This window comes from Culex pipiens, chromosome 1 (assembly GCF_016801865.2).
Source record: "Culex pipiens pallens isolate TS chromosome 1, TS_CPP_V2, whole genome shotgun sequence".
Lineage (NCBI taxonomy): Eukaryota > Metazoa > Arthropoda > Insecta > Diptera > Culicidae > Culex > Culex pipiens.
In genome coordinates this window covers 29710568-29854746 of record NC_068937.1, presented here as the reverse complement: position 1 = coordinate 29854746, position 144179 = coordinate 29710568, and the positions used below count along the sequence as shown (strand labels likewise).

At 37.3% G+C, this 144179-nt stretch overlaps 4 protein-coding genes across 8 annotated transcripts; 2 read left to right on the top strand and 2 right to left on the bottom strand.

Moving 5' to 3' along the window:
• Nucleotides 1-66120: 66120 nt before the first annotated feature.
• Nucleotides 66121-91139, top strand: LOC120426027 (phenoloxidase-activating factor 2-like). Its single transcript, XM_039590706.2, has 4 exons — nt 66121-66387; nt 72469-72593; nt 89738-90319; nt 90413-91139. Exons 1-4 carry the CDS (start codon nt 66217-66219, stop codon nt 91038-91040), a joined length of 1506 nt encoding a protein of 501 aa, XP_039446640.1. The 5' UTR covers nt 66121-66216; the 3' UTR covers nt 91041-91139.
• On the bottom strand, nt 72658-80182 carry LOC120426028 (mitochondrial import inner membrane translocase subunit TIM44-like). The gene is made up of 4 exons (XM_039590707.2): nt 80013-80182; nt 79799-79891; nt 79093-79704; nt 72658-73534 (listed from the first exon to the last, which is right to left on the bottom strand). The coding sequence occupies exons 1-4, from the start codon at nt 80013-80015 to the stop codon at nt 72947-72949; spliced, it is 1296 nt and encodes a 431-aa protein (XP_039446641.1). The 5' UTR covers nt 80016-80182; the 3' UTR covers nt 72658-72946.
• A 1277-nt stretch (nt 91140-92416) lies between the features above and the next one.
• On the top strand, nt 92417-139069 carry LOC120426024 (leucine-rich repeat serine/threonine-protein kinase 1). Of its 5 annotated transcripts, none has more exons than XM_039590701.2 (12): nt 92417-92909; nt 102688-102882; nt 103098-103263; nt 115689-115848; nt 115915-116196; nt 116397-116864; nt 121345-124284; nt 124347-124470; nt 127370-128521; nt 128584-129140; nt 132828-134130; nt 138684-139069. In XM_039590701.2, exons 1-12 carry the CDS (start codon nt 92853-92855, stop codon nt 139026-139028), a joined length of 7749 nt encoding a protein of 2582 aa, XP_039446635.1. In that variant the 5' UTR covers nt 92417-92852; the 3' UTR covers nt 139029-139069. The 5 variants fall into 5 exon arrangements, with proteins under 5 accessions (XP_039446635.1, XP_039446633.1, XP_039446632.1 ...); XM_039590699.2 differs by having other exon boundaries at nt 116373-116864; XM_039590698.2 differs by lacking the exon at nt 92417-92909 and having other exon boundaries at nt 102598-102882; nt 116373-116864.
• A 231-nt stretch (nt 139070-139300) lies between these two features.
• LOC120426025 (26S proteasome non-ATPase regulatory subunit 10-like) lies at nt 139301-140171 on the bottom strand. The gene is made up of 2 exons (XM_039590704.2): nt 139986-140171; nt 139301-139931 (listed from the first exon to the last, which is right to left on the bottom strand). Exons 1-2 carry the CDS (start codon nt 140085-140087, stop codon nt 139353-139355), a joined length of 681 nt encoding a protein of 226 aa, XP_039446638.1. The 5' UTR covers nt 140088-140171; the 3' UTR covers nt 139301-139352.
• Between the last annotated feature and the right edge of the window lie 4008 nt (nt 140172-144179).

Sequence of the window (144179 nt, the reverse complement as noted above, 5' to 3'; positions counted from 1 at the left end):
AACATTCCATAGGTCGCCTCCCTAAGGTGTCGTGATAAGGTCCAGTTTGTGACGATACACTACCTTCCCTTTACTAAGCAATCGAATCCAGAAGGGAAAAGATCACCTGTTGTGTTGGTCCGAGCCGGGATTTGAACCCCGATCTACCGCTTACGAGGCGGAAGCGTTACCACTGGGCTACTTGACTCGGTCAAAAATCAAAGTCACTAATTTGTACAATTCCTTTGGGGAAAAAATATGTCTGTAAAATCCAGAGATTCTAAACTGATATTTTCTTCCCACATTGACGTATATTTTTTTCGTTCGTGGTCGTATTTTGATTTAAGCCAATAATTTTCAAAGAAAATTGATCTTCATTCCAAAAAAGACGGTATTTAGTTTGAACCTTATCGCAACGTTTCTAAAATCGTATAAGGCCGTTGCAAATATGTTTCAAAATTTAGGTGGCGTCTCCTCCCCCCCATTCAAAATCGGCCCGAAAAATGGGGAGGGCAGAAAACATTGAAATTTTTATGAAAATAGATGCTTAATTGACTGAAAACAAATTGAAATGCATTTTCCTGCGTTGCTAGTCATATTTCGCATGTTTTAGCTCGATTAAAAATATCTAATTTTTTTTGTGAAATTAAAAGCAAAAAGTTTTTTAAACTTAAAAAAAAACCTCAACACTTAAAAGCAAAGCAATCCACTTGAACGACCCCCGGGTCTTTTGTGGGCTCTGTTGCAAGTTTCTGCTCATTTCTAGGCGTCCGAAGGTTATGTGTGGTGAGTCACTCAAAACCTCTTTTACGCTAATGTACCGACGTTTTACTTCCCCATCCGATAGAAGGCGTGGTCAGGCAAATCTCGTCTCGAAAAATGCCACCGGGTCCGTCTGGGATTGAACCCAGGCCATACTGGGGTTTGGAGGCTACCACGCTAACCACTAAACCACCGGACCCGTCAACACTTATATAATTTGAAAACTACTGGTTGTTAAACAACTGGACTGATGTGATATGCATTTTAAAAGTCTTTTTTTTATTCAATTGTTGAAATGAAAGCTCTCAATATTTATATCAAACCCAAAATACCTCAAAATTTGATCCACACGCAACTGGCAGTCGCATGATTGTGATGCATGGCGGCATGAAAGTATATCAGAATCTGCATGAAAACTGTCCTCATGCATTTTTTGCGATATAGGAGTATGACATTTTTGCGCGTTACCGACAATTATCGACATTACCGACGGCTTTTTGGTTGTATTTAAAAAAAACACTGCGCAGAACCACCGGATTGAACCACCAACTTCTTGGTTATTGATACGACACGCTACCACCGCGCCATGGACGCTTGACGAAAATGAAGTGAAAGAGAACCAACATATGCTTCTCTTTGGAGTGTTGCTCGGGGACGGGCCAGCATAGGGGGATGGCGTCGCTATTTTTAGACCACTTTTTCCACTTTTTCTCATCGAAACCGACTACTTTATCGACTTCATTTTGCTGGGCGAGATAGGACGCCGTCTATTTTTAGACGATGACTCAGCACTTTTCCACTCTTGCGCTTAAAAAAACCAGATGGCAGCACGATGTAACGCCACGTCCCTATTGTATGTGTTGGTGAGAACATCAGATAGCTGAAATTTTTACACGCGGGCAAAAATGATCTACGGGCTTGCTGCAAAAAATGTTATAAAATGTGACATTTTCTGCCGCAAATCCAATGTTGCAGATTTTGAGATATATTTTTCCTTTGGGTGCATTGAACTCTAATTCCACACAGAAAAAAAGTTACATAATAAATCATGTACCGTAAACCGGGATGACATTTATAGGATTTCAATCTATTTTTGGAATATTTTCCAACTGGTAAGGTTTTTCTCAAGATTATTGTTTTAAAATATGTACTGGGGTAGGCCTCACAAGATCCATGCACTATTTATGAAAAAATGTGTTTTCAATAATCTGGGTGCAGAATAGTGGATCGCAAAGCGGCCTCAATTTAGAACTGTCAAAGTGGAACCAATTTACTGTTTGCAAAATGCTCCCAAGAAGTAGCAAGGATTGTAATCGATCAATAATTTATTTTGTCTGGATTAAAAAAAAGTCGATAGCGTCGAACTATTGAAGCATTCAAAGTCAATTAATCTTAAGAAGCGGGTTGAAATCGAGATTGACATAATTCGTCACTAAAATTTCAGTAAGCGCTTTGTCTCATGCAAAGCCCACGTTTATGACGCAATTTGAAATGTTAACGACGAATTATCAATAACTATGAATGGCACCTGCGACATAATATAGAATAATCTTAATCCGATATTATCACTGCGCTTCAAAGATTCATAATCTCGAAACATTCATTATAATTCACTAAATTTCACCCACTTCTGACGCAATTTTTTGTCCTTGAAAACAAAAAGGCCTCTTTTGGCCGCCCATCATTTAGTCTATGAACAAAACACGCGCGAAGCACTTAATTTATGAGCGAAAAGTTTAACATCAACAGATAATAAAGGTTTCAAAACAAGTCACTTTAGCAGCCAAAAATATGTCACGCTTGAGCTTGAACATAGCCTTGTAGTGCAGTTGTATTAGTGGGGAGCAGTAGGGAGCATTCGAAAATCACGTTACGCATTCTGTCTTTTCAGCACCCAGTCAATAATGTTTGAAAAAATAGTTCCGTTGAAAATTCTTATTTTCAATTCCGGGGTGACTTTGATAGTCATAGTTTTTCTAGTTAAAATCAGAGTAAAGGTGTTCAAATTTTATTTTAACGTCAAATGTGCCTCAATTTAGGTTGCTCATAACGTCATGATTCGAAATTCGGACACTTAGTAGCATATAATTGTTGTCTAGCTGGCAAAAAATCATGTTATAACTTGAAAATGTATAAATAACATCAGGATGAAGTATAAACAGTCAATTTTAAGAGAGTGCATGTAAAATATGTCTTTGCCATTTTTCATCAGAATTTTAGAATTAAAATGAGTTGTTGTGCTTCGAATCCCGGACACCGATAAAAGCTGATTCGAAATCCGGACACTTTTGATTCGAATTCCGGACACTCGTTTTTGCTTATGATTCGCACCAATTTGGACTTAAATTTTAGTGAATGGCTTTCTTTAGGTCTCAACTAAGCTGTTAACATCAAAACAATCGAAATTTTGTATAAAATTTTGCTAGAATTTAAAAAGAATCAGAACCATAATTTTCTGCTTTGCCTTCCCGGTACTTCGGACGCCTATGAAATATTTCAGTGAAATGTTTCAATTTTTTGGTAAACTCATATTTTTATTTTATTTGATTGTTATGGCATTGACTACAGCATCCAAACAAATTTGAAATGAAAGAATATGTTAGAATTCATCAAATAGCAATTTTTAACAATTCGTCAGCTGTGTGCTATCTTGTGACATAGACCATTTTGGTCGAAAATGAGTTAATGATGACGTTTTGCTATACTTAACAAACACTACAAGATGCTTTAACCCGATTTTGGAAACTCGCTTCCGTTTCTCGGATATCGCAATACACACTTGTGACATAGACCAATTTATCATCAAAATGATTGTGCACACTTGTGACACGTCATACATGTTGTTGGAAAATGTGGAAAATTTTTCATGTTTTTCACAAATTTATGTTGATACACACTTGCTAAAGGCAATGCAATCTTTTGTTTTCGAAAATGTAGTAATTAAGTCGGCTAAACTATTGATTTAAGCTTATTTTAGTTTGTATGGGAATTCTGTGCACACTTGTGACACGTAGTACAAATTTACTTTCGAAACACACTTGTGACACGTGCTTTTCAGATTTTTGTTTACATTATTTACTGTATCTTTTAATTGGTGTAACCAAATTAGTTGAAACTTGGAGCGTTCGTTAAGCGATAGTATACGAAACGATTGCTTCAAAAAGTTTGGCTCTATCATTCATAGTTTTGAAATTATTTACCAACAAACTTTAAAAATCGATTTTCTCGAAAAGTACTAAATGGTCGTTGTCACAAGATAGCACACAACTGACGAATTATTATGCGAAATTATATCCAAATAATTGATAAAACAAGTTGAGGTGTCCGGGTTTCGAAGCGTCCGGGAATTCGAATCATGACGTTATAGTTTTTGAGAAAAAAAAACAACACAGCTAAAAAGTAGTAATCCAGCTGCGTGTAAAAGGCCTGGGTGTAAAATAAATATTGCATTATTTTATGCAATTTTATGTAATATTACACCGTGAAATATGTAGCCCATCAGTATGGGAAACCTAGTTGACCGAAATGTCAAGCCGATATATGCGTTTTTCCTTTCAGCTTTACATCGGTCTGATGGCCGAGTGGGCTAAGGCGCCAGTCCTTACTGTTGGTGCTGGGTTTGTATCCCGTCGGTTGCAATAATTTTTTTTGTGTTTGCAAAAATTGTACATGCAGTGTGTAATATTAAGTGTTTATTTTGACGAAGGTGATGTGCATGCTTTTGCATGCGGTTTTTTCATCGGATTTTTTGCTGTGAATGGTTACATTTAGTTAACTAAGTTTATAAGCTTCTTAGTAAAAAACCTACACATAAATTTTAGGTAAAATTGTCAAAAAGTCAGGATTTTGCCTGAACTATGTTATAACTAGATTTGTTTGTAAAATTATCGATTCATATTTCATTTTAAACTGAATTCGAAGTACGAATCAAAAGTTTTCACATTTTTTATAAAATTTGCTCTACTGAAAATGCCTATAAATTTGAAGATTTTTTGAAATTATTTTTCAAAAAATATGATTTTAATTATTTACAAGCTTTTATAACATTCTCCTAGTGGAAATTGTCCAAATAATCTGAAAATGCATAACGTTTTTCGATTCGAAATCATGTTCATTGAGAAAATCATGGCACTTTGAGAATATTTCAATTATGCTATTTATTTTCTGTTTTCATTTTCTTAATTTTTTTAATTAGAGCTAAATAACTTAACAAACTTTTCAAAAATTAATGAAAACTTCTTCTTGAAGTACTTTGAACCTTTCTCTCGGTCAGTATGATTCCATACCATTCCGTACGTATTTAATTTGTACTCTTCAGTTTGCGGAAAAATCTCAAACCTATCAAAGTCACCCGGGCTATCAAAGTCATGTCAGTTTAAATGCAAGTTGCATGGAAATTTACATCTAAAATCATGATGAATAATTCAAACTTTACATTAAAACTTACACAAACTACATTTACAATTGATGTGACTGTTTCATGTTGTGGAAAAATAGGTTTTTTGTTCGGTGTATCTAGGTATAGTTCTAAAGAAGGTAAATTTAAACTTTCGCAAAAATGGGCATACATACACACATTCTCACACACCCAGGCCCATAGAGTTATCTAAGCCCGCTCTCACGCACACCAGCACGCCATTTGTTTTGCTGGCTGGTACAAAATTTAACCTCATCTAGAGATGCAGATGCTAGCGTTACACTCAGTACATGTACTCTCTTTTCACGACTACTCAATACTCCTTCTAGCTTATCACGGCACTCAGCATAGTATCAGCATGAACTTAATTCTCGCTCCGAATGAAACTTACGAGCGATCACTGTTCTCAGTCATCACGATATAGACCCATATTTGCGACAAAAAACGCGAATCGTTCTTCAGTCCCAGGTATCAGTCGGACACATCACATATACTCAACAAAAATTTTTGACGTCACTAGCAGAAGCAGATACAGAGCGAGCCAATGACTATCAATTTCTAGATTATTTTAGATACATTACACAGGACTTTGTACCTACGAGTCTCAATCAGACTCCAACGGTGTGTCTGACATTTGTCTTAGCGCATACAAAGTGGGGATTATCGCACTCCAGAGTCAGCGCCGCAGACAGCGACTGCGCCTCGTATCACTCTTGACGTACACAGTGTCGTCTTCTGCGAGAGCTTTAGTGCAAGCCAGACATCTTCTTCCATCTTCGGATAGCTATATCGAACTTAGATTCTCTTGCATCAATTATATTTAGAGTCATCTGAGCGCGCATCTGAAACTTTTGTGAGAGCGGGCGCCTTCCGTATGCCGCACGAAGCACCGAGAGTTCCTGCCTTACACATCCAATAGTAGACTAGCGCGACACAATGGATGAGCTTCACTCTCTACTACATACGAGAGACTATTAGCCAGCTGGCATACAACAAATAGAGATGTGAAAAATGCTAAAATCTGTATCTGCTTTCTCTCTGAAGTGTGCAATTTCTTATCTTGAGCGTGCTATACTGCAGTGTGGCATCTAGTGTGCAAACGATAGTACGAGACATGAGGAGTAGCAGTGATCTGGGCGCGGAGCGAGCTAGAGTAAATAATAGATCAAGAGGTACAGCTGCTCACAAGGGAGAGAAGAGCGACCTAATCCTGCCTCCTGAGACCGGTGATCTAACTCTGTACTCTTCACACAAAGCTCAGGTAAACAGTCGCGTGTACAAGCTCTTCTATTCACTTCTATATGATCGATCTAGTAGATTTCCAGTATATGAAGGCTGTCAGCAGACAAAAGAAAGGGCGCAGATATGACTGGGACAAGTGATTTCTTGAACGGATATAGTACCGAGATACATTACGCTCAAGTGAAATGGTAGTGTTCGCAGCCAATACGAAATTATCGGCGTCAGAGTTCTCCAATCATATTGTAGTAACTGTTTTATACATCGTTAGCCGATCTGACTATATCTATGTAAATTCTCCAAGACACAGATCGTATTCGAGACACAAGAGTCTATGCGAGCATAGCAAACTCTTGCCTCAAATCAGCGTCCAGAAGAGCTGGCACGGAAAACCGTCGTTTTAGTTTTAGTAGTTTGAGACATTATGTCAAGGTGACCTTAACCAGACACAGAGACAAAGGTAAGAGGAGAAGGAGGATAGTTTGTATAATGGGGGAAGATCCTAGCTCTACGTAGCGAGGTGGCAAAGACTAAGAGGGCAGCGGTCACAGCAATGAGTGTACAAGCGTATGAGCGGAGCTAAGCGTGAACAAGGAAACAGCGGTGCCATAATGCACAGCTAGACATACATAGTGACGAGATCAGATGATTTGAGACAACAGCTCTCAATCTGAGCATACACTCGGTCGTATGCTTTAGAGACACAGCTCAGATCACGTGGCGGTCGCTGAGAGAACTTAGTCACAGTATATCATGATCTGAGATAGACTGACATAGACTCTTTTATGAGGGTGTTTCAGACGTCACACAGATACAATATGTGAGGAGGTTTCACATCATTGTAAGAGGTGGTAATTCTACTTACACGAGGGTGTTGTGTGTTGTGTGTGTGGTTGGGTGTGAGCGCGGGAGGGTGTGTGTGAGTGGTTTGGGGAGGGGTATTTTGATTTGGTTTTGGGGAAGTTAGGATAGTGGGTATTGTGAACACACAAATAATACTTAGAGAAATACTAATCGATGGTAACAGAGAGGAGACAGTGAGACAATCGGAGTAAATAGGTTTCAACAATGGCACTGATAAGTAGAATGCAGATCGACAGCATATAAAGTCCTTGAGACCGATGGATCTTTACTGACACGAGGAGTGACATAGAAGACACGAGACACGCTCTGCAGTATGACTTACAGAACAATAGTAGAGCATGCAGCGCACGTGAGGTAGATACAAACATACAGTACTACGTATTACTCAGGATCTATATATTTTATACTGCACTTACTTTCATGCCACACACAAATAGTTAGATATGGCAAAAGACTCTATGAGAGGTAGCAGAGTCATGACTTTCAGGGTGACTAGGAAGGCGGAGGAGTGAGTATACGTCAGTGGCGTTCACAAGATGAGGAATGAGTAGATGGATCTATGGGTGTGTAGGTGTCAATATAGCTGTAGCTACATGGTGCGGTATTTGATGACTTGACAGCTAGAGATTGTGTCAGATGAGTCTGTCACAACATTTGGGATCGTTGATGTATTGTAGAACTCACATTCTATGACAGGTGTACGTGCTGTCACGGGTCACTGAAAGGGTGGGGGGACGAGGTATACAGATTTGTAGTGGTAGGTGGGTGGTTGGATGGTACTAGAGACGGAGGAAGAGACACTGTTAAGGTAAGTAGGGAGTGGTGCACACATATTTTTTAATTTGCACAGATAGATAGTGATAGAGTAGTTGGACAGGATTATAAGTGATATCAAGACAGTAGTATCTTGATATAGGGATTTTTGGAGCATTAGGGGGAATTTTTGAGGTAAGAGGTGGTAGAGGTTTGGTGTCTGATATATATGTGTATTACAGATGACAAGTGCATATTGAGGATGGGGGGTGAGTTGTAAGAGACAGATGACAGATAGGTGTAGAGTTTCAACGGAATATATTGGTGGACTCACAGTGAAAGATATGAGCAAGTAACAGTGTTAGAAGAGCGTTCTGGAGGTTGGAGGCATACAGTGCGGATGCGCATGGGAGAATGGGTAATGAGGGGTAGGAGGAGGGAAGAGTGTTTTTGGTGTGGGAATGTGGGCAAGAGTGAGGGTAGCGTCTTGTCACAGAGAGGATATGGTATAGCAACAAGAGCAATGGATATATAGTTAGTGGTCACATATTGATTATGGGTAGACTGGAGTGGATGTGTTAGGGGTGTAGAACGCAGGGGTAAATTTCTAGGAGGGTACATTCTCAGGGGGGTTTTAGATAGGATAGTCAGAGGGATCGTTTTAAGTAGATGGAGTAGTGTCATAGTGGGAGAGTTGTGATGTACACATGTGTGATAGTATTGTAGAGTGAAGTATATATAGGTTATCTTATACACGTGTGATAGGGATGATCTGTGTGTGGCGAGAGGGGTCTGTAAGCTAGTACTAGGATATGAGTCACAACTTGGTATGTATATTTGTTGTGAGTGTGACTAGGTGGGGTTGATAGGGGGGTATATTACAATGCATTGTATACAGGTGTGGGTCTATAAGGATGATGGGGATATTGTCACTTACTTTACATCTATTGAGATAGGAGTAACTTAGTTAGTGAGTTTGATGTGTGGATTATAGGATGTGTTGTGGATGTGGGATCATAGGACACATAGGGTCTTACGCGTAGTGATAGAGTGTGGGATAGATTAGAGAGGACGTTACTATGGTGTTGATAGACTGTGAGAGGTTAGTTGAGTTGGGGGTATTACTGACATCACTGCGGGAGCATCATAGATCTTGATGTATAGAGACTAGTAGGAGTAATGGTTTTGTAACATATCATGGGGGAGTTCTTAGGAACTGAGTTCACTGGATTGTGTCATGATCATTTAAGTCGGGTAGTCTTTAAGGAGAGATTGGCCGTGGTACCACGAGTGGACACACTTAAGGTGTAACATGGAGTTTAATTACTGGATGAGAGAGGGACTATGATTTGGTGAGATTTGTCAGGAGATGACATTATTGGTGAGTGCTGAGGGGGATTGAGTCACATTAAGTTGTGTATAATGGATGATTTATTATAGTTTACAGTTCAGACAGTGTATCTGTATAGTCAGGTTATAAGGAGTAGAGTGAGATAATGGAGTGAAGTGGATTAGGGCAGGCATTTCTGTGGTGTGTGGAAGGTGTGTGATGGACAGAGGAGTGTAGGTCATGAGTATAGATATTTTAGAAGTATATTTATTTATATAGTGAGTAGGTAGAGTTTTTTTCTCATAGTGTGGTTTATTAGCAAGGTAGAGATAGAGTACAGTGATAGACATTAACTTGGATGAGGGAGTACAGTGTCATTGTTCTAGGTGACTAGGATCAGATATTACAGAGGGTCATACTTGGAGGGTGATCGGGACACAATGTATAGGGCAGTACAAGGTAGGAGTGATTGATGGGGTGGAAAAGAAGTTTTTGTGATGTGGTAGGTAGCGGGGGATCGGAATGGTGAATGTCAATCTCTTATATGGGATAAATTAGATATCAATCATGAGGTAATTCATTTCATATAAGTGATATTATTATTACTCTATGTTGAGTTATGAGGGAACATGCATGGATTATGGTTGGTGTATCTATTTGGGTGGGTACGTACACACGAGACACATATGGATATAGGGGGTGGGAGGTACAATACTGTTTGTAGAATTCACTATATCTTTTACTGTGCGAGAGGGGGAATTGTGTCGGAGCCGCAGAGTATGGTGGGGTCTGACAAGGGAGGTAGGGTGGGTGATGAGACTTGGAACTTAATTAATTATTGTCTGGAGCATGGGGAAATTGGAAGTCTTGAGTACTGGCTCAGGTGATAGAGACTAAGTTTTGTGAATAGTGGGGAAGATATGGGTACGAGAGATGGACACGAGGTAGATGAGGTGCGTAGTGTATGAAGATGAGAGACATGTATACTGACTGGTGGAGGAGTGATTAACAGTAGTATATATAGAGAGAGTGCAGAGCACACACACATGGTGGTATTGGGGAATGGACACAGCACTGTTAGACAATAGCACGAGACGTACAGAAGAGAGATTTTGGATTGGTTGGTGGGAGTATATGGATTGGTGTGATTGGAGGTGTCGCGTGATCAGAGGGTGTTGATTTGGGAATTATGTGGATTAAGGTGGGAAGATAGATCTGGAGGAGAGTAGTATTTATAAGTAGGAGAACACATATTGGATGGCAGGCTTTGTGAGAGTGGGACACAGTGGTGAGATTACTTAAGGTGGGTCATAGTGGTGATTAGTGATAGTTTGGGGGGGAGGTGGAGGAGAGAGGGGGGGGGGGGAGGGGAGGGATGACATTCTTGAGATTCAAGAGGGTTGTGGTAGTGGTGGAGATGTTTGGTGTTATAGGGAGGAGGTCTCTGGATTTATATATATAGGGGGTAGTGGGGGGGGGTAGGTGTGGGTTAAGGGTATGTACCTAGGGGGTACATTAGGGGGATTTTCTTGAGGTCTTTTCTTGGGATGGAGGGGGTATCATAGATAGGTTGATGTAGGGTGAGTGAGTAGTGGAGAGAGAAGTTATTATGTGTTCTATTATAGTGGATGAATTTGAGAGGCAGTCAGTACATTGAGATCAAGGTTACTATTAGTTTGGTAGATGATAGGGTATGTTGGGGAGATTGGTGAGGCACATACTGGACTGTGAGAGATAATAGGAGTATGTATAGTTGTCATAGGGTAGTGGGACATAAGATTGAGGTTACAGTGAGATGGTGTTAGACATTATATATGGGAGGGATGTAGGATTGGGGGAGTGAAGTTGGTGATGGTATTGCAGATGACAAGTCATTGATGGTGTTGGATATGTTATGTCTTAATACTGTGGAGCAGTATAGTGAATAATGAGTTGACACGACGAGGGGGTGAGTCTAGGGAGGTGTTTATTAGTCAAGTTTGGGGATGGGGACGAGCGCTTTACTATGCAAAGTGGCACGATTGTGGTGTGGATGATGTGATGGATGTGGGAGGCAGAGGGAGTGGTTCGAGTAATTAGACGGGGTGGATGGTATCTATGGTGTGAGGGCAAGTTATGTGTGATGGGCAGTGGTGGTGGATCAGGGAGAAGGTGGGTGTATAGGTACAGTGAGTAGTCTTGTATCATGTCTGAAGTGTCTGAGGGAGGACATTGTAATACTAGGTTTAAAAACGTGTTAAGGGGTTTGGGGAGGTATGATAGTTTGAGACACAGAGTTTATGAGAGAGTTGCGTCTTTCACAGACATTGTCATGGAGTGTGGGAGGACTTGTAGGAGGGTGTGATGTGTGGTGTGTGTCACAGTGGTGTGTCTTGTGAGTGGTGAGTGGGTATTGGGTAATTTGAGAGGAAGAGAGTAGTAGGAAAGGGAAGGGTGTGTGGATCTGGCAGGAAGGTGTGCGTGTGTGGGGGGTGGAGAGGAGAGAGAAATTCATTAAGACTGGATAGTGGAATGAGGAGGGTGGGGGGGATGATGGGGAGATGAGAGGGAGGTGTGAAGGTGCGAGAGAGCGTGAGGAGTTACTGTTACTGTACAGTGGTGTGGAGAGAGAAGGTGTGGATGTTATTGAGTGGTGTACAACACTGTATGGTTGATTGGGTAGTGTTACACAGTGTATGGATGCAGATAGGGATTATGACACATGAGGGAATGATAAGGACGGATGAGTGGGTGGATAGATTTTGTAGAGGAGTGTTAGATACATGTATTAGACATGATGAGTGAGAGGGTTTCAGACTAGTGTGGTTGGACAAGTAAAGGGTGAGTGTTGGTGAGAGTCAGTGAGAGGATGTTGATTGGATACATGGAGTATAGAATGGGTGGAGAGGTTAGAAGAGAAATGTGAACAGATTCTGGAGTTCTTATACAGAGGGTCGAGAGCGAGATGGATAATACTCTTATTGTCTTTTTGTGGCAAGATGGTGGTGTGGGACGTGGGGGTGAGGGGTTATTCTCTCATAGAGTGGATAGTTTTTGATGCAGTTGCGTGATGGTTGTTGGTTTTTTTTATTGATAATGTGGTAGTTATGGGGAGAATGGTGGGAGAAGATGAATGGGAGTGAATGAGAGTGCGCGATGAGGAATATCATTGTGGTAGTGAGGTATCAGTGAATACACATCAGTACTCTATGTAAGGTGTGACAATGTATAGAGAAAGGTGAGTGTATGGAGGGATTTGCGATAGAGTGTCACTAGTATGTGGAGAGTTATAGTCAGTACTCTGGATATGGAGTGGTATAATTTTCGAAGAGGTGTGAGCGCAGCGACAAGTACAGTGGTGAACTATAGGGAAGTGTGAGAAGGTAGGGCATAACAACAGGTATTAGTTCAGATTAATACATTTGACAAGAATGTGCAGGTAGGATATGTTGGAAGGGTATAGTGGGTGAGAGAGTGATGAGGGGGGAGCGTGTGCTATAGGTGGTGGAGTGGTGATTGAGTGTGTGCATGCAGGTGGGGACAGGAGAGATGAGCGTTGGGAAGTGAGTGGTGGTGGCACATAAAAAGTGGGGTACACTCTATGTGCGGTGGGGTGGATAACAAGTGGAGGTGGTGGAAGTAAGCAGCGTTAGGGTGTGAGGTGTCTACTTGGGGGTGTGGGTGGATATCACACAACACGAACGGATGGAAATTTAGTGGGGGTCTGGGCTGGACGCTTGGGTTATGTAGACAGAGGGAGTGTATTGTGGGGAATGGGTGTATTATGTTTCACATATGATTATTATACTTACTTTGTTAGATGACGGTGGAGAGTATTAGTGGGACGATGGGAACATTACACAATGTAATGGTGTCTGGATCTAGGGAAAGGTATGTACTGTGGTTCAATGATGATCTTAGTTGGACGTGAGGTGAGGGTGACAAACATGTGTAAGTCGAGAGAGGGAATGATAGGAAGGGTCGGAATAAGGAGTTACACGAGGTAAAGGGAGGGGAAAATCTTAGAGACAAATTCTAGCGGGTAATTTTGGGGGGACAGGGGGGTGATGTGTGAATTTTAAGGGGGGGGGGTGGGGGGTGGAGGATTAGGTGGGTGTAGTAGGTATTGGGGAGGTATGTAGTTGTGGTGGGAGTGGGGTATGTGGGGGGAGGTGGGAAGGGGGTGTATGGGAGTTTGGGTGGTAGGGGTTGGGGATGGTGTTTTGAGATGATGGGGTGGGTTGGGAGTTGGGGGTTTGTTGGGGAGGGTGGTGGGTGGATTTTTGGGTTGAGCGGACCATAGATTATAGGACATTAAAGGCGAGGAGAGACATTACTATTGCACAAGTGGACATAAGTTGGGGAGGTTTCTTGGTGCTGATGAGGTATAGGGTGGACATGTGATCATATACGCTTGGGACAGGAGTATGGGGTATGAGACTCTGTGTAAATGTGTGAAGGATCTCTATGGATGTCTGAGGGTTAAATTAGACTGTGGTTCGTCTATTATCTGGGTGGACTAATGTGACTATGTTGGGCACTTAGGCGACAGAGACTTCAATGAATCATATATCTAGAGGATAGTTGTCAGGGATTACACTTAGAGAACTATTTGATAGGTGGTTAGAGACAAACCAGATGACGGTGGTATTTTTCACGATGGGTGTACGACGCAGAGGTGTAGTCGGAGTGCAAGATGAGGTGACTACGGTAGGGCTCTGCGTGGGATGGTGGTGATGGAATGATACATACGATTGCGTATCATATCAATTAGGTGTAGAATTGTTAGAAGTGAAGTGTGAGACATGTCTATATGATGTGTATGGTTGGATCACTGGATCTATATTATTATTGTAGAGTGAGATAGCTATGAGTTGTCAAGGGTACGAGCGGGAAGGTAGTGAGACGATGAGCGAGAGATATCTTGACATGTTTGTAGTTGCGGGGAGTGAACATTGTAGTGGTACTTTGTTGGTGTGTAAATGAGTGGTCACAGTGACGCTACTACAATAGGAGTAGAAATGAGATATACATTAGTATCAGGAGGAGATCAGTGAGAAGTGCGAACTTGCTGACACTATGATTATGCGACACAAGTATTATGCAGCAAATACATTGTGGAGGCGGGGAGGCACAGGTGGCACACACATACACATCAGATTTAGGGGCAGGGACAACTTGCAAGAGAAGAGATGGGAGACATTACGGAGCTGATCCTTTGGTGTGGCGAGATGTAGTCGTACAGGAGATTATGAGACAGATGTGGTGTACAAGAGCGCGAGTGGTATTATGATGACGAGGCACATTAACTCTTATGATACGTACAGAACAGGGTGAGGCGGGACGGGTGGAGGAGGGTGACGAGTGAGCGTGAAGTGTAAGGGTACACAGATGATAGCGACGGGTGAACAGGTGGACGATGAGATAGGCATGCAGGACACCTACAGAGGTCTTGGAATGTGGATGAGTTTTTATGTGTCAAGGGGAGGTTGTCTTGGGTTGGTTATGATTGGACAGGTGTGGTAGATGTATGGTAGGAGGGTGTGTAGTCAGTTACACAGTTGATAGGCGCGTGACAAGTGATCGTACAAGGGAGGATATAGACTCTCGATGGGCTGATGCATGAGGGTAGCAGTGCAAGCAGTCTGGTCAAGATGGTTAGGGGTTCAGCGATATCGTTTGGCTGGGTGACGTGACGGTGGGTTCGGGAGTGTTTGCAGACAAAGGATTGGTGAGCGGGGTTGGAATGTGTGAAATTTAGAGCATAGGGGTATTTTGGTGAGTGGAATATAGGAGTATGGATGGGGAGCTGAGAGTTCGGAGTGGTGGTTTATGGATGCGTTATACATGTTGGGCTATGACATAGTTTGTCATACGTGTATGATGATATGAGGCGGTGTGATAGTCACACAGGTAGTACAGTTGTGGGGAGAGGATCGGTGATGGATTTGCACATCGAGGACCAAGAGTGATATGTCTAGATGATAATGTAGCACTAGATATACTCTGTGAGTAGTGAGGAGGTAGGTGTATTGTGTGTCTTGGTTTACGAGGAGTTTGAGTGATGAGAACGGCATCAGGTGAGGAGAGTACATGGTGATAGGTTGCTGTAGGAGGAGGAGGTTAGATAGAGTAGGAGCACTGTTAATGGTTGGGGGTGTGGGGTGGGGTGATTAGATGACTATGAGGAGTTGAGGAGGTGGCGCTAGAGAGTGTGACTGTCTCGATCACGACAGAAGAGAGTATAGTTAGTCGTGTGGTGAGGGGTAGGTCGTCATAATGTCGGTATGATGTGAGGTGGTGGGCACAATGGTGCTTAGAGTACACATTTGACAACATATCCTCTACAGTGTGATCCTACGAGTGCGGGGATGGAGCGCTAGTAGTGCGACGAGAGTGAAAATGTACACTAGTGTAGATTTAGATGTAGTTGGGAATCTTATTTAAGACACGTGAGAGATAGATAGTGTTAGGAGATAGTGATTAGATAATGAGTGATTGTGCACTCACTACATAGATGTACTGAGCGTATAGGGATCATGATGTAGCGTATTATTTGGCGGATAGATTTTTGTCATTGTATGTGATGTATATTATTGAGTTCTAGGAGTGTGAGATAGGTGTGCAAAGTGGGGAGTCACAGGTGGGTTGGAAGGATTGTAAATCTATAGGGAAACATAGGGAAGGTGGGATGATGAGTAGTATATGGAAGGTGAATATAAGGATTAAGAAGGAGTGTACGGGTGGTGTGTGATATGACATGGTCTCTGGATCTATATCATATAGGTGTGGATCTATTACTGTAATTGTATGCATTTTGAGTGTCGGGACAGTTGGATGAAGGAGTTGTTACATTTGGGTTTCTCTAGATAGTGATCGAGATGAGAGATACTTCTGAGTGTAGAGGACACTTGAGTAGAGATATAGAGGAGGATATTTAGTGCATTGTTGAAAGATGGCATGATGATATGACATTTGTGTATGTGGTATTGAGAGTATCTTGTTTTCACAGACTACGAGAGTGAGCGCGAGTGATTGGATTTTATATGTTACGTATTAGACTGTTCTGGTATAGAAGACGTATCTACTATGTGAGGTTGTGGAACAGTCTGAGAGATTTGTTTTGTGGTAGCTCAACTACGTTGATAGCAGCATGGAGGTAGAAGTGGCAGAGTCATAGAGGGGTGGTGGATATTTGGTTCGGTGAGAGGAGAGATCGGTAGATGGCTGAGGGTTATAGATTGGATATACGTAGGGGTAGTAGCGATCTTGTCATTGAAACACTAGGAGAGTGTGAGTGCAGCATGATATAGTGACTGGGTCACAGGTTTTTACTTTTAAGGAGGAGACGATTCTACGGGGCAATTCAGTTGGTTTATATTTTTGGTGGGGGGAAGTGACAGTGGGTAGTTATGTGGGGACTGTGTAGTGTAAGAGAGTTGGATTAGTGTCAGATAGTGTGAGTGAGACTAGCACACAGTGTTGAAGATGTTAGGAGTTCTTAGGATTGAGTGTCACAGGACATTAGGTGGGATGATGAGAGGTCTAAAATATGGAGATGTTGGGAGAGTGTATTGTAGTGGACAAGTTGTAGTATGGTGTATAATATTTAGAGACGTGAGAGTAACGATGTGTGGACTAGCACAGATTGATATCACAGTGTGTAAGACGTATTAAGCAGGAAGGTAAGGTAAGGTCTCATTGGCGATCAGTGAGTCTTAGTGGTGTAGAGGGACTAGAGTGAGTGAGACTCTGGTAGAACAGAGGGGCAGGTGGACGGTGGGACACGGATTGTTATGGGATTGTTACTTCATGGTCAGTGGACACATTAATCTGTGGGAGGATGTGATAGACGTATAGGAGGTGTTTTGAGAGAGTAGTCGACAGTATTAGTATGGTCGCGAAGTAGGTGTCGAAGCTTTAGGAGAGAACGAGTATGGCAATGAGCAACTGACATGTAGGTGCGAATAGGACACTTAGACAGAGAGTATTATGTTGTTGGTCCGACATATAGTATATAAGATACTCGGTTAGACAGTGATAAGGTATGTGAACTCTGTGTGAAGGAGAGTGGATGGTTTAGGTCAAGGGCTATGCAGGTTCACTCTCTGGAGTAGAGTATTACATAGTGCGGGTATGGTTTGATACTGGACACAATTGTGATAAGGCACAGAAGGTGTTGTTAGGATTAGTGGATATCACAGTTTATAGGTGGATGAGCAGGTGTGCATGGTATATTTATGGCTACTTGTTGAGTATGTCTTAGAGAAGTTATACTAGCACAATATGTTGAGAAAGATTGAATTATTTGTGATTATTGGGGTATGTTTGTGACATTTTTTGTGGATTGGTGAGAGAAAAGGGGAGAGAAGGTTGTGAAAAGGTTGGACAGGTTATTTATGGGAAAGTTTGTTTAGGAGTTGGAAGTAAAGGGATGAGGAAGTCTTATTGGGTTAGGGTTGGTTCTGGTGGTTAATTGTGGTGTTATATTGGGAGGGAATATTTGTTTTGTTGTTTATATTGGTAGTGCGGTTGAAGTTGTGTATTGGTGTATAGAAGAACTTTGTGGAGCTGGGGCACATCGCAGGACTATAGAGGTCAGTGTGGGTATATGGATAGATTGGGAGAACAGTGTGTATTTAGAGGACAGCAATGAACATTAGTTGTACTTATGTATTAACGGGGTGATGGATACGTTGGAAGGAGGACTTACTTGTGGCGGGAATCTGACTGAGAGTTAGATCTCATTCACTAATATCTTTTCTATATCTCTATCTATCTCTGGATATAATATTGAGGTCTAGTTATCTAGCTTTCTTCATATATTCAGAGAGGCAAGTATAGTCTTATGTGAACGTGATGTTAGCACACGATACAGAGTGAACATGTGGGGATGGGAGAGGTCATATATGGATATCATTGAGAGTCTAAGGATATATTCTCTGTGTCTATATGTGGATACTCTGTCTATATATAGTATGTAGGGATATAGGATACAGACATACTTATTATTATTACTATATATCTTCTATTATAGGGTATCTGCTGTTGTTATAGTACAAGGCGCGTGGTTATAGGTATTTTGTATCTGGGCATGGAAGCAACTGGTAGAGGAGGACAGGCGGAGAGGTAGATGGTGGGGGACAGATTAGTGGGAAGTATTGGGGAGATTTTGGTTTCTTTTGGGTGAGTGGGTGTGTGAGTGTGTGGAGCTATGATAGTGGGACAGATGTGGGTGGGGTAGGTGCACAGTACTGGAAAGGTACGAGTCAATATGACAGGTTGATGTATAGGTGAGATAACAGTGTTGGGAGTTAGGAGTGATGTGGGGCCAGGGTGGTGAGTGGGAATGATATTGATGAGGAGGAGAGGCACACATGACAATTTGTTGAGAGCACGGATATCATGTTGGGGGTAGACATGACGGTACAGTGTGCAGCACACAAGTGTGGTGGGATACAGGGTGGACAATGGGTCATGATATGAGACGTGCATTATTTATGAGGTATTATATTTATGATATTTATTGGTATTTGATTGGAGGGGGAGATAACGGGATCATGGTATTTTATAGGGTGGGGGAGTACATGTGGTAGTGATGGGTGTTATGTAGGTTGTGAGTGCGAGATGAGTAGTCTGTGGAGCGAGTGTGTGAGCAATTTTGTACACAACACAATGGTAGTATGAGATGTGTGATAACTAGTGATGATTTGGTATTTTGAGGAGGAGAGGTATAGGGTACATTGTTAAGTTTAGGTTGTATTTTGATATTTTTAATTAATGTTAGGTACTTGGGGAGGGGAGTGTAGAGTGAGGTATATGGTGACGAAGGCGACTAGAGTGTGAGATCTTAGTAGGAGTACTAGGGTTACTATAAAGGTATTCACTGGTGGAGGTGGTTTTCATTTTTGGAGGGGGGGGAGTGATTTTGTGAGTGGGATTGGGTTGTATTGTGGAGGTCACTTGAGTTTTGTGAGATGGGTTGGGTACGAGGAGTGGGGGGTATTGGAAGGGTGGGGGAATGGAGGCAGTGGGGGAGGTGGTGTTTGGAAATTTGGGGGTGGGGGGGTGTGAATGTTGTTGGAGGATGTTTTGGGGATGGATATGGTGATGGAATGGGGTGGAGATTCTTTTGTATGGATGGAGGGGGTGGGTGTGGTAAGGATGGATTAGGCCTGGGGGGGGAAAGGGATGTGTAAATCTGGGTGTGGAGGTGTGGGATGTGTAGGTGGGAGTGGTGAAGGGAATGACTGGTTAGGGAATGAGAAATGTAGGATGTAGGTGAGATGGTGTAAGTACATGGGAGGTCAGGATGGGGGAATGTAATTTATTGTAGGGAGGGGTAGGATGGTTGGGTGGATGTAGGTGGGAGGTATGGAGAGGGGGGGAGGGTGTGGGGCATATGGGGGAGAGGGGAAGGAAGGTGGGGGATTGGGTGAATAGGTGGAAAAATGGTGAGGAGTTATAGGTGGTTGGGTGGAAGGAGTGGGAGAGGTGGTGGGCTATACTTTTGGAGTAAGTTAAGGGAGAGAAGGGGGAAGGGTAAGGGTAGTGGGAGGGAATTTGGGGGTAGGTTTGGTTGGGGTTTTGGAGGAGATTAGGAGGGGAAGGAGATCTAGGGTGGGGGAAAAGGGTTGGGATATGGGGGAGTTATGGGGGGTAGGAAAGAGAGGATGTATGAATGTGCGGACAGGGGGTCATTGGTGTAAGTAGCAGTGGGGGGCGGTGAGCCAACTATACACGATAACACGGGCGCGAAGGGAGGGTGTGGTGGTAGTGCGTCGCGATTGAGGGGGGCGGAAGCACATATTGGGAACACGAGTGCGTGAGTAGGAGTGACACGTTTAGGATGTGAAGTGTGGGAGTGATGCTTAGAGATAGTTCTGATCACAGGATCTTAGATGCAACAAAGGCTATAGCTGCGTACTGTCGAGTCGAAAGTACTCTATATCTATTCAGATTTTCGACTCACACTGTCAGATTGATTACTATTATGTGGGGACAGGCTGAGGTAGAGCGGGCGCAAATAAGGAGAAGTGGGTGGGATTGCACACACACGACACATCAGTTCACACACACACATAACGGCAACATACACCGTATGAAGGACTACAGAACAACACACACATCAATAGGTGTGTGTGTGTTGTGGGAAATGAGAAGAGATGAGTGTTGTAGGAGAGAGAGTATATATCTTGGCAGCACAACGACACTCACAATGAATATGATACTAGAATGAAACACATCTTATTGAGCGTGGATTTGAGAGTCAGGGAAGATGTTAGGCGGACAGATGAAGCTCAGTACATGAGTATTCACAGAATAGTATCATGTTGGTGAGAAGGATATGATATTACACTGCGACAGTATTCTAGGAGTGTAGACAAAGGTAGGAGTGTGGAAGGTGGAGGATTGATATGTGAGTTAACATGGAAGTCACGGAGTATCTGATTGGGTGGGGTCAAGTGTTAGAGATATACAATAGTCTTGATCTGTGTGGGGTGGTTTGGGTGGGGGTGTTTTTAGGGTAAGGATAGAGTTGTAGGTGGTGTGACACTGGGTGAGTGGTGATTTGAATGGGGAGAGCGACAGTTAATGGTTAAGATACTGGGGTGGTGCATAGTTTGTATATAGAATTGGCAAGGGGGTCAGGAGTAGTTGTGTTGTAGTGGAGGAAACTGATGAGTGTGGATTAGGGTCGCTGAGATTAGTGTTGGACATTCATATACAGTGGTGTTGTGTTGTGTTCACTTCGTGATAGTTAGTAGAGTGGGTAGTAATGACAAAGTGCAGGATAGTACTGTTATTAGTGAGTGACAGTAGATATGTGGTTTGGTTGAGGATGAACGTTTGGTAAGGAGTCAGTTGGAGTGAGGTTAGTGGTGAGTAGTCTAAACACAGGTCTATGGGGCAGGTTACAGAGAGGAATATGGTGCGAGGGGGTACACTGGGACGTATAGGGAGTAATGACACATAAAGGATTTGCATTGGGACAAGAGGTCTGGAGAGACGTGTTTGATGGGATGGCGTTGTAGAAGAGGACACAAGTGGGATATAGGGAGAGACAGACTGTTTAGGTGAGAGATGGGCGACAGAGGTTAAGTGATTTGATGTGTAGTAGGAGTTTGTGAGGTTATACTAGTGGTTTGGGTGAGTGATAGAGATAGAGGGGATGGGTGTAACACTGTGACGTGAGTTGGGTGGAGTGTGTACACAGTATTTCAGTTACGAAATTTTTTTGGAGCACAAGGGAGTATAAAGTTGGATTTAGCGGGGTACAACAGTGTGATACTAGATGTAGAAGCAATTGGATAAGATCAATGATTTAGGTGGGGGTGACTGGTTTTGTGGAATAAGTACAGAGAGTTCACGTATCTTGAAGGTGACACAAGGTGGGATGTGTATGGGGTGAATGGGGGTGGATGGTGAGACACATTTCTTATGGTAGGGCACTGACACTATTGGGTACACGTAGAAATAATGGGGGGATGATATGGGAGTGATAGGTTGTTGGGATAGAAGAGTGTGCAAAGAAATTTTAAGTGTTTGTGGATATGGAGATAGTATGGAGTGTGGTAGTATGGTTGTTTTTTTTTGTTTTTGTTTAGTTGGATGAGACTAGGCAGTACGCGTGTAGTTTTTTAGTAGATTAGGTGAATAGGGTGATAATGTTTTTGTATGTGAGGATGTGTTGGACATTGTGCATGTTTATGTTATGTGGGTGTTGTGACGAGGCGGTGGAGTTTTGTAAATGAGCAGTATAGTGGTGGTGAGACATTCACATGTGAGGATGTGGTAGTCAGAGAAGTATAGGTTAGTAATTGATTTAATAAGTAGAATGAGTACTATGTGAGAGACTAGTTTGTAAGTTGGTAGTCATGGTTGTGGAGAGCGATCATTTGACAATGTTTGTGGTGTGGTGGAGGTGGGAACAGTGGGTGAATGTAGACAGAGACAGTTTTGGAAGTCAATTGTTATGGAGGCAGGGAAGAGTGTCTAGGGATAGTGTGGTCATTGACATATTTATAGGAGAGTAGTGGACTTCTAAGATGTAGGGATCCTGGTGGATTCTGATGTCATGTTAGACGATATAATTTGGGATGGACGAGTGTCAGTGAGCTTCTCTCTGACAGACATCTGGTAGGTGTAGACACGTGAAGTACTGCATGGAGAGACATGTTGTGAGGTGTGGTATTGTACTGAGTTGTGTGTGTGTAGTGATGTCAGAGTGGCAGAGTATTTGGAGAACACACAACATGGGGAAGGTTGTGTCGCTATGTAGATTTACACGTTCTACATGAGAGTATATGATGTGAGAGCTGAGGAGGGGATGGTATAGGGAGGGTGAGATTTGTGGTTGAAGTTTATAGTAATTTGGTGGGTTTGTGGGAAGGTTAGATCACAGAGACATATGAGGGTCGTTATATGGGGACTTATATTGTAAGGTGAGAGATTGTGTGTTGTGGATGATTAGTGGTGATTGAGGTAGTATTTTGAGGGATGGATGGTACGTATGTTGTGACGAGGGTTAGATAGGGAGGGGGACGATGGAGGGAGGTTAGCTTATGAGGGTGTTAGGGTTTTTTTGGTAGTGTATTTATTGTCAGGTGTAGTGGTATCTATTTATATGTATTGATAATAAGTGTTAGACAGTTCACTCACTGGGATATGTGTGAGGGGAGGAGAGTGTTATGTGAGTTGAATTTTGGTGGACATCGTGCTCAGCGCGATATGTGATCTTCTGAATTGAGTGATAGTGCGGCAAGTACTGGTGGACAATCTGGGTTACGCGTCATGTAGAGTATGAGGGGGTGTGTACTAGTGCGAATATATAGAGACGTATCTTGTAGCACACAATGGTGCAACGTGTGTCGTATATGCACGAGTGTAGTGACATTCTATGGAGCGGTATGATGGATCGTTTTATGATGTCTTAGAGAAGGATTTAGGACTGTACATGTATGTGTGAGCTGCTTTAGAGAATGGGGATTAGGACATGGGGAGACAGGATACATTGGAGAGGAGGGAGTGTGAGACAGAGGGGGGATGGCACAGGCTCTTTCACACGGACACGGAGACATGTACTGAACATGAGGGACGATATAGAATGCAGACGTGAGCAATGCGGGGTTGGACTTGCGTTTGTTAGTAAGACTTTAAATAGTACACATAGATTTTATAAGTATACTCATGATGTAGACACAAGGGTGTGGACAGGATGTGTTGGTTATTTAGGTTCATTAGGTATAGGGGGTGAAGTGGTAGTGTGTAGAGTGCGTAGTCAGAAACATTGTTCATGGGGATTTCGGTGTGACACTTATGAGTGATAGGAAGTATGGGAAAACAGTCAATTAGGTGAGGTGATGGTGGTGAGGAGTGAGAGTAAGAGAAGGATAGTGAGTATGTTGATACGAAGGGAAGGACTGATAGGATCAGTACAGTCATATGCATAGTTGGGATGATGTGTGATCTGGATCACTGGATTATTGTTAGACATGACATTAAGGGTGACAGGTGTGTGAGCGAAGACCTGTACATGGTCAGTTGATGATGAATACAGAGAAGTTTTCACTTGGGTTACTATAGGGAGTGAGGTGAGAGTTTACAGTGGTACACTACTGGAGAGGGTTGGTGGAGAGTTGAGAGTGTACAGATATGTGAGGATAGACTGTGATAGTACTTAGAGAGGACAGTGGGAATAAGGGAAGTGGAGATGTTAGTACGTATTTAAGATAGTGGTCTGGATTTGGGAGTGAGGTATATTGTGAAAGGTAGAGCGTGAGCGGATGGTGTTAGTTGTGGATGTAGTTGGTCACTCAAAGAGGACAGAGTTGTGATGAGACAGGAAGTGGGTATAGAGTTGAATAGCACAGTGTAAGATGTGTACTTATGTTGAGACGGCGAGGTTGATGCAGTGTCATATTGAGATAGATCTAGCGGCGTGACTTTGAGGAACTCATGTTGAGACACACATATTGAGGAGTGTAGTGGGGTGGGGAGTGGGGGGCTACATGGTGGTATGGTGGTAGGAAGACTTAGGATGTTATGCGACATGTTAGGTATTATGAGATGTTAGGTGAGTGTTGAGTTGGTGATCAATATCACACTATTTCATTGGTATAGACTGTGGGGAGTAATATGTATTACACTAGGAGGATGGGAGTTGGAACTGTGAGAACGGTGAGTGTTGGTCGAAGAGGGACAGTGAGTTAGGATGATATGGAGTCTACTATATGATCGATAGTATTACAACCGCTCGTAGAGTTATAGTGTGGATGTAAGGGAGGTACAAACAGGAGGATTAGTAGCACATGAGTGTGTAGGCATAGTAGTCAGAGGAGGGAGTTGAGATGGATTAGGGTGGAGGAGTAGTGAGAGACACACGGATAGGGGAGAGATAGACATTATTGTCATATGGGTCACAGAGGCGCAGTACGGAAACGAGGGCAGGAGAGGACCAGATAGACACAGGTGGTCTGTAGGTGTGACAGGTCGTGAGAGCACTGAGGTGGTAGATAGGTAGGGATATGCACACATCACATGGGATATGGGTGGTCAGGACACAGGGTGTGACAGGTTAGGTGAGTGGATGAGTGAGGAGGTTGGAGGAGTATAACTGCAGGGGACGGTCTTGATGATTAGAGGCAGGGAGGGGGGCGATTGAGGATGGGCTGGGGATAGTAGACAGGGAGGGAGGAGTAGAGAGGTAGATGGGGGGTGAGGTGTAGGAGGAGTGGGAGGGTGATTGGTATACATTATTCAGGAGGTAGGAGGGGGGTGGAGGGGCGAGGCGGCAGACGACGGTTGGGGTAGAGGGGGTGAGGTGGGAGAGGAGGAGGGGGGGGAGGAGGGGGGAGGGAGGGGGGGGAGGGGGGGGAGGGGGGAGGGTGAGGAGGGGGGGGGGGGGAGGGGGGTGGGAGGGGGGAGGGAGGGTGGAGGGGGAGGGGGAGGAGGGGAGGGAGGGAGGGGGGGGGAGGGGGTAGGGTGGGGTGGGGGGGGTAGTTGTGATGGTATGGTGTGAATTTTTAGTTGATTTAATTTGGGGGGGGATTGTGATATTAGAGTGTAAAGTGAGGAGATTTTTGATTGTTAGGAGAGATTGGGGGGTATGGATTTATGGATGAAGAGGGGGGGATTTTGTGGGAAATGAAAAGAAAAGTGTTGAGTTGTTGAGTTGTTAAGATGTTTAGTTAATAGAGATTTAGTTGTATAGAGGGATTTTAATTGAAAGGATTTGTTTTAGGGGAGAGAGGGAGGTGTGATGGAAATTGTAGGTGGAGGTTGTTTGATAGTATTGATAGGTGGAATGGTGGGTATAGGGGAAGGGGGGGGGAGGAAGGGAAGGATGTGGGGGGGAGGTTTGGGGTAAATAGTGGTAGAGGTTGGAGGGGGGAGGGGTTGTGGGGGTTGTGGGGTTTGTGTGGTGAGGTTAATTAGGGTGGGATGGGGGTGTTATTTGTGGGGGGGGAGGGGGGTAGGTTTGTAGTTTTTAGTTTGTTTAGTTTTTGTAGTTTTGTAGTTTTTAGTTTTGTTTTGTAGTTTTTTATTTTGTATTTTTTAGTTTGTAGTTTTTTAGTTTTGTAGTTTGTTTTATGTTACTTGTAGTTTTTGTATTTTGAGTATTTTTATTTTTTAGTTTTTGTGGTTTAGTATTTTGTAGAGAGGTAGTTTTTTGTATTTAATTATTTTATTTTTGAATTTTTTATTAGAATTAATGTAAGAATATAATAAAATTATAATTTTATTAATTACTAATTTTTCTAAATAGTATAAATTAGATTTACTATATGTATATTATGTAGTAAATAATACATTTAATATAAGTCTAAAATATCTAAAATTATTTTTGAAGATAATGAATAATAGTTATAAATAAATTATTGAGTAAGTAGTAAATAATTTTTGAAGAAATTTATTTTCGTATAAAGAATAAAATATAAAATACTTAAATTAAATATAATATATTAAATACTAAAATACTAAAATACTAAAATACTAAAATACTAAAATACTAAAATACTACAATACTAAAATACTAAAATACTAAAATACTAAAATACTAAAATACTAAAATACTAAAATACTAAAATACTAAAATACTAAAATACTAAAATACTAAAATACTAAAATACTAAAATACTAAAATACTAAAATACTAAAATACTAAAATACTAAAATACTAAAATACTAAAATACTAAAATACTAAAATACTAAAATACTAAAATACTAAAATACTAAAATACTAAAATACTAAAATACTAAAATACTAAAATACTAAAATACTACAATACTACAATACTACAATACTACAATACTACAATACTACAATACTACAATACTACAATACTACAATACTACAATACTACAATACTACAATACTACAATACTACAATACTACAATACTAAAATACTAAAATACTTAAATACTTAAATACTTAAATACTTAAATACTAAAATACTTAAAACTAATTTCTTGTTTCTTGTTTCTTGTTTCTTGTTTCTTGTTTCTTGTTTCTTGTTTCTTGTTTCTTGTTTCTTGTTTCTTGTTTCTTGTTTCTTGTTTCTTGTTTCTTGTTTCTTGTTTCTTGTTTCTTGTTTCTTGTTTCTTGTTTCTTGTTTCTTGTTTCTTGTTTCTTGTTTCTTGTTTCTTGTTTCTTGTTTCTTGTTTCTTGTTTCTTGTTTCTTGTTTCTTGTTTCTTGTTTCTTGTTTCTTGTTTCTTGTTTCTTGTTTCTTGTTTCTTGTTTCTTGTTTCTTGTTTCTTGTTTCTTGTTTCTTGTTTCTTGTTTCTTGTTTCTTGTTTCTTGTTTCTTGTTTCTTGTTTCTTGTTTCTTGTTTCTTGTTTCTTGTTTCTTGTTTCTTGTTTCTTGTTTCTTGTTTCTTGTTTCTTGTTTCTTGTTTCTTGTTTCTTGTTTCTTTTTTCAAATCGATTGTTCAACTGTTAAAACTTGGTCCCATGTGAATTCCACCTCAGTTTCTTTCCAAAAGCTTTACGAGTGCCAATTTACGACACGGCCATTTCCCAAGCCTCCCAAAATACATGCCGAAATGGGGTGTTATCTTGTTCCCCAGGACAAGCCCTGTCGTAAAGTGGCAAATTGTGACAAGCCTCGAACGAAAGTTTAGGTTGGTATGTGCCGTTCATTATCGGGGCTCTCAGCTGGGCGGAAAATCGAAATTTGATGGCGTTTCGTCTTTTCTCGGGGCTTTGGTACAAGTGTCACTTGACGAGACGAGCCGAGACTTATCTGAGTTTCGCATTTTGGTGAAAGCCAAAATTTACGACAAATTTGAACGGAGATCGTAAAGAGAGACTTGCCTTCAAGCTTAATCCAATATATGCTTTGAAAATGAGAGAAAATTTACTTGCTAATCGAAGCCAAAGTATTCGTCACTCTTTCAATGAACGTTCCACAAGTGTTTGGCCCCGTTTTCTGAGCTGATGAAGCCACTTATGGTTTTCCAAGTTTGCTAACTGGCCCGGAGCCAATATTAAGAATGGGAGACGGGCAATGAATTAATCTGTTAAGTCATTTAGCAAACTTTATCCTTCGTCTGGTGAATGAAACTCCTTGCTGAAAATGAGTATCTGATCCAGCCATCATCGTCTGACTAATATACCTTTTTATGATACGAAAAACGATGATTATGACAGCATGATGTAATTTTATTAGGAAGGTTATGAATCAGCCTTTCCAATGGAGTTAAATTAATACTAAATCCAACTTTAAGTCACTTAAAACTGTAAAGTTTCCAGCATTCTCGCAACACATTTCACCAAAATTTATTTTCACTTTGTGCACATAATTTCCAGGCTTTACTTCACGTGTGGCACACCTTCTGGTTCTGTACCTTCAGCAAAGCCTGCGAGCTTACAAGCCTGAATCACACTAATTAACTCCGATGTTGTACGTGTGTGTGTGGAGAACATACTCAACAGCGTAGGAGAACATTATGAGGGACCGCCAGCAAGAAACGGAGCTCGAAGCGAAACTAATCCCGTGGAAGTAATTGTATTTTGGGAATTACAAAAGAGTACAAATTTGCACCAACGTGAAAATTGCTCATTCGATTTCGAAGCAAAACCGTTAAAATATCCAATCAAAAAGATGTCTTTCTGTGTAATAAATCCCGCTCCTCAGCAATATGGTATCGAGCGTTGATTTACGACCAACTTCGGAGAATCCGTAGCAAATGCTTGTCCAAAACTGAAGAAGCCTAAATCGCTTGCAAGGTTCTGCCCAGCTTGTTATGATCATAATCGAGGCACTTAATCAAAGCCCAAGGACAAATGGCTCATTTCCCTGGCAGTCGTCCTTGTCGTCGTTGGAGGTTAAATTTAGTGCTTTATCCATCAAAACCTACCGAAACACTGACAATATGTATATTAACTCGGGAAGCTCTTTCTGCAAAGTCTGGAGACCATTTTGTCCTTTGGATAGGGGTTGCGCCAAAGATTGGCAGATAATGTGGGCATGAATTTTTATTCTCTTGCTTTACATGAGACTTGATACGACCAAAGTCGGCAAAGAAAAGTTCGGAAAGAGTGGGGAGATTTGATCTCTAGAAAAAATTGCAAGGTTCTAAAAAGTTGTCATTTTTAGTATTTTAGTATTTAAGTATTTTAGTATTTTAGTATTTTAGTATTTAAGTATTTAAGTATTTAGGTATTTAAGTATTTTAGTATTTTAGTATTTTAGTATTTTAGTATTTTAGTATTTTAGTATTTTAGTATTTTAGTATTTTAGTATTTTAGTATTTTAGTATTTTAGTATTTTAGTATTTTAGTATTTTAGTATTTTAGTATTTTAGTATTTTAGTATTTTAGTATTTAAGTATTTTAGTATTTTAGTATTTTAGTATTTAAGTATTTAAGTATTTAAGTATTTAAGTATTTAAGTATTTTAGTATTTTAGTATTTTAGTATTTTAGTATTTTAGTATTTTAGTATTTTAGTATTTTAGTATTTTAGTATTTTAGTATTTTAGTATTTTAGTATTTTAGTATTTTAGTATTGTAGTATTTTAGTATTTTAGTATTTTAGTATTTTAGTATTTTAGTATTTTAGTATTTTAGTATTGTAGTATTTTAGTATTTTAGTATTTTAGTATTTTAGTATTTTAGTATTTTAGTATTTTAGTATTTTAGTATTTTAGTATTTTAGTATTTTAGTATTTTAGTATTTTAGTATTTTAGTATTTTAGTATTTTAGTATTTTAGTATTTTAGTATTTTAGTATTTTAGTATTTTAGTATTTTAGTATTTTAGTATTTTAGTATTTTAGTATTTTAGTATTTTAGTATTTTAGTATTTTAGTATTTTAGTATTTTAGTATTTTAGTATTTTAGTATTTTAGTATTTTAGTATTGTAGTATTTTAGTATTTTAGTATTTTAGTATTTTAGTATTTTAGTATTTTAGTATTTTAGTATTTTAGTATTTTAGTATTTTAGTATTTTAGTATTTTAGTATTTTAGTATTTTAGTATTTTAGTATTTTAGTATTTTAGTATTTTAGTATTTTAGTATTTTAGTATTTTAGTATTTTAGTATTTTAGTATTTTAGTATTTTAGTATTTTAGTATTTTAGTATTTTAGTATTTTAGTATTTTAGTATTTTAGTATTTTAGTATTTTAGTATTTTAGTATTTTAGTATTTTATTATTTTAGTATTTTAGTATTTTAGTATTTTAGTATTTTAGTATTTTAGTATTTTAGTATTTTAGTATTTTAGTATTTTAGTATTTTAGGGGAGCTGGCAACGCGGCCAAGTTAACCAGACGCGCTTCCTCGGTAGTGAAATTTAAATACGCTTTTTTGGCTGAAAATCATCAATTTTTCTGCTAAAATGTGTTAGAATCGATCGGCCGGAAAGTGGATTCGTCGGGAATAGTGAAGTTCGGCGATTTTCGTGAAGAAAAAGTGTTTAAAATTAGTTTTGTTTTTTCTTGGAAGGTGCGGGGAGAGAGACACGCTCACTCCGTTGTTGACAGTTTCAGTTTCAGGGTGTGTGTGTGTTGGTTCCCACATTGCATGGGAGCTTGCATGCAAGCGTGGGGTGCTGAACTGGGACAGAATCTGGAGGATTGATGAAGATCCCTTCAGAGTTTTTAGTTTCGTATTGGTGGTTGCAAATGAAAAGTGAAGTTTTGGGGGGAATTTGTTGAAAAGTGCCTTTTTCATTCAGCCTTTGTTTTTGATGACCGCGGGTGCACATGTTTAAAGGATTGAGTGTGGGTAAGAAAAGTCAGGTGAGCTGACAGTGCGACGAGGGGTGACAGCTCATCGGGGCTGAGTGCTTTATGTCAGTGTGGCAACTGCCACGCCACTAAGCTCGACGGTGGTCGGTGGCGGAACTAAATGAGTGCAGTGATGCCTTATAGAGTTATCTACGTGCGCATGTATTGCGTATATGTACACAAAAAAGATTGAGGTTAAATTTTGTCCGGCCAGCAAAATCAAATGGTGTGCTAGTGTGTGTACGCGAAACGTCATAAAGCTCTATTCACAGAATCCCGGTGAGTTTGTTCCAAGCAAAAAGTTTTAGTATTTTGAAAAAAGAACTACGCCGCGTCTTTTGCATTTTAATGATTTATGTTTTTAGTTTAATTCTAGATTAAATTTTCAAAACAACCTATCCCTCATGGGTTTCCTATGCAGATAGGGCTTTTTGAAAATTTAATCGAGAATTCACGTCGCGGTTGCTGCAAAAGATTTCCGTTACCGTTGTCGTCGTTGGTTTACTCCGTTTTTGTTTGTTTTGTTTTTTGCCTGTACTCGTTTAAATGTTCGGTAAGGAGTTCGATTTGCGATGCCTTTTCGTTGGATCGCAAAATTTTTCGCGTCCATCGCAGTGTGTTTTTCGTTTTTCCATTCACGTGCGGCTGGCTTTGGCTGTCCCGATGACAGTTAGCCAGTTCGATTTGCGATGCCTTTTCGTTGGGTCGCAAAATTTTTCGCGTCCGTCGTCGGTGTGCAACAACAACAAAACCCTATCATACCATTTCAGCTCGATAAACATTGTAACTCGTCGATCGCAACGTTAACCATTACCTACCTAAAACTCGTAAAATCATCTCAAGTTAAAAATTGCACTGTTCAATCCTTCATTCATTAATTTCAAATGATTTTGGTTCTATCTTTCCACAGCCGGCTGTCTAAGACTAAACCATTTCATTTAAAATTTAACAACAGATAAACGGGAAATGTCTCATCCGCAGCATCCGATTGCTTGCCTTGAGAATAATATATAATATCTTTAAACAAACACTATGATTTTGGGTCGCATCATCATCTTCTATGATGAATCCTGACCAAACACCCTATCCTACTAACAAGTTTTCAGGTTCCTGGCGCTCGTGGGGTGTAAGCACAGAGTAAATCAGCTGCCCTAGTAGCAACCTGCGTTAACTAACATTCCCGTCCCTTAAAATCGAGGTCTACAAACTGACATGGCGGGCGCCGTTGGTGGCCAATGACTGTTACCTATTCGCAACTGATCTAGTTTTAGTAATCATGGTGTTTTATCTTTTCAGTGCATTCAAACATGCTGTTGATAAGGGAAACACCACTAGATTGTCGAAGCCTATAATCAGTAGTGCTGAAAGGATATTACGGTTCTGTTCAGCAACGGAGGGGCAACCATGGGTGATCTCTCATGCTCATGCTCATGCTCATTTTAGTATTTTAGTATTTTAGTATTTTAGTATTTTAGTATTTTAGTATTTTAGTATTTTAGTATTTTAGTATTTTAGTATTTTAGTATTTTAGTATTTTAGTATTTTAGTATTTTAGTATTTTAGTATTTTAGTATTTTAGTATTTTAGTATTTTAGTATTTTAGTATTTTAGTATTTTAGTATTTTAGTATTTTAGTATTTTAGTATTTTAGTATTTTAGTATTTTAGTATTTTAGTATTTTAGTATTTTAGTTTTTTAGTATTTTAGTATTTTAGTATTTTAGTATTTTAGTATTTTAGTATTTTAGTATTTTAGTATTTTAGTATTTTAGTATTTTAGTTTTTTAGTATTTTAGTATTTTAGTATTTTAGTATTTTAGTATTTTAGTATTTTAGTATTTTAGTATTTTAGTATTTTAGTATTTTAGTATTTTAGTATTTTAGTATTTTAGTATTTTAGTATTTTAGTATTTTAGTATTTTAGTATTTTAGTATTTTAGTATTTTACAAAAAATATACAAAAATTTCAAAAATTTCAAAAATTTCAAAAATTACAAAAATTACAAAAATTACAAAAAATTCAAAAATTTCAAAAATTACAAAAATTACAAAAATTACAAAAATTACAAAAATTACAAAAATTACAAAAATTACAAAAATTACAAAAATTACAAAAATTACAATAATTACAAAAATTGAAGAACAAACTTAAAATAACCTTTGAAACAACTCTAGAATTGTTTCAAGTCTTTTTCCATTGAAATTTGTATGTTCTATGAAACAATTTCACACTTCGATTTTTTACCGAATTCGGTAAAGTTTACCGAATATTCAATTGCTGAACAGTTAGGAAAACTAAAAATTGCTCATTGTACTAAACTTTACCGATTTTTCAAGTACCGAATTCGGTTAAAAAAACATTAAGTTTGTTGCTCTCTGCTTTTTACAGCTAAAATGGAAAGGAGTGACATAAACTATGAAAATTGTTCGCGATTGCCTTAGATTGAAATCATTACCAAAATAAGTACGGTGGGCTCTTTGGCTGTCGATCTTCTCGATATCAAAAATGCTCCAGCTGTCAATAAATTTTTCAGTCCTTTCAAATAGATTGCTTTGATTTTTTCATTCTAAAATTGATAACTCCCGCTCTCGACGGTCCTTTCAATATCGACAACGAGAGAGTCCACTGTATTGATAATGAAATTAAAACAAGAAAACACAACTTTCAAAACATTCCGACATCCTTCTATCAAAGCGCAGACAATCAAGGTGCGGATTTGGCACCAAACCCGCACCTTTTCATAACTTCCATCAATTTTCCCATGGATGGATCCCACTGTGACAGATTGCGGACGAACAAAATCTTATTTGACTGTCAAACTTTCATGCTGTCATCGCGGCCGTGTACGACAAATTCAGTAGCTTAACGAAACACCACGTGGAATATATCGTTAAGGGGGTGAGTGGAAGTTAGGGTGGTACATTTTTTAAATGTATTACTTGGTTTTAACTCAATTAAACAAATCCATTCATTTTGTTTGAAAAAAATAATTTTGTAAATATTAACTTAACATTTTTTTTTAATTTGTGATTGTAATACATCCTGAGCTGTCTTTAAAGCAGTCAGGCCTACTGCGTTGCATCAACCGCACAGAGGATTCTGTGAATGGATCACATTTCACAGAATCTATATTGGTGGAAGGATGCGCGGACATACCGTACCAAACGCACCGAATCAGTTATTTTATTTATTTTTTTTATTTATTTATTTATTTATTTATTCATGTAACGTAAGATAAAATCTTTTTAATTGATACAATTTGTGTGCTTGCGTGATTCAATAAAACTAATTTTACACAGTGATAGGTTCTCTTAAACTAATTAATTATTCGTGTTGTTAAGGTAGGTGAGCAAATCATGTTTGAAAGTATATTTAGATATAACGAGTTTAATACTGGTTGGTAAGCTGTTCCAATTTACAATGCCTCTAGCAAAGAATGATTGACTGTAGTAAAAGGAGTTATGATTTGGAATAACGTAACTTTGGGTTCTTGTGTTACGAAAGGGAATCAATTTTTCATAAAGATAATGGGGTAATCTTGATCTAATGATTCTATGAAGAAGAACGCAAGAACGATATTTACAGAATTTTGAGAAATTGCATCCAATGAGATTCGCTTGTAGGTGGGAGACTCGAGAATATCTATTCAAGTTGTAAACATATCGAACGCACGCATTTAATGCAATACGAAGTCTGTCCAACGAAGCGCCCAGTGCGTTAGAATATATGAAATCGGAATATATAAAGTGCGGGAAGATCAACGTTTTGAAAAGTTTTAATTTAATAGCTGTATCTAAATGTTTAGTTCTCATGTTTAATTGTTTCAGAGCTATGTAAATTTTTCGACACTGGGAATTAATTTGAGCATCCCATGCCAAGTTATTTTTAAAGATGACACCAAGGTTGTTCGCTTCAACTACAAAGTTTATCACTATTCCATTCATTTTTATAATGGGTGTTTCGGGTGTTTCCCTTTGATTGTGAATTAACAAAGCTTTCGTTTTTGAAGGATTAATGGGAAGTAGATTAGATACCGACCAATTTATCACTTGTTCTAGGTCGTAGTTTATATTTTCGCACACTACACTCATGTTTAAATTTGGAGCTACACAGTAATAAATTTGTACATCGTCAGCAAATAAATGCACTGAACAGTGACGCAATACAAGTGGTAAATCATTGATAAAGAGAGAGAATAAAAGTTTCAACAAACCTACAAATTGAACCACCCTATCCCCCAACTTCCCCGTCATCAGTCAGCTCCGGTGGGGATTGTGGCTTAATTAGAACCGTGTAAAATTTAGATGCTGATGTGATGCGTGTGTGTGTATGCGTGCTTGAGCTTGACAGACGACAGGTGTGAGGATTCGCTAATCTGTGTCTCCAACCTGGATTTGGACACGCCGGGGCTGTGTCACAAAGCTGTCCTACTGTTTTGCTAAGGGAGGAAGGCCGTGTTGTTCTGTTGACGGAAGGCTTTGCACGGAGTTGAGCAAAGTTGGTTTAATCTGATTTGAGTTTGGGAACATTCGCGTTGGATAACATTGTTGGTAAATTGAATTTTGCTGGATTTTATGTCATGTTGTGTGCTGTTTCTGGTTAATTTCGTGTTTTTTATGAATTTAAAAATATGAAATATTTGAATGAATTATTATTTTTATGGAAAAAAAACATGAAAAGTATCAAGTATTCAAGAGTTCGTTACTTTTTATGCTTCTTGTCAACTTAAACTTGTACCATGGACAAGCTGACGACTAGTGAGAATACTATATCCCGAAAAAGAAACTCCATCCACATCACACACACGTTTTTACGTGTCCACAGAGAGTACGTTGCAAAGTACGAAAGATCTTGCGGTGTTGGAAACATCTTATTTTCCAGATGATTTATAGTGAAAACCTGCAACCGACAGCAACCTCCCCGTTCCGACGCAACCATCATCAGAGCTGGGAATAAAATCCTTTTTCCCAGTTTCGAAATGGGATGGCCACGTGTGCACTTTCGAAGCTTAAGCATATGTGAGTAGAGTTTTGCGGGGGAACCCGAAAGGTAATGTTTCCACAGGTCATACTATATTACCTCACACGGCAGTGGCAGGTTTTTTTGGTACGTTAGACTGGTTCAATGTTCCAAAATTGACCGTCATTTTATGAAATTTCTGGTAATTCTTTCAAATAATAGTAAATAAAAAATAAAAAGTTTCAAATATTAGCTCAACCCACAAAAAAAATCTGTCAACAACTTTGCCAACTGAACTCCTATCGCTTCGCGATCTTCGCCAAAATTGTTCCTCACTCCTCTGTGGACCAGTTTAGTGCGCTCGGGAGAAGTATTTCATATGTTCATGTGGCGGGGTGGGTGGTTTCAGGTTCGCGCACATGTGTTTAGCGTAAGTATAGAGCAGCAGGTTAGCGAAGCTCCAGCATCAGTGCCATAGTTAAATCCGCGCGAGGATTTACCGTCGCTTTGCCCCAGAATTCCCGTTTTAGTGGAGATTTATGACGTCGGTGGAGCGGATCGAAAAATATTCCCAGTCCCGGTTCTAAAGACCCCAAAACGGTGGCATCTTCTCGCAGTGTTTGTTACCCTGGAACCGAAATAAAGTACAAGAATGGACCATAGTTGGAAATAGAAAACCTGAGTCACTAATCCCCTGTTGCAGAGCTTTGTATCTCTCGAAAAAGGGGGTGTCATCAGCCATAAATAGTGGTTAAAGTGAGGAAAGTCATTGTTTTGCCATGTGAGAATGCCATTTTGGACTTCAGAGCTTTCTGCTTTAGGTAAAAACAAATTATCTATTTACCATTAAGGTCTTTCTAATCTAATCTAACACAAACGCAGCCAGTCCGATGAAAGCATGCTGGAATGTCTTGTGATTAGAGTACGCCCCAAGCACTTTTCTTGTCAATATTAATAATTGCAGTGCATCCGAGAACACCCGAAAATGTATTGCCCCAGAGAGGATTCCGAGAACGGATCACATTTCACAGAATCTACAGGGGAGGAAGGATGCGTGGACCTACCGTACCAAACGCTCCAGTTTACAGTTTCATATGTGTTTTGTATAATGTGTTTAGTGTAAAATATTGTGTGGTTATATAATCAATTAAATATAATTATGCAATATAATGATTATTTCATAAAATCCCTCCACCTATGTATAATAACCACGCACCCAAGCACACAAACAGCGACACAAAAGAAATGAAAATGAGCATGCAAAAACAAGACAACGCGTCCCCGTGGTCAGCGCACTAATGATCACAAAAGCCGCTGCTCAACATTGTGATCAAATATGTTATCCCATCGTATATTTTTGGAAAAAAAATTCGGCTTCAAAAAAATACACTATTAATGAAAATTAAATTTTTAATGATCAATGATGTAGTAAAACAACCGTAAAAAACCACCAAAAAGATTGAGGCATCGCTAAAATTTTAAAATATCGCAATTTATCACAATCGCAATAGTGATAGTTACTCATTTCCGTAATTTTTACGTCCCACGTTACAAAAATAACTTTTAAATATTTTCAGACATAGGCTCTTAGATCCAGAAAACGTCAAAACGGCATTTTCAGTTTTCATTTTTTGCGAAAACCGACGAAAATTGCCATTTTTTTTACCATCCTAACACGGCGTAGGACACCCTAAGGGACAGACAAAAATACGGCTCTAATTATTTCTGTCAGGGAACGCTGTCCAATTTTGAGATCGATCAGAACAGTTTTGTTTTTGGCCGTGCTTGTTTGTAGGGAATTGCTGTACGCAGAAAGAACTCAATTCCCGCAATCGTGAATTGTGTTCATGAATTTTAAGAACCACGAAGGTATGTATTCATGAGTATTATGCATTTTCATTATAAACGTGAATATATCGTGGTTCTCAAATTCATGAACCCAATTCACAATTTCGAGAATTGACATTTTTCCGTGTATAAGGACAATGTTAATTTTATTTCAAGTTTTCAAAATTTCCCCAAAAAATCAGAGGCAATAACACACATTTTTACCCATTTAAATTTGTATGTATAAAAAACTCGATCGGATCGGATGAATTATAAGTTATTCAAACCAAATTCATAACGTTTGTTTATGTATTTTAAATCAAATGAAGGCTTTTATACCTTTTTACACATTTTGAATTCTGGAACCATAGACGGAAAAAAATGTGAAACTTTAGGCAAAAACACATTTTCATAAATTCATAAATATTTTGAAAATTTTTGACGGTAATGATGTCAAGTATTTTGTGATGCTTGATTTTTTTGAGGATTGTGGTTGAAATTTGTTTTTATTTTTTGGCCGAAATTTTTTTTTGTTTGGATAGTTGTCCCAATTGAGAAGGGGTGGGTCTAGAATTTCTAACAAAAAGTGTTCGCTTGGTTTATGGATGGCCCATGATTGTCACTGTATAAATTTTGTTCAAGTGAAATAGTAAGGCCGTTGCAAATATATTTCAAGGTTTATGTCACCCCACCCTCCCTTTCCTTCTCCTCCCCACCCTCTCCAAAAAATCAGGAGGCAAATTTATTTTTGGAAAAACTTCAAATTTTATATGAAAAAAGAAGTCTAATCAACTGAAAACAGGCTACAATGCATTTTCCAGCGTTGATAATCATATTTAGCATGTTTGGGCTCATTTGAAAATGTTTTGAATTTTTATGAAATTGTACAGCACTGCAAGAAAACAAAAATTATCCAAAAAAATATCCTCATAATTTAGACATTTTGAATACTAATATTTGCAAAACAATTAGACAGGTGTATTTTGCATTTCAAAACATTCATCATTCAAATGTTGAAACCATGGCTCAAAATTTAAATTTTTAGTAAGTAAAAAAAAGAAGTAAAAAAAAATATTTTTTTTCACTTTTTTATTTTATTTTTATTTTTTGCTTCTTGCATAAACTCCAAAAAATATTTGCAACGGCCTAAAATAGCTACAATACCCCAAGTTTCGATCTCACTAGGTTTTTTCCCTAGTTTTTGTTTAATTGCATTTTTGAACACCAAATCTCTATGAACCAGTTATTCACACAAATTGTAAAATAGTTATTTCGGTAAATTAAATGAATTGAATTGAATTGAAAATAGCTACAATATTTTGGTACAAATTCAATATTTATCGTAAAAATGGGAAAAAATAACGTGTCACATTACAAATTCGTTGTAAAATTTTAATTTTTTACTCTTGAAAATTGTAAAACGTCAAAAATATGTAAATACAAAATATAAATGTATTCAAAATATCGCGTCATTCGATACTCATGTTAAACGTTTTAAGAATATGAGTTTTTAAAACCTCGTATTTGTGAAACTTCAGTATTTAACACTTGCAATGCAATAAACATTGATATGGAATTTCAAGTCGTTCATGTCGATTAATATTACAAATTATTAAAATTTGAGTATTTTCCTAAAATAAAGCATTTCGTAAAAAAAAAGTCGTCGACGATAATGACTAATTTCGCAGCTTGAACTGCCACATATTTCAATACAAATTCCCACAATTTCCCAAACATTCACTTACTAATTCCCACAAATACACACAATTCCTACAATTATTTAAAAAAAATAAAAATTAAAAATCAAGCGAAATTCCACAAATATCTACACTAGGGTGTTTCAACCAAAACAAAAAGTTCTCAGATCACGGCAAACCGAGGTTCCCCTTGTAGAGGATACCCATAGGGACTCTCATGCCAAATATCAGTCCATTTGGTTGAGAGTTGGCCTGTTTCTAGCGAGTTGAAATTTACATGGAAATTACTATGGGATTTTTGTGATTTTCGTTCAATCGATCCTACAGGTCAGGGGACAACATGGATTCACTCGGAATAAAGACAGGTGTGTAGGGGATGGTCCAATGAACACATTCCAGAAGGAATTAGGGTTTTCCATTCTGTCCCCAAGGTGCGCATTGGATCGAAGTCCGGTGTCTCCAGAATCAACAATTCACCCTTCAAAAGTATCGCATTTCCTTAGTATGCTATGACGGCTTTGTGTAAACCACGACGCCACATATCAGACGGCGACCACGTGGAGAGGCATCGATTGCATTATTAACACAAAATCATCATTTTACGTTATTTAGAATAGTTGATATTCTTCCGGGAACATCAATAATTATAATGTTATTACTTTAAGGAATGTTTCTGAGCCAAAACTTGAGTGTATGCTCTGCCACGTGGTTGGTAGCAATAATGTCACTAGGCCATGGCGACTTGGTGAGCCTAGACTGGAATTAGGAATACTGTTACAACCAACCCGCAACGTCTTTCGAGGTGTATCCTAGGGTTCTACCTCTCCTACTAACATTGAGTCCAAAACCTCCCTACAAACATCTATACCATTAAGGTGACGTCATTAAGGAGGTCACCACTTTTTCAGGGATTTTAACTTTTTTTGTCTAAATTGATGTAATTTCACACAGTAAAAGTGGTAGTCCAAACACGATTATTCAAAGGACTTGGATTTGAAAACTATAAATCACGTTAGAGTTGTTTGCGGTCATTTTTTTCCGTGATTCAATTATCCGAAGTGGAACTTTTCCGAGACCTCCGGATAATCGAGTCAGGGCTTATTACTTATCGTGTGTGCGTGCGTCGCGCGTTGTTATTGCACTTCGATAGAGCTCCGCGAAAGTGACCCAAGAACCACCGATTTTCCGTTCCGTCGTGGCCGAAAGTGTGATTAATCATCGCCGAAGTGCGTCGCGAACCGGCATCGTGTGTTATAATTGGCCCGCAGTCGATGGCCGGGCAATAAAAGTGAATTTAGTTTTGCCATCCATCGTCGTCGTCGCGGGATAAACAGGCAGAACAAAGGGCGAAGTGTGGTCTAGCAACAAGACCAGTGGAAGTGCTATTGTGTCGACTGCGTATACGCACACTTGTCGAAACCGCGCGCGGTGTGCCGAGAGTGCAATTTTTGAAAAAAGGAAACGGGCAAAAAGTTTTAAACTTTTTTGTGAAAAAATATTTAATTAAATTTTAATATTGTGAAACATTGTGCGAGTAGTGAAACGCATTTACACACACAGAAGACGTCCTCTTCCGGGTATGAAGACCGTTAGGCTTCGAGATAAAAGCCCCGTTACGGTGTCGTGAGAAAACCGGGGCTAGGTCTCGGTAGCCCTTAGGTGGTTCTCCACCCCGAGACTAGGTAGCGCAGCCCTGATAAGGCTGCCTACCGAAAACGAGGATCGCGAATGGCAAGAAGATTGGATATCCGGAACAAACGGCAGAAGCCCATTGAAAAGCAGATCACCGATTGGCGACTCGGTTCTTGGAACTGCAGGTCCCTAAACTTTCTGGGTTTCGAACTCGCTTTGGCGAATGAGTTGCAACCTCGCAACTTCGATGTTGTTGCACTGCAGGAGGTGTCCTTGGAGGAGAAGCAGGTACTGGACTGGCCAGGTCAGCAGACCAATTCCAGATTCTTTCTGAGCGGCGGCACGGACAAGAAGCTGGGTACCGGCTTTATCGTGAGGGGTAAGATGCAGGATCGCGTGTTCGGCTTCACGGCGATCAGCGAGCGGATGTGCAAGTTAAGAATACGAGGCCGGTTCTTTAACTATAGCATTATCAACGTGCACTGCCCCCACGAAGAAAGACTCGATGACGAAAAGGAAACATTTTACGCGAAGCTGGAGGAGGAGTACGACAGCTGTCCGCGTCAAGATGTGAAAATCGTCATTGGGGACATGAACGCTCGGTTCGGCAGAGAGGAAATGTTTCGACCAACTATAGGCCCGGAAAGCCTACACATGGTCACGAACGACAACGGCCAACGCTGCATCGACTTCGCAGCCTCTCGTGGAATGGTGGTTAGAAGCACTTATTTCCCACGCAAGGACATCCATAAAGCCACCTGGACATCACCTGATCAACGGACGAAAACGCAAATCGACCACGTTCTGATCGACGGCCGATTCTTCTCGGACGTAACAAACGTGCGCACCTTTCGCGGTGCGAATATTGACTCGGACCACTACCTAGTTGGAGTTGACATGCGCTCAAAGCTGTCGACGGTGTTCAACCAACGCCGAAGCCGGCGGGCCCCTCCGTTCAACACCGCGTGTCTGCAGAACGGAGATTTGGCCCACAGTTACGCGCAGCAGCTGGAAGCGAATCTGCCAGGTGAGGAGGAACTTGGCGCAGCCTCGCTCGAAGATGGTTGGAGTCGCATACGCTCAGCCATCGGCAGTGCAGCGGAAGCCACACTGGGTAGTGCGATCCGAGTCAGTCGAAACGATTGGTACGACGACGAGTGCCAGCGGATTACCGCCGAGAAGAAGGCAGCCTACGACAGGAAGCTGCACAAGGCGACGAGAGGGAACGTGGAACGGTACCGGCAGGCTCGGAATCGGCAGGTCGCGGTCTTCAAGCTTAAGAAGCGCCAGCAAGAAGACCGAGATTGTGCGGAAATGGAGCAGCTATTCCGAGCTAATGAAACGCGGAAGTTTTACGAGAAGGTGAACCGGTCCCGCAAAGGCTTCGTGCCGCGAGCCGACGTGTGCAGGGACAACGGTGGAAACATGATCGTAAACAAGAGCGAGGTGTTGGAAAGGTGGAAGCAGTACTTCAACGAGCACCTCAACGGCGATGAAGCGGACGGAGACGGCGATGGAGTCAACCTTGGAGCGCCCGCAGTTGATGAACAGTTCCCAGTGCCTGATCTGGAGACGGTGAAGAGGGAGATCAGGAAGCTGAAGAACAACAGAGCTGCCGGCAAGGATCGGTTACCCGGTGAGCTCTTCAAATATGGAGGAGAGAAACTGGCGAGGGCGCTTCACTGCGTGATCTCCAAGATCTGGGAGGAGGAGAAGCTACCGGAGGAATGGATGGATGGTGTCGTGTGTCCCATCTACAAAAAGGGCGATAAGCTGGACTGCGGCAACTACCGCGGCATTACGCTTATCAACGCGGCCTACAAAATCCTCTCTCAGATCCTCTGCCGTCAGCTGTCACCCCATGCAAGGAGGTTCGTGGGGCCCTACCAAGCGGGCTTCACTGGCGCGCGCGCCACCACGGACCAAATATTTTGTCTCCGACAAATCCTCGAGAAATGTCGTGAGTACAACGTGCCCACTCATCACATCTTCATCGATTTCAAGGCGGCCTATGATACAGTCGACCGCGAGCAGCTATGGCAAATTATGCACGAGAACGGGTTTCCGGATAAACTGACTCGACTGATCAAGGCTACCTTGGATGGTGTGTGTAGTGTCCCTCGGATGGTCTAAAGTATTGCCAGCCTCGAGTCAGTAGGTAGTAGAATTGTAATTATTATGGCATCAGTCTAGATGCATACAAATGAATAATTGTCGTTCCCTTTCGTCTTCCGATCGTCGTCCGGAACAGACGTCCTAAGTCGGTCTTAAATAAGTGTTGTTACAAGGTCTAAACGCGTGTTTTCCTAACCTCAAATCACAACACTTCAGTTGGCGACGAGGATAAAAGAAAAGAAGTGTCTAGTGAGTTAATTTAGTTGAAACAAGTCGCGAAAAGTCGGTTATCTTTGGTAAACACGTGATCGTACACATAACCTCAAAGACAAGTCTAATAGAGGTGTTTAGTGTGCAGTGCCCAGTCTTGGATCCCAAAATGCAGAATCCTGAATCAGCAGCTTGGGTTCCGGGGAGAAGCGACCGGTTCCAGAATCGTTTTCGGGCCGGAAGGAGTAGGTGCCGCTTCCCGAGAAAGCTGAATTCGATCGTCGATTCCGTGTTGATCTGTGTCACATCCTTGAACGCGTCGAGCAGTTAGTAGCAAAACCGAGAAGTGTCTGAAAGATCACGTGGAAGTCTATTGTCAGTAAGTAAAAGAGTACGGAGTAGTCGTTTGTAGTCAGAGTAGTCGTCAGTAAACAGTCAAGAAACTTAGATCCTAAAGTAACCGATGTCGTCCGGTGGAATAATGTCGTCAAGAAAGAATCAGTTTCATTCAGTAAGTCGGTCAAGTCAGAAAGTCAAAGTGAAAGTCAAGAATATCAAGGTAAGGTAATGTCGTCGCTAGTCAGCAGTTTGTTAAAAAATCCTAACCTAACAAAGTCACGTGCAAAAGTCGTCAAGGCCAAAGTCACCAATTTTGTAGTCGCTAGTCAGCAAAGTCAGAAATAACCTATAAATCCATCATAACCTCAAAGTCGTCCGATTGTAAGTAGTCAAAGGTTAAGGAAGGGAGAGATGTAGTGTCCCTCGGATGGTCTAAAGTATTGCCAGCCTCGAGTCAGTAGGTAGTAGAATTGTAATTATTATGGCATCAGTCTAGATGCATACAAATGTACAATTGTCGTTCCCTTTCGTCTTCCGATCGTCGTCCGGAACAGACGTCCTAAGTCGGTCTTAAATAAGTGTTGTTACAAGGTCTAAACGCGTGTTTTCCTAACCTCAAATCACAACACTTCAGTGTGATGTGTCACGTGCGTGTTTCGGGGGATTTAGCGGAACCCTTTGGATCACGCCGAGGGCTGCGGCAAGGTGATGGCTTATCCTGTGCGCTGTTCAACATCGTTCTTGAGGGCATCATTCGAAGAGCAGGCATTGACACGAGTGGCACGATCATGAACAAGTCTTACCAGTTGCTTGCTTTTGCCGATGACATCGACATTGTGGCAAGAAACCTGGAGACGGTGACGGATGTCTACACCCGACTGAAGGTACAAGCAAGGCGTGTAGGACTTGGCATGAATACGACGAAGACGAAGTACATGAGAGGAAGGGGTTCGAAGGATGTCGGCCCCCCAAGTCTCACCCCTCTAACTGTGGATGGTGATGAGTTGGAGGAGGTGAGCGAGTTCGTGTACTTAGGATCGCTGGTAACCGCCGACAATGACACCAGCAAAGAGATCCGGACTCGTATTTTTGCTGGAAATCGTGCGTACTTCGGATTACGGAAAACCCTTACTTCGGATCGAGTGCAACGCCGCACGAAGCTGACGATGTACAAAACACTGATTAGACCGGTAGTCCTCTATGGCCACGAGACCTGGACGATGCGGCAGGAGGACGAACGTGCCCTTGGAGTTTTCGAACGGAAGGTGCTACGAACGATCTACGGTGGAGTACAGGTGTCTGACGGAGTGTGGCGAAGACGCATGAACCACGAACTGCACGCGTTTCTTGAAGAACCGACCATCGCCACCATTGCGAAGATCGGGAGGCTCAGGTGGGCCGGCCATGTCGCCCGAATGGACGAGGGCCAGCCTGTCAGACTGCTATTTGACCGCGCTGAACCAGCTGGCGGAACAGGCAGAAGAGCAGGGAAACCGCGCGCACGGTGGGGAGACCAAGTGAATGGTGATATCCGGAAGATCTGTAACCTGGGAAATTGGAGAGTAGCAGCACAAGACCGAGAAAGATGGAAGCGTCTTCTTGCTACAGCACGCGTACCTGGTGCGCTATGCTGATTGGTATGTATGCTTATTACTTACAATTTACAATACTTTTTACTGTGTACATATTCTAACAAATTCCTAAAAAAGCAAACCAAAATTTGTACAAATTCAAACAATTTAAAAATTCCTAAAAAATAAATGTGTGCTCTGAAAAGGAGACAGTAAATTGCCATTATGTCTTTAAGAATGCCTCTTTAAAAATGCATTCTGATGTTTCTATAAAGACTTGAACAACGTTTATGATCAACGTTTATTTCTTCTGTCAACTTATTATTGAAACGAGCTCAGAGACCATTAAGAAAGGCTACGAATGCATTGAACTTTTCAAAACCAATTCCACGTGTACCAGTTGGCCTTGACTTTGGCTTGTGTGGTGCTTCAAAAGCTCATCGCAAACAAAAAAACAACCTTGAGCTATCACTACTGCGCTCCGGTCGTAAAATGTCTGCAACAACCGCAGCCATCTGGGATCGGCGATTTATGAGGTTTCTTGTCTCCTGCAGCCGGCAGCCCCATGCTGTGCGGTTGGTATTCTGTTCAGGGGCACAAGGAGTTGATTGATCGAATCAAGGAGCAGACCACGTGGGTGCGACACGTGGCTGATGGGCGTGGGTTGTTTTTTGGGGGTGGGAAATTTGGTTAGAGTTACAGCTACAGAAACTGTGTAGAATTTTCAATCGTTTTATTTATGATGAAATTCATTGACAAATCACCTAAGAATAATTTACGATCAATATTCTAGAACAAGCAAACCCTTATTTATGTAACCAGACAAAACTTGATCAGCATAAATCTCAACTTTTCACCTGTAACGGGGGAGATTCAGCGCAGTCTATTTTCGCTGCCATAAAACGAAGAAATTGCCAGCCAGAAAAGTGCTGAAATGTGAAAATGAAGCAAAATGACGCCGGTTACAAGATTGATGTGCTTAATTCGGCTAAATTTGTGCTCATCGCGGGAAAAAAGCCTTTTCTTTTCCACGCCTGCCTACCGTCATTTGCTTCGACAGGAGTCAATTTCAATAAAAAACGAACGCGCCGCGTAAACACGAAAATTGATGCCAAATTTGGAGGAGGAAGAAATGGATGAGTGCCACGGAGAAGAGACATATTGAAGGGTGGAGTGCTTTCGCGATTATTTTTTTCTTTTTTCTGGGGGAAATTCCGGCGAAAAGCCGTTCGCATCGCAGATACAGGTAATCTTGGGCGGAAGAAAAATAGCTCTGCTGCGAGTCGGATGAGTGGGTTTTATTTGCAGCTTTTCGATGTTCACTTTTTTTCTGCCTTTCTGAAAAAGGGTAAACAAATTGTGATCGAGTGTTTTTTTTTTTGCTCTGAAATAAATTTAATTGGTACTTCCGGTGACTGATTGCTGGTTATTTATTGGGATGAGAATTTAACGTGAAAGCAGAATTTGCATATTGGCTGAATATTGTTTGCTGATGAAATCAATTATTTATAACAGTAACACCTATTCCCTATCGATATTAAAAATAAGTTAATAAGAAAATTCATTGTAAATTGATTTCAACTCAAAGAGAAAAAAGAATTCCGAAAATCGTGAACAAGCGTTTAAGAAATTGGGAACCACGAACAAAGTGTTCAAATCTCACGGTACGTTACTCTATTTTCCGTGTTACTCTATTTTCAATAATTTCATTGTTTTTTACCAATATTGAAGGGATAGGGGCGGTCTCATTTTGCTGACACAAATTGTATTTAAAGTAATTGTCAGAAAAGAGTGGCAAATAAATAAATTCATATACATCATTGCAGATATACTTCTGCAAAAAATAAGCAAAATATCAATGAATTTATGAAAAAATCCTAAAATTTTCTGTCCTTTACCGATTTTTGGTCCCAAATTTCCAAATTTTGCAAAATTCCCACCTATTTGATGAAATACAAAAATTAACGTTATATAATATATTTTAAATAGTTTGCGTTTAATTGTGGGTAATTCTCCGCCAACTCACACAGCTGTTGCCCCGACCCCTCTTCGATTTGCGTGAAACTTTGTCCTAAGAGGTAACTTTTGTCCCTGATCACGAATCCGAGGTCCGTTTTTTGATATCTCGTGACGGAGGGGCGGTACGACCCCTTCCATTTTTGAACATGCGAAAAAAGAGGTGTTTTTCAATAATTTGCAGCCTGAAACGGTGATGAGATAGAAATTTGGTGTCAAAGAGACTTTTATGTAAAATTAGACGCCCGATTTGATGGCGTACTCAGAATTCCGAAAAAAACGTATTTTTCATCGAAAAAAACACATTATAAAGTTTTAAAAATTCTCCCATTTTCCGTTACTCGACTGTAAATTTTTTTGGAGCATGTCATTTTATGTGAAATTGAATGTACTTTTTGAATCTACATTGACCCAGAAGGGTCATTTTTTTTTCATTTAGAACAAAAATTTTCATTTTAAAATTTCGTATTTTTTCTAACTTTGCAGGGTTATTTTTTAGAGTGTAACAATGTTCTACAAAGTTGTAGAGCAGACAATCACAAAAATTTTGATAAATAGACATAAGGGGTTTGCTTATAAACATCACGAGTTATCGTGATTTTACGAAAAAAAGTTTTAAAAAATAACCCTGCAAAGTTAGAAAAAACACGAAATTTTAAAATGAAAATTTTTGTTCTAAATGAAAAAATAACCCTTCTGGGTCAATTTAGATTTGAAAAGTACATTCAATTTCCCATGTGGGTCTCGTGGCGCAGGGGTAGCGGCTTCGGCTGCCGATCCCGATGATGCTATGAGACGCGGGTTCGATTCCCGCCTTATCCACTGAGCTTCTATCGGATGGTGAAGTAAAACGTCGGTCCCGGTTTCTCCTGTCTCGTCAGAGGCGCTGGAGCAGAAATCCCACGTTAGAGGAAGGCCATGCCCCGGGGGGCGTAGTGCCAATAGTTTCGTTTTTTTTCAATTTCCCATAAAACGACATGATCCAAAAAAATTTAAAGTCGAGTAACGGAAAATGGGAGATTTTTTAAAACTTTTTAAGTGTTTTTTTCGATGAAAAATACGTTTTTTTTGGAATTCTGAGTACGCCATCAAATCGGGCGTCCAATTTTACATAAAAGTCCCTTTGACACCAAATTTCTATCTCATCACCGTTTCAGGCTGCAAATTATTGAAAAACACCTCTTTTTTCGCATGTTCAAAAATGGAAGGGGTCGTACCGCCCCTCCGTCACGAGATATCAAAAAACGGACCTCGGATTCGTGATCAGGGACAAAAGTTACCTCTTAGGACAAAGTTTCACGCAAATCGAAGAGGGGTCGGGGCAACTTTTCCCGATTTCGTGTGAGTTGGTAGAGAATTACCCTTGTACAATTTGTTTCAATGAAAATTTAATTTTCATCAATATTTTTTGGGGATTTTTCAAATGGGGGGGGGGGCAAAACTTGATATAAAATTTCCAATAGCTAATAAAAAAATTAAAGTTGTTTTTAATCGCTATTTCAATTACAATGTTTCATGAAAGAAGATCAAACATATTTTTAGTAATTTGCAATTGAAATGAGCTTCACTTATTAACCGTTTCCAAGTTATTCCCATTTTTGGATTAATTTCAGGTAAAAGAAATCACATAAGTGAGAAAATGCATTACAATGTTGGTATTTTGGACTGACGATAGCTTAGCAACAATTAATATAATTTTCAATGTAAACAATGAATTATTTTTAAGATTTTGCAATCCTTCAACATTTTTAAATCAAGCATAACAATTCAAAAAAAGCTTTAAACGCAAACTTCAGACATCTTAACTTTTTCTAAATTATTTAAGGGACTTGATCACGAATCCGTGCTCCATTTTTCGATATCACGTGACGAAGGGTAAGTACGACCCGTTCCATTTTTGAACATTCCTAGAAAGACATGTTTTTCAATTATTTTAGCCTGAAATTGTGATGGTTTGGAAATTTGGCGTCAAAAGGACTTTATTCACAAATATTCTCTGAAATGTAGATACATGGACAGGACACTTTTTTTAAAATCAACTTGTTCACCTAAATTAAACTTGAAACTGGTGCATTTCATTAAAAAATAAAGTACTTATCGATTTCAAATTTGATTTTATTTGAAAAATGCATATTTAATATTTTTGGAAAACCGTGTTTTTTTTTAATCGTATCTTTGTGAAAACAATTGTCAAGTAATGTCAAAAAAAACTGATTTTATAATTTATTTTTTTATGGAGCAATAACATTAGAAAATGATAAAATTTGTTTCATAATCTTTTGTAATTCTTTCAATGATTTAAAATTCAACTTGCAGCTATAAAATTGGCCTATTTTCAAGAGTGTATTTTTTAAATAAATGGTCTTAATAAAAACATACAACTTTGTCAAAGAAACCAAATCGATCAGAGAATTTCATCTCTCTAAATATGTGAAAATGATTCAGGGGAACTCTTAGTGTTTGCCTGCCAACACATGGAAATGTCCAGAAGAGTTGTACGTCGGTGTTATGAAAATAAAATTTTAAATTTCAAGTGTCCTTGTCCGAACACTCACTCACTCACAACAAGCACACATTTTTAATCAGCCGAAACATTGTTTCGCACCGAAAATCCATACTCAAAAACTCACATAACAACATCAAAACCCCCTTCTCGCATATGCACGTTCGCAACAAAAGGACATTAATTTTTCATTAATTTAATTACGCTCCACATAATCGGGCCCATTCGATAACCAAGAGAGAGCGACGAGAGGTGGATCACGACCCCTTCTTTTTTCTGACGCAGATTTCCGCGGTAAAATTAAAAGCCTCTTCTTCTTGTTTTGCCCGTTCGACCAGTCCACGCGCCACCGCAGTTATACTTCATTAATGCCGCAAATTAATGAAATTTCCATTATTTGCACCGATATTGGCCCACTCATCGTTTGTGCTCGAGTGAGGTCCCTGGAAAATTGCGGAAAATTATGCGCGTTTCGGGGGTCAAGCAGGGGTGAAAATTATTGAAATTGGAGACTTTTACTTGTTTAATCCGATACTTTTGACAAAAGTTCATTCCTGGTGAGGCAGGCAATTAATTTTGTACATTTCCATCAAAACGAACCGAACACAACAAAACTAATAGTACACATTCATGGGAAGTTAGTTCTTTTCACCATCAACATGCTCGTCCTGCTAGTTGTGCAACGTGGTTATTAAATAAGCGTGATTGTGTCCATGTGCACCAGGCTGGTCCACGTTTACGAGACTTTGATTGAGAAAGGTGAAACCGATTTTCAAACTATTACGTAGAAAGATTGCAATTCCGATTAGAAATAAGAAATACATGCATAATTTACAGAGAAACCACAGACAAACAAACCTAAAACATTTGACGTTTTGATCCTTCTCCAGAGCCATCTAGTTGTGAACTCGTACTGTACTCAAATTATTTGGTAAAGGCTGATATGCAGATCGGAAGGAACGCAAAACTCCATATAAAAAAACGCCCTAGAAACAGTCAAGGAAAGGGTCACGAAAAGATTTTCCTTAAGCGGTACGCAACTGAAAAGGAAAAGAAACGGAAAGTGGCGTTTGACGTTTCTTCGCGCGGTGCTTGTTTGTAATATGTTTTGATGAAAAAATCAAAGAATTTGAATTTTACTTTTTGAATGCGACTGAAAGTTACAAACGTTTTAATAATTTTATATTCGTTAGAATAATAGAAAATCCCGGCGAATCTCAAAATGCAGAATCTTGAAATTAAAAGGGCAGATCGAGGGGCAGATTTAGTTTTTTGGTCGAAACGGAGTAAAAAATAGAAGTGGTTTAAATTGCTGTTGGCTCACGTGTCGCCAACTATTGCTAGTACCAACCAGCAACCTTTGGATTTTGAGTTCACTGCACTGTCCGTTTAATCCACCCTGGCGGGACCGAAATGAAATAAACCGGAGTGAAAATAAACTTGACAATAAACATACAAATATCTTTTTTCATACTGAAAAATTCAATAATAATCTGATGTTCGACAATACAAATGATTTAGAAATAAAAATTCGAAAATATTGAAAAAACAAACATTTCGGAAATATCAAATAACAAAAAAAATATGAAGGAAATTCCAACCACTTTTTTAATCTTTATTTTGAAGATTATGCAGAATAGAAATTCTTTTTTATTGAAGTCGAGATTAAAAAATTAGAAATTCAATAGCCTAAAAAATTAAAAATTCGAAACATGAAAAATTTCAGAAATAACAAGCCAAAATTTTCAAAAGTTTAAAAAATCTGAAATATAGAAATTCGAAAACACATATTTACGAAAAACCCGAAATTCTAACATTCAAAAACTCTAATTTTTCAAAAATTCAAAAAACTCAAAATTCCAGAATTAAAAATGTGGAGTTTAGAGATTTTAAAATTTAAGAACTAAAAAAAACAAAAAACAATAAAATTTTGAAATATAAGAATTTAATAAAAACTTTTAAACATTTGTACCAGCCTAATTTTAAAATTTACAAATTTCTAAATTTCCTAACTTCCTAATTTCAAAATTTCCTAACTTCCTAATTTCCTAATTTTCTAATTTCCAAATTTCCTAATTTCCTACTTTCCTAACTTTCTAATTTCCTAACTTCCTAATTTCTTAATTTCCTTATTTCCTTATTTCCTTATAACCAAATTTCCTAACTTCCTAATTTTCTGATTTCTTAATTTCCTAACATCCTAATATCCTAATTTTCTAATTTCCTAAATTTCTCAAATTTTTAAATCCAAATTTTCTAATTTTCTTATTTCATAACTTCTTTATTTTATTGTTATATTATTACATAATTCCATAATTTCCTAATTTCTTAATTTCCAAGTTCCAAATTTCCTAACTTCCCAATTTAAAAATTTCCTGACTTCCCAATTTCCTAATTTCTTAATTTTCAAATTTTCTAATTTCCAAATTTCCTAATTGCCTAATTTCCTAACTTACTTACTTCCTAATTTCTTAATTTCCTTATTTCCTTATTTCCTAATAACCAAATTTCCTAACTTCCAAATTTTCTGATTTCTTAATTTCCTAACATCCTAATTTCCTAATTTTCTAATTTCCTCAATTTCTCAATTTTTTAAAATCCAAGTTTTCTAATTTCCTTATTTCCTTATTTCTTTATTTCATTATTTTTTTATTATTTTATTTCCTAAATTTCTCAATTTTTTAAAATCCTAATTTCTTAATTTCCTAATTTCCAAATTACCATATTTCCTCATTCCCTAGCTACGCAATTTCCTTATTTCCTAATTTTCTAATTTCGTTATTTCCAAATTTCCTTATTTCCTAACATCCTAATTTCCTTATTTCCTAACATCCTAATGTCCTAATTTGCAAATTTTCTTATTTCCTAATTTCTTAATTTCCCAATTTCCTAATTACTAAGTTTCCTAATTTTCTGAATTCCTTTTTTTCTAATATCCTACTTTCTCAATTTTCTAATTTCCTAAATTTCTCAATTTCCTAACATCCAAATTTCCAAATTTCCTTATTTCTTAATTTCCCAATGTCTTTGTTTCATTAATTCATTTTTATATAATTTCATAATTTTCTAATTTCTTTATTTCATTATTTCATTACTACATAATTTCATAATTTCCTAAATTTCTGAATTACCTAACATCCAAATTTGCTAATTTCCTTGTTTCATTACTTCATTATTACATAATTCATAATTTCATTATTACATAATTCATAATTTCATAATTTTATAATTTACTGATTTTTTTAAGGAATAATAAATTTTGATTTCTCAATTTTGTTTATAATTAATAATTGCTGTTTAAAGTTTTTGAAAAAAACCATTTTAATCTATTTAATTTAAACTTTTTAATATTTTTGATCTTTTTATTTTTTCCCCCAAAGAACCTCAAGCGCGCACACCGTCAAACTCGCTCATACCGAACTGTCAACTTTTCTTGGGGGGGTCACGAAAAGAACACGCATCATTTCTTGACCACATTCCTTCCGATCTGCATACCGTACTTAATGTGTGAGCAACTGTCAAACGCGTTTGAATAAACTGTGGTGAGTTCAAAAAGTGCAGTGGTGAGTTTCAAATCATTCAAACTGGCCGTTAAATACTTTTTTGATAGATTTTGAAAGAGATTTACGTCATAACAATTGGATAAAATATTGTTAAATTTTGTATGATGGTGCGACTTTTGTGAAGCATTCTAAGGTTGCAACCCACACAAGAGTCACAAGGTAAAATTCAAGCGAAAACGGACCCTTGTTGCTTTCCATTGCTGTTCAGATGAATGCTCCTGCATGGCATCCTTCCTGACTCTGGCTATTACCAAGTTCCAAGAATTAAAATCATTAAATGGAGCTTGTCAGCAGGTAGTAGTTTGTACGAAAGGTAAAGTTATAAATTCAGAATTGAGGTCTTACGTCAAATTAAATTCCATAGAAACTCTTAATAAAAAGGAAATCAAAATTGAAGTTTGAAGTACGCAATGCATTTTTTAAATATTTTTATTTCTTGAACAAAAATGAAAACAAAAACAACTCATATCCTGTGGAAGCAAAACCATGTTGCTTGTGGACAGGTCTGTGCATTTTTCAACTACACACACAAAAAATGTATTATTTCTTCGTTACGTGAACCTACCGGCGAGTTCCATCTCGGCTGATATGTTGCGAGGTTATCTTTGTTTTTTTTTTTTCATTCTAGCCCATTTTTTCAACCGTCAGTTTTACCACTGCAAGTACGAATACCAGCCAGACCGGACTGGACCGCACCGCCATGGTAGGTTTATGAAAAGTGGAAAACCATGCACCGGAATAATGAATTTGATGTGGAAATTTCACTTGCCATCGGGTTTCGCGGGAACCGTACCGCGTGGTGGCTTGGATATCTCGATTTGTTAGATTCACGAAACTTTGTATGCAACTTGCATTCAAGATTGTAGGAAGCTGACAAACTTCCAGGTAAATTTGTAAAAAATGGGAAGAACACATTTGCCTTCCCTCACGGTTTCCGTTGTTTGGTATTGTAGAGAGCCCAGCTGTGGTGGCACAGGATGAAGACGACTGCGAATACGGCGGGTGTACATACAACATTCCGCATCGTACTACAACAACGGCCACAACACGTGAACGTGGACTTTGTTTCGGATACCCAGCGAGAGGTAGCTTAGGGCGCGCGAAAAAAAACATTGTTGTGAAAGAATGCAAGCTGGGTTGGCGCGCTGTGGTCTAAATTCAGGGCCAGAACTATTTGAAGGGAAAGAATAAATTAGTAAAAAACTGTAGGTGTTATGTTATAGACATGGGCAGTAGGGTGGGGGCTACCCCCTGAAATCAAAGATTGTCCCATCACTAGGATAAATTCCAAATTTGGACTCAATCTGACCACGGGAACCCCTCCCTCTAATCGCTTGAGGTTTGTACGGGAAAAATCGTCAAAAAAAAACAACTGATTCCTGTGGAACGCGCATTAAATATCCAATTCTTACCAATTCTCGAATCACAAAAGATCTTAATTAAATTTGGAAAAACTTTTCCGAAGACGCCATATTTTCAGGATTTTATGCTTTAAAGTTTGTACGTATGTTACTAATTGATATCCAAAGATCTGCCAACACTGTCGTGACATATTGCAAATTTATCGAGGTTTTTAAGCGAAAATGGCGTTCGAAAAGTGAACGTCCGAAATGTCAAAATCGCACAGTAGCACCAACATTAGAAAAGAATGTGTCTGTCGTGCCATGGCACACTTTTTTGGTAATGTTGGTACCACTGCGTGATTTTGACATTTCGGGCGTTCACCTTTCGAACGCCATTTTCGCTTAAAAACCTGGATAGCATTAATCTAATTTTCAAAGCAAAATGTTGCATATTTTCATGAAAATGTCTATGGAAATGGAATCTATTCGGTACTGAAAAGATCGTATTCCATAAAAACAATAAAGGTAATTTTGAACATTGAGTATCTGGAATCCACCATCTTGTAAAATATATTGTTATTGCAATATGGGTATCAAATTATCAGTTTTTTTTCATACATTTCGAAAGTTAAATCATTTTTTTAAACACTCAAAATTTTCACAAAACTACGTATTTTCGAAAACATACTCAAAATTTCCGTTTTTAACAATGTGGGTATCAAACGATCGGGATTTTTCATACATATGGAATGTAAAGACAATTTTTTTTGAAATTACTCAAAATTTTCACAAAGCTACGTATTTTTGAAAAAAAAAAAACACTCAAAATTTCAGTTTTTTACGATATTGGTATCAAATGAGCGGATTTGTTTTCATACTTTTCGAATGTAAAACCAACATTTTTTGAAAATACTCAAATTTTTTACAAAACTACGTATTATCGAAAAAATACTAAAAATGGAGCATGACTGTATCGCTTCTTTAGTTAGTTCATAGAGTTAAATTGAAAGGCTAAAGAATGTCAAAATTCTATCCTCAACACCGAATTGGCGTGAAACCTTCTTGCGATACGTCAAATCACAGGCAAGCATACGTAAATTTCTTTCAAAATGCATAAATCGACAATTTAACGGACATTTTCAATGACCGGAAACTCATCACGGCACATTTTAATTAACCACAGCTCGTTTATAAGCATTTGACAGTTGATTAAAACTGTATGCACGCACACTAAAAAACACTTCAAGCGGTATGCAAGTTCTGATTGAATTCGAATTGACTGAAAATGCTGATTGATTGACATTAAAATTGTTTTTCGTACGAATGTCTGTGGTTAAAGGATCACCAATAAAATAGACGCTGTCATGCTAAATTGTCGCACGTGTATTTTGGGCCAAATTGATTAAATAACACGACATTTTGTGCAACTAACAATGCCTCACCATTTGACCTTCACAGATCCAAAAAAAAATGATTTCAAACATTCAATAAAAACCGGAAAACTCCGTGCATTGTTGTCGCTCTTCATATGAAAGAGGTTTTAATATTGTCGTGCTATCTTGACACACCCTGAAAATTGATGTAAGTGCGACAATTGACCAAAGGGATTTCAAGTCAGAACGCGTTTGACACAGGTACGAGCTCGACTACTGTAAACATTTGTGAAAATAACTCGGGATTTCAGCTACTAAATTCAACCAAACTTTAGGACAATGCACACAACGTGTTTGTTATTGTTTACATTGCGTGCTGTCATCTTTTTTTTTAGGACAAACATTAAAACGCTTTTATCTCGGAACAAGCTAGCACGACAGCGTCGAAACATTAGAAATTCACCACTGGAATCTTGAATTCACCACAGGTCATTTGCACGCATTTGACAGTTAGGTATAGGGCAAGTGATTTTTCGCGATTTCACGGAAGTCGCGTAAATCGTGAAATTTGCCCTTGGCCGTGAAATTTCTTAAATACCGCGAAATGCCACTAAATTCTTTTAATTAATAGACCAAATGTCCCTAAGCAATTTAAAAATGAACAATTTGCAAGAAAAGTCTGAAAACAATTTTGATAAAAAGTAAAGTTGTTTATGCTGTTAGAAAAAATGTTAAGCGCTTTGCAACATTTTATAACTTTTTTGGACTCATCAATAACAAATATTGAACAAAAACTATTTTACATAAAATTTTGGCTTAATAATCATATTTCACTTTGCCTGAAAAAAACATTTGCAGACAAATTTTAATATCTCTTATTTAAATAATTCTACTTTTGATGAATTTATCGATAAGTTGTAATTATTTTTGAAGATAATAATTGATGTTTTTTGTTTTAAAGATATTTTAGCAAATTAAATTGCAAAAATCTCAGTTAAATTAGTTTTCATGAGATTGAGCTCACCTCTTTTTACTGTCTACAATTCAAAATACTGTCTACAAATACAAAATTTCGTAACTTTCCTGTACACTACTTTTTTTAAATATCACAATTTTGTGTTAATTTTAGGCAGATTTTAGAGTACCGTGGAATTGCCGTGAAATGTTTTGAAATTGGCATGCCGCGTAATTTCAATTTTTTCACCGTGAAAAATCACTAGCCTTAGTTAGGTACTACGCCGACTCGATTTAGAGGTTAGAAAAGGGTGCACTATTTAGGGGAACTATACCCTTTTTCAGCCTATTTCTATTATCGGCCTATCAGCACTTTGATCATGTATTACAGCTTTCATAAAGTGTTTTTGACTGTTCCAAAGTAATAAATAGCTCAAATTAAAGTGAGCAAGCAACTCTCCATTGTTGATACATCTGAAAATGTTGATTTAATAGCGGAAAACGGTAAAAGTGATGAGAATTGGTCAAACGGCTTAGGGTGATTAAAATGGGTATATTTCCCCTACATGGAATTGGCACAGTTCGTTGCAATCGCCGATTTTGTTCGAGGAGAATCGTCGAAAATTGACGAAGGCCATGTAAACAGTGCACAAGACCTGTCAAATGACGTCACGGCGTAAAACCTGTTGTTGTTGTTCTAAATCAGGCCTGCCCAACGTCCGGCCCGCGGGCCGGATCCGGCCCGTGCAGCCAATTCATCCGGCCCGCGACGTCTTTTCAACATTATTCTATAACCGGCCCTTAAGGCTGTTCATGCAACATTCAATAAATGAATTGTGTGTCTATTTGAAAATAATAAGCTTTAGATCAAGTTTTTACATATAATAACAAAAAAATTATTAATAATATTAAGTTGCTTTTTTTTATTTTGCAATAAAATGTTGATTTATAAACGTATTATTTGGATTTTGCCTTTGAATTTTTATGAAATGTTTTTATTTTAAATTCAAACATTCGTTATGTTTGAATTTAATTCTTATTTTTTCGATACTGATAATCGCAGAATCAATTATTAAACTGCAAAATGGTGTAAGAAAACAAAATTATCCATTTCATAAAAATGTGAAATATATTAAAAAACTTGGACTGTTTCTAAAAATGTTCTGAAAGCAACTAAATTAAAATTTCTTACTGATTCACTGTGTTTATTTCAAATTGAAGGGGTTCTTTTTTGAGAAACTTCATTAATTTTTGTTTTGTTTTTTTTTAGTTTAAACAAATTTGAAGAATAACGAATTGAAAACTATTCAATATTTATTTTACTACACTTCTTAAATTTTGTTTGTGTTTAAAATATTTTTTCAATATTTTGTAAAATACTTGAAAAAAGATGCACAACAATGCAAGATTTGAATCAAAATTTCGTCTGAATAATTTTTTTTTCATGCCTCATTGTGTTTTTATATATTGTTTTGTTTCAGAAATTAATCATAAAAATTGCTTGCAACGACCAATAAAATTTGAAGGCTTTTTTAAAGCCACTGATATTCGGTTATTATTTGCAATCGACAAAAACTATTACAATTACAAATAATGCTATTTTTGGAAAGATATCTTTGTTTTTCTTTCTTAAAATCAAGATATATGAATCTTATTTGCTGCACTGGTTTATATAATTACTTAATTTAAAAGATTTAAATTTAATGAAAAAAAAATGTTGGCTTTTTCAACTTTTATCAAACAATAGTTCCGGCCCGCCACTGCCTCAGAAAAATGAGATCTGGCCAAAAGGTTGGGCACCCCTGTTCTAAATTCATTTGAAAAATATAAAAATTACTTCATCAAAAAAAATAAATTATTAATTTTTAGTTGTTGAGTATTTAAACAGTTCAGATTGTCATTTTTACAGCCGTCACTACTGTTAACAACATCAATGTTCTAGGGAGGACTGACCACTCTATTATCTACCCAATTATGACATCCGTGGTGTCCATAGTAAAAGTAAAAAAACAAAAATGATAATGTCACTACTGGTGGCTACTAAATTCAATTATTTTTCATGGTTTGATCAGAACTAACGTTCCAAATAATGTTGGAAAAGGAGTGGAAAAATTAAAATTTATAAAACTGTTTCAGAACTATACTCATCCAGAAACGTATGGCTTATTTCCAAGTCTCCTTTCAAAAACAATCTCCCCATAAGTAAGTACCGTAAACTGGGGTGACTTTGATAGCCCGGGGTGACTTTGATAGGTTTTTTAAATGCCCGTCAAATTAATATCAAAACATTTTTGAGAACTTTGAGTACGTAAGCATTAAGGGATAGCTTATTATCGAACATATATGCAAAAATGAGACTGTTTAATTGGATTTATCAAATATAGTGGCCAAATCAAATTTCTATCAATGTCACCCCGGGCTATCAAAGTCACCCCAGTTTACGGTACCTCTTACTTCGGCAACACCAGGTGCATTGTGCAACCGCTAAATACCGTACAGGGCTGACCTTCATTTGGGGTAGTGGCCAGTGTCAGTGGTTGAATTATTGGCCATTCCCGGTTAGAACCGCCGCCCCCTCAAGGCCATTTCGGTGTGAGAAAGTCCATTTTGAAAGTGTACATGAAATGGGTGCTTGGAACTTGCACAGAAACACAAACGAAAAACTAATCTAAATCCCTTTAAATAACAAAGTTAGTTACTCACCACGGCAAAATTTAATTCACCACATCTCATTTGACTGTTCCTTTTTGATATTTTGGTTGGTTTACGTCCGTTTATCTGTGCTTCTCGTATGTGGGTATGTGGCCAAAGCAAGCTAGACCGAAGCCAAAGGAGTCCCAGAGTTGTAGACGCAGGTGGTTCAACGAAAAAGTTTCACCACCAACTAAAAACAAGCGAAAGCTTCTAATGTATTGCTGACTCAGAGACAATGGAATAGTTAAGGTCACCTTTTTTTAAAACTCAAAAATCATGTAGTGTGAACTAGTGGTGTTTTTGGAACAACTGTCAAACGCATGTGAAGGGTCTGCGGTGAATTTTGGAAATTTAAACTGACCGTTAAATTGTTAATGGATATTATCATTCTTTCAATGTCTTAAACAAAGCAACGTTTGTTAAATCCATTTATCTATGGTCTCCGTTAAAACAACTTTCCCTCAAACAACGTACTCTCTCCTTCACATAAGAGTGCCCTCTGGGATGTTCTGTTCTGGATGTTACACACGGTGCCGGAGCGCGCGCTTAAATTATGGAACAAGTGAACCTTTTGCAACCCAAGTCCGAATTAGAGGATCCCCTCCAACCAATTACAACCCCCCAACGGCGAACACGACACGTGGTTGCACTTTAGCAAATTGACCAGCAGTGGACAACACTCGGCAGAAACGACCACAACGCGTCGTTCCGAAAATCTTGCATCAATTTGATTAGCGCACTTTCTTTTGTCGCGAACTCTGTGATCAGTGTTTAGTACACTGAAAGAAACGCTGACAACGTTTCTAAAATTCGTCAACACAAGTTTCCGCTAACGTCAACCTATTTTCTCTCCGTGTTTCAAAGCTGTCAACTTGCAGAATTTGTTACACAGTGATTTGTGTGGTGCACCAACCACGCCGGCTAAGCAAGATTAATTACAGTGACAGTGATGCAAGGCGATCCAAGTAGCCGCGGGTTCGTTTCTGGCCCAAGATCTCCAATTACATCTGGTAGCTTGCACTGCATCACAACAGCGGGCCAAGTGCGAACCCGATCTGGGTCATCATCACTCCGTTCTGATGTGTTTGGTGCAAAGAGGTGAACCATGTATTTATGGGTGAACTTGAAACAATCGCTCAAAGCGCGTGAACCTAAACGGAAACCGTGACTTGGGGTGAATAACTCAAACTCATCCAACGCGGAAACATAAATTTAACAGTCCCCATTGGACGGTGCTGCAGTCCAGTGAACGGTTGAGAGCGGTTTTGGGGATTTCCCAACTCCATCGAATCGTGTATATCGAGAGAGGGCAGTAGTGTGGTGAAGGCGAAACCAAGTTCCGCACCGGTGCGAGCCGTTGATTTGTGTTCAATACTAAAATATCAATTACACTTGATGACTTAATGGTTAATAGTTAGATGGAGATGGATTGGAAATGGATGTAATTTGTACAGAATAATTCTTCACGAGACCGGAATTGGATTTCATTTGCATGTTGTTGTCAGGCTGGACATTTTTGTTAAGCTTCCCTATGACGTAAATATCTTTCAAAACCCATCAACCAACAATTTAACGGTCAATTTGGACGATCAGAAACTTACCACGGTGCATTTGAATTCACCACTGCACGCACAATATCACACATTTTGTGCAGTTCACAACTAGATGGCACTAGTGAGAAGATTTATGAATGTTTGATACATTTGTTCAATGAGTTACGTCTGTTTGTCTGTGGTTTGTCCAAACATTTTTTGCTGCTGTCCAATATATCTGTATCTGTGGATGGAATTTTCTGATCGACCCTTAATTTCACAAAAAAAAAACTGTTTTGATTTTTTTGTATTTTTTTATTAGCATTAAACTTCGTCCATCGATTTCAAGATCCAAATAAGTTTCTTCTTAGTTTCTTCATACAAATTTGGGGGGCTGTCCATAAAAAAGGGTGTTGCAATTATTTTAAAATCTTCATCTTGAGAAGGGAATTGCTGATCGATTTGGTGTCTTTAGCAAAAATTTAGGTTTTAATGAAGACTGTTCGGAAAAATAGGCAAACAAAAAAAAACCTTTTTTTAGCTCGCTTTTATTCTTAAAAACTAAATCTTGACAACCTTTAATCTCTTTTTATCCTTTTTTTCATGTGTAAATCTATCATGATCGTTATCGTTATTCGAAAGTTCTATCGCCGATAATGTTATCGACGATAATGGACGATAACTTATATGTAATGCATTTCTAAAATTGACTAAAACCAATCAAATTATGTTGAATTTTCAAGCTTTCTCTTAGTTTTTTTTATGATACCATGTATTTTAACTGTTGTAGAGTTTTTTGAATGAAATACTTAAATTTACACAAAATATCGTATTTTCTCGAAAATACTAAATTTTTTTGAATTCGCAATATGGGTATCAAACAATTCGAAATTTTGCATGTATTTAACGATTTGAAATTTTAAATGTATTTTAGCTGTTTTAGAGTTTTTTGAATGAAATACTACAATTTACACAAAATATCGTATTTTCTCGAAAATACTCGAATTTTTATGATTCGCAATATGGTTATCAAACGATTCGAAATTTTGCATGTATTTTAACTGTTTTAGAGTTTTTTGAAATGAAAAAGCAGGTGGAATTTTTAATCGTTTGATACAAATATCTCAGACAATGTCTGTGTAATATTGCGAATTATAAAAATTTGAGTATTTTCGAGAAAATTTGGAGAAAATACGATATTTTGTGAAAATTTTAGTATTTCATTCAAAAAACTCTAAAACAGTTTAAATACATGCAAATTTTCGAATCGTTTGAAAATTTGAGTATCTTCGAGGAAATACGGTATTTTGTGAAAATTTTAGTATTTAATTCAATAAAACTAAATGCATGCAAAATTTCGAATTGTTTGAAAAATATGGGTTGGGCAAATTATAAAAATTTTAGTACTTTAAAAAAATACGGTAGTTTGTGATTTATTTAACTTTGAAATTTAATATATAATCAAAAAAATATTTACTTGAAAATTCAACATAATTTGGTTGGTTTAAGTCAATTTTAGAAATATATTAGCACAGCAGTTGCCCCGACTCCTCTTCGATTTGCGCTAAACTTTGTCCGAGGTCCGTTTTTGATATCTCGTGACGGAGGGGCGGTACGACCCCTTTCATTTTTGAACATGCGAAAGAAGAGTTGTTTTTCAATAATTTGCAGCCTGAAACGGTGATGAGATAGAAATTTGGTGTCAAAGGGACTTTTATGTAAAATTAGACGCCCGATTTGATGGCGTACTCAGAATTCCGGAAAAACGTATTTTTCATCGAAAAAAACACTAAAAAAGTTTTTTAAACTTTGCCAATTTCCGTTACTCGACTGTTTAAAAATTGGAACATGTCATTTTAAGGGAAATTTAATGTAACTTTTCAAATCTACATTAACCCAGAAGGGTAATTTATTCATTTGGAACAAAATTTTTCATTTTAAAATTTTGTGTTTTTTCTAACTTTGCAGGGTTATTTTTAGAGTGTAACAATGTTCTACAAAGTTGTGGAGCAGACAATTACAAAAAAAATATGAATAAACATAAGAGGTTTGCTTATAAACATTGCGAGTTTTCACGATTTAATGAAAAAAGTTTTGAAAACAGTCGATTTACAAAAACGTAGAATAGACACAAAGTTTGAAGGCTCACAAACGTCAAAAATCGAAAAAGGCTGTAGTATAGGCAAAATTCAATTAAATTTCAAATGCATCTGAAAGGGCTTAAATAATGCAGGAGTGAAGCATCCCAATTGGTTAAATCTGAAGGGAGTCGTTGATATTTTATTGAAAAAATAGCACAATTTTCAAACTCAAACAAAAAAGTGTTCCATCCAGATATCAACTCAATTCGACCTTAAACTTTAGGAGATATCTGGGACTACCATCTGAGACTGATAACGCTTTGAGTTTAATACATAAAATAGACAATTTTTTCAAATGAATTATTTGGTTGTATATTTTTGCTCGGGAAACCCTTAGATCCCATTTTCTGGTGATAATTTTATCATATTCGTTTTCCTGAGTAATTTCACAATGTTGTGTTTCATCATTTATTTTTATCCATTTTAACCCTTTAGAAAAATTAAGTTAAACAAAATTAAGAAGCTGCCTTTTTGTTATGACATCTAGTATCCTTGGAAACGAACCTGATTTTCAATTTGGTCCTAAAATGAAGCTTAAATTTGTGATATTATTGTCCACAACGATGAAGCTTATTTTCCTGAATCCAAAGGATTTAAAATTGATTTTTAAATCAATTTTGAAAAAAATACCTCGCGGTCCTTCTTGACAGAAAAGTTCCTACTTGACAGCTCTTTTCAAGGGGACTATAGTAGATCCATCAAAAAATGTTGTCTTATCAATTTTTTTTTTTGCATTAAAATGAAAAAAAAGGGATCAGAAATGGCTTTTAATCGTGTTTTTTACCGTTGTATATAAAAATTGACATAGGGCTTTGGTACCCAATTAATGTGATTACAAGATTTTTTTTTAAATTTATTTTTTAAAGGGTGGATAAAAATAAACATTGTTATGCATGTTTACATTGTGAAATTGACTGTGCTGTAAGACAGCTGTTGAAAAAAAAGAAATGTACTTTTTTATAATTTTCTTTAAAAATGAGCAAAAAATAAATCATAAATTGGGTAGTAAAGGCCTATGTCAATTTTTAGGTACAACGGTAAAAAATACGATTAAAAACCATTTCTGATCACTTTTTTTCATTTTAATGCAAAATTTTTTTTTGACAATACAACATTTTTTCGGTGGATCAACTATGGTCCCCTTGGAACGAGCTGTCAAGTAGGAGCTTTTCTGTCAAGAAGGACCGCGAGGTAAATTTTTCAAAATTGATTTAAAAATCCATTTTAAACTCTTTGTGGTCGTACAAAGGGTCATTGTACTCAGAAAAATAAGCTTTATCGCTGTAAACAATAATATCGGCAATCTAAGCTTCATTTTAGGACCCAATTGCAAAAAATGTCTCTAAATTTTTGATGATTTTAATGTTTTGAAATAATTTAATGAATTTGAATGCAAACAAAACTGAAATTGGTATCTTCAATTTGTGATAATATTTCGGGTTTAATAAGACTTAATTGCAAACTCTTCAAAGAAAGGCACATTTTTCTGATAGTAAATTTCGTATTTAATATTTCAATATAATTCAGAATAAAATTCGAATAATAAAATAAAAAAAAATATGAGTAAAAATTAAATATGAGATAATGGAATTATGAAAACATGGTTTCTTATTCTAAAGTGCAAATTGTGGTTTAAAGACCTCAAATTTGTAAATTTTGGTTATCCGAAGTTCAATATAAAAAAAGGTCGATATTCGATTAGAAATTTTGTCAAATGCCCCGGATAAACCAGTTTGAACTGAATCAGTTACAAAACATTCGTAGGGCAAAAGCCTCAATGATTGCTTCGTCATCATTCACCTTCCGAAACGGAACTACTCCCGCTCGACCAAAGAAATAAGGAAAAATCTCAAAAATTGCAAGGCCACCCAACATCCTCATCATCTTTTAAACTAATACGCGATAAGGTCGATGACGATTAACACCACCGCTCGTGAGTGAGCGAGAGAGACTTTGTGATCAAGTTCACGACCACCAACGATCGGCTGCAGTTTCCTAGCCAGTGACCGCTAATCACTTTATAAATAAACACCGATATGCCGTTATTTAAAACAACTTAGTACAAAATTTAAAAACATATTCATGTGGGGATTGCCCCGATCAATCGTCGAAAGATCGGTTCTGGTGACGTCATGATCGCACCCATCCAAGAGGTTGAACTTTTCTCTTCGCAAATAACAGAAGGAGAGAGAATCCTCAAAGCATGCTACGATCGGTGACGATGACAACGTCCGTTATGGAGCATCGAACGTGTTCAAGGAAGTTCGTTCACTATCTTGACCACGTAAACAAAACAAGTTTGGATGAGTTTGTCATTCTGCGCATTTTTTTTGAAAATGATCAGTTTTACTTAAAATTTCAAGATTTGAGTGATTCGTTCAAATAAAAGGATTAAGAATCCTTCAAATTCTTCGCCAATGAGTAAACCGGACAGTCTCATTCTCTCAGCATGACGTCACACCGTCCAGCAGTCTAGTTTCACACACCCATGGCATGCTGCTTGAATTTCAAAATCCGGCTATCACGCTGAACCTGACCTTGTCGATCGCTTTGCACCAGACGCAGCAGTTCTGCCGCCACTTTGTGTTTGTTTCGCTCCATACTACTACCTTTTTCAGCGACTTCAGGAGGATCGTTGTCACATCGTTTCCGAGCACGTTTTCCAAAATCCAAATTCGTCATCGGCGAAGAAGGCGTTGCGTTGCGTTCTTGATCTTGGTGACGACGAAGGTTGCTACGATCGCCGCATGGTTACTTAGTCCTAGCAAAGCGGAGCGCGGTCAACAGTTTGGGTTCGATACGTATGATGTTTTCTAAAGGAATTGTTGTATTAGGACGGTGATGCCTTCCGAGTAACGATGGTATCGAAAAGGACTGGTACAATCAATATACTTCTACTATACCGAAAACTGACCATCCTCTCCTACACAGACTAAATCAGAGCACACGAACCTCTCCCTCATTCTAAGGATGACGATCGTCTCGAGGTTGCTGGAACTTAACTCTATACTAACGAACCGCGACTAGCGCGAGAGAGCGTAACAACGCGCAAGAACAACAAACCTATTGATAAGATTTAATAATTTTTGTGCAATCATTTTATGCTCGCGCAGTGCAGCCGCCGATCGCAGTCGGCGTGAAGAATCGATCGTGAACGCGCGCGCGCTCTCTCTCAGAACAATCGTGGCATGGCTTGCTCAAAGTTGACAAAGTTGGTGATCTTGGCATTGGTTGGCCTACTAGGATCACCGGTGGAAGCCCAGTACGATGGCAGTTTTTGGTGGATGAATCCACACCTGATCAAACGTGCCGAAGAACTTCGCGACGAAAAGGACGTGAAGGCGGTCGTCGTGAACAATGTGAGTTTTGTCAACGGCAGTTTAGAATTGAGAATGGTTGCGAGTGAGTGAATCATCAACTTCAGGAAACAGGCGTTACGGAAGAAGATTGATTAATGAAATTCTGCAGTAAACTAGTGACGATTAATCGGAGTGCCATTACTTAGGAAGAGTTAAAGTGCATTTTTCCCGGTAAAACCAGCCGGTGTGGCGCAGCGATTCAGATGCGTTTCAGTGATAAGGGGCAAGGCAATAAGAAATCTGTTGTTATTGAACTACGCGAATCTGGCGGTGGATCACCGTAATTCTTTTTCCAGAAAAGTGGTTTGGATTGAGTTAATGAAAATTTACTTCTTAATTCCAAGTTTGATGCCGATTGGACCATCCCTCTAATTGACGTATTTAAAAAAAAACGTTTTTTTTTGCGATGCCAAAATTAGAGCGATCGGCTCCAAACTGAAACTGTTAACTTCAAAAAGCTAAATCTCGCCAGGATACATCGAAATGACTTCAAATGTGTCGTGTCGAGACAACTCTAGCCGGCGGTGCTGTTTTGTACGCGTTTTTTATATTATTTTATTTTTTTTTGTAACTATTTACCAGGGCTGTGGAGTCGGAGTCGGAGTCGGAGCCGGAGTCGGTGGAGTCGGGTATTTTTGGGGACCTGGAGTCGGAGTCGGAGTCGGAGTCGTCAAAACTCGAACAGCTGGAGTCGGAGTCGGAGCCGGAGTCGGCTAAATTTTAAGAGCTGGAGTCGGAGTCGGAGTCGGAGCCGAAGATTTCTGAAAACCTGGAGTCGGAGTCGGAGTCGGAGTTATCTTAAATTCAACAAAAATATCTTTTTTTCTATTGTTCAGTATTTACTATATAACAGCTTATTTACAAAACTTCTTATGTTTTTAATGGTTTTTTACGTCGCATGCAATGCGTCGCCATTTTTTCATTTTTTTTAGAGATTTATCAGATGCCATTATGTTTTTGAAGCTTTTTATTGTGATTGGAAAGCTCTAATTGTGTTATTTCACTATAATCACTAAATGATAACCTCTTACCCAAGTATGTAGTATCATAATTTAAAAAATATAAAAAATATTGGTTATGTAGTCAGACATATCTAACTGATTCTTGACTGCTTCCCTTTGCCTATATTTATGTGCACATTCAATTCAAATTTGAGTAAATTTCATCCAGTTCTTTCTGAAAAAAGAACACACACAGTCATCTTTTACCCCGACAGCGAATGTCTTAGAGGTTTTAAGTTAAATCATTTTTTAGGAAAAAAAATACGAGGTACATGGAAAGATTAAAAATAGTAATTACTGTTTTTGGAAATCGAAAAAGAGTCACTGACAGTTTAACTTTTGTAATAAATAATCAACGATAATAAGAATCTCTTACTTGGAACTCAACATGCGCATTTTGTTTATAACTGAGTACAAGAAAATCAAAGGGTTGCATTCAAAATAATTGAAACTAACAAAAAATATCAAAAGAAGTTGCAACTAATTTTGAAATAATCATTGAATGTTGATGTTCATTTTAGGTAAACTATTTTGATATCGTTGCAAATTATCGTTAAACAAATCTCAAGACTTTAGTACAAAAATGAACTTATAAAAAATGTATAGAACAAAGTATAGGTTTTTAATTTATTTTTCAAATATTATTAAAAAAAAAACAAAATCAAAATATTATTAACCGGTAAGAATTTTCTCATACTGTATGTCCCACGCCAATATGACGGAAGGTGATTATCATTGCAAATCAATGTACCTTAAAAAATGTAAAACTTGTGACCTAGAAAATATTTTACTTGTGATATTTGTTTTTTATTATATTTTAAGTTTTTTCATATATTTTGATGGAGGCGCAAGATCATTCATAAAGCTTCGTTTTAGGTGAAGATTCACGAAGTATCGTGCGCCTCCTTTTTAATGCATATTAATTTTGAAAATTAAAATAAATTAAAAAAATCAAGAGTAAAATATTTTCCATGTTACAGATATTTAAAAGGACCTCTTAAGCGTCCTTTCCACGAATAAATTGTTCAGATACATTGATTTGCAATAATAATCTCCTTCAGCCATGGCGTGATGTCCATGTACGTCTTAAAAAAACAAAACAAAAAAAAAGTTTCGTTTAAAACAACAAGGTGCTTATCACTGTGCTTCTTATAAATGATGTTGATGTTCAATAGATCATTAAGGCCAGGTTTCTTTTAATTATTCATTCAAAAATAACAATTTAATATTTAAATTTATGGCTTTGATTTCGTTCGTTTTGTGATTCGAACTTATTTATCTTGAGAAAAACATGACGCTTAGAGAGTATTTAAATAATCCTATTTATCAATGTTTTAAAAATAATTAACTTATAATAGTTGACTAACTTTTGAAACATTTAAAAATATGTGAAGTCGGAGTCGGAGTCGGAGCCAACCATTTGTTGAAAGTTGGAGTCGGAGTCGGAGTCGGAGTCGGCTAGAGTTGGCAGGCCGGAGTCGGAGTCGGAGTCGGAGCCAACCATTTGTTGAAAGCCGGAGCTGGAGTCAGAGTCGGAGTCGGCTAGTCTGAGAAAGCCGGAGTCGGAGTCGGAGTCGGAGTCGCTTGAAATATGACCCGACTCCGCAGCCCTGCTATTTACGACCTAATAAAAATAAGCTATGAAAAATTATTATCTAACCCCATAACCAAATTTGATGAAATTTAGGGAGATGTTAGTTTAATTAAAACCATGAAAAGTTGTCAAGTTTTGGTCAAAGTTTTGATGTTCTGGAATAACCATGGGCGGGAGAGAATTAACAAAAATAAAATAGAATCTACAGTCAAGTAGATTGAGTCCAACCATATTTTATCAGCCGAGCATATTCTCCATTGTTATTATTTTAGAATATCATTTAAAAAAAAGAAGTATGTGGATTTTTTAATTAAATTTATAAAATTTTCCCGATTTGTCAGTCCCAAGTTTTTTCGGGATTTCTCCCGGTGGAATCAAATTTGCTATGTTTTCCCCTAGATGATCAACCCGTTCTTAAAGGAGTTAAATACATGTAAACCGGCAAATACGGCAGAGTTTGGTTTGAGCACCCACTTGAACTTTTTTTTAAATCTGTTTTCAGAGCATTAAAATATACATTTTGATCTATTAACAAAAGAAATTTGAAGACATTTGTTTGTATCATTGCCGAGATGTAACTATTTAAAGTTGACTTCAAAATCCGGGTGCCACGACATCTCAACACTGCTTTGTTCAAATCGGCTCAAAATTTTGGTGAAACCTCGTTAAAACGGTCCCGTGTGCATGACGAAGGCCCATTTTCAAAAAGTATATTGAAAAAAAAAGATAAAAAAGTACTTTATTGAAATTTTGATAAAGTTATTGAAATTTTGATAAAGTGCACCGTTTTCAAGCTAAGCCGTTTTTAGGTATTTTTTGTTTTTGAAAAAAGTCGCAGTCATTCATTTTTTAAATTAGTGCCAATGTTATGTTATATGTTTGAAAAGCTGAGAAATTCTCTATATTTTGCATTTTTGATGCGACCCTTAGTTGCTGAGATATTGCCATGCAAAGATTTAAAAACAGGAAAATTGATGTTTTCTAAGTCTCACCAAAACAACACACCATTTTCTAATGTCGATATCACGGACGAACGGACATGACACCAGGAACAAATTTTCTTCAAATTTCGGAAGCAAACTATCACCTGCGCCATCTATATTCATGTTGTCGAAGTAGCAACGCGCGATTACGCATGATTTCTCAAAATGTATTATGCAATTATTAAGTAAAACGTTTAGTAGTAGTATGGTGCTAGAAACAGTTTTTTGGCATTAAGTTTGTCTTTATGATTCAATGTAATTTATCATGGATACTAAAATTGCCGACAAATTGATAGAAATGGTATTTTTAATATAAATTCATGCGACCATTTCAAAAAAAGCCCAAGAAGATTTTGACATAAGTGATCTCGCTTGCGCAGGTTTTCGCCAAGAAGAAGTAAAAGAAAACCTACTTCACTTTTTGAAACCCTGTGTCATGTCCGTTCGTCCGTATCGATATCTCAGCAAACAGTGGTCAGATTTTCAATGTTAATATACGAAACCAACGTTAATTTTTTTGATCTTTTCGAAAACAATATTTATTTATTTTAATCAAGACTTACATTTCAAAAAGGCGTAATTTTGAACGTTTGGCCCTTTTGAAATGTTAGTTAAAATATTAGAAATTAAAATTTAAGGTATTTGAAATAAATAGACTTCTTTTCTTCAAGGTAATTTTCAAATTTTCAAAATCAATAATTATTTAAGTAAAACTATGGCATTTTTAGCCGGGACCGTGGTGTAGGGTTAAGCGTGGTTGCCTCTCACCCAGTCGGCCTGGGTTCGATCCCAGACGGTCCCGGTGGCATATGTTTATAGGACCTATTCAAAAAAAACTCTGGACGCCTACCCAGACAAATTCTTTAAACTCTGGAAAACTTATTTAGTGTGTTTTCTGTTTTTTAAAAACAAAATTCGGTAGAGTTTTGAGTGACAACATGCCATTGAATTGAACTTATACCAGCAGATTTGGGAAGATTTTTCAACTCGTAGATAGTTTTCCAAAAAGTAATTCAAATGTCGATATTACACTTTCATTGTGTTGAATACTAGTGAATAACAAAAACATCCCCTCCCATATCCCCACGGGACTGTATGAGCACAGTGTGGAAATTTGCGTTCTCAGATATTTTTGTTTGTAACGGGCAACAATCAAATTGTCTAAGAATATTGAATTGACCATTGTGGCACCCCCTACAGGGTGGTACAGACCCGTATTGCTATGCTATTACACTTTCATTGTGTTGAATGACTATTACTTGATGTTATTTATTAGTTTAAGTACTTTTGAATTTCTGTCAGCAAATCAATTATTTTGCCAAACAAAATTAACTCCCGGGTCCCGGAAATTTCAAAATTCATCTCTCGATTCCCGGGAAATGTAAAATATCGAGAATCGTCACCCTCTAGGTGAGATAAAGACAAAATCAATTTTCCTGTTTTTAAACCTTTGCATGGCAATATCTCAGCAACTACGGGTCGTATCAACAAAGTTCAAAAATGCAAAGTATAGAGAATTTTCTCAGCTCTTCAAAAAAGTTGACGAACATGGGCACTAATTTGAAAAAATGAATAACTGCGGCTATTTAAAAACGGTGCTTTTTATCAAAATTTCACTAAAGAACTTTTTGATTGAAAATTCGATTTTACATCGAAAAATGAAGTTGAAAAATGTTTGCGACCAATTTTTCGATTTTTTGAAAAAAATCAGTATTGATTCAAAAATTCATAACTCGGTCAATGATTTTTTGCCCATTCTGGAAATTTCTGAAAAGTTGGCATTTTTTGTATCATAACATATTCATTAGAAAATAAAAAAGAAATTAAAAAGTTTTTTTGCAGAACTGTTAAATTCTAATAAAAACATAATTGAATTGAATTGTAATTGTAAAAAAGTTTTTTTTTTGCAAATCAAGTTTTAGTGACAAAAAGTTTAATCAAAATTCACCAGACAAAATTTTACCGTGTATCATTTTTTTTCAGTGTAGTCCTTATTCATACCTACAATTTTGCCGAAGACACCAAATCGATCAAAAATTTCTTCAAAAGATACAGATTTTAGAATTTTTATATTGTATGGAAAATTACATGGACAAACTAACGATGCAAAATGGCTTTTTTAGGCATACCGAAGGCACCATAAAAGTTTTAGCCGGATTAAAAAATACAAAAATTAAAATTCAAAAAAAAAGACCGATTTCGTAGAGAATGTTTCAAAGTTCGCTTTGCGCTAGGCAAAATTTCAAGCTTAAATTTTCAGATACTCACTTTAATCATGAAATAACTTCGTGGAACTTTCAGGAGTGATTGAATAAATTTTCTGTACATGTATGTAACCATTTAAACAAACTTGTGTTGTATTTTAAATTTCCACGATGCATCGCAATGATCTTAATACAGGTCATATATGTAACATAACCAACTGTTCTTTTACAAAGGATTCTGCTTCCTCGCTTCCCACAACCAACTAATACCAACCTGTTTTCATCTCACCATTCACCAGCAAACCGAAGCTGAGTCGATCCGTCTGAGCGGGGACACCTACACGGACACCGCCGGCGACTCGCCGGACTGCATCTGCGTTCCGAGCGACCGCTGCAACAGCACCGTTTCCGGTCAACAGGGCAGGTAAGAAAAGATATTTCTTCCAGGGAAATTTCGGACTTAAAAAAAAAACTTTGTAATCTGATGATTGTTGTATTATAAATCTAACAAAGTCTCTGATTTATTACACGAACCGCGCGTCCTCTACCTCGGAGGTTGGCGATTGGCAGCCTACGGCTAGCCGTAAGAAAACATTACAGCGATTAAAATTAAGCCCTAACAAAAGTGGCGACCGTCGACGACTTTGACCGGGCGCTTCTTCTCCACAGTGACTTCAGGCGGAAGATTCGCCCGGAACCAAAAAGCGGAACCCGAAAAACGTGATCAACAACTCGGGTTCCGCACCCATTTTGGCTCGACTTCCATTTTCGACCTGCTTACACAAACTGCTCCGTACTGTTCGCCTGCAGCTCCATCAATCGCCACGCCGACCGCGGGTTCAGATCGTTCGGATCCCGGCACAGCACCCACACGTAATTACAGCGCATCACCTTCTCCGGGTCGCCCTCGACGACCGCGTTCTTACTGTCCCGCACGCACATGATCTGCTGCGTCTGGAACGTCACGATCAGCACCGGGCCCTGCTCCATGACCTTGCCCATCGCCAGGTCCACGTTCTCAATGTCCAGGATCTTCGAGTCGAGGAAGAAGCCCGCCTTCTGGGCTTGCGCGATCGGCGTCGCGATGATGTTGTACGTACTCTCGAAGCACCAGTCCTTCAGGATCTCCAGGTCGCCGCGGATCATCGCCTCCAGGATGTTCGGAATAATGTCGTTCTCGCAGTCGCGCAGGAACTGCTTCTGGTCGAAGCTCGGGTCGATCTTGCAAATCTCCGTCAGCGTCTCCGACAGTTCCGTCTTGGAGAACAGGTTGCCCATCACGTCGCTGACCTTGTCGGTGAGGAGGCGCGACGCGCGAATCATCGGGTTCTCCGACTCGTCGTACTGCATCTTCCAGCTGAGGACCTGCGGGGACGGGAGAATCGAAAACATACTGTAGTACCGTAAAACGGGGTGACTTTGATAGCCGGGGTGACTTTGATAGGTTTGCGATTTTTCCGCAAAATGAAGAGTACAATTAAAATACGCAAGGGATGGATTAGAAACATACTGACCGTGGTAGAGAAGTATTCAAAGTACCTCAAGAAGAATTTTGACAAGTTTAAAAAGTTAGTTAATTATAGTTAAAAAAATGTTGATGAATGTCATTATTTTAAACTTCTTAAAGTGTCATGATTTTCTCAATGAACATGATTTTTAATCGGAAAACGGAATGCATTTTCGGATTCTTTGGACAATTTTCCACTAAGAGAAGTTTAGAAAGTTTGTAAATAATAAATAATATGTGTTTTTGAAACACAATTAAAAATAAATCTCACAATTTATAGGCAATTTCAGTTGAACAAATTTCATGTAAAATGTGGAAACTTGTGATTCGTGCTTCGAATTCTGTATAAAATGCAATATAAATCGATAATTTTATAAACAAAACTAGTTTGAACAAATTTCAGGCAAAATTCCGACTTTTTAACAATTTTACCTTAAATTTATATGTATTTTGCTTAAAAGCTTATACACATAGTTAACTAAATCTAAACATTGTTTTTTTTTTTCTTAAAAACTATATCAGCTACTTTAGTGATGGTACATTTAACGTACAAATAAAGTTTTAACATCTTAAATATGATTTTAACAAGAAAATCTATGATTATCAAAGTCACCCCGGAATTAAAACAAAGAATTTTTAACGTAACTATTTTTCTAAACATTTTTTAAAAAACTTTTTTTCCGAAATAGTGCATGGACCTTGTGTGGTCTACCCCAGTACATTTTTTAAAAATTATAATCTTGAGAAAAACCTTACCTGTTGGAAAATATTCTAAAAACAAATTGAAATCCTATCAAAGTCACCCCGGTTTACGGTATTTGAATCAAAGACGGGCGCATCTCAAACACGGACGTGAACTTCGAGTATCATTTCGATCTCGGTCTTAAAAGAATACTGGTCGCAAAGCTCTTTAAGAAGCAGCCTTCGTTAGGGAATTCTTGTAAACATCACCGTTCCCTTTGTTACGGAATAGTCTATGCTGTCCGGTCGCAAAAGAATTTACACGCTGGAATATTCAGCAACACACTCCCTGACTAGTTCCAGGTGCTACGTTCCCAATGCAATCTTGTCGCTGGCTAAGCACGTATAAATAGTCCTTCACCATCTTCAAGTAGTACTTCCAGCATGATAACAGCATCTGGTTTGTTTGTTGCGTACGGTCCCACAACAACAATAATGTACTCGTCATAAGTGAGTACCGTAGAAACGGTGTCAATAGAACTTTGCATTTAAACAGAGTATGCAAGTTCGCTGGAATGAAAAGTTGCTACTATGTTGTCCTTTGGGCACAATCAGGTTGTACATTTTTGCCACGATCGACGATTGTTCCAAATAGATGGCTAAGATGTTCATTTGAAGAACTGTTTCCTCCATATACGGAACGGAAAGATTATAAGCTTCCCTTCATTGAAACATCAAGTAAGATTAAAACCAATGGGACAAGGCAATATAGCAGCCAAACAGCGGCCAATATGATTGTTGACAAAGAACTTAGCATTTACTGATGTAATACGAAAAGCGCTGCTAAAAAGTGTGACGAAAATGTTGCAACAAGATCTTCTCGAAATTTACGCCTTCTTTAGGGAAAGGAAATATTTAAATTTAAGTTTCGATACATTGGTTTCTAAGTTTCAATGAAAACGTGTATCAAAATGCATTACACACCAATCCAGTTGTTTTGTAATAATTAGTTTTAAAACATCTTTACGGAAAACAAATTTTCCGAGGAAAAAAAGTTTTTGCGAGGGACAAACAAAATATTTTTTTCAAATAACTTCAAAATGTCAATGGAAATTTAAGTGAAATCATTTTTAGCATGTTTGGTTTTTTTTCACTACAATTTTGGTTTTCGTTAAATCTTACATTTTTTTAAACTAATGATTGCAAAACAACTGAACTAGTGTAAAATGAATTTTAAAACACTTTTACAATATTTATATTTTGTTGATCGACCACGGCCAGAGCCGAGGGACAAAAATTTTGAAAAATACTTGCATCGGCCTAATCGTTTGCAAAAAAAAAAGAACTTCGATTTTTTTTAGGTTATATTTCCTAATTTTATAAGTTTCTTGAATTGCTTAATTTTATATTGTTTCGTTTTTTCCTGTTTTTATCAACTCCCTTATTTTTTGAATTTCTTGAACTGATGAATTTTGACTTAATGTCTTTGATTTCTAAAATTTTTCAAACTTCTTGAATTTCTCAAATTTTTTGTGAATACGAACCATACATTTCATTAGGTCTAAAACCGCGATTCGAGAAAATCGTTGGCGAAATTTGGACAAGGTTTTTTTTCAATTTCTATTTGAAAAAGAAGCTTGACGGATGGTATTTTTACTGATCATACGAGAATATACGCACAAGGGTGGCTCGACATGATCGATTTTTCAAAACAGGCATTTTCCGGTCCCATTTGGGCCCCCAAACAACCCCCCAAAATTTGGGAGCGATTGGGTTTGACCCGGCTTTCCACAAAGCGATTCAAATTTGTATGGGAAAACCCTCTTTTTAACATTTTAATTTTTATCATTTTCATTTTTCACTCAATTTAAAAACTAACAACGTAGAAGTATAGCCCTGAATGTCCTCTAAAACTTTGCCGAAGAAAGTATGGTTCTATCTTGCTTCTGAGAAAGGATACAGAGTTTTTAAAAGAGGCATTGCAAAATAAGTGCTGAAAATTATATTTCTTGCCAACACTGCCAGTACTTCGGTAGATATTTCGAAATCTTATTTTTAAACGTAATAAGGAAGCAACCTAGCAAAATGGTGTCTTAGGAAAAAAAGTTGTTGTATATGAATGTGGCTCTTATTTAAAATTATTGACATGCATGGTGACACACCTACAGGGTGTCAACCCAGCTCTAACTTCCACTGGTGACCTTTTAAAGCGTTGGTGTCTTAGGAAAAGTTGTTAAGCTACTTATTCCAATAAATTGTAACATGGTTGGAAGACAGGGTGCCACATCTACAGGTTGTCAACCCATTTCTCGTTTCTATTTACGACCTTTTTGATCACTGTAAAGTGGGCGAAAAAGGGCACAAATCGCCAAAAAATCGTAAAAAGTCAGTTTTTCACATAAAATTTCCTGGGGAATCGATTGCGCATGATTTAAAAACAGTGCCGATCATGCAAATTTAATTTTCATAAAAAATGAGGTCAAAATTTTTTAAGTACAAGTTTTTTTTACAAAAATCACTATTTAAAAAAAATCTAACTCGTAGGAAAAATGTCGGTTCAAACTTCTGAATGGCTTAAAAAATGTGGGATTTTGTCACCTAAAACATGTAAAAAAAATCAAAGATTAAAAAATACGGATTTTGGAAAACAGTTTTTTTGTGAAAAAAAGTTAATTAAAATATAACCATTTTTTCCGTGTTTTCTTTTTCATAGTCTTCATCAATACATCAATATCAATATTCATCAATCAATCAACTTTGCCCAAAACACCAAATCAATAAAAAAAATTCTTGAAATGTTACAGATTTTTTTTATATTTACGTACCATTTTTGTATGAATTGTATAGATATTTATATGGGAGAACCAATAAGTTTTGTGATAGAATGGTGTAGTATAGATAAAGTATGCGAAACATAACAAAATTTCAAACGTGTACTGAACAGAGGCGCGGGAGCAAATCAAATATTGTAGTTTGGCAAAGTTTGATTTTAAAGTAAGAATGTATGAAAAGTTCACTTTATAACAAAAACATTTCCTCAATTACGAAAAGCTAACGAAAAGGGACCATCCATAAACCACGTGGGCACCTTAAGTGGGGGGAGGGGGGTTTTCTGAATTTCCTAAATTTCTTGCATTTATGAAAAATTTTATTAATTTCTTAAATTAAATAGTTTTTTGGATCTCTTTAAATTTCTTGTTTTTTTTATTTTCAAAATGTCTAAATCGATGTCTTGCGCTATAGGATGCTTACATCTGGCATGGCTTTAGTTACAAACTCACTAAGGCCATTTAACATTGTTTTGCTAGAATTTTTTCATAATTTCATAAATTTTGTGATTTTTTTTTTCAAATTTTATATTTTTTTAGTTTTTGGAAAATTTTACAGTACTGGAATAATCGAATCATAAACAAAAAAAAATGTTTTTTTTATTGTTTTTTATATTTAACATCAAATTCAAGTTCTGCAGTCCCATTTCAGTCAAATTTTAATTGTTGAATGCCTTTAAAATTAAAAAATGTATTTTTCCATTATTTCATCACCGCCATTATGGCCACCATCTTGAATTTAAAAATTCAAAATCACTTTAGAGAATCAAAAATAAGACAACGAAAAAAAAAATCTTGATTCGATTATCCGAAGTGAAATTTTGCCAAGGCCATCGGATAATCGAGTCTGGACTGTATTTGTATTTTAAAAATTTCTAAAAACATCCAAATTTACAAAAAAAATCCATTTTTTTTATAAATTTAACGATTTTAAAAATTTGATATACTTTATTTTTAATTCTCAATGTTTTAAGATTTTTGAAATTTTTATTTTAAATTTTCAATGTTTTTACTTTTTGGTAAAACTTTTAAATAATAGACATAGGAAAAGAGCATGTGATTCTACCAAGCACCTAATGATGGCATATCATACATTTGGCGTTAAATTACAGCTTTTTCATCTGAAATTAAGTTGTGAACTGCTTAATGAAAAATGAGGAAGCCGGTTTCTCACAAAAGTTGTGTGGCAAATAAGTTGTTTGAGTAGTGAAATTTAGTGTAAGAGCTCTTAACCTGCCAAACATACGAGGATTTGCCCTAAGAAAAGAATTTCAATGTTTTGAAATTTTTCGAATTGTTTTCGACTAATTGAAATGAAAGTTTAAAAATTATTTTATCATGAAAAATAAATTGAAAACTTCATTTTCAGAATCTTGCAGGGAGATTTTCAACAACTTTGTAAGGATGCAGTTGTTTGAGTTGAAGCCAAAATCGGTAGATTCGATTCTATTATTTATGAAATTAAGTTGAATGATACTTTTTTTAATTTAAGGTCATTGCAAAAAAAATTCAAGGTTTATATCTGCCCAAACATAAGAGGCAAAAAAATATGTTTTTCAGAAAACTTTAATTGCGTTGAATATCGGAAATCAATGTTTTGGATTGTGTCGTCTACTTAGATATTTTGAAAACTTATGATGGCAAAACAGCTGGCCAGATAATAAAAGCATTCTACTACACTTTTTAATTCAAATATTTAACCATGGCTTGAAGTTTCAACTTTTTTTGTTGCTTTTGTTTCAGAAGATGTCGTCGTCTTTGTCTACCATTTTAATTTTTCCACAAATATTTTATCTGCTTCTCCCAGAAGCTTCCTTTTGGTTTTGCTTTTCTTCACAACAGTAGTAAATCCGTCATTGCCATTGCCCTCAGTGCTTGGAGCTACTTCCCCTGTCTTCAAAACTCACCTTATTCACGTACTGATTGTTGTTCTTAAAGTTCTCCCAGCTCTGGTAAAACTTGCTGTCCTTGTGCAGCTCCACGCCGAGCGCTTCCGTGTTCGCCTCGAACACCCGCGCCGCATCCTCCATGCTGACCTCGACCCGTTTCCGCAACCGCTCGGGCGCCCGGTAAACCCGCGCCGAAATTCCCTGACTGTCAATCTCCTGCTTGACCGCTTTGGTCGCTTCGGAAATCCCCCGGAACGCTCCCGTTTCGCCCAACTTCTGGCCCCTTTCGGCGATCGTTTCGCCCATGCCCTTGGCCGTCTTGCCAAGATCTTCGCCGATTTTGCCCGCCTTTTTGGCAAAGTCCGTTTTCGACACTTCGTCCACCACCTCCGAGACCCTCCCCCGGATTTTGTCCAGGTTGTCCTTGAGGACTTCGCTGCTCTTGGAGGCCTCACTTTCGACGGTGTTGAACTTTTGCCGGGCCGCTTTGAGGGCGTCCGATTCCTCGAGCTTTTGCGCTTCCTGCCGGAACTTTTTCAGATTCTCCTTCATCTCCTTGTTTTTGTCCAGCTCCTGCTTGATGTTGTCGAAGACCTTCGAGAAGAAACCCGGCGGCCGGTTCGAGTAGCACTGGAAAAACGAAGAGGAGGAAGATTCAGCGTTGTTATAAACAAGCTTCGTGACGTCAAAACAGACGATTACATCATCCGGGAAGGAAACTAACCGCAAGATTCTGCTGGAGGAACACATTGTTGGTGAAGGTGGAACCGCTGGCGCGGTGCAGGAACACGATCCGCCCGGCTTTGCCTAACCGTTGCTGTTAGATAATCGCAAAATTTAATCAAAAATCAATGCCAAAATGTTTCGAGAAGAGGAAAACACATGATTCAAGGTTGCGCTCTAGTTATCAGTAAAAAACCCTGTAATAAGCCACCTACCATGGTGGAAACAGAGTCCGGAACGTCTAATTGATTAAAATACTCAACACCGACAACAGTTTATTCGAATTTACGCAGAAAAAACTAGCAAAAATACATTTTCGGCCCGGAAGAAATCGCGAAACTCTGAAGAGATTTTTTTTGCACAACAGACCGCACCGTCGGGAAGAGGAGAACTGTCAACGAAGGTCATGACAGAACAGAAAGTGTCAAAGTTTGCGTTTCGGATTTTTGACGCGAGCTTGGCAGTGTTGGCAGCGTTCAAAGGAAAGGCAACAGTGATTTTGGAAATGACCGTTGGTAGCACAGATTATTAAGTGGAAGGAGATGAAACTTTATTAAAAATATGTATCACGACTTTTTGAAAGTGACGAAGGATTTGCAGGTATTATGAACAAATTTGATTGAAAACCATTAAAACCGTTAACATATCCAAAGTTTTTTTTAAAAGGTCCTATAACCTATTGTCATTCATACGTTTATAGCTGCCGATCCCGATGATGCTATGAGACGCGGGTTCGATTCCCGCCTTATCCACTGAGCTTCTATCGGATGGTGAAGTAAAACGTCGGTCCCGGTTTCTCCTGTCTCGTCAGAGGCGCTGGAGCAGAAATCCCACGTTAGAGGAAGGCCATGCCCCGGGGGGCGTAGTGCCAATAGTTTCGTTTTTACGTTTATAGGACCTAATAAAAAAAGTCAAGATATAATTTTATTTAAGATTTTGTTGAATTTTTGCTTTTTAGGATTTTAAGATTAAAATAAAAACAATGTAAATGGGCCAAAGCCGAAGTGTAAACAAAGCGTATATCTCTATAGAATTTTAGAATTTTAGAATTTTAGAATTTTAGAATTTTGGAATTTTAGAATTTTAGAATTTTAGAATTTTAGAATTTTAGAATTTAAAAATATTAGAATTTTAGAATTTTAATTTTAGAATTTAAGAATTTCAGAATTTTAGAATTTTGGAATTTTAGAATTTTAGAATTTCAGAATTCTAGAATTTTAGAATTTTAGAATTTTAGAATTTTAGAATTTTAGAATTTTGAATTTTAGAATTTTAGAATTTTAGAATTTTAGAATTTTAGAATTTTAGAATTTTAGAATTTTAGAATTTTAGAATTTTAGAATTTTAGAATTTTAGAATTTTAGAATTTTAGAATTTTAGAATTTTAGAATTTTAGAATTTTAGAATTTTAGAATTTTACAATTTTAGAATTTTAGAATTTTAGGATTTTAGAATTTTAGAATTTTAGAATTTTACAATTTTAGAATTTTAGGATTTTAGAATTGGGTACTAAAGCCCTATGTCAATTTTTATGTACAACGGTAAAAAACACGATAAAAAACCATTTCTGATCACTTTTTTTCATTTTAATGTAATTTTTTTTTTTTTTGACAAGACAACATTTTTCCGATGGATCAACTATGGTCCCCTAGGAACGAGCTGTCAAGTAGGAGCTTTTCTGTCAAGAAGGACCGCGAGGTTAATTTTTCAAAATTGATTTAAAAATCCATTTTAAACTCTTTGTGTTCGTACAAAGGGTCATTGTACTCAGAAAAATAAGCTTTATCGCTGTAAACAATAATATCAGCAATCTAAGCTTCATTTTAGGACCCAATTTTAGAATTTTAGAATTTTAGAATTTTAGAATTTTAGAATTTTAGAATTTTAGAATTTTAGAATTTTAGAATTTTAGAATTTTAGAATTTTAGAATTTTAGAATTTTAGAATTTTAGAATTTTTAGAATTTTAGAATTTTAGAATTTTAGAATTTTAGAATTTTAGAATTTTAGAATTTTAGAATTTTAGAATTTTAGAATTTTAGAATTTTAGAATTTTAGAATTTTAGAATTTTAGAATTTTAGAATTTTAGAATTTTAGAATTTTAGAATTTTAGAATTTTAGAATTTTAGAATTTTAGAATTTTAGAATTTTAGAATTTTAGAATTTTAGAATTTTAGAATTTTAGAATTTTAGAATTTTAGAATTTTAGAATTTTAGAATTTTAGAATTTTAGAATTTTAGAACTTTAGAATTTTAGAATTTTAGAATTTTAGAATTCTAGAATTCTAGAATTTTAGAATTTTAGAATTTTAGAATTTTAGAATTTTAGAATTCAGAAACTCCTCCGTGTACGCACGAGAGCAAGCAGCAGTCAAGTGCTCAGTGCTCTATAGTTTTTTCGAAATTTTCCGCCGTAGTCTACCGTGATTACCCGCGAGTTTGCTCCTGCAGCATGCCAAAGGCCGGCCGTGGCCGTGGCAGTTCGAGTGCGGCCTCGAAAAACCCGCGAAGTTCGTCTACCGGCCGTGTGCAAAAAGGTAAACAAGCCAACGCCGTGTCGACCGCCATCGCGCAGGGGAGCGTGAGCGCAGAAGGCATCGACAAAAAGTTACTACATCCCGGATATGTCCCAAGATCACCAGTGCGAACCCGTTCCGGTACTTCCGGTGCCACGACCAACACGTCGACATCCGCCAACATTCCCATCAGGAACGAGTTCCAAATGCTGAGCGACGACGAAGAAAACAACAACAACACCGACGGTAGCAGCACTACCGACGACGACGAATACGATGAACGTGCACGGAAGAAAGTGTTGACGTCAAAAACGAATAATTCTCCAAAGGAACGTAGACCACCTCCAATCTATGTTTTGGACACGTTGACGGACGATATTGACGAGTTGCTGGAAGGCCTCGGATATTGTCTGAAAATCGGTAAGTCGTCAGTGCAAGTCTACACATTTGACAGCAAGAACTTCGACCTGGTTGTGGAGAAATTGAAGAATAAAAACTTCAAGTTCTACACATTCGACCCCGTGCAGAAGACTGCCGTGAAGGTCGTCTTGCAGGGTGTAGAGAATAAGACGAGGATAGTCAATATAGCAAAATAACTTTACCGATTGAAATATTCAATACAAAATAAATGCTACATATACGTATGGCCGTTTGAAATGTTAGAGTCGATACTCGACGGTTGTTGATTACTGAGTGAAATTAGCCAGCAACGCGTGAGTGACCGTTTGAGTGTGAGTGCCTCACGCTTGTCTGCTGCGCAACGCGAAGCGTCGTTGAGGAAAAAGAGAGAGAGAGCGCGCAAGACAAAGTCATCGATTGCTGCGATGCACACGAGAGAGTCGGTTGTGTGTGTGCGCTCTTGGAATGATCGTGGCCAGGGCCAGGTCTGGAGTCTGGTTTGGAAATTTGCAGTGGATGGTCGTTTGACGACATTTTCAGTTTCCATCGTCAAGATGGCTGCAGTGTAGTATAAAATAAATAAATAAAAACCGTGTTTACTACATGGCGCAGTTGGTGGGTAAGTGAGTGAGGTAGTTATGATATCAGAAAACAGTTGACGAACGCCTCAACTGCACTGACAATAAAACAAAGAAAACAGTTTGACGAACGCCTCAACTGTACAAAAAAAAATGTTGACGTATGCCTCAACAAGTTGAATTTTTCTGGTAATGCATATTAAATCAATATGGTGTTGGAGCGTATGCCCTCAATCACCGCTAATAAAAAAAGAAGAAAATAGCACATATGGAAAAAGGAAAAAGTTGATACACGAAGGAGATAAGCTCTTATTGTAGTTCTTATCAAATACAAGAAAAAAGGATAAAAAAAAAAGTTGAAAAATTGTTGAAGGGATAAATCCACAAAGGAGATAAGCTCTTATTGAAGTTCTTATCAAATACAAGGGAAAAGGATTAAAAAAAAAAATGAAAAATAGTTTGGTGCGTAAAAAATAAGAGATAAAGATTAAAACAATCAATACAATTTAAAAAAAAAATCACAACAAAAGAGAATGAAGAGAATAGGAAGTTTGATGACAAAATGAATTAAAAAAAAGCACAAATCCACAAAGGAGATAAGCTCTTATTGAAGTTCTTATCAAATACAAGGAAAAAGGATAAAAAAAATGAAAAATAGTTTGGTGCGTAAAAATAAGAGGCACTTAACATTAAAGAGTAAAATAGACAAAGGTGATAAGAATTTGGAAAATGGAGAAGTTCTTATCAAATATATTGTGAGATATTTAAAAAAATTAGAAAGACGAAAAAAAATTGCCGCTATAAAGATAGAAACGTTACAAAAAAAACAGTGGATGCAATGAAAGAGGATAAAAAAATTATTGAAAAAAGTTTGGTGCGTGAAAATAAGAGGCACAGACAAAATGCAAAAAAAAGGAGTTAAGCTTAACATTAAAGAGTAAAATAGACAAGGGTGATAAGAATTTGGAAAATGGAGAAGTTCTTATCAAATATATTGTGAGATAATTAAAAAAAATAGAAAGACGAAAAAAAATTGCCGCTATAAAGATAGAAACGTAACAAAAAAAAACAGTGGATGCAATGAAAGAGGATAAAAAAATAATTGAAAAATAGTTTGGTGCGTGAAAATAAGAGGCACAGACAAAATGCAAAAAAGGAGTTAAGCTTAACATTAAAGAGTAAAATAGACAAAGGTGATAAGAATTTGGAAAATGGAGAAGTTCTTATCAAATATATTGTGAGATAATTTAAAAAAAATAGAAAGACGAAAAAAATTGCCGCTATAAAGATAGAAACGTTACAAAACAAAAAAAGAACAGTGGATGTAATGAAAGAGGATAAAAAAATAATTGAAAAAAATTTGAAGGGTTAAATCCACAAAGGAGATAAGCTCTTATTGAAGTTCTTATCAAATACAAGGAAAAGGATAACAAAAAAATGAAAAAAATAGTTTGGTGCGTAAAAATAAGAGATTAAGATCAAAACATTCAATACAATGAATAAAGAAAATCACAACAAAAGAGAATGAAGAAAATAGGAAGTTTGATGCTCATTCACGACATGGCTCAGACAAAATGAATAAAAAAAAGCAGCTAAGCTTAACATTAAAGAGTAAAATAGACAAAGGTGATAAGAATTTGGAAAATGGAAAAGTTCTTATCAAATATATTTTGAGATGATTTAAAAAAAAAATAAAAAAAAGAGAAAAAATTGCCGCAAGAAAGATAGAAAACGTTACAAAAAAAACAGTGAATGCAATGAAAACATTGAAAGTTTTTAAATTTTTAGTTGTCTACTCAAAAAAAAATAAGGGAAAGTTTTTTTTTTAAAAAAGACTATGGTAAAAATATGAAAATCGAAAATTCTTATCTTATAAGATTTGATAAGAAAAAAAGGGAAACAATTTTGTTTAGAAAAATGGCTGAAAATAAAATGGAAGATGAGTTCGAGTTAAAAAAAAAAGTGATGAATAAGTGGATGAGTTTAAGTTAATGTTTACTTAAACTTATTGATACCATCGAATACATGAAAACGAAACGAAAGAGGGGAGTTCAAGTGTTTATGAACAATTGTTGCTCATTCACAAATTGATTAAGTGACAGAAAGGGAAGCACGACAGAACACAAAATTAATAAGAAGAGAATAATACAGTAAATAAAAATCGAAGAGTTAATTCCATAGAGAAAATCAGTTCTTATTGAAGTTCTTATCGAATGTAAGAAGAACGAAATAAAAAAAAGGAACCAAGACATTTTTTGTTAAATTGTCGAAATGAAAGAAATGTTTGGTGTATACAAAAAAAAACTATAATTAATTGCAAACCATAAACTAGATCTAAATATAACAGAATTAATAGCAAGAGGTAAATTAAAGTGATTTTATTTGTTTGGTTGGTCATTCAAAGCATGGTTCAGAAAAAAGAGCAGTCAAAAAATAGATAAAATAAATAAGCAAAATTAAAAGTGTAAAATAGACAAAGGTGATAATAATTTGGAAATTTTTCAAATTCTTATCAAATAAAATTTGATTTAAAAAAATATATATAAAAAGAACAAGAAATCGCAAAAATTAATAATAAATAATACATTGATTGATAAATTTGGAGCGAAAATAAATTGAATGAAAACAAAGTAAACAAAATTGAAGAGTAAAATCCACAAAGGAATGCTCTTATTGAACTTCTTATCAAATACAAGGAAAGAAAAAAATAACGAATAGTTTGATGCGTAAAAAAATTGTTATTTCATATAATTTATGAAGAAAATTACAACAAGAGAAAATTAAAGGAAAGAGGAAAGTATGTGTTAAAAAAACACGAACAAAAGAATGATAGAAAATTTTGTGCTTCAAAAAAAAATAACAATAATGAAATGAAATATTAAAATAAAATAGAATGATCAAATAAATAACAGAGAATTGAAAAAAAAGAGAAAAGAGAGAAAGAATTAAAAAAAATGGTAAAAAAACAAAAACAAAAGTTCTTATCAAATATGAAAAAACGGAATTTAGATATTATTAATGAATGAATGGAGTTTGAAAAAGAGATGAAAATATTAACTATAACTTATTGAGTGAAGTGAATAAGACAGAACAAAACGAAAGAGGAGAGTACAAGCGTTAAAAAAAGTGGGAATAATAAGAGAAAACCAGCGAAAAGTAACCAGATAAAAAAAGGGAAAATTTAAAGGGGTTTTATTGGTCATTTTCAAATTTATTGAGTAAAAGAATAAAAATATATATTCAACTCTTGAATCAGAAAATGAAAATCAGAGTGATTGAAACAAAAGAGGTTACGTGTTATTACACATGTATTGCTTATTATCATTTTGATAGTAAAAAAAAAATCTGGAGATAAAAAAAACCAAGACCAAAGAGTAATAATAGAAAATGATTAAAATACTTTTCAAATACAACAGGATTAAAAAAAAATTAAAATAAAAAAAAAGCAAAAGAAAAAAACAAAGATAAACAATTTGACAGAACGATACGAACACGAGAAAGCATAATTTTGACTATAAAAAAAAATTAGACATTTTATTATTTTGACTACGACAACTCTGGAATTAACATTCTGGATAATTTGAAGGAAATAGCTACAATTTGATCAAGAAATATCGATTTAAGATTCAGGAAGAGTATAATTGAATCTATAAATTACAAATGGACTCGACGAAAGGAAACAGAAAGTTAAGAGAGGATGCAAGAAAAAAAATGTTTTAGGAGAAAACAAAAGAAATGGTAGATTGGAAATCGAAATGTATTAAATCTCTAGGAGAAATAGAAGAACAGAAGAATTGTTTCTTTTCTCAAAAGAAGGAGTAAAATTACTTAGATTTAGATAAACGAGTCTGTTTGTCTGTGGTATAACCGATTTTTTCGGTAAAATTGGATTAGGTATTTTTTTCTACATAAACAAAAAGTTTTTTTTTTTCAAGAAACCAGAAACAAAATAATATTTAATAATTTGGAAGTTTCTTAAGTGAATATTTGTAGGAAATGAAATAAAAGTGATTTTTCCTCTAGGAAAGAAAAGACCAAATTATTTGGAATTGTATCAAAGAGATTTTTCTCAAGCTAATACTAACAACATAATGTGAAATGGGTTTAGAAATTTCTGTTCTGAATTCGGAGATGAAAAGGGGATTTTTCTACAGGAAATTAAAGCGCAAGGAAATTTTTGATGATTGCTGATTACGACACGAATGCCATTGTAATGGTAAAGTCTTTAATAAAACTAAAAAAAACATGTAGCACACCTTATATTTTTTATTGAACTGGATTTCTGGAGGGAATATAAGAAACATTTTTTTTTTAAAAGAAAAAGCTATAAAATATAGAGGAGAAAATGTAAAACCATTAGTTTTGAAATTGTGATCATTGGACTAAGTTTTTTTTGCAAAAATTGGAAAGAAAGGGACTGTCTCAATGATTTTTATCGAATTTGAAAATCTATTTCAGATTATCAAATAATTCAGAAAATGAAAATAAGAGAATGAGAAATAAAATAAGAGAAGAGATTTAGCAAGTTCAAAAAAAAAAATAGTTAGTTTAAACAAAAATTAGTTCGTTTATGAGTCTGGACGGCTAAACTCTTTACAAACGTCTGAATTGTTGTTGGAACGACAACAGAAAAGAGAAGTGTTGAGAATTGATTGATTTGGAATGAAAAACAGATGCAAAAAAAAATATATATAAAAAAAAACAACAGTATACAGCAAACGTTTTCAAATTCAGGAAAGGCATGAGAATTCATAGTAAAAAAATCAGCAGCCGCCTTGAGGGCTAATGTGAGTGAGAAAAACGTAATCATGCTTTATAATCGAAGAAATTTTATGTAACTTTTCAACCAAATATTAACTTTTGCTACTTCAGATTAAAAAAAATGGGAATATCCAAAATAACCAGAAAAGAGTAGAGAAGGGGGAGAATGTAGAGAATAAGACGAGGATAGTCAATATAGCAAAATAACTTTATCGATTGAAATATTCAAAGCAAAATAAATGCTACATATACGTATGGCCGTTTGAAATGTTAGAGTCGATACTCGACGGTTGTTGATTGCTGAGTGAAATTAGCCAGCAACGCGTGAGTGACCGTTTGAGTGTGAGTGCCTCACGCTTGTCTGCTGCGCAACGCGAAGCGTCGTTGAGGAAAAAGAGAGAGAGCGCGCGACAAGACAAAGTCATCGATTGCTGCGATGCACACGAGAGAGTCGGTTGTGTGTGTGCGCTCTTGGAATGATCGTGGCCAGGGCCAGGTCTTCAGTCTGGTTTGGAAATTTGCAGTGGATGGTCGTTTGACGACATTTTCAGTTTCCATCGTCAAGATGGCTGCAGTGTAGTATAAAATAAATAAATAAAAACCGTGTTTACTACACAGGGGTACCAAGACCGCCCGATCTCCGACCTAAAGAAGGACCTCTCGGGTGCTGGAATTACGCCGCGTGACATAAAAGTCCTCTCGCGGAAGACAACGGTCACAGGTACACACACACTGTACCTGTTGTACTTCGACCGCGGCACCGTCAAAATTCAAGACCTGCGGAAAACTAAGGCGTTGGACGGTTTTTGGGTAAACTGGCGGTTTTACTCAAAGAACCCGACGGACGCAGCGCAATGCCACCGTTGCCAGAAATTTGGCCACGGCTCGCGGAACTGCAACCTCCCGCCCCGCTGCGTGAAGTGCGGTGAAACACACCTCTCGGAGGCGTGCGCACTGCCGTGCAAGGCGGACTTGGGGGACAAGGCAGAGCAAACCAAGGCGCGCATCAAGTGCGCCAACTGTGGAGGTAACCATACCAGCAACTACCGTGGATGCAGCGCACGGAAAACCAACATCGAGGAGCAGGAAAAGAGGAAAAAGAAAGCAGCAGCGTCCCACCCTCCTCAGCGAAGTACGAGCGTAACCGTGCCGGCTGCTGGTCATCGTGCAGTTCCAGCGGACAACCCAGCGTTCCCTCCTGGATGGGGTCGATCGTTCGCCAGCGTGGTCGCTGCCGGTAGCGGCAATGCGGCCCAGCAAGAAGTCACCGGGGAAGATCTCTTTACCCTGCCGGAGTTCTTTGCTCTCGCGGGGGAGATGATGACGCGGTTCCGGACCTGCCGTAACAAAGCGGAGCAATTCCTGGCCCTTGGGGAGCTGATGATCAAGCACATCTATAATTGATTAAATTTTGCTGTGATCTAGTTGTAAGCTTTTTCTATTCCTATCCCCTATCATTAGCAATTGCGTAAGTTTTTTGAAAACTTTTTCTTACTCTTGTTTGTGCATTTAATTAACAGTAATAATTGCTCTAAACCGAATTAAGACGTAACACACAGCTGAAATGAACACAAAAACTCTGTTAGGTTCATAATATGTACAAATTGTAATTTGATTATTCACAAATAAAACCGAATTGAAAATTGAAAGAATTCAGAAACTAAAACTATTTCACTCAAATTTCAGAGACGGTCTCTGCGGACCAGGAAACACGTGCTGCCGACGCAACCAAATCATCCAGCTCCAGCAGCAGCATGCTGCCCCCGTTCAACCCCCACCCCGCCAACCACCTGGCGTATCAACTCCACGCCCACTTCCAACCACAGTAACCACAAACCACTCCCATCCGGGCGGTTCCTCGATCCCTGATTTGGCTCTGCTCTCAGAAATATCCTCCCTGCTTCAAGAATTCAACGCCCATGACCTGCAACTCGAGCCGGATGCAGAATTCATTTTCGACGTGACTCCAGCGCCAGCGGCGACGACTTCCTCTACTAGCAGGGCCGTGGTGTCAACTACCAGTACTCGACCGGTGGCCCCGAAACCGAAAAAGTGTGGCCAACGTCGGGCCGCGATCGCCAGTCGGGTGCACTTCATCGACGAAGACGAGGGGATTGAGCAGCGACTCGACGGGATGGCCAATTTTGGGGAGTTTCCGTGGACCGTGTACGTCCAGGAACGGGTTGCAAATGGTAGCTTCGCGTACAAATGTGGCGGAGCGTTGATCACATCCGGTGCGGTCATAACGGCTGGACACTGCGTGGCGAAGTAAGTATGAAACTGCTGGTGGCGCCGACTGCGGTTCGATTTGCAACTACGTCCTGATTCAAGTTGACCGTTAATTTCGCATTTCAATTTCAGTGCCCGCAGCAATCCGGCCAGCTTCCAGATCATCGCTGGAGACTGGGACCGTCGCCATACGCGAGAACGACTCCCCTCTCAAATTCGTCAAATCGATCGAATCGTTCTTCACCCCAACTACTACTCCGGTTCGCTGTACAACGACGTCGCCATCATGATTTTCAACCACCCATTGAACGAATCCACCGCGAACGTGGCCAACATCTGTCTGCCCTCAATCGGTGAAAACTTCCACGGCAGTAACTGCCTGCTGTCCGGTTGGGGCGCTACCCCGCGAACTCCAGCCCAGGAAGAGCCCATCCAGCGGTTCGTCACGATGCCACTGGTGGACCCGCGATCCTGTGAAGTGCAACTGCAGCAGACCAACTCTCTGCGAGGGAAACGGTTCCGGATGCACGACAGCTTCGAGTGTGCCGGGGGTGTCAAGGGACGGGACTCGTGCAAGGGGTCCGGCGGAAGTCCGCTGGTTTGTGAAAAGGGAGGCGCGTACGTGCTAGCCGGGATCATGTCCTGGGGTGTTAGCTGTGGCGAAGGAGTTCCGGCGGTGTTTGCCAACGTGGTGTACCAGGCGGGGTGGATACGGGGGGTGATTGATGAGTTGGAGGATAATGTGGTGTATTTTGTGTAGTGATTAGAGATAGAGTCATTTAAACGGTGATTATTTATTTATGTTTTGTGTTATGCATTGTAAATAAGTTCAATAAACATGTTTTTAATCAAACCATGATTCAATTTTCCTGTATTTCGTCAGTTTTGGTCCTAGCATTTTCAGTTGTAATGATATTTTTTTAGACTTCGAGCAACGTTTTTTTTGTATTTTTTAAAATGAAACTCTGAATGTTCTTTTTTATAACCAAATATGAAATTTTCATTATTTGTTCGTTCATACAAGTCTCCTTATAATTTTGGAAACTGCTGAAATAATAAAAAATCTTTTTTTTTTTTTTCATAAAATTATTTTTATTAGGTCCTTTTCGGTACTGGGACCTGGTTAGGACCGAGTCGGCTTTTGTAATTACATTTGACTTAATAATTACAAATAAAAAATCTTTACCTTGAGTTCGGATTTTATGATCGATTTTGGGTTGCAAAATAATAAATATTCCTTCGGATTTCTCAGAACGCCATTTAGAAATTTTGCAACAAAAAAAACGCTCAATAACAATTGGGTACTAAAGCCCTATGTCAATTTTTATGTACAACGTTAAAAAACATGATTAAAAACCATTTCTGACCACTTTTTTTCATTTTAATGCAAAATTTTTTTTTGACAAGACAACATTTTTTCGATGGATTAACTATGGTCCCCTTGGAACGAGCTGTCTGCTTTTCTGTCAAGAAGGACCGCGAGGTTAATTTTTCAAAATTGATTGAAAAATCCATTTTAAACTCTTTGTGGTCGTACAAAGGGTCATTGTACTCAGAAAAATAAGCTTTATCGCTGTCTCGATCGCTGTAAACAATAAAATCAGCAATCTAAGCTTCATTTTAGGACCCAATTTTTGTAAGTTTTCTTTATAAACCCAAAACAACCCAAACCAGCACCGATCGACGGTGAAACGCAAAGTTTGACAGAACGAGTTTGCGTTTCTCTCTCGCTCGTCGTCACACGCGAGCTGTCAAAGTCAGCTGTTGTATCGATTTACAAACAAAACAGCTTGTGATGATGTTTTTGCAACTCGCTCGCGTTGTGCAACTCGATTTTGTATTGATTTTGACGAAATTTTGGCGTGTTTCTGTAAAAGTTAGTTGTGTTAATAGAAAACGATTTGTAATTGATAGAAAAGTGCGGATTTAACCGTCTAAATTGTGCATATTTTAACGATTTTCTAGTCGCAAAACATTCCCCAAACCCACAAAATCAAAGGCGATCGTGTTGAGAAAGCAAAGGTAAACAAAAACAACTTTTTTACAGCGCGCTCGTCGCAAGTTCAACCTCCCACTTTCTTTCGCAGTTGGGTTGGATGCTCGTGTTGGTGTGTGTATTTTTTTTTTCTGCTGGCCAAAACTTGCCCACAAGTCCGTCAGTTTCTTCACACCTGCGCAATCGTCCGGATCGTGGTCGTCGTCTGCAGAAAGGAAGATATTCACTCCGTCCGTGTCGTTTGAACAGTAGAGGAAAAAAGTTGCTTCAAATTTGAAAACCGTCCGTCGAATTTTAGTAGAATTTGCACCGCGGAATTGGTGTCGCGCCGCTTGATTGAGTCTGATTGGCCACTTCCGGTGGAACGCAGGGTGGAAGGAATCGTCAGATTTCATTCCGGTGTGAATTCAGTGTGTGTTTGGCGAGGCAGGAAGGCAAGGAAAAGTCAATAAATCTTGGCCAGAAACTGGATCTGGGTTAGAAGTGAAAAGTGGGCAGCGAAATAGTTGTGAATTATGGCTTAAATAAAGTGGAGTAAAGTTTGCTTGCTGAAGGGGGAGGAAGAATCGTGTGAAAATGAGTACAACTCCGTCGCCGGAGAGTGAGGAGTTTCCCGGAAGGTTGCTGCATCAGGTAAGGGGCGACGACGTCGGTGGCCACTTCAGAAAAAAAAAACCTTGAACTCATCCCGATCGTGTCAATCAAATGTCTTCTCGCGTACAAACGCGCGGATAAGCACTTATCGATTGGATTTTATTTTTAGACTAAAGTTGGATTACATCGAAAAGCGTTGGGAAGAAAGGGTATTGATTTTCCTCAAACACACAAACTCGTTTTTTTCTCTTTGTTGAAGAGTAGAAAAAAAAAAATATTGTGAGGAGCAATTCACATTAAAAATAGAGCGGCACACGTTTTGGCACGACTCGTTTAAGCACTTATCTTCTTGATGAGCGTTGATAGGTTACATCAAAATCAGATAAACTTAAAAGCAGCCGACTGAGTAGGCACTGAGCTGCACTAATTTTTAATGAAAAAGGCTTTAGCAGAAATGATTGCGATAATTTTTACCTCAAACCTGTGTGGCTTGTGTTGGGTTGTTTACATCACTCACTCACTCATTTCAATCAGCGAACAAGCATCAACAAACTAGACGTTGGCTGCTTTGTGCAATCTCGTATTTTTTTATATTTATTGCTCACTGGATAGAAGTTTTGAAAGTGGAAGCTTTATTGATTTTAAGAGGGCTAAAAATTAATTAAAATTCATAACTCAGGTACAAAATGTGGTACGATTGTACCAAAATATATAATAAAAATCAAATATTAAAAATGCGTACTTTGGAAAATTAACTTTTAGTAATAAAAAGTAACTAAACAAAATTCGGGACTTTTTCCATGTACTTATTCTATTCTGGAAAGTCATATTTATAACCTATAACTTTGTTGAAGACACCAAATCGATCAGAAAATCATTTCTCATGCTACAGATTTTCGGCAATTCATATGCCCATTTTGTAAGACCAGCCCTCAAATTCATCAAAAAAAAAAAAAAAAAACATTGGAATTGCGAAAACGTAGAGAAATCTAAATTTGTTTTTGTTACATTGCTAATCTCAGAACACATATTACAAAGGTTTTAACATGTCGCTTGACGTATTTCAACAAAGTGTTTGAAATAAAGCCAGTTTAGTTAGTTTTATCAAAATTACTGGATTTTGAATTCGGAACTCCGGATTCCTCCGAAGATGACCAGAAGTTAGCGGAAATCTATAAAAATATCTGTATGCCCACTGTCAATACTGTCGAAGACAAACTCATGGTAAATTGTACGAGTATTTCGGTAAAAATGTTTACGCGACTCAAAAATCATGTCTATTTTATAGAAATATCCAAAAAAAACACCAAAAAATTGCCAAGACACCAGTTTTTCAACAATTTTATTTTTAAAGTTGCTGTATCTTCAAAAGAATTGGACGAAGGTCAACATGGAGATTTTTATGTAAAATTGTCTGGAGAATCTTCGGTTTTAAAAATTTCGACCACCTTAAAAAAACAGTGTAAATAAATTATATCTGTATTTTTTTAGGAGAGACATATGTACTATCCTGCATTTTTCGTGAGGCTTTTGCATCATCAAAAAACTGTGGATACACAGCAAAAAACTGTGTAGATTTGAAAAGCGTTATTTTGGAAAGTTTTACATTACCTCTTTTATGATGTAATTTTACCTAAAATTGAAAAAGTGACATTACACCAGAACAGTGGTAAAATTATACACACTTATAGGGAAAATTACACATTTTTCTGACATAAGATGTAATCTGCAAAAAAAATCAACTTTGTAACATGTCTAAAAAGTTTTGTTGAAATCGGAAAGGGTCGGGTCAAAAAGTACCTAAAAAAATCCTGTTTTGGACTGAAATCGAAATTAGAATTTTCTGATAGATATACACTTTTAATACAAATAATCACAAAATGTAACCGTCTCATTTTAATATTTCACATGGAGGGATGTTTTTAATTGTTTTGAGAAAAAATAATAGAAGGTGGTTAAAATTCAAGCAAACGTGCTGTGATTTTTTTGCGATGAAAAACTCGTCTATGGCTGGAAGGCTCGTTAATAAAGACAACTAACTAACTAACAAATAATCACCTTAAGGTAAATACAAATCAACACAAAAATTAAGGTTTTGTTGGTTGAAATGTTTTGACATTATTTCTGTCGGTTTCGGAAAATTATGAGTTTTGCATCGCAAAAAAAAATCGCAGCACGTTTGCTTGAATTTTAACAAGCTTGTTTTATTTTTCTCTAAAGAATTAAAAACATCCCAAAACTTTATGTGAAATATTAAAATAAGACGGTAACATTTTTTTCTAGAATTCAAAAAATGTAACTCAAAAACTTTTTGACGGTGTTTTTAAATCGGACAGAAAAAATATTTTTCATGGTAACCATTTTTTTTAAATATTTGATTGGCACTATTCGTGCTTTGCTGCAAATGTGTTGATTTGTATGGACTAATTATGTAAAAAGGGCGTTTTTTTTTTTGTTCAAAAAGATAGTACTTTGCAAATTCCTGGCAGAATCGCACTTTGTGAAAATTGAAGCATATTTGCAAAAAACGTTGTTGACTATTTATTTTGCCAACAATCTATTAATTTTTTGAATTGATGAAATGAATTAAAACTTTCCTTCTAGTCATAGTTTATGTAAAACAAAAAGGAATTTTGATCGATTTTTAGTTTGTAAATAAAAAATTAGGGGTTTGAATTGAACTCTGATAAAAACGGCTGCGTTAACAACTTGTACTCAAAACCATTTGAAAATGTGTTGGGAAATAAATTAAGCCGAATGTGTGCGTTCAAAAAATGTTTTTAAATTAACGTCAGCTTAAAAAATAAATAATTTCATGTTAAAACTTTTCGGGGAAACTCCTTTTTCTCTGTTTTATGGAATCTTCTTGAAAAATCCATTTTTCAAATATTAAAAAATGTTATTCCCAAGTTATTTCAGTCTGCTCGGGAAATATCTAAAACTATGCAAAAAAAACCAAACTGATCAGAAAATCCTTTTTCAAGATAAGGCCTTTTTTTGTTTGTAAAGCTGCCAAAATTGTATAAAGGCTTGTCATAGACAAACTAATGAAATGTCTTCTTTGGTCATATAAGGCTACCAACTCTTGCTGAGCAAAATTCCGTATACTTTACCGAAATGACACCATGGTATTACAAAAATGTCAATGAATTATTTAGATAAATTTGGAAATTAGAAATATTTTTGTTAAACGTTTAAAAGTTTACGAAATATCAAGTTTGCTTATACGAATAATATCGTTATCAGTGTTTGCACGAAAACATTTCTAGAGCTTTTATTGGAATGGTCCTATAAATACAAGCACAACACAAGGTTTTCACAAGCTTTAGAAAGCCTTTTGATCTTTTATTTGATGAATATGTTTTGTAAGGAATTTGAAAAGAACAATTATTGACAATCAAGTTTGAACTGAGGAAAACCCGGAAAATTATGCAAGTTATCTCTTTAAAATCAAACTGACAGTTAAATAAAAATGTCTAATTAGCAAAAGCTTTGACCCAATCAAAAAAGCAATGATTTTTTAAAAAGTTGTTAAAATTCCGTACAAATCCGTACTATGCGAAAAATTCCGTACATAAAATCCGGCCTGTTCAAAATCCGCGGAGAGGGTCGAAAATCCGTACGGTAAGGAGAAAATCCGTACAGTTGGTAGCCTTAGTCATAGAAAAGGTGCACACTACAATTCGTCCAAATAAAAAATAATCCAAAAATAATCATTATCCGAAGTGTCCGAAACATTGCACAGTGGTCCAGATCGCGAAATTAAGTGGAAAACGGATTTTCCGAAAAATGATGAAGTTGATAACGATAATGATAATTTTACATGGAAACCCAAAATATGACCAAAAATCGATTTTTCGACACTTTGGCTCAATTCTGAGGGCAGATTCAGACTCAGCGGGCAAAATTACATGGAAAAACATATATTTGGAAATTTTCGAATTTCGTTAGGGTGGTCCCATATGGTTTTCCCTTGAAAATTAGACTTTTTCAAATGAAGATATCTCGAGTTTAAAGAAAAACACCCCTGAGATTTTTTCAGCGTTTGTAGTGCTAGATCTCCTTTTTTAAATGCAATCTGGTGCTTAAAATTTACCTTTTAAAGATATTTAAGTTTTAAATTTGCATATTTTTTTACCTTAAAATGGCTGTAACTTTTGACCCTTAAGTCCGAATTGACCTGTCAAAAAATAAAATTGTTTGTTTTCTAGAGCTCTAAAAGTGCTCCGAATACCACTTTTCTCTAAAACTTAACCCTGAATTGCCACGTTAAAAAAACTGATTTTTGAAGGTTTGCTCAGATGCTTTCTATATATTTTGTCGTAGAAGGCGTAGATTACGAGATAAAATTTTGGTGTCTTCGACAAAGTCGAACTTTCTAGAAGACGAAAAAATTCCCAAAAATATTCCTGTAAAGTTAGATTTCCAAAATCACCCTAATCGTGAACCACCCTAATTTTCAACCAAACCAAAAGTTGCCCCTTTCCATATGCAACAACTCTTCTGAAGACACCAAAGCTCCAAAACTTAACCATTTTTCGGAAAATCCATTTTCCACTTAATTTTGCGATCTGGACCACCGTGCATTGCTCAGAGGGTGATATCATTGAAAAAAAAAACTCAGTTAGTCGTCGCATGCAACCGGATTAAAAGTTCACCCCCGGCCAGCGAAACCATCAGTGTGCAACGCTGCAACCGGCGAAGAGACCGAAAAGATGAAAAATGGAGGGTGGGAAAAATGTTGTAACGAACAAATTGGCCAAAAAGCAGCCTCGGCGGAGTTTCCTTTTTCTCTTCTGATGTTTTTCTTGCTGCCGTTTGTTTTATCAGTGAAACCTTACAGCTGATCGGGGGCTGACCCAGTTTTTACTTTTAATTTTTGACGAGTTTGTAACGTTTTTTTTTTTGTTTGTTCAATGATTTCGCCTTCTTCCTTAAAAATTAGTCTAAGGTTCAATTAACTTTTAACTAAAATTTAATTCATGCAAACTTAACTTGCAAATTAAATTCATATTTTATAAATGCAGCAAAAAAAATCGGCGACTGCCCCGCTTGAGTGCCTTTGCCTGAGCAAACTTCATTAGGGGGGTTCGACCCAGCAGCAGTGTAAATCAACCCGGCTGGAACATGTGCTCGGACAAGGGCGCACAACTTCATTATTAACTATAGTGTGTATGTTTTTTTATGTTCAGTTTTGTTTCCACTGGAAAGAACACCGCCACCAGCAGAAAACGGCGTGTGTGAGAGACTCAATTTTGGTCAGTAGCTTTGAGTAGTAGTTTGGAAACCATATAAGCGTTTTGGTATCGAATTTTAATGATTTTCGGGCGATTAAATATCGATCAGCTCAATGGTTTCCACAGCCTGGGAAGAAGTGTTTCCTGTTAATGACTTATTTATTGAAGTGAAATCAGTAGAATGAATTTGTCAATTTTGTCGATATCTTGCTGCAACCAGCGAAAGCGTATCAATCGATACGAAATTTTCAACAGATTTAATTTAAAAAAAAAAATAGAGTTTTAAACAAGACAAGCCAAGCCCAAACTGTGCGATAGCATAACCCGGGCAGAAGGTAATAACAAAATTCATGCCATTTCAATAACAAATACTGTTAAAATAACAGAAAGTGTTTTGGAATCTTCTTGAGGAAACCATTTTTGCATAAGAGTTTAATAACAGCTTGTGTTATCATAACAAAATTTGTTATTGGTCTGATATTGGTTGAAAGCCAACACAAATTGGAAATAACATTTTTTGATATGGAAGAATATCACAAACTGTTATTGGGATGATCGGATTAGTTGTTAAAATAACAAAAAATAATTACAAAGATTTGTTCGAAGAATAACTAAAAATGTTATTAGTCTGTTATTGCAATAACAATCCAATAACAAAAAAATCATAAAGACGAATAACAAATCTTGCTATAAATAACATATAATGTTATTGGCCTAGTATTTTCAGATATCAAAAAATGTTATTCCCAAGTCTTTTCCGTCTGTTCTGTTAATTATATTTTTGCTCATTATTTTTATTTATTTTGGAGGAGGAGGAGGGGGACAACAACAATAAAGTTTGCAATGGTCTAATTGTAATTAAATGAAAATATAATCAAAATTTAACGTTTGTTTGATATCCTATTGCATGTTATGAAAATGTTAGTATTATTCTTCAAATTTAAATATGATGAGTCTTTTGTAACGTTTTTTTTCACAACTTTTTCACAACTTACATTTTTGGTAAAAATCAACGTTGCACGAAAAAAAATCAATTCTCAAAATCGTGAATTAAATTCACGAATGCGAGAACCACGAAGGAATATATTCACGTTCATAGTGCAAATGCACCATACTCATGCATAAATTCCTTCGTGGTTCTCATATTCGTGAACTTAATTCACGATTACGAGAATTGATTTTTTTCTGTGTGGTAAACGATAAAAGTTTGTTGGACAAAATAATGAAACAATTCCATAAAACTACAAAGATTTTTTGGTAAAAAAGTCAGTTTTAGTTTGTTTAAACAAAAATATCTAGCAAAGTTTGAACAAATTCGTACGATATGAAAGATAAATCCTAATGAAATTGGTTACCATGTTTTTACAAAAAAAAACTAACTTCATTCACCTATGTGGTTGGTGCCTTCCTCACTCCTAACCTAAATCTGGATCAAACAAAAAATCCGTAAATAATTTGCATCTGGATTATACATTTATTGGAAACAAAGTACGCTGAAAACATTGTTTTAGGTATGAATTCCCCTAAGTTCAATTCAAATTTCGCATTAAAATGTATTGGGGTGATTCTCCGCCAATTCCTTAGGGATAACTTTTGTCCCTGATCAAGATTCCGAGGTCCGTCTTTTGATATCTCGTGACGGAGGGGCGGTACGACCCCTTCCATTTTTGAACATGCGAAAAAAGAGGTGTTTTTCAATAATTTGCAGCCTGAAACGGTGATGAGATAAAAATTTGGTATCGAAGGGATTTCTATGTAAAATTAGACGCCCGATTTGATGGCTTACTTAGAATTCCAAAAAAAATGTATTTTTATCGAAAAAAACACTACAAAAGTTTTTAAACTGTGTCATTTTCCGTTACTCGACTGTAAATGTTTTGGAACACGTCATTTTAAGGGAAATTTAATGTACTTTTCGAATCTACATTGACCCAGAAGGGTCATTTTTTCATTTAGAACAACATTTTTCATTTTCAAATTTCGTGTTGTTTCTAACTTTGCAGGGTTATTTTTTAGAGTGTAAAAATGGAGTTTGCTTATAAACATCACGAGTTATCGCGATTTTACAAAAAAAAATAAAAAATTTCGTTCGAAAAACTGTTTCAAAAAATTTTACAGTCGAGTAACGGAAAATTGCCGAGTTTATAAAAAATTTTGAAGTGTTTTTTTTTAAGTCCCTTGGACACCAAATTTCTATTTTATCACCTTATCAGGCTGCAAATTATAGAAAAATACCTCTTTTTTCGCATGCTCAAAAATGAAAGGGGTCGTACCATCCCTCAGTCACAAGATACCAAAAAACGGACTTCGGATTCGTGATCAGGGACAAAAGTTACCCCTTAGGACAAAATTTCACGCAAATTCAAGAGGGGTCGGGGCAATTTTTCCCGATTTCGTGTGAGCTGGCGGAGAATTACCCCTATATTAATATTTTTTTAGATTCTTATGTTCTTAAATACTTAAATTTTGGACGTTTAAAAAAAGAACTGCTGGATTATTAATTGCTGTACCTTTTACAAAATAAAAAGCCTTAGAATTCTAAAATTTGCAAATGCCACAATTATTATCACCATCTTAGATTACAGAAAATCCAACTTTGGAGCATTTTTGGAGTCACATTTTAGGTTTGCGAAATTTTGAGAAGAAAATAATTCAAATTTCGTACTTCGATTTTTCTGAGGGATGCTCTGGCTAACTGACTAACTAACTCTAGATTTATGATTTTTTTTTAAATTTAATGATTTTATTTTATTTATTTCAGGTTTTCAATTTAAATATCATTAAGTTTTTAAGTAAAATGTTTAAATTTCTATTTTTGGTTCCTTTTTTTGCCAACATTATTTTATAGTTTTTCTCTTTGGTTTATTTCATCCTAGCAAAAATAAATTTATCCATATAGGGGAAATATACCCATTTTAGGCACCTTAAACTTTTCGACCTTTTCTAATCACTTTTTCCGTTTCCGCTATTTTAACAACATTTTCAGATCCTTAGAGAGTTGCTTGCTTACATTCATCTAAAATATTTATAATTTTAAAATATTCAAATGAAAGCTGTAATTCACGATCAATGTTCCGATAAGCCGATATTATAAAAATGCTGAAAATGAGTTTATTTGAGCATTTAAAATAAAAAAGTTTCTAATAAATAAATAAATTATAAATAAAATATTTAGATATTTTTGAAAATTCCTGAAAAAAAATTATGCAGACGGAAATTACCTTCATTCTATGTTAAATTATATAAGTTGGTATTTTTCGTAAAAAAATTTGAATTTCCTTACCCAAAATATGTATATATTTTTCAATTTCCGGGAAAAACGGAACAAAAAACAAAAAAACACGGTTTTGGAAAAATCCCGGGAATTCTGTTCCGGGAAGTTTCGGAAGGAGGACGCACTAATTCAAACGTTTTTCGTGTTGAATTGGAATAAATAAAAACTTTTTTCCGTTTTGAAAATATGAAAAAAAAACTATGAAAAATTTGGCCCTTCAAAAATTTTGCCAGACTTGCCAAAAGAAAATTGAATAAAAAAATGTTTACTAAAATTCGTAGGTATTTTGATTTTTGGGAGAATTAAAATCATGTTATCATATGTAATCATTCAGTGATATAAAATTTAAAATCGAGAATAAGATTTTACATCAAGTTATTTTTAACTAGCAATAAAAACCTTAATTTTGCCTTAAAGTTTTTAAATTTGCTTTTATGTTTTTTTTTATAACTAAAGATCTATTGTCTGATTCTTTTTTAATTAAGAAATTTTGTTCGATGATTTTTTTTGTACTTTCTATCGTTTTTTATTCTTTCATCGACGTGCCTTCCAAGCTGGGATAATAAGGATGGTGCAACTTTTCGCTTATTTTTAATACTTTTTCTAGAATCGAAGCTCAAGAATAAAACTATATCGCACGAGTTTTATAGTTCAACAGAATGAGACTATACAGTTCGATACCGAGTACGACACAATAATGGGACACGAGTAGCTCACTACTACGTTTAGGAAGCCCCTGGTATAATCCAGTCTATACGTTTCTAATCCACTGGAAGGTAGTAGTATCAGGCAAGTTGCAGCCAAACGTGTACACGTGGCCACGTTCCAGTAACACCTGTTTAATGTTGCCAAAATTTAGGATAAAACTTTTAAAATTTTGAAGCACATAAATTCACTGAATTACATAAATCATTGCTGTGCCAACAAGGCTAGTTCCTGTGCCAATTACATCACCAAACAGGATTATTGGCACCGGTTCTTCCGTTCGTCGTGATTTCTGCTGCGACAAAGTAAGAACTGGTCACACTGACCAACTTCCCAGAAACTTTCCCGAATCGCCCATTAGCGGTCATTATACTTTGCCAAAGAGGCCGACGACGGTGGAGCCACCTCCAGCTCACTCCGAGGTAAGCTCCTTAACTAATCCTCATGACCGATCGATCGAGGGAGGGGACCGTATGTAGACTGGTCAGTCTGTTGGTGGCCACCGACCGGCCAAGAGAGTTGTATTATGCTGTTGCGTCGCAAAATCCACGAACTTCGACTGGTGGACCTGGCGATTAATCGAAATCTTTCCGTTCTGAAGGCCGCCCTCTGGGACAATGTCGAGCTGCTGGAGGACCTGCTGCAGGAGGAAACGCACCTGATCGACTGTCTGGACTCGTGGGGCCGGGCGCCGATCCACGCGGCGGCCATCACAGCGGACTCGCGCTGCCTGCCCATGCTGATCAACGCCGGGGCGAACGTGGACGCGACCTGTGGACCGCGCGGGGACAGCAAGGTAGGTGCATGGCCTGCTGCCTTTGTCGGGGTGTTTCACGTGCTGCGTTTTGACAGTTGCGTTACCTGTTGGTTGCTTGGCCTTGATCACTGTCTGTCAAAATCGGATCATCATCTGTCAAAACGAAGCACGTGAAACACGCCGACGAAAATAGGCAAACTTGTCAAAAAAAAAAAAAAAAATTATACAAATTTTGTTTCATTCTTTTCGGTTAGACGGCGCTGCACCTGAGTGCCGAGCACGGACACGTGAGCAACGTGCGGGTGCTGCTCGATGCCGGCGCGTCCTTTGTGGCCAAGGACAAGAACGGACTGACGGCGCTGGATTTGGCGGAGCGCAGCGGGCACGACACGTGCGTCGGACTGCTGAAGGAGGCGGCAGGTGAGTGTGGAGCGGAAATTGTTATTTTGGTTAAGGGATTTAACGAACAAGAAAATGATTCTTTTACGAAAATAATTTAGTTCTGAGCAGTTCTCTACGAAATCGGTCTTTTGACGTAGACTTAAGTCTTTGTCGAAGGTACTGGGGTGTCATTCCAAAAAACCCGGGCCGAAGGCCCTGAATTACTGCGTCATCCGTCAAACGCTTATATCTTCCTTCCCTCTAATCGAATCGACACGATTTATGTTCCATTCGATTCGAAAATTATTCAGCAATTTGCTATAAAACTTTCATTGTTGGCAAAATAGTTTAACTATTGAAACAATTGAATATTTTAAAATGTTTTCAAAATGCAGAGATTTTGCAAGCAAAATGAGCGCTTCCCACTCACGGACGGGAATGTCAAGTACCTATTTTGAGGGGAAAATTATCCGAGCAACGCGACCGAGTGTCGGTCGCGAAAAAGGAGGGGAAGTAGCGCGCCGAAAGGCTATATAAGAACGCGCGCCAGAGCCCATTCTATCATTCATTCTATCACCCGGGACGAGGCATCAACGAGATGAGGCGCGCGCCTGCTGCCTACCGCTGAAGAGCCTCTCGTGGGTCAAGCCGTGGTTGTGGAACAACAACTAGCTCGTCGCATTCGCGGCGAGCGCTTCTGAAAGAATTGCGTCGTGTCCAATTCCAACCTGTTGAAAGTGTTGCCCTCATCCCTCGTTCCACCCGGGACGAGGCAGCGAGCTAATTACAATTTAAATTTCAGGAACAAATTTTGGTCTTCGGGGGCGACCAGGGCCTCGCCCCGAAACGTCATATAGGAACAAAAGCTGCGAACCGAAGATTCGCGTGACGTTTTGGAATTTTGACAGTCTGGAACGCATGAATTACCCCATTATCGGTTTCCCGAACGGGTGAAATGGAAATTGTAAGACATGACTGAAGTTGGAAATTTTGCAACTTTTCTTAACTTATGCTAAATTTCAAAATTTGAACTAAAATCTAAAGCAAACCGGTTTAAAAGTTAAAGATAAACTAAAGGCACGATGATTTGTGGCGTAATCTTGCTTAGAATCGCGATGAAAGCGGTTTAAACTGAAAAAAATAATATATATTTTTTTGTGTTCTAGAATTTAACGAAATTTGGTTTATTATGTATAATTTAACACAACGGTTATAGAAAATTTTACAAAAAATTATATTTTTGGTTCATCCACAAACAATCTCATGTTGGTAAACAAACGACGCCATATTGCCAATGTTGTTCGGTAGCTTCTGTCAGGCCATCGCCGTGGCCCTGGGGGCGACGGAATGCACAGCTTTCTGAGGCTGCTCTCGCCCTCAACCCCTCCCCCCATTCGGCTCTTTCGTCTCTTTCTTTCCTCTCTTTTTCGTTCGAATGGGTGTTCCGTCCAAATAAGAAACTGCGCCAGATTTCAGACCATCATTCTCGTCTCAGACGTCGGACCGGCAGCAGCAGCAGGAAAGTTCAGCCCAGAACAGCAGCTGCAGGAGAGAGACCAGAGCAGAAGCAGCAGGAGAGAGAGGGACCAGAACTGCAAAAGAAGCGCGCATCGTGCAAACTTTCATTCGGTTCGCGAAAAACTCGTTTTTCGTTTTTCTCTCCGCCATTCGATGTTTCCATTGTTTAAATAAGGCTTTCTAGTCAAAGATTTACCAACACATTCAAAGTATGGTTACATGGCAGTTGAGTTGACTCGAGTGTTTAAGTTCTGTTTTGTCGGGGGGTCCATCTCCCATTTACGATCTTATTCCGTTAATGTATTTCAAGTATCTAGCTAATTCTTCAAAATTAAGATATGGACTACTCAATGTCCACATCTCAAAACTTTACGTAGTCTACGCCATTCCGATTATGTCTGTGACATAACTACTTTGACTTTTTTTTCTTAAATTTTAATTTTTGTATTTTTTAATCCGACTGAAACTTTTTTGGCGCCTTCGGTATGCCCAAAGAAGCCATTTTGCATCATTAGTTTGTCCATATAATTTTCCATACAAATTTGGCAGCTGTCCATACAAAAATGATGTATGAAAATTCAAAAATCTGTATCTTTTGAAGAATTTTTTTGATCGATTTGGTGTCTTCGGCAAAGTTGTAGGTATGGATAAGGACTACACTGGAAAAAAATGATACACGGTAAAAAAAATTGGTGATTTTTTATTTAACTTTTTGTCACGAAAAGTTGATTTGCAAAAATACACTATTTTAATTTTTTTATTTTTTGATATGCTTCAGAGGACATCAAATGCCAACTTTTCAGAAATTTCCAGGTTGTTCAAAAACTCTTTGGCCGAGTTATAATTTTTTGAATCAATACAGATTTTTTTCAAAAAATCGAATATTGGTCGCAAAAACAATTCATTTTCATTTTTCGATGTAAAATCGAATTTGCAATCAAAAAGTACTTCAGTGAATTTTTGATAAAGTGCACCGTTTTCAGGTAATTTTTTTGAAAATAGTCGCAGTTTTTATTTTTTTTAAATAGTGCCCATGTTTGCCACCTTTGAAAAAACATTTTTTTGAAAAGCTGAGAAAATTCTCTATATTTAGCATTTTTGAACTTTGTTGATACGACCCTTAGTTGCTGAGATATTGCCATGCAAAGGTTTAAAAACAGGAAACCAAGAATAACATTTCAAGAGGGCCAAACATTCAATATTACGCCCTTTTAAAATGTTAGTCTTGGTTTAAAAAATTTAAAAATATTTTTTTCGAAATGATCGGAAAATTTCACGAATGTTTCATGTTGCAACATTGAAAATCGGACCATTAGTTGCTGAGATATCGATATTAGAAAATGGTGTGTTGTTTGGGTGGGACTTTTAAACCTTTGCATGGCAATATCTCAGCAACTAAGGGTTGTATCAACAAAGTTCAAAAAAGCAAAATATAGAGAATTTTCTCAGCTTTTCAAAAATATTTATTTCAAGGGTGGTCAAACATGTGCACTAATTTAAAAAAAATAAAAACTTCGACTATTTTCAAAAAAAAGTCACCTAAAAATGGATTTAACTTGAAAACGGTGCACTTAATCAAAATTTTACTTAAGTACTTTTTGATGGAAAATTTGATTTTACATCGAAAAATAAAGTTGAAGAATTTTTGCGACGAATTTTTAGATTTTTTGAAAAAATCTGTATTGATTCAAAAATTCATAACTCGGTCAAAGATTTTTTGCACAACCTGGAAATTTCTAAAAGTTGGCATTTGATGTCCTCTAAAACATATCAAAAAATAAAAAAAATTAAAAATTGAGTTTTTTGCAAATCAAGTTTTGTGATAAAAAGTTAAATAAAAAATCGCCAAATTTTTTTTTTACCGTGTATCATTTTTTTCGGTGTAGTCCATATCCATACCTACAACTTTGCCGAAGACACCAAATCGATCAAAAAATTCCTTCAAAAGATACAGATTTTTGAATTTTCATACATCATTTTTGTATGGCCAGCTGCCAAATTTGTATGGAAAATTATATGGACAAACTAATGATGCAAAATGGCTTCTTTGGGCATACCGAAGGCACCAAAAAAGTTTCAGTCGGATCAAATTTAAGTAAAAAGACCGATTTCGTAGAGAATTGCTCAACTGCCTCAAAACTGACGAAATTACATATGGGACGGACTAGTTTCGAGCGGCAGTGGATGTTTAACACAAAATTCCATTCAAAACACGTTTTTCGGAATTATTAATCTTCTCATTGAAAAGTGCCGGCGACAAAATTGGGCGAAAAGTTCACCGCCCGGAGATCGCGAGTTGGCGCGAGCGAATGAACACCGCGAAAAAAGATTCGGGGGTGCATTGGGGTTAAATGATCATTTCGTCATTCGGTTTAGTTAAAAAATAATTATTTTTTCGTAAATATCGCTACTTTGATGCGATGTAATTCATTTTTACAGTAAATTAGGCATTGTTACATCAAATTTGACCTTTCAAACGCACTAGAATGGCCAAATTTTAAAACATCAATGTTTGCCAATTTGACCGTTTTACCCCCAATTCCCCTTGTAGAACAAAAGAAAAGTTCATCCGCGGTCTGTCAGCAGCGCGCTGTTTTGTTTGCTGGATCAACATTTGGAAATGTCGAACGTTGAAGGAAATCGCTCAAAAAATGGAAATTAACCGATTTCAAATGTTATGGCCGCAAATGAAAGGTAAGGGTGGCTAATTTTTGATTCCGATCTGTAAAACTAGTTCTGGCGAGGGTTTTGGGTACTGCGGCAATCGATTTTACCGGCGGGTTGCTTCAGGTTGCATTTGATTTGAGGGAGAAGGCTTATTCGGGGGCAACAGTTTCGGTAATCCGGAACTTCCGGTAAGTTTCATATTTGCAGTGTTTAGCATGAAAAACATATCTAGGCCTAGATATATCTAGGCCATGACATCCGGGAGTTCTTGGATACGCAGATATGAGGATGGCCCATTATTAGTGTTTTGTGGATGACCCCTTATATAAATGATTCGTTTAATTGTAAATAAAATTAAAAAAGAAAATCCCATTTTATGCCGAAACCCTGCAATAACGCTCCTTCGATTTGCGCTCAAACCCCGAAATAACGCTCCCCCGAGTTGCGCTCTTCTTCGGTTTGCGCCCCCTCCTCAAAAAGAGCGCACACTTGAAAGATTGGTCTAAGTTTGTTTTTCATGCTAAACACTGCAAATATGAAACTTACCGGAAGTTCCGGATTACCGAAACTGTTGCCCCCGAATAAGCCCCTGGTGGATTGAAAAACCTTCTCCTCAAATCAAATGCAACCTGAAGCAACCCGCCGGTAAAATCGATTGCCGCAGTACCCAGAACCCTCGCCAGAACTAGTTTTACAGATCGGAATCAAAAATTAGCCACCCTTACCTTTCATTTGCGGCCATAACATTTGAAATCGGTTAATTTCCATTTTTTGAGCGATTTCCTTCAACGTTCGACATTTCCAAATGTTGATCCAGCAAACAAAACAGCGCGCTGCTGACAGACCGCGGATGAACTTTTCTTTTGTTCTACAAGGGGAATTGGAGGTAAAACGGTCAAATTGGCAAACATTGATGTTTTAAAATTTGGCCATTCTAGTGCGTTTGAAAGGTCAAATTTGATGTAACAATGCCTAATTTACTGTAAAAATGAATTACATCGCATCAAAGTAGCGATATTTACGAAAAAAATATTATTTTTTAATTAAACCGAATGACGAAATGATCATTTGACCCCAATGCACCCCCGAATCTTTTTTGGCGGTGTTCATTTGCTCGCGCCAACTCGCGATTTCCGGGCGGTGAACTTTTCGCCCAATTTTGTCGCCGGCACTCTTCAATGAGAAGATTAATACAAAAAATGTTGCAGGCAACTCGCAACAAAACTTGATTTTTCAGCACTTGTCGAATTTACTCAACTCGGTAATCCTCGTTGGATAACTATTATTGTTGCATAATAGCAAAAAGATTTTTTCAGCACGAGTCATACATTTCTCCGAAAATCATCCTTTGATTGTAATTATAAATTAAATGTTCATGTATTTAGTAAATAAACCGTTTCAATCAAAACAAGGTTGATAAATATTACTTTTAGATACAAGTTCCACTTTCAGCATCCATTTCAGTGCTGAAAAGTAGAATTTGAAGCATCTCGCCAAAATATGATTTCCAATAAACGTGAATCGATTGGCAAAAAAATAAAAAAATAAAAATATTGAAAAAGTTTTAAAATGCATTTTACACTAGTTCAGTTGTTTTGCAATCATTATTTTCAAAAATTTAAAGCTTTGACGAAAACATAAATTTTAGCGAAAAAAAAACATCGAAAATTTTCCAAAATTCAAGATTTTTAAAACAAATCAAACATGCTAAAAGTGATTCTAAACGCAGGGAAACGCGTTTTAAATTAATTTCAACTGATTTTATTAAAATTTCCATTGAAATTTTGAAGTTTTTTGGAAACATATTTTTGTTTGCCCCTTGATTTTTCGGGTCTACTTTGAAGGGGGGAGACAAAAACTTTAAATAAAATTTGTACCAGACTCATGTATTGAAGTAGCAATTTTTTTATTTTGTTCTGTTATCCATTCGTTCATTTAATGTCTAGTCCTTTGATTCAAACCGCACTTCAAAGCCCACTTTTCCCTGTTCCGATCGTCCCAGTAACACAATGCTCCAGTCTCGCTCAACCACGCGCTGGGATTATTGTTCTTCGTGCCTTGAATCCCTTGGGCATCCCACGTGGAAAGACTTGTAACAAAACCCACCCCCTCACCATAGCAACCCCACCGTCGTTCCTCGGTGGCCTACTCTACTGCGACTGCTCACTTCTTCACACACCAAACTGACAGTAGTATGCCTGCAACTGCGCATTCAACCACCCTGCCAGAGCCTGCTTCGACCTTCCTGACCTCCTCCTTCCTCCACACGACGTTCGCAGGAAACCCCCCAAGTGGCGTCGTCGGTTTGTTTTCATCGCCGGTTCTGTTTTGCTCGCCGGCATCGCCGTTGCACGTGCTCCCGGCCCATGTGGTCGAACCTCCCCCACCCCCACCCCTCCTCAAATCCACCGCGTCTGCTCAATGACGGTTTCGTCATCGTCTTGGGGGTTTTGCTGGTGGTGGTTGTGGTTGTGGAAGTCTCGATGATGATTATCGATTTTTCGCTGTTCGGGGCCAGACACGCAGCCAAGAGTTTTGCCAGTCTTGGTCCGGAATCGGTCGGATCCGGTGTGCAGTGGCAGTGGCAGCAATCAACCGGAACGTGGTTAACGGGAGAAAACAGACCGCGCGTGACGTGACGTGGTCAAAGTAGGCTTCCCTCTGATGACCTGAACTGTGGAGTCTTGTAACGGCAAGATGTCCTGGAAGTTTCGTGAAGTGCCCAAATCCGGGGCCGAGCGGGCGCTCGATGCGTGCGATTACTTCGTCGATGAGGTCATTGAACCGTGGAAGATACCAGGTTGGTGTTTCGGAACGCAACTATTGATCAAACCCCCGGAAAAGTGTGACCAAAAGCTGCAAGATAAGCAGAGGAAGAAACTTTACTTGTCACACATTTTCCAACAAGTGTGACAGCGCCAGCAGGTCATGAGAAAAATGTGTGTGGTTCGAGTATCGATTTTTCCCCGCGACGAAGTCGACTCCTTGGCATGGCCTGCTTGGGTCACACCTTAGGAGCGGGCCAACAAACAACAATGCATGAAAAATTAGCAACCATCAAACTCGCAAAGGCCCACACAGACAAAGGCATGAATAGTGGATGTGGATGCTGGCTTCGCGAGAGTTGCCAGCAAGAAAAGATGAAGAGACTGTTGCCAAAATGGTTCAATTATGCTGCAGCAAAGTGCATTTTAATGGGACGAGTTTCTGAAAATATATGTTTCAATGGGATGGGAACATTACAAACATCGGTTTAATTTTTTTAACATTGAAAATTGGATCATTTTTTTTTTTTTTCAAGATATTGTCGTTCTAAAAATGACTTTTATGCCCTTAACTAATTTTGAATTATAGGGACAACAGATCAGAAAATGACGCAAAAATTCTTTTCAGCTTGCAAAATTTTTTCACCCGCGAAAGAGAGAGGAGGCGAAATACGCAAAAGAAAATCACTCCAGAACTTTTCGAAGAAAATCAATCATTAGAAGATTTTTTGTGCATCTCATTGTTTTTATTCATTGTTAATCTACGAATTCAAGTCATTTTTCTACGTGTAACGTAACACCTAAAAGTCTAGTAATGAAATTGATTTCCGTCGAATAATCCAGATGATGATTTTTCTCCGTTTTATTTTACCGATTTTTCTTGCGCGAGAGAGGAGAGCCATGTTTCCTTTTTCTCTCTTGATGAGCGTCAAACGATTTCCTTTTGAATAAGATTTTTCCATCGCTGCGTATGACTGATCGAAAAAAAAATCTGTTTATTATTTGAAATGGTGTTATAAACATAGAGAATCCCATGGATTATAGGAAATTTCGAATAGAGTTTTATGTGGAGGAAAAAAAATCATTTTTGGAAATTTATTTTGATTGTATTGTGGTTAAGATCAAAAATTGCATTGCATCGAGGTAGGTAACGATAAAATCAAAGACAAACAGACGTAAATCATTGAACATTTTTCTAAAAATCCATCGATCGCAAAAAGTATTAGTTACTAGCTCTATCTGGTGACCAAAACTAAAAATAATATCATCGATATATAAAAGTTTCCTATGTGTGAGTACATACGCCATTCTTGTAGTAGTGAGAGCAAGAAGACCTGACCATCAAAATTTCAGATCTGTCATTCATTCAAGACGTTGATGATAAATCGCTTTTTAGTGAGATAAGATGCGCGGTCTCTTTGCCGAACAAAAAGATGACCGTCACAACGAAAGCCGATGCCGCACTGGCAAAATATAAACAAGATAATTTTGGCGCGCTTCCTGAAACGTCAGCGTTGCTGTGCCCTGATTGTAGCGCCACCTGGTGGTTGATCCGAGAACTACATTTAAAATTTAAATCAGCCGTTATATTACTGATTGATGGGAATTAAAACGAGATTTACGTCTGTTTGTCTGTGATAAAATTATCGAGGGTCGATAATTAGTGGACTTAATTCAACCATATCGTGTTAAATGCTTACAATGCTCAAATACTCAATGCTTACAAAAAAAATATATATATTTTTTTTCAAAATCTTGTAAGTTACAATGTACTCAAAATTGTTCACAAAAATGAAAAAAACTTATTTTTTTGAAAGTACTATTTTTTTTAAATTTGCAATATGGGTATCAAATACAGGGTTGTTACGGACGGCGCGGATCTGGCGCGGATTTGCTGGCTAATTTTGCTCAGGCGCGGATTTCGCGCGGATAGCAAATTTTGAAAATGTTTGTTTGTATTTTCTTAGTACGAAACGTCTAAAATAGTAGTTTATGCAACAAGTTGCATAAAGAGATTTTTTTCAGCACGAATCGTACATTTATCCAACGAGGTTCACCGAGTTGGATAAATACGAAGAGTGCTGAAAAAATTAAGTTTTGCAACGAGTTCCATACAACATTTTTTGCAAATCCGAAAAACACCCATTGAGTGAAATTTTAAGTCAAATTTTCATGTATTTTGTCAATAAATCGTTTAAATCAAAAAAATGTTGAAAAGTGTTACTTTTCGAAACAAGTGCTGAAAAGTTCAACTTTTCAGCACCCATTTCAGTGCTGAAAAGTAGAACTTTTCAGCATTTATTTTGAAAAGTGTTGCTATTCGATTCTGTTATTTTTGGTACAGAAAAGTAGGCTATTTCGTCGTTCAAGAATGACAGGAAAAGTAAGATGTTTCACGGCGGAATTGCAAAAATGAAGATAAAGATAATGTAGAAATTATTTTTTATGTGTTTCTTGTCATTTCTTAACATCTCCGGCTCTGAATATTTAATTTCTTTTGAGTTTTGAGTAATGATTTTTAACCTTATTTATTTTTAATTTTATGCTGGATTTATTCAATTTTTAATTTTGTAAATCAAATATTACAAACTTTTCCCTAAGATATAGACATAAGAATGTGTAACAAAAACTATTATTGGCGCCAAATATGAGCTTGATTGGACGTAACAGAAGCTGGCCTCCACTTTAGAATTTTGGAATGGAATTTAATCGGTAGAATTATATTTTTTTCTAAATTTAAACATTCTTGGCGAAAATAAAAAGATCAGAACATTTCAAATTCAAAGCTTCAGAAATTCAAAAATTCGAAAAAAAATGTTTTAATAGTTTTTATAATAACAAAAAAAAATCAAAATACATATTAATTTTTTTTCGAAATTTCTAAAATCGTAATTTAAAAAATCTGAAATTTCGAAATTCAAAATTTTAGCAATCTGAAATTCAAAATACCAAAAATTTGGGTAATCGAAAATTTGAAGATTTAAAAACAATCAAAATTTAAAAATCAAATTAAATTCTTAAATTCTTAAATTCTTAAATTCTTAAATTCTTAAATTCTTAAATTCTTAAATTCTTAAATTCTTAAATTCTTAAATTCTTAAATTCTTAAATTCTTAAATTCTTAAATTCTTAAATTCTTAAATTCTTAAATTCTTAAATTCTTAAATTCTTAAATTCTTAAATTCTTAAATTCTTAAATTCTTAAATTCTTAAATTCTTAAATTCTTAAATTCTCAAATTCTTAAATTCTTAAATTCCTCAATTCTTAAATTCTTAAATTCTTAAATTCTTAAATTCTTAAATTCTTAAATTCTTAAATTTTTAAATTCTTAAATTCTTAAATTCTTAAATTCTTAAATTCTTAAATTTTTAAATTTTTAAATTCTTAAATTCTTAAATTCTTAAATTCTTAAATTCTTAAATTCTTAAATTCTTAAATTCTTAAATTCTTAAATTCTTAAATTCTTAAATTCTTAAATTCTTAAATTCTTAAATTCTTAAATTCTTAAATTCTTAAATTCTTAAATTCTTAAATTCTTAAATTCTTAAATTCTTAAATTCTTAAATTCTTAAATTCTTAAATTCTTAAATTCTTAAATTCTTAAATTCTTAAATTCTTAAATTCTTAAATTCTTAAATTCTTAAATTCTTAAATTCTTAAATTCTTAAATTCTTAAATTCTTAAATTCTTAAATTCTTAAATTCTTAAATTCTTAAATTCTTAAATTCTTAAATTCTTAAATTCTTAAATTCTTAAATTCTTAAATTCTTAAATTCTTAAGTTCTTAAATTCTTAAATTCTTAAATTCTTAAATTCTTAAATTCTTAAATTCTTAAATTCTTAAATTCTTAAATTCTTAAATTCTTAAATTCTTAAATTCTTAAATTATTAAATTCTTAAATTCTTAAATTCTTAAATTCTTAAATTCTTAAATTCTTAAATTCTTAAATTCTTAAATTCTTAAATTCTTAAATTCTTAAATTCTTAAATTCTTAAATTCTTAAATTCTTAAATTCTTAAATTATTAAATTCTTAAATTCTTAAATTCTTAAATTCTTAAATTCTTAAATTCTTAAATTCTTAAATTCTTAAATTCTTATGTAAGTCCCTTACATAAAGATTTTGAAATTATGAGAAGACATTATTTTAAATATCAGAAATTAAATTTCTTTCGGAGTGAAATTTTAGCGAGGATTTTGGATTACAAACTGTATAAAAAATCTTAGATTTTGAATATTTAGACTTCCAAAATTTAAAATTTTATCATATTATAATTTTAGATTTTGATTTAATTTTGAGGTTATGTTTTTGAAGTTAAATTTTTAGGTTTTTAAATATTGTATTTTCTATTTTGAAGATTTTTTTTCATGACCCTTGCCTTGACCGTCTCTTGAGTATTTTTTTTTTAAATGGATTTTTTGCTTTCTTTCTTTTGGTGCCTTTAACCATAAAACGAGTTTTTTAATCAAATACTTTCTGAATTAGTTTTTCTTCACTAAAAAATAAAATTTCTTAAAGAGTGCATAATTGACAAAGGGAGCGCGTGGTCGTAAAAAATATTCGGAGTGAAAAGTGATTGTGGTCATCAGGGTCATCATTTTTTTTTCTGTGCAGATGGGCGTAAAACTCCTCCACGTTGACGATGGTCGCCGGATTCATGTGCACCTCGAAACCAACCTTGGACTCGTGCCTTGTGAAGCGTCTGGGGGAGCGTTCTTTTATTACGTAACGCGAAAAATCGGACTTTTAGACCCCCTCCCCCCCCCCATCGTAACAAAATTTCCATACAAATTTTAAAAATTTTGTATGGAGTGTAACACGGCCTCCGACCACCCCCTCCCCCCCCCCCCCCTACTGCGTTACGTAATAAAAGAACGCTCCCTGATCGCTTGTTCACCCGTCCGGATCTTTGGCTACGAGCAGGAGCTTGCAGCGCGAAACCTTTTGCGATATGGGCATCAAACGACACAAAATTGTACGAAGCTCGTTTGATACCCATATTGCATGCACCCCGTTGATTAAAGTATTTAAATTTGCTCAATAATTAAATTTGTCAGCTGTAATTAGAGCACCTCCACCGCAGCTTCCAAAAACAGGTCCAATCTGTTTATAGCAACCTTTATCAAAACTAGAATTGCCAGTCTATCAAGTTCTTCACCTGCTGGTTGCTGGTTACCAACAGCAGGTTCCTGCCCTGTCCCAATCGGAACTGCGCAAGCTGGCGAACCTTGATTTCCAGTCGGCAGTCGACCGCAACAACCGCACATCACTCATTGCGTTGAGTTCATTAGAAATCGCACAGTTGAAGATATATAGGTATACGATGATCAAGTCCCAAAAGGAAGCCCACCACAAAACAGGTGTTGAGTTGCACTCTTTAAATACAGCTCTCCAATGTCAACCGACTCACAGAAGTTGTGTTTTCTGTCGCGAAATTTGAGGTTTTATGGCGCACGCGATTTGACATTTCACCATAATGGCCTCCTCTCTGTTTTTGTTTTGTTTACTTTCAGACACCCGCGAGCAGATACGATCCCAGAAGCACAAAAATCTGCGCGAAGCGGTCTCCTCCTCGGATGACACGCTGGTCCAGCTCCTGCTGGACAGCATCGGTCCGGAGCGGGAGATTATCGTAAACATGGCCCCGGGCGGGGCGAACACGCTTTTGTTTATGTAGGTCTTTTGGTGACAGCTGATTGACGTTTGACGGGAATTTCAACTTTTGTTTTATTTTTGTAGTGCCTCCCAAAACGGGTCGGAGCGGATCGTGCAGCAGTTGCTGGAAGCCGGTGCCGACGGGAGGGCACATGCCGTGACCAAGTACTCTCCGCTGTACACGGCCGTTCACAACGGGCACTCAAAGGTTGCCGCCACGCTGCTGCAGCGCTTTCCGGAGCTGGTCCAGCAGCTTACCGTGGAACGATGGCTTCCGTTTCATGCAGCTTGCATCAACGGACACTGTCCGGTGGTGGAACTGCTCATCAAGCACGTCTATCCGGAAGAGCTGATGAGCTCGTTTAGGTAAGGAACTTATTTTTAGGTTATGTTTTGATTTTGTAAATAAACCTTAAGTTCGTTAAACATCTTCATTTACCATCAAATTTTGTTTTTACCCTTCACCGGCTTTGGTTCCTTTCATCCCATCCTCATAACCTCACTTCAACACATAACCTCGAAACCCAACCCCTAACCCTTAGCCCAACTAAATCGCCTACTTCCAGAGACCCATCCGGAGAGCTCGAGTGGCGCCTGGCCTTCGACCCAAACACCCAAGACGTCACCGGCCAAACCGCTCTCTACGTCAGCTGCCTGCTCGGGAACCGTCAACTGGTGGAGATGCTCCTGAACTGGAAGGTCAAATGTGTCCGCCACTCGCTAGACATCGATGACAATCGAGAACCACCAGCACTCTCCTCCAACCCGCTCAGCCCCACCAACCGAAGGATCTCGTTCGGAATCCAGTCGATCATGTCGCGGCTAAGTTTGGGCCGGGATCCTGGCGAAGGACGGGATGAAAACACCGAGATGCGATGTCCGCTGGATTTGAACGTGCTGTGCGGGGCGGCACGGGAAACGGCCCTGCTGGCGGCCGTTCGGGGAGGGTTTCTGGACGTGGTGACGCTGCTGCTGCAGAACGGAGCCGATCCGAACGTGGTGGCGCGAGCGGTGGAGGATCAGAATGATCCGAAGTGAGTATGGGGCAATAACGGCGCTGGCCAGGTTAGAATGTAGAACTCGGCGCGAATTGAAAGGGATAGGTCAAATTTGATTGGATTCAAATGCAAAACTACATTATTATGATGCCAAACTGATATTGTTTATAACCTCAGCGTCCGTGGATTCGGACGTCGACGGCTATCACTTCTTGAATAACATTTGAAATGGGCGGATGAGCATTTTGACAGTTGGAACTATTATGCAGATTCCGAGTTAACCGGTAACTTTTTCACAAAACTCAAAGTGTAAAACAACAGCTGGCCTCCCCAGTTACCTTTCAACACTGTTGAATAATTGCCTTTTGTCTCGGAATTTGCAAAATAGTTGCAGCCGTCAAAATGCTTATGCGTCCAAATGTTGTTCCAGAATTCGTTTTGTAATCCAATCATAATATAGGGGGAGAGGGGTCAATATGCACCCCCGGGGCAAAATGCACCCTCTGCTTTTCTCGACATTGGGAAGAATTTTCCGGGAAAAAATCATAGAAATTGGAAGCTTAACATTGCTAAACCATGCTGGAAAAATTTGAGCATCGTAGTATAAAAAAGCTTATGATATTTGCAAAACTTTAAAATGAGGTGTTTTGATCTAATTTTTATTGAACTTCCAATATGATTTTTGGACAATATAAAAAGCATTTATTGATATTGTAAGTGTTGATTTATATAGTTTTTACCATAATCTTCATTATTCATTAGATAGATGAGTCCAAAAACATTAAAAAATGTATTTTTAATTAAATTTTCTGCAAAAAGCGTGATCGGGGCAAAATGCACCGCTGTGATGCTCCTTTGTAAAAACAGCGGTGTCATCTAGTGGTGACTAGTGAAAACTGCTTTTACCCGGTGCATTTTGCCCCGTTGTTGTGGTGCATTTTGCCCCGTTGTTGTTGTGCAAAATTCTTCCATAGAAATGCTGTTTTAGTTGAGCAATCACAGTTTTCCCTTAGGGGGTGCATATTACCCCCTCTCCCCCTAATAAGATGATTTAGCTGACCAAAAGTGCCAACTTTTGAGCTATAGTGCATAGGGAATATCCATAAACTACGTAGACCATCGTCATAAAGACAAAAAAAAACTAAATTAAAAAGACAAAATACAAAAAGACCAAAAAAAAGAGAGGCAAAACAAATAAGATAAAAGTAAAACTAAAAGATAGGCATAAAAACATTAAAGATATAAAATACATTCAAAACTTAATGACATTAAAGACATTGATGTTCTTTATTGTCTTTTAAGTCTTTAATGCTTTAATGTCTTTTATGTCTTTAATGTCTTTAATGTATTTGGAGACATTAAAGACATTGAAGGCATTAAAGACAATAAAGACAATAAAGACAATAAAGCCAATAAAGATAATAAAGACAATAAAGACATCGCAGAAAATAAATACATCGAAGAAAATAAAGACATCGAAGAAAATAAAGACATACAATAAACAATAAACACATTAAAGACATAAAAGACATTTTAGAGATTAAATATTTTAAAGATATAGACAAAAGAAAAAGACAAAAAAACAAAATAGATGTAACACCTAAACTCACAAGCTTGAGAAAAAAGGGGGAATTTGTATGGAAATTCCCCCCTTTTCTTGAGCTTGGGAGTTAAGGTGATAAAAGACAAAAATTACAAAAATAAACCTCCAAGACAAATAAAAACAAAAGGATAAAAAGACAAAAAATTAACGAAAAATGCGAAAAAACAGAAAATATACAATAGACAAAAATTACTAAATTACAAAAATGACAAAATCACTAAAGTTTTTATTATCATAAAATTACAAATATTACAAAAAAAAACTAAAAAAAAGAGAAATGTACATAACCTACAATCATAACATAAATTACTAAAATAACTAAAATTACTAAAATGAGTAAAATTATTAAAATTAAAACTACTAATATTATAAAATTTTAAATAACAAAATTTACTAAATTAACCAAATTTACAAAAATTATAAATAATTATAAAATTTAGCAAATTTACTAAAATTACAAAAAATTATCCAAATTACTAAAATTACTAGAATTACTAAAATTACTAGAATTACTTAAATTACTAAAATTACTACAATTACAAGAATTACTAAAATTACTTAAATTACTAACATTACTAAAATTACTAAAATTACTAAAATTACTAAAATTACTAAAATTACTAAAATAACTTAAATTACTAAAATTACTAAAATTACTAAAATTACTAAACTTACTAAAATTACAATCATAACATAAATTACTAAAATAACTAAAATTACTAAAATGAGTAAAATTATTAAAATTAAAACTACTAATATTATAAAATTTTAAATAACAAAATTTACTAAATTAACCAAATTTACAAAAATTATAAATAATTATAAAATTTAGCAAATTTACTAAAATTACAAAAAATTATCCAAATTACTAAAATTACTAGAATTACTAAAATTACTAGAATTACTTAAATTACTAAAATTACTACAATTACAAGAATTACTAAAATTACTTAAATTACTAACATTACTAAAATTACTAAAATTACTAAAATTACTAAAATTACTAAAATTACTAAAATAACTTAAATTACTAAAATTACTAAAATTACTAAAATTACTAAACTTACTAAAATTACTAAAATTACTTAAATTACTAAAATGACTAAAATGACTAAAATTACTAAAATGACTAAAATTACTAGAATTACTAAAATTACTTAAATTACTAAAATTACTAAAATTACTAATATTACTAAAATTACTTAAATAACTAAAATTACTAACATTACTAAAATCACTAAAATAACTAAAATTACTAAAATTGCTAAAATTACTAAAATTACTAAGATTTCTAAATTTATCAAAATTACTAAAATTACTATAATTTCTAAAATTACTAAAGTTACTATAATTACTGGTTGCTTTGGAGAATTTGAACGGTTCGCGTCGCGGTAAACAAGTCGGATTTTCGTTGCCGTTTCCGTCTTTTTTCCCCCCGATTGTGTGTGTTTTTCGGTCCGAGCGGTTTCGCGTTTTCGCATTTTATTTGGTTTTATCTTTCCACAGCCGGCTTTGAATTATTTATGCTAAACTCAACACCAAATAACCGGGAATAATCTCATCCGCATTCTCTGACTGTTTGCCTTGAGAATGCATAATACATCACATCATTAAACAAAATTTATTGATTATTGGGTCGCATCATCATCCTCTATGATGAATCCTGGCCATTACCCTTTCCCACTAACAAAATCCCAAGTAGAAGTAGTTTTCCGGCACACGTGGGGGTGTGGATATCGTATAGAACCCACCCTTTGTAGCAACCTGTGCTAACTAACATTCCCGTCCCAATCCCCCCGAGATCTACAAACTGACATGGCGGGCGCCGTTGGTGGCCAATGACTGTAACCTATTTGCTTCAGATCTAGTTTTAATGATCTTGATGTTTTATCTTTTCAACGCATTCATACATGCTGTTGATAAGGGAAACACCATTAGATCGTTTAAGCGTATGGTCAGTTGTATTGATAGGATATTACGGTCCTGTTCAGCAACGGAGAAGGACAACCATGGGTGGTCTCTCATGCTCATGCTCATGCTCATGCTCAAAGTTACTATAATTACTAAAATTACTAAGACTACTGAAATAACTAAAATTACTGAAGTTACTAATATTACTAAAACTACTAAAATTACAAAAAAACTGAAAATTACTCATAGAAACTGAAAAAAACTAAAATTAATTAAATAATCAAATCATAATAACAAACTAATCTTACTAAAATTATCAAAAACCACTCAATTAAAATAAAATAAAATAAATAACTAGAATTTCTAAAATTAGGACGATGCTAATATTTTTCAAAAACTTTAAATAAAATTTGTACCAGCCTTACTCAAATAAAAAAAAACTAAACTAGAATTACAAGAAAAAATGTTATTATAAACACTTAAAATAATGCAACAATTGCAAAATACAAAAAAAAAATGTAAAAAATTAAAATGCAAATACAAATCTAATAAGGCAAAATGAATTTCTGACCAAAAGACCTAAGCACCTGAAGACTTGAAGACGACTTACTTTAAAGATGGAAATAAAAACAATTTATAAGAATCGTTATTTTTGATTTTTTGCAACACAATTTTTTTGTATTTTTGTAATTTTGTAATATGATGAAAACAATTTTGATTTTCAATGAAAAAAAAAATCAGTCCACGAAAATGTCAAGTGAGTGTGAGTCACTGAGAATGAATTAATGAGAAAGTGAGAAAACTTGGTTCAGTGAGATTTAAAATAATGAGCGATGATATGTAATTTATATGAAATTGATTTAAATTTCAATATTGAATAGCATCTGAGATTTTATTTCAGATCAGAATCCAATCTCTACATTTTGGGGATCGTTCATTCTAACAAAAAAAATATCATGAGTCAAGAACCAATCCCTTAACACTTCCCCCCTCTCCTTCCAGATCCTCGGACGAAATCTACGGCTTCTCGAACGTCCCGCTCGCGGAAGCCACGCGCCAAAAATCACTCGCCATGGTCGATCTGCTCCTAAAATACGGCGCCAAAGACGACCAGTCGGTCGCGCTGAGCATCGCGATCCAAAACTCGGACGAGCAGATCGTGTGCCGGCTGCTGTCGATCAAGGCGCACGCCGACCCGGACTACAAGATCAACAAGAAGGCGTTCGCCGGCGAGACGGAGTACAGTGCGTTGCCGCTGGTGGGAAGTTTTACGTACAGTTCGTTGTTTCCCAGCGTGGCTACGATGATCAACTGGCACAGCAACAACTGCCGGCTGTCGGTGGTGAAGATGGGTTGGTTGAGCGAGGCGGTTCTGGCGTGTAATCCGAAGCTGAAGGGTCATCCGAGGTGTGCGCAGCTGTCGTTGGGGGCGTTGACGAGGATTGACATTTCGCATAACTGCTTGACGGTGCTTCCGGCGGAGATTTTGACGTTGGGGAGTTTGCGATATTTGAACGTGGCGCAGAACAAGATTGAGCGCATTCCAGGGATGGAGGAGATTGATCCGGGTTCGGTTTATCAGCCTCAGAAGAGGCGATCTTCGAAGGTTTCGCAGTTGGAGTATAGTTGTCCGGTGCTGGAGGAGTTGTACCTGCAGGACAACCGGCTTGAGTGCATTCCACCGAGGTTGTTCTTGCTGCCGAGTTTGTCGATCTTGGACGTGTCGAACAACAAGCTGCAGGAACTTCCGTTTGAGCTGTGGAAGTCGCCGAAGTTGAAGGAGTTCAATGTGGCGTTTAACTTTTTGAAAGATCTACCCTCGCTGCCGAACGTTGCGGAGGTTGGCGGGGACGCAACGGAGCCGCCCTCTCCGGTGACGGAAGCTTGTCTGTTCCAGGGGTATTCGTACGAGGACAGTAACGACTCGTTGACGCGGAATCGCTTGGTTGCCAGCTTGGAGATCGTCAAGCATCACATTTGGTCCAAGTCGTTGGAGGTCACCGATCAGGAGTTGAGGTTACCGGACTCCAAGAATGACAACACCGTCTCCCAGCTGAGCAGTCTGAATCTTGCCAACAACCTGTTCACCAGCATTCCACTTGCCCTGCCCTGTCTTGCCGTGAACCTCACTCGTCTCAACATGTCGTACAACAGCTTGCGATCGATGGGTCACGTAACGAGCTACCCGGCGTCGCTGAAACAGCTCGACCTGGGTCACAACGAGATCAGCTGTTGGCCCAGCTTGCCGCGGATCGCCGCTTCGGACCCGCACCTGATGTGCTACAACCCGCAGGAACCGAAGAAGAACAGCTCGAAGAGTTCGGTCGCGAGCAGTGGAAGCTCGGGGACACCGTACTCGAACGAGATCACGGTCGTCAAGTCGAGTACCAGCTCGAACAACATCACCTCGTTGCGGACGGCGGTGTTGAAGAGTGTTTGCGTGCATCGGCGGCATTTGAGGTTGGAGTCGTTGAGGACGCTGGTGCTGGCGGACAACTCGCTGACGAGAATTCAACTTTCCACGGATGATGTCACGACGCTCGGGGAGTCGGAGGACGCCGAGTGGAGTTTGATTGGGGTGGCCAAGTCGCGGTTGATCTTCCCGAACCTCTCTATGCTGGATATTAGCAACAACTCGCTGAAGGAGATCCCGCCGTCGATTCACGAGTTGACGAACCTGAGCGTGCTGAACATCAGCGGGAACATGGACATTACGGAGCTTCCGCCGCACATGGGACTGCTGTCCCGGTTGTGGAATCTGAACACGCGAGGGTGCTCCCTCCAGGACCCGCTGCGATCGATGATCGATAGCAAGAAGTACAAAACCATGGACATCATCGGCTACCTCAAGTCGGTGTACGAGGACGCAAGACCGTACGCCCGCATGAAGCTGATGGTCGTCGGAGTTCAGGGCATCGGCAAGACCAGCCTGCTCGACCAACTCCGCAACGAAGGCCCCTCCCGCAACAAGAAGCAGGTCGATCACTGGGCCAAACGGATGGGCCACAAAAACATCAACACCAAAACCAGCCGCGGCATCAACATGTCCACGGTCGGCGTCGACATCGGCGACTGGGTCTGCGAGAAGAAGCTCCGCGGCCACTCCACCCACGGTCCCGTCATCTTCCGGACTTGGGACTTTGGCGGCCAGAAAGAGTACTACGCCACCCATCAATACTTCCTCTCCAAGCGTAGTCTCTACCTCGTCCTCTGGCGGATCATCGACGGCCGAAAAGGCCTCGCCGAAGTGCTCCAATGGCTCGGCAACATCCAAGCCCGTGCCCCCAACTCCCCCGTCATCATCGTGGGAACGCACTACGACGCCGTCGGCGAAACCCTCCCCGCGAAAAAAGCCGAAGAACTCCAACAGATCATCCGCGATCGCTTCATCGCCGTGTCGGACGCCGAGAAGATCGGCCTGCCGCGCGTGCTCGACTCGATCGAGGTCAGCTGCAAAACCGGCCACAACGTCAAACTGCTCGCGAACCTCATCTACGACACGGCGTTCTCCCTGCGATCGCCCGGCTGCAAGGATCTCCTGCTCTACCAACGCGTCCCCGCCAGCTACCTCGCGCTGGAAGACGTCGTTGGAACCATTTCCTCCTCACTGCGCCAATTCGGAGCGGACCCGGTCCTGGACTCGGATCGCTACCGGCAAGCCGTTACGCAGGAGATGCAGCTGCGGGGCTTCAAGGGATTCCGGGATTGGTCCGAGCTGAATCAGGCGACGATGTTCCTGCACGATAATGGGGTGCTGCTGCATTACGACGATGCGACGTTACGGGATCTGTACTTTTTGGATCCGCAATGGCTGTGTGATATGTTGGCGCACGTTGTGACGGTGCGGGAGATTAATCCGTTTGCGCGGACCGGGGTGATGAAGATGGACGATCTGCAGCACGTGTTCAAGAGTTCGTGTCTGGGGACGAATGATAATAGGAGGTAAGAGAAGGTCAAGATCGTAATTGTTTTCAGACGAATGATACAATTGTCTTTGATTTTAGCTACATTGTTAGCTTGCTGAACAAATTTGAGGTTGCACTTTCGTGGGATGCACGAACGCTGCTGATTCCTTCGCTGCTTCCGGTGGAAGAAGACAGTACTGCGGAACGAGTTGTTACTGTGAAGGTGAGTTCAACAAATCTCAATAAAAAAATCCAAATTCTCAAAATTCTTTTATTTTTTTTTAATTCTAGAAATTCTCCAAATTTATCAAAATAAAAAAAAATCAAAATTCTAAAATTCGCAGAATTTCAAAAAGTCTTACATTCTAAATTTCTAAAACTTTAAAATTTTAAAAATCTTAGATTGTAAAATTCTAAAATTCTAAAACTCTGAAACTTTCTGAATTCTTAAAATCTTCCAAATTATCAAAATTCTCATAATTCTCACAGTTTTCCAAATCTTTCAAAATACTGTTAATATTTCCTAGATTTCTAAATTCTTAACATTCTCCAAATTTTCAAAACACTCCAAATTTTTAAAATCTTCAAACCAGGTTTTTTTTCAAAATTCGCAAAAGCCTCCAAATTTTAGAAAATCTTTACATTTTCAAAATTTCAGTTTTCATAAAATTTTCATAATTCTCAAAATGCTCATAACTCCAAATTCTCAAAAATCTCATCATTATTTAAATTCTTCGAATTTTCAAAAAAATAAAAAAAATCCAAATTCTCAAAATAATCCAAATTCTCTCCAAATAATCTGAATTCTCCGAATTCTTTATATATCCCAAACCTTCCAAGTATTCCAAATCCTAAAATTTTTAAAAATTCTCCGTTTTATCAAAATCCTCCAAATTTTCAAAATTCTATTTTTTTAATGCTCCGAATTCTATAAATTTTCATAATTCTAAATTAAAAAAAAAATCAAAATTATCAATATTTTTTATATTTTTAAAACTTTAGTTTTCTTAATATTTTTAAAATTCTCAAAATGCCCCAACTTTTTAAAATCCTTAAAATTCTCAAAGCTATCAAAATTTTCAAAGATCTCAAAATTCAAAATTCTACAAATGCCCAAAATTCTCAAATTTCTGATTTTTTAAATCCAAAAAAATCTCAAAATTCTGAAATTCGCAAAAATTTTAAATTTTGAAAAGTCAAAATTTGTAAAATTCTTAAGTTTTTATATTTTTAAATTCTAAAACTTTGAAACTCTCTTAATATTCAAAATCATTCAAATTATCAAAATTCTGAAACTCTTTCAAAATCATCCAAATTATCATAATTCTCATAACTCTCTAAGATCTCAAAATACTTTAAATTTTCAAAATATTTCCCAATTGTCCAAATTTTTAAATATTTAAGATCCTCGAAGTTTTTAAGACTTTCAAAATTCCTTCAAATTTTAAAATTTTTCCATATTTTTAAAATTCTAAAAAAAAAAACTTACAATTTTATTTTTTTCTCTTAATTTCCAAAGTGTCCAAATTTTGAAAATTCTCAACCTTTTTAATATTTTCAAAGTTTCAAATTTTCAATTTTTTTATATTTTCATAACTTCAGCTCGCTCGCACATTTTCAAAAATCTCAAAATTCTTAAAATTCTATTTTTTTTTAATTTTGGAGATTTTCCATGATTCAAGTTTTCATAATTCTCAAATTCTCTGAATTCTCCATTTTTTCCAAATTTTCAAAATTCTCATTTTTTTTAAATTCTTCGTTTTTTTTTTAAATCTACAAATCTGGAGTTTTTTTAAAGGTCCAACAAACCAAATTTTCAGTTTGTGCTTTTTTAGTGTTTTTTAATACCCCTGACTCAAGGCGGTTTCAAAAACACCCAAAAAGCAAAAACTGGAAATATGGTTTATTGCACCATTTCAAAAAAAAAAATCCAAAAATTTTCAAAATTCCTAAAATTCTATTTTTTTCAAAGTTTTTTGAAGTATTTTCAAATTTTTAATATTTCCAAAAAATCAGTTTTCTTAAAATTTGCAGAATACTCTAAATTTTGAAATTTTCAAAATTAGAAAAAAAGCAAAAATTCTTCAATTATTTTAAATTATCAATTTGAAAAAAAAATCGAAAATTCTAAAACTCTTGAAATTCTCCAAAATCTCATAATCATTCATAATCTCCAAATTTTACAAATTTCCAAATTTAAAATATTCAAACTTCCATTTTTTTCAAAATTCTCAAAAGCTTCCAAATTTTCAAAATAATATTTTTTAAATTTCAGTTTTGTTAAAAAATTTCACAATTCTTAAAATTTTCAAAATATTCAAATTCTTAAAAAAAAATCAAAATCCTCTAAAATTTCCAAATCTTTAAACACTAAAAATGCTCAAAATTCTTAGAATTCTCCAAATTCTCAACATTTCAAATATTTTCAATATTTTCATAATTCTTTCAACTTCTTAAAATTATTTATTTTCTTTCGAAATTCTCAAAACTCACCAAATTAAAACAAAATACAATTTTTCACATTTCTATAAATATAAAAAAAATTCTCAAAATTCTTAAATTTCTCATAATTTTAAAAAATTCTTAGAATGCTCCAAAGTTTCAAAATTCTCCAAATTAAAAAAAAACGAATATCACAAAATTTTACAAATTTTCAAGATTCTTTAAATTCTATAATTCTTAAAATACTCTAAACCCTAAAAAATCTCAAAATTCTAAAATTTAATATTCTTTAGCTCTCTTCTCTAAAATCTCAAAATTCTCCAAATTTTCAAAATTATTCAAATTTCCAAATTTAAAATTTTCAAAATTTTCAAAAGCTTCTAAATTTTTTAAATACTTTTTTTTTAAATTTCTGTTTTGTTAAAATTCTCAAAATATTCAAATTTTAAAAAAAATCAAAATCCTTTAAAAAAAATCTAAAGCTAAATGCTTAAAAATCTAAAAATTCTTAAAATTCTCCGAATTTTCAACATTTTAAAAATTCTCCAAATTTTCTAAGTTCCTGAAATATTCTAAATCTCCAAATACTTTGAAATTTTTAAGATTCCTAAAAATCTAAAAAAAATCAGATTTCTTAAATTCTATTACATTGAAACTCATAATAATGTTTCATTTCACAGATCGCAACCCGCTCCAAGGGCTGGGTCATGCGCGCCACCCGTCGCAACCCGAGCACCACCTCGTACGAACCCGTGGTGCCCTCCGAGCCCCAAACGCCAACGCTAAACAACGCTTGCGACATCCAAACGCTGCCCCGGCCGGAGCAAACCATATCCCGTCTGCTGCTAATGTCCTACTTCCCGTCCGGCTTCTGGTCCCGGTTGATAACGCGAGTCCTGGCGGATGATCAGGTCGTTGAGGCCATTCGCAGTTTGTACCCGCTGGAGAAGCAAGCCGCGGCGGATCCGGACATTGCGCAGATGCTGAACCTGTCGTCGCACTGGGCGGTTTGGCAGACGGGGCTGGCGCTGTACTACGGGTCGACGTTGGTGTTCAAGATGCGGGAGATTTCCGTGACCTGTCCGGCTTCGCCGTATCGGAACCCGATGAATCGGTTCAAGCTGAAGCAGGACGGAATTTGGTGCGACATTGATTTGACGTCGTCGTCGATCTTGGAGATTTACTTCCCGTTGAACGCGCTCAAGGTGAGGAAGTTGGACGAAGTTGGGGCGGAGTTGACCGCGGTGGAGATCGAGGCGAACGTTCAGTGCGTTACGCAGCTGTTGGCGTTGAGCGTGGATCACATCGATCTGCTGCTTGAGGATTGGTATCCGACGCTGGGAACCAGGTTTGTGCACACTTCCGAAGGTCGCTTCTTGGTGACCCGCCTGGTTCCGTGTCCAAAGTGTTTACGGGATTGCGAAGATCGTCACGTGCCCAACTTCCCGTCCCAGGTGAAACCAACCTCGGCGTATGGGCCGGGTCAACGACCTACGCTTCATAAACGATTAAGCGTAGATCGCCGAGCGGAACTTGGGGAACCCAGCGGACTCAACGAACTCCCCGGGATTCTGAACGACTTGGTTCCGACCCGCAAGTCCCAGGACTCGGTTGGCTGGTCGGACTGTGATTCCGGCGTGGGCCAGGAGTCGGCGGACAGCTCGCGAGCGACCTCGATCGAGGGTCATCCGCTGGTCAACGCCGGAGACATGCCAGGACCGCCGAGCTACTCGTGGATGGTCGAGGAGTGTATTCTGGCGGCGTACGACAAAAAGTCGGTGGCGTGTCCCATCCACGGGGAGATCGAGCTGAGCCGGATTACGCCGGATGTGGTGAGTTGAGACGATCTTCAGAGGTGGATTTCCTAGATACTAACCAAATTTCTCCCCCGCAGAACTTCATGGATCTCTCGGAGAGCTACCTGATCAAGTCGGAGAACGTCAACCGGGGTCCCCTCCTGGGTCGCGGCGCCTTCGGCTTTGTGTTCAAAGCGACCTGCAAGACGCGCGGCTCCAAAGCGGTCATCCCCGTAGCAATGAAGATGCTCCAACCGGTTGCGCCGGGACCTCGGGCCCGTCAAAGTGCCATCATAGCGTACAAAGCTGCACTCGGCAAGTGGGAACGTGACCCGCTGCAGCACTCGTGCAAGGCGTACTGCACCGCCCGCCAAGAGCTGGCCGTCCTGCTAACGCTGCGACATCCGAACATCGTTCCGCTGATCGGAGTTTGTACGCAGCCGTTGGCGCTGGTGCTGGACTTGGCTCCGAAGGGTGCGCTGGACGCGGTCTTGCGGCACTTTAGGCGGAGTGGAGCCCGCATTGGGCCGTACTGCTTCCAGTCGCTGGTGCTGCAGGCGGCCAAGGCCATGGAGTACCTGCACCGGCGGAGGGTCATCTACCGGGATCTGAAGGCGGAGAACATACTGGTGTGGGAGTTCCCGGAGCCGCATGCGTGAGTAGATTTTTAGAATTTAGAAATTTCTAATTTGAAAATTTTAGAATTTCTAGATTTCCCAGAATTTTTAAAATTTCAAGAATTTTGAGAATTTCGAGAAATTCGAGGATTTAAAAAATATCGAAAGTTTTGAAAATTTCTAGAATTTCTAGAACTTCTAGAAATTTAAGAATTTCAGAAATTTTGAGAATTTCAGGAATTTTGGGAATCTCGTAAATTTTAAGAATGTCGAGAAATTTGAGAATTTCCAGAAATTCGAGGATTTAAAAAACATTTAAAAAAAATCCAAAACTTCGACAATTTTGAGAATTTCGAGAATTTCAGGAATTTTGAAAATCTCGAGAAATTCAAGAATGTCGAGAATTTTGAGAATTTAGGGAATTTTTAGAATTTATGGAATTTTGAGAACTTTGAAAATATCGATAAATTTCGATATTCGATAAATTCGATAATTTCTAAAATTTTGTGAATTTCGAGAATTTTAAGAATTTTGGGAATCTCGAGAATTTTAAGAATGTCGAGAATTTTGACAATTTACGAGTTTTGGGAATTTCAAAATATAAAAAAAATCAAAATGATCAAATTTTTTAAATTATCACAAATTGGGTACTAAAGCCCTATGTCAATTTTTATGTACAACGATAAAAAACACGATTAAAAACCATTTCTGATCACTTTTTTTTCATTTTAATGCAAAAAAAAAAATATTGACAAGACAACATTTTTTCGATGGATCAACTATGGTCCCCTTGGAACGAGCTGTCAAGTAGGACCTTTTCTGTCAAGAAGGGCCGTGAAGTTAATTTTAAAAAATTGAATTAAAAATCCATTTTAAATCCTTTGTGGTTGTTCAAAGGGTCATTGCACTCAGAAAAATAAGCTTTGTCGTTGAGAACAATAATATCACAAATTTAAGCTTAATTTTAGGACCCAATTCTGATCATTTTGAATTTTTTTTGACATTTTGAAAATTTTGAACATTTCGACGCCAACATTTCAAAAAGCATCATGTACAAACCATGCGTTTTGAGAAAAACGCATCACAATGTTGAGCATCCATTTTGAATTCCCATTTTAATATAAAAGCAAAATAAGATGTTCTAATGATAACAAACGATGAAAAACGTTGCTTTTATTGATACTTGATCATCCAAATTCAATAAAACATTATTTCCGTAATTTTATTTGAGAAAAACAAACATAACTTCTTTTGAAATCACCAACGTCTATATCACCCTGCTGTCATTGAGGGGGACGCTTTGTTATGATTCGTTTTTCTTCGCCGAATGTACATGGCGCTTTGTTCATGTTGCTTTTTTTTTCGTCACGAGGTTTATGTAGTCTTTTGTTTGACAGGTTGACAGGGCTATATAAACAGGGACTGCTGATGCCAGAGATTTTGTTTATGTTACTTTATTTAAAATCATGATTAAACAGACTTTACTGAAGTATCTTTTGCTCATTTTTTGTGGAGAGGTAGCTTATTAGGAGTACTTTTAGAATATGCAATAACCCAGAAAGTGTCAAAATGTACATGATGCCTTTTGAAATGTTACCGTCGATTTTGCAAATTTTCTCTAATTTCTAGAATTTTAAGAATTTCAGAAATTTAAAAAATTACAAAAAATCGAAAATTTTAGTTAAACAATTAAAAAAAAATAAAAATTTTGGGAATTTTTACAATTTTGCTAATTTTGAGAATTTCAAGAGTATCACGGATTAAAAAATATTTAAAGTTTTAAAATTTTTTAGAATTTTTAGGATTTTTAAAATTTCGAGAATTGTAGGAATTTTGGGAGTCTTGTGAATTTCAAGCATGTCGTGAATTTTTAGAATTTCTAGATTTTCGAACATTTTGAGAATTTCTGGAATTTTAAGAATGTCGAAAATTTTGAGAATTTCGAGAATTATGAGAATTTAGAGAATTTTTGGATTCTCGAGAATTTTAAGAATGTCGAGAATTTTGCGAATTTAGGGTATTTTGAGAACTTCGAAAATTTCTAAAATAAATAGATTTTTTTTGTATTTATAGGATTTAAAGAATTTCGAGAATTTGGATAATTTAAAACATTAAAAAAAATGATCATTTTGAAAACTTTGAAAATTTTATGAATTTCCAGAATTTTGAGAATTTCGGAAATTTAGAAAAATACAAAAATACAATTTCATAAATTTAGGGAATTTCAAAAATTACATCAATTGATTTTTTTTAGAATTTTGAGTTTTTCAAGAATATTGAGAATTATGATAATTTCGGGAAATTTTTAGAATTTCGAGAATTTTAAGAATGTCGAGAATTTTGACAATTTAAGAGTTTTGGGAATTTCAAAATATAAAAAAAAATTCAAAGTGATCAAAATTTGTATAATTATCACAAATTCTGATCATTTTGAATTTTTTTGACATTTCAAAAATTTTGAACATTTTGCAAATTTCTATAATTTCGAGAATTTTAAGAATTTCAGACATTTAAAAAATTACAAAAAAATCGAAAATTTCGAAAATTTTAAGAATCTTGACAATTAAAATTTTTAAGAATGTCGAGAATTTTGTGAATTTAGGGTATTTTGAAAACTTCGAAAATTTCTATAATTTCTAGAATTTGTAGAATTTATAGGATTAAAAGACTTTCGCGAATTTTGATAATTTAAAACATTAAAAAAAAAATCATCATTTTATGATTTTCTTGAATTTTGAACATTTCGGGAATTTAGAAAAATACAAAAAAATCGAGAATTTCATAAATTTAGGGAATTTCAAAAATTACATCAACTTTGTGAACTTGAATTTTTTTTTTGAGAATTTTGAGTTTTCCAAGAATTTTGATAATTATGATAATTTCGGGAATTTTAGGAATTTCGAGAATTTAGAGGATTTTGTGAATTTTAAGAATTTTTGAATTCTCGAGATTTTCTAGAACTTGTAGAATTTTGAGAATTTCTGGAATTTTGGGAATCTCGAAAATTAAAAAAATGTCGGAAATGTTGAGAAAAGTTTTAAAAATTTCGAGAATTTCGAAAATTTAAAAAAAAAATCTAGAAGTTTTGAATTTTAGGAATTTTGGGATCTTAATAATTTCAAGAATGTCCAGAATTTTTAGAATTTTGCGAATTAAAAAAAACAGGATTCTCTCGAATTTCAAGAATTTCGAAAATTTCGAGAATTTTTTGATTTTAAAGATTAAGGAAATTCGAAAAATATTCGAAATTTTTAAAATGTTATTTTTTTAATTTTTGATATTTTCGAATTTTTTAATGTTCTCAATTTGAGAATTTTGAAAATATGGATTTTTTCAAAAAAATTTGACATTTTGAAAATTTCTAAAAATTTTCAAATTTTGAGAATTTTGAAGATTTCGAAAACTTTAGGAATTTCGGAAATCTTTTGAAAATTTCAAGAATTATGAAAAAATTCTAGAAGTTTAGAATTTTAAATTTAAAGAGTTTTTAGAACTTTAAGAATTTTAAGAATTTTAAGAATTTTAAGAATTTTAAAATTTTTAAGAATTTTAAGAATTTTAAGAATTTTAAAAATTTAAAGAATTTAAAGAATTTTAAGAATTTTAAGAATTTTAAGAATTTTAAGAATTTTAAGAATTTTAAGAATTTTATTTTTTTTTAGAATTTGAATAATTTTATGAATTAGTATTTTAAAATAACATTTCCTCAAATCTTCTCATTCCAGTGACGACCACCCCGCCAACTCGGTCCACATTAAGGTCGCCGACTACGGCATCAGCCGCATCACGCTGCCGTCCGGTTCCAAGGGCTTCGGTGGCACCGAGGGCTTCATGGCGCCGGAGATAATGCGCCACAACGGCGAGGAAGAGTACACCGAGAAGGTGGACTGCTTCTCGTTCGGGATGTTCCTGTACGAGTTGATTGCGTTGCGGCAACCGTTCGAGGGTCACGAAGCCGTTAAGGAGTGCATCCTGGAGGGGGGCCGTCCGGTGCTGACGCAACGCGAGACGCAGTTTCCGTCGTACTGTTTGGATTTGATGGTGCTGTGCTGGGATCAACAGCCCAAGGTTCGCCCTTCGGCTAGTCAGATTGTGTCGATTGCGAGCGCGCCGGAGTTTACCCACCTGATTGACGTGATCTCGCTGAACCACATCGGGAACGCGATGGACGGAATTTCGTGCCAGATTGCAAGCGGGGAGGACGAGACGGTGATTTCCGGGTACGAGCTGTGGTTCCCGTGCTCGAACTCGCGCGTTGACATTCTGCTCGGGTCGAACAAGGGCTGGCAGCAGTACCACCGGATTCTGTGTCCGGCGATTGGGACGCCGGTTAAGACCGCCAGCGGAAGTGGTTACCACTCGCAGCCGACGACGCCGCACTCGGTCAAGCAGATCAAACTTACGACGGCTTGTATTGTGGAGAAGAACGTGTGGATTGGAGACGCCGAGGGAAACATCTACGCGTTCAACGCGTCCGACTGCAGTCACCAGTTCTCGTACGCCCTGGAACCGGCCCAGCCCTGTCCGGTCGTAGCTCTAGTCTACCTGAAGCGATTCTCGCGAGTGGCCGCAGGTCTCGAAAACGGACGACTCTTCCTGCTGGACTCAACGCTCACGCCGAGCACGTCGGTCTCCGCCGAAGGGAGCTTCGTCCTGTCCGAGCTGGGTTCCGGCGAGCAGCTGTTCAGCGTGTGCCCCCTGTGGCGGAACGAGACGGAGTGCGAGCTGTGGTGTGGCGAAACGGACGGAGCGATGAACGTGTTCTCGCTGAAGAACTCGCACGTGTCCGGTCAGCACCATTTGACGCACTTCCAGACGCCGATTCCGACGCGGGGGTTGACGGTGGCGTTGCTGGAGGCTTCCGATGATTTTGTGTACTCGTACGTGGCGCCCGGGTGCATTTTGTACCAGTGGAGGTCCAGTGGGAAGCAGATCGAGAATAGGCTGGACTGTTCGAAGTTGGTGCCGTGCTCGGAGAGTTTGAAGAGTATCGCGATCGATGAGCACCTGAGTCCCGGGAAGTGTCAGGTAAGAAGCAGTGGGTAATTTGCATTTCTCAAACAAAAATAGAAATCAGTAAGCTGGAATCAACAACAGTTGGAAAAATGACAGTAACAGCCAAGCCTAGTTTGACTGTGGTGGATGGAAAGGTAGCAAATGATTTGACAGAATCCAAATCTTAAGCATGCTTCATTTGCTCGCGATCAAGCTATACAACTTGTCAACTTAGCTGTAGAGTTACTTATTCGGCGAAAATCTCTTCGAGTTTGGGCTTTCATCCCCTCAATGCGTATATGCGAACCATGGAACCACTGCTTAAGGTAGCTTATCGACTTGAGTTGGCACGTTAACGAAGTCACGCCAGAAAGAAGGAAACTCTATCTCGGTAAACACCGAAAGGAAGTTCTCCTAGAGAGATTTGCTGTGATTTTGAAGCTAATCAACAGCAAAGCAGATATAAATGTGGATGCGTTCGCAGAATACGCAGAAGAAACGAGGAAACGATATAGTAAATTGCACGGATTTTGACCACTATTCTTCCAATCGGATATTTTTCCGAAGAAGCTGGAGAATCCTGAAATAAAAGCATTCGCCATTTTCGGAAACACGGCGAACGTAAGTTCAGTCGGAAAGTCGCAATTGAAGACGTTTTCAAGTAACTTTTTGTGAACGGCAACTCCGTTGATTTGATTTGGAGTCGGTTTTGAAAGAGTACTTTATCCTAAGGTCAATTTGCAATGTCAATCCAAAAATTATGGAAAATATCGCGTTACCTTGTTTCTCCCTACTCTTAGGCACTTGAAGTTCCCGTCCGTGTTTGGGAAGTGGTATGCAACGAAACTAGTAAATGGTCATTTTGACATTATTGGCCACAACCTGGAGTGGCCGGTGCCCTCAGAGATGTTCAGTGAGGAGGACATTTACCGATCCGTACTAGGGACCTATATAGGGAAATGAAATGTTTTGGGAGAAATTTCGAACACTCTAAGTCATTCAAAGGTTACTTTCGGCAATATTCTGGCTACAAGAAGAGAGCAAGCATGTGATTCCCTTTTGATGTAGGCAATCTCAAATTCTCAGATCTATAAAACTCGATATCTCTGGAACAAAACATATTCCTTTCTGTAAATAACTTGCAGGGGAGTACGATGGTGAGGTCAAATAAAATAAATAAATTGAAGTGTTTTGAGATTCCAATATTTTTGATCACAGAAATGGATTCTACGTCTGATTCCATTCAACATTTAGTCTATGACCGACCTTCTATGATTTGTGGTCCCCGAGCTATCGCCGTTTGAAAATCGAATAGAAGTCGATTTTTTGGGGAGGTACAAATATGTTGTCCGTTTTGGATGAAATTCGGAATTCTTGCATGTTTTGACAGTATCAACTCTGCCCTGTCAAATTTGAGCAGAATCGGAGAAGGTAACTTTCAAATGCTGTTCCGCTTCATATGGAATGAACCGTACATAAAACCATACCAAAAGAACGACTTCTTGGCCGAACCACGACCATGCACTACGCGAACACTCCTGGAGTTCCGGCAAATCTTCTCCGAACAGGCTACGACGGGCAGCACACCGAGCGAAATTTTTGTTTTCTGTTCCGACCTGTTGGCAGAACTTCTCCGTTCATACTACGGGCATCACACGCACGACCATGCAAATTGCCGACACAACACAGGAACCGGAGTCAACTTCCGACCGCAGCGAAACTGAGAACCGATTTTGTTCGGATGGGGAAGAAACTCGACATTAAACGGCACGCTTCGAGAAAAAACATAAATGGCGTTAACCAAATAGGCTGGCAGAGCAAACGTCATAAACAAAAATAGACTGGCAGAAATGTTACTGATTTTCAGCAAATTTGATACGGTTTACTGATGTTTAAGCTAAGTGATTTTTCACGTTAAAAAAAATGCAATTTTCACGGGGACCACTATTCGAAAACACCAAATTTTACGGGCGTGAAAATATTAAAATAGACTTTTAATTTTTATGATAAGCATCCAGAAAATTTATTGTACTAAGCTTAAACTAAGTGATTTTTCAAGCTGAAAACTTCATGTTTTCAAATGCACAAATCATCAAATTTTGTTGGAATTTCACAGGCATAAGAAAAAAAAATATTTCAGAAGATGGCTGGGAATTTCATAATATTATAAAGCACTATTATTCACTAAACATTTCAAGGTATTTTGAAAAAATATTTTGTTTGTCCCTGAATATAAAATAATCACTTAAAATCAAATTTCGGGCATTTTTTTTTCAATTGAAGCATTATGCTTTATACTTTTTTTAAGTTGTGCTATGTACCTACTGTGAAATAAAATAGAAAATATCAACCATCAACACAAAATCTTGAAGTACAACGAGTACCGTCATCAGGGGTGACATTGGGTCATACAAAAATGCTGAAATTTGTTTGACCCAATCTCACCCCCAGACCCAATGTCACCCCTGTATATTTGGAAAAGCCTAAAAGTGTAAATTTTTACTTAAATTAGCGCTTTAATCGAATAACAATGTCAACAATCGATAGCAGTAATTTTTTAATGAAAAATTCTAAACTTAGCAATTGGGGGAGGAGAGGGGGGCCCTATTTTTCAGGACAATTTTAAAAAGAGTAGGTGTGACAATTAGCCTAAATGCTTGCAATTTTACTTGCTAAACTATGTTTTTGAAATTTGAATTCGAATTTTGTTTAGCTTTAATAAGGTATGTTTAGCATTAATTTCTTATTAAATGTTTCAACAGTTCTGTTTAAATGTTATTCCTTTCAAATCTTAGAGCTCAACTGAAGAGTTCAAAAAGTAAATATCTCGTATAAATTTGTTTTTTATGCATTTATTTCGTAAAATTCTTAAATTGCACGGGATTTCGCGGAAAATGTAAAATTTCACGTTTCACGAAATCGTGGAAATTTACCAACCCTACTAATTTTCATTAATTTCAAAAGGCGAATGCTGAATTTAAGTAAAAATAGGAGAAGTGAAAATTTTCACTTATCTAATTTACTGAAAACGAGCATCAGAATTTGGTGTGTAAGCTCCTGAAAAAGCATTTTTCGCGGCCAAATAGCAATGAATACAGTGAGTCAATATTTGTCCGTACACCCCCCCCCCCCCCCCCGGGCGGAAACTTTTTGTGATGTAAAAGTACATAATTTTTTTGTGATGAAAAAGTGCATAAAATTCGGCTAAAGTACCAAGTTTGTGGGTCTCGTGGCGCAGGGGTAGCGGCTTCGGCTGCCGATCCCGATGATGCTATGAGACGCGGGTTCGATTCCCGCCTTATCCACTGAGCTTCTATCGGATGGTGAAGTAAAACGTCGGTCCCGGTTTCTCCTGTCTCGTCAGAGGCGCTGGAGCAGAAATCCCACGTTAGAGGAAGGCCATGCCCCGGGGGGCGTAGTGCCAATAGTTTCGTTTTTTTTTTACCAAGTTTTAAACATCAAACGACAAGGCAGAATGTCCTCTTTAAGATTCAATCATTGGATTTGTAAATAACTTATTCTAAAAAAATACCAAAATAGTTTACTGAAAAAAGTTAACAAAAGAGGTCAAATAGTTGTCCGTACCCCTAATAAAAGTACAAAATCGGATCGATTTAAGTGAATTCTTTTATGAAATGTTGTTGCTGTGTCAAATACAAGTATCTATAGCCAGATTGTAACAACTTTGAACTTCTGATAACTTTGTTTAGTAAGTTTATATAAAAATTGGTTAAAATTTAGTTTAAAACTTATCAAAACATTAGTTAATAAACAACTATTTTTATATAATTTCTATTTTATGTTGTAAGAGTCTCTATTGAACAAGTTTCAACAATATTTGTTCAAAAAATACATTGATTTCATCTTTTTTATTGACATTTTTCGACCAAAAATACTGTTTCGGAACAAATACGTTTAAAAATCCGGATTATCCCGGAACCGGTTTATCCACCAGAGGGAAATTTTATGGTGGTCAGATAAAGGAGAAAAAATCTGAAATTTGAAAAACAAAAAGCAACAAATGCAAAATATTCTGATCCATGCCGGTACAGAAATTCTCAGCACGAAAAAAAATAATTTCAAATTCAGACTAGGGACTCGTAATCGGGCAACCAGCAGCGCGTGTAAGAGTGAGCCACTAATCGCAGGAGACTTCCTCTGGCAGCCACAAGAATGCGCTGAAAGATAAAAAAAAATATGCCGATAATAGATTTTGCGTGGGCAGCAGGGCATTCTCGTTAGACGAGAATAGGCGTTGGAATTGTTTTTGTAAAATGCTTGAAAAAGTAATAGGAATAACTTTTGCTAAAAATCAACATAATCAGAACTGTTCACAAAAACTGTTCTATTGTTTGTTGTACTTGGTTTAAGTAAATGTCCAGAAAATCCCCGTATTATCGAGCAGCATTCCGATACCACCGCTTAGACTGATGGGAAAGGGTAAATATTTTTTTTTTGTTTTGTTGGCGAAATTGTGGAGAGCTGCTGAGTATTTTGTTTTATGGGTTTATCTGGGAAATAAAAAATGTGTACAACATAAACCTAATTCCCTGCAACTTCTAATAACTAAAACCTTCTTCCTTCAGGTTTCCACGATGGCCGCCCTGAACGGCGAACTGTACGTCGGAACCACGTGGGGTTGCATCATAATCGTGGAGAAACTCTCGCTGCGCCCCATCACCATCTTCCGTCCCTTCGAGGAGGACGTTCGCTGCATAGTTCCGCTGTATGGGGGTCCCGTTCCGATGGTGGTTACCGTGGGCCGCGGCTACCGGTCGCTGATTGACCGGTACACGGATTTCACGACCGGCCAGGTGGCGACCCCGTCGGCATCGTCCCAGGACAAACGTCTCAAGGAGGCACTGCTGAAGGATCGTTCGAATAATATGCACGCGCTGATTTGGACCGCGGAACATTGGACGCCGGTTTAAAAGGGAGAGGATGTTGAGAAGATTCCTTTATTTTTCTGTGATTTTTTGCTAATAGTGAGTTTTGATAGGATAAGTGAGAGAGCTAGCTGATAAACATATTTCGCGCGCGCATGATAACAAATGTTCCCATTATGAAACCAAGTTTTAAACTAATTTAACAAAGAGGATAGCCGATTTTCCTTCGCTAAAACTAAACTAAATCTAAACTATTAAGTCGTGTTTCCGATTGTGAGATTAACCTGTTGTGAGACGAATAAAGAAAGTGATTCAAATCGTACTAAAATAAATGCGTTTTTTTGTATCTAATTTCAAATTTATTCCCCCTCACTCATCCCCAATGCCCAGCTTCGTCTTCAAATTCCGCCTCAGCCCGGGTTTGGCCAAATCCAGCGGCGTTTTCTCCTCCTTGTTCTGAACCGTCCCCGAGGCGCCATGCTCCACCAGCAACAACGCACACGAGTTCTGCTCGTCCTCACAGGCCAAATGCAACGCCGTATTCCCCTCGGCGTTCTGCACGTCCGCCCGAGCTCCGTGCTCCAGCAGAAACTTCAAAATCTCTTGCCGCCCTTGCGACGCCACCCGGTGCAACGGCGTATCGTTCCGTCCGTCCACGACGTTCACGTTGGCGCCTTGCTCCACCAGAAACTTGGCCACCTCGGTATGGCCCTTGGAGCAGGCGTACTGCAGCGACGAGTGGCCCTGCCAGTTCCGGTGGTCAATCGAAGCCCCCTTCGCCAACAGCAGACGAACCGTGCCGAGGTGACCTCCCAGGGTGGCCAGAACCAGCGGAGTGGCGTTGGTATCATCCGTTGCTTCCAACTGTTCGGGCGCCTTCTTCAGCAGTTCCTCCACCAGGAGTTCCCGGCCGCGGAGGGCGCCCCAGTGGATCAGGAAGCGGTCGTTCTAAAATTACGGAACATTAGAAAACAACTTTTGGGAAATTTCAAACAAACCAACCGAGTCCTTCTTTGTGATGAGAGAAGGGTTCTTCGAGATCATTTCCTCCAGGACGTGGTAGTCCTGGGTGGCCAAATCGTACAGCGGAATGTCCTTGTCCATCGTTTCTAGATTGCCCGGATTGAACCCCTGCTTGAAATGCGAATGAGTCGTCAGTTTTGTTGATGTCGGCTGTCAAACCGTAATTTTGAGGTTAATCAAAATATAAACACAATGCTGTCAGTTTGCTGTGGTGAGAAAACAGTGCGGTGGTGAGTTTGAAACGAATGGCGCGTGAAAGTTGTGTGACAATTTTGTTGCGTGTGGAGTGGAAATGGATCTGCCGAGATGCGCTGGACTGGAACCCCCAAGGATAACGCGGTTGGGGCAGACCAAGAAGCTCATGACGGAGAAGCCTCCACCAAGAAATCAGTGCTGTTGACGGGGCGCTGAGCTGGCGCCAAGTGAAAGCAAAAGCAGAGAATCGTCAGCAGTGGAAACCCTTCAACCCTTTGCTCCACTGGGGAGCAGGATGCACAAGTAAGTAGAACACGTGTCCGCCGGAAATAATTTTGGTCAGCCGGAAAATGCAATACCGACGACAATACCATCAAATGGGGTCAAACTGTACTGAAAGTTTTGGATAATTTTCCCAGCACTTCATTTTCTTAGATGTTGACAATCATGGGCACTACACTCAACCCCCGGTGGTTGCTCACTTTTTCGTCCTAACACTTATTTAGTTTGTATCCCGTTGGTTGGTCAAAATCAAACTAAAAAGTGACCAACTGTCACTTTTTACACGGCGCTCACGCACACTATCAAAACAAACGTTTGGTAGTGTGAACACCGTGTAAAAGGGTTGTCAAACTAAAAAGTGACCCCGTTCGTTTAACTACAGTTGGTGTCAAACCATCGGGGTTTGAGTGTAAGGAAATTCGTCCTTTTTCTCGAGCTTGGGAGTTTAGGTGTTAATAAGGCTGGTAAAAATATTTTTAAAATTTTTTTTAACCCCCCCCCCCCCCCCCCCTTCAAAATTGGCCCGAAAAAAAAAATTTCAATGAAAATTCAAGTGCAACCAGCTGAAATCAAATTAAAATACATTCTCCTGCGTTTAAAAACATTTTTAGCATGTTTGGGTTTATTAAAAAATCTTAAGATTTTTTGAAAATTTTCGATGCAAAATATTTTTTTTCGATACAATTTTTGTTTTTGTCAGATCTTAGATTTTTTGAAAACTAATGATTGCAAAACAACTGAATTAGTGTAAATGCATTTTAAAACACTTTTGTCATTTAAATGTGAAGACTATGGCTTGTTATTTAAATTTTTATATTTTTTTATTTTTTTGCTCCCCCCTTGACCTCGGCCAGGGCAGAAGGACAAAAACTTTTTTAAATATTTGCATCGGCCTAATGGGTGGCCAGTGGCCACTTAAATCGGGAAATCGAGAAAGTCGGGAATTCGCCTAAATCGGGAAAAAGTCGGGAATTTGCAATTTTTTGTCAAAAAGTCGGGAATTCCAAGCATATTTGTATGGAAATTATAATTCTCTTCTATTGAATAATTTTGTAATATTAAAAAAAAAACAAATAAAATTCCCTCTGAAAACTAACATATCAAATAAAATCCAATCGTTGTAAGTTCGGAATGAAAAAACAGTCTTACTTTTGATTTTTTTTAAATTGCTTGATAAATAAATCCAAGAAATTTTGTTTTTTGTTATTGCAAATATGTATAAAGAGCAATTCTCTACCAAAACCGGAAATTGATTTTATTTGTATTTTTTATTTGGCTCAAACTTGGCGGGGGCCTTCCCTATGACCAAATAAGCTATTTTGTGTCATTGGTTCACCCATACAAGTCTCCATACAATTTTGACTGCTGTCCATACAAAAATGGTATGTAAAAATTCAAACAGCTGTAACTTTTGAGTGAATTTTCTGATCAATTTGGTGTCTTGGGCAAAGTTATAGGTATTGTGGAGGACTATTAAGAAAAAAAAAATTTCACTAAAACTCAATTTCCCAAAATACGTATTTTTGATTTTCGAAATTTTTGGATATTTTTTAGGGGACAAAAATCCGCAACTTTTGAGCCATAGAGAAACATGTTCAAAAAATCTGCCGCCGAGTTATAAATTTTTGAAAAAATAGTGATTTTTGGAAGAAATCAAAGTTTTCTGCTAAAACAAATTTGACGTTATTTTTTAATGAAAAATTTAATTTGCAATCGAAAACTACTAAACAGATTTTTTGATAAAGGGCTCCGTTTTCAAGATATAGCCACCAAAAGTTTGATTTTAGCAAAATATTTGCAGTTTTTCGATTTTTAAAAATAGTGACCATGAGTGACCATTTCTAAAAATATTTCTTTTCAGAAATATTTCTAAAGTTCAGAAAATTTGCAATAAAATTGTCTAAGAGACATTGAAGATTGGACCTCGGGTTGCTGAGATACAGCCGCTTTAAGAAAAAGAAACACGAAAATTGAAGTTTTCTAAATCTCACCAAAACAACCCATTATTTTGTAATGTCGATATCTCAGCAACTAATGGTCCGATTTTCAATGTTCAAACATGAAACATTCGTGAAATTTTCCGATCTTTTCGTAAAAAAAAATTGATTTTTTTTTAAATCAGGACTAATATTTAAAAAGGGCCAAACATTGAATATTTCGCCCATTTCTTGAAAATTTGTTGGAAAGTTTCTGCTTTTTTCGAAAATTTTCAATAGATTGGATTTTTTTTAATTCGTTCATTCACATTCACTTTTTGTAAAGAAATTACTGTTTTAAATCATTCTGTAGTTTAGAAATGGTTGTTATTTAAGCTTTTAAAAAAGTCGAAAAATAGTCGGGAATTTGAAAATGGGATTTGAATGAGCATCAAAAATTTAAAACGGTGCATTTAATAAAAAAAATAGCTCGTAAAAATTTTGATTGCAAATTTATTTGCAAAAATGAATTTAGATATCTTGTTGAATTTATTTTCAACACTTAACAACTGAAAAATTAAAATGATTACTTTCAAAAAGAATCATAAATATTTCCGTTTAAGACTTTACTGCCATACTTTTGTTTTTCTCAACTGCCCTTTGTTTTAGGAAAATTACTTCCTGAAGTTTCATAATGTACATTATCCGAAGGTTTGTATAGGACTTCGGATAATCGAAACACGAACAATTTTTTTTCTTTTTCTAATTTTTAACATCAAATTCGAGTTTTGCGAACTCATTTTAGTCAAATTTGAATAGTTTATTGCCTATTAAATAATAAAATGCATTATTCCAATATTTCGTCACCGCCATATTGGAATTAAAAATTCTAAATCACTTTAGTGTATGACCTCTAAAGGACATACTTAAGCTCGATAATCAAAAATAGGAGACGTTGCAAAGTAACCGCCGACCTTACAAGTCGCATTCTCAACGCCAGTCCGCAGTTTGTGTGCGCGTCGCCGCTTTTTTAAAATGTGCACCGTAGACAAAAACAGTGTGGTTCTGGATTTTTGTCAACTCCAAACCCAACCAAGCCCGAAGCTTGTAAAAAAATTCCTCGCAGACCTTCAAGTAAACCAAGAAAACTTGCGAGCATTGCAATTATGCAATAGAAGAAGAATAGCCGTGCTGCAGTTCGCCGACTCAGCAATGGCCTCGTCCATCATCGACAAACCTCTGGTATATCAGGGTTGCAAAATCCCGATTTACCTGGACAACAACGCTACGGAAGTTCGTGTGCTTGACCTACCTCTAGGCATAAGCAATGATGACGTAGTCAAAGTGATGAGTAAATATGGCGAAATTTTAACCATCACCAACGACCGCTGGATTAACTTCTTCCCAGGGATCCCAAATGGAGTTCGGACCCTGCGGATGTTGCTGAAACAGCCAACGCCGAAATCAATCACTGTAAACAATGCTGCTGCAGCAGTGACGATTATAGGCAAAACATCGCTTTGCAAACTCAAAACAAAGAACAAAAAATGTGCGGATTCGAGTAAAAAGGTGAACCAAAAAAGCAGTACACCACCGATTGAACCTAAGCCAAGCAGCAGCAGCAGCAAAAGCAACAACAGTGAACCTGACCTGTATGCAATGCAAACAAGTGAAATTGATGAAGAAGACAACGATGGATTCGAGACCGTGCTTTCTAAGCACACTCGCAAAACCCGGAAGCGCTTACAGGCATATTGGACGCGGATGACGAATTGACAAC

Excerpts from the sequence above, each read along its gene's own strand:
- LOC120426027 (XM_039590706.2), top strand. The coding sequence starts at position 66,217 with ATGGCTTGCTCAAAGTTGACAAAGTTGGTGATCTTGGCATTGGTTGGC. Across the intron at positions 72,594-89,737 it reads GTTTCCGGTCAACAGGGCAG|AGACGGTCTCTGCGGACCAG; the intron begins GTAAGAAAAGAT and ends CTCAAATTTCAG. Across the intron at positions 90,320-90,412 it reads GCTGGACACTGCGTGGCGAA|TGCCCGCAGCAATCCGGCCA; the intron begins GTAAGTATGAAA and ends TTTCAATTTCAG.
- LOC120426028 (XM_039590707.2), bottom strand. Across the intron at positions 79,705-79,798 it reads TCCTCCAGCAGAATCTTGCG|TGCTACTCGAACCGGCCGCC; the intron begins GTTAGTTTCCTT and ends TCGTTTTTCCAG. Across the intron at positions 73,535-79,092 it reads ACAATCAGTACGTGAATAAG|GTCCTCAGCTGGAAGATGCA; the intron begins GTGAGTTTTGAA and ends CCGTCCCCGCAG.
- LOC120426024 (XM_039590698.2), top strand. The coding sequence starts at position 102,613 with ATGCTGTTGCGTCGCAAAATCCACGAACTTCGACTGGTGGACCTGGCG. Across the intron at positions 116,865-121,344 it reads GAGGATCAGAATGATCCGAA|ATCCTCGGACGAAATCTACG; the intron begins GTGAGTATGGGG and ends CTCTCCTTCCAG. Across the intron at positions 124,471-127,369 it reads AACGAGTTGTTACTGTGAAG|ATCGCAACCCGCTCCAAGGG; the intron begins GTGAGTTCAACA and ends TTCATTTCACAG.
- LOC120426025 (XM_039590704.2), bottom strand. The coding sequence starts at position 140,087 with ATGGACAAGGACATTCCGCTGTACGATTTGGCCACCCAGGACTACCAC. Across the intron at positions 139,932-139,985 it reads TCATCACAAAGAAGGACTCG|AACGACCGCTTCCTGATCCA; the intron begins GTTGGTTTGTTT and ends CCGTAATTTTAG.